Source organism: Amphibalanus amphitrite, unplaced genomic scaffold (genome assembly GCF_019059575.1).
Source record: "Amphibalanus amphitrite isolate SeventyFive unplaced genomic scaffold, NRLGWU_Aamphi_draft 000949F_arrow, whole genome shotgun sequence".
Lineage (NCBI taxonomy): Eukaryota > Metazoa > Arthropoda > Thecostraca > Balanomorpha > Balanidae > Amphibalanus > Amphibalanus amphitrite.
The window spans coordinates 155,693-282,243 of record NW_024882443.1 but is presented as its reverse complement, the minus strand read 5'-3'; the positions used below and the strand labels follow the sequence as shown (position 1 = coordinate 282,243).

The window sequence follows — 126,551 nt, the reverse complement described above, 5'->3', positions numbered from 1 at the left end:
AGTCTATAACACATCAGTATCAGTCACATCATGTGATGCCACACAAGGACGGAATATGGCATTGCAGGAGCATGATGGGGAACATGCAAATTACCGTATGGCGTCTGGTTTAAATGACTGTGGTGCATGGGTTTCTGCTTTCTCAACTGTTTCGCATTGGCCCTCTGTGCTCTATGATCTATCCGACGTCCGTTCACTCTCTTCTGTCAAATTCTTTAGCAATATGTATGTCCCGTGTGATAAGTCGTACCTTTGCGTCCCGTCTGTCTATATGTGCTCTCAGCTCGTCTTCCTTATTCCATTACCGTCTATCAGTACCTACTCTCTCCTCCGCTTCTCGTCAACACTGTTTATGCTGCTGCAAACGCACACGCCTGTCCTTGAAACCCGAGTCGTGCGGCGTAATTGAGTCGAGATAGGTTGCTTCTAATGAAGCTCTCCGCATACATCAGCCAGCGCATTTACTACTCTATTGATCTCGAAGCGTGCACCAATGCCATTCTGAAAGGCCACCCGACGTCGGTTCTGCCGCCGCCGGTACTGAATGTCCGTAATAATCAGAGCCCCGAGGTGTACTGTCGCCGGGCGCCGATGAGATATCGCGGGCCGGGAAGCACCAAAGGACTCGAGGTCGTTCGACCAGTCTGGAGCAGGTAGGGGCAGGGCGGAAGCAGTGGGAGGGAGGGGCAGTTGGACCCCCGCCGGCGCCGGGCGGAGGACACGGGGAGGGGAGGGAGGGGAGGGGTCAGTTCTCAGAGCTGCGGCTTGGAATGTCGCCAGCAGCCGCGCCCATGGAAAGGAACTGTAGATGACAGAAAGGTAAATGAGAAGTTGAAAAGGAAGAGAAAAGTCTAGAGGCGCGAAAGAGAAAGAGAGGGAGAAGAGGAGACGAAATGAGTGAAGATGCGATCTAAAGAGGAAATTATGAAAAGAGGAGAGAAGAAAAGCAAAAGATGCTGTTGAAATGACAGATGACAAAGCTCGTACTCGATACCAGAAGGCTTTCCGCAGACGGCGGGACAGATCGTCTGATCCTGACACAGCGCCAACAGGGCGAGAGAAGAGGGAGACGACACAGCAGGCGACAACTTGTCCACCAAGGACCACGCCCTGTCACCGAGGGTTGGAACCGGTCCTCCGTCTTGAAGGACTGAACGGTCGCGCAGTAGACCCCGCCCGAAGGTCGAAAATGCCTTATGTGCGGCTGAGATGAAACCAGAAAAGGATTACCAGGGAATGACGAATGTGCTCCAGATGCTTATAGTAGACTCGTTAAACTCGTTATTTTCTGCACTAGAAACCCCCGTGACGACTGCTGCAGCTGTTACGCTGGACTAGGCGTTATCAGCATCACATCGGCCGTTATCTGCTCACAGGGCCGTCTCGACCCTGAAGATGCAGTGTGGGGGATGCACCACAAGGTCGCGGGGCTGGCCTGGAACCCGGGTAGCACGTAATTGATCCGCAGCAGGTGGCACACAAAACAAACGGCAATCGATGGTAGCTAATATGTTGCGCAATAAATGACATCTTGTGTAAGTAAACACGGTCCATGATGTAGGATTGTGTCCAATTTGTTAAGAACGCATCTAAGCGCATTGGAAACGTATTTGTTTTCCCCTCTTACTTTCATCATACCGTTAAATTTTGCATTTTCCCCATTGCAAACGCCTGGCAAAAAGACGGTCGAGACTCGAGATGCTCAGGTAGGTACACTCGGGGGCAGATTGATGTTCCACAACTCTTTATCCACCGGGTTCCTATGGCTCAGCATTGGCAGCAGTCGCCTGGTACCGGTAGACTGTGCCGCTTCACTTACTTGTCAAGCGGCACAGCCTACCCACCTGTATGACACCGGTCTGGGTCGGTGGCTGGAAGGCGATGTGGGCCGCCTGTGACGTCAGCGCAGCGGTGAGGGCCGAGCCCGGAGGCATGGCTCGGGTCGGCGCGGCGCGGCGGCTGGCGAGGACTGGGGAGTGAGGTGGGGTGGGAGCACGGACATCGCGTGGCTGAGCGAGTGTAGTTAACTTTCGCATCTCAAGGCGCCAATTGTTCTATCTAACAATTGCGCTAAAGCAGTTGTTAAAATGTCCTATCCCCAAGACAGCGCCTATCATCATACTTGCAATGCACATTACGACACATTTAAGTGTGGCAATGGGACAGCCGATAGAACTTATGTCACACGTGCATCGAGGTGCGGAGCTATATTTCGTATAACATATTAGTATTAAGGCCTTGATTGAGCAGATTGGTGTCTATTGTTTCGCACGGCAATCGTCCAGAGACGTGGGAACTGGGAGCTATGAGTAGTGCCGCAGCCAACGCTCCAATTTAAAGCGATTATTACTGTTGCTCTAATATGTGGTCGCAGCCTCCAATAGCAAACCGTTCCAACTGGAGCCAAAAAGTCGGCCACTCAGGGGGGTTCGAACCGGGCTTCTCCCACCGGCCAATTCACGACACGAGCGTTCATCCACTGAGCTACCGAGAATGGTCTTCGTCCGCGCAAAACAAAATGACATTCACCCGCTGACCGCCAATGACAGTATTGTGACATTTGATCGCGTTTGACCGCGGCGGGTGGTCGCTGGTTTCGGCAGCTCAGTGGATACACGCTAGCGTCGTGGGGTGACCGGTTGGAGAAACCCGGTTCGAACCGTCCCGGGTGCGCGACTTATTTTTCCTAGATGGAACGGTTTGCTATTGGTGGCTGCGACCACACATTAGAGGAACATAAGAGTTGCTTTGGGACGCCGCGCTATCCAAAAACCCCAGTTCCCACGTCTCTGGACGATTGCTGTGCGAAATAATAGACACCAATGAGCTCAATCAAGGCCTTAATACATATCTGTTAAAACAATGTAGCTCCGCAACTCGATGCACGTGTGATATAAATTCTATCGGCTGTCCCAATGTTACGTTTAAAGGTAGTGTGCCAGCTTTCTTGGACCGTATGGAGTTAATGGCCCAGATAAGGAGAACCGGATTTTTAGAACTTATCCATACCTTCAAAACTCATGGAAACGTCTTAAATTCTTCAAATTTTGAGTACCCCAGTGCGAAATTCGCCCCGACGGGTTGTCGGTCGTACCCCAACCACATTTCACACCACTATGAACAATAAATGCACACACTGAAATCGCTATTACCGATATGCTCATCCAATCAAGTTTCGATAAACCCGTTCATCATCAGCTCCTGCGGTTTCGAACACGCCTGTTAGTTGGCTTCTGATGCTCGTCGAGGTCGGAATTTCCAAATACGCGTGGTGCGTCGGGCCGCGCGCTCTGACTTCGGCCAAGAAAAATGCGTCAGCTGATCATTGTCATTTCTGCCACTTACGTGTGGTGAAATGGGGTCATAACTTATAAGACGGCTTTTTCATATCAATTATTTTACATAAAATCATATTTCAAACCATAAATAATGTTCGACAGCCAAATAAAAGAAACAATACCAATACTACAGTTTAAGGCTCGACATTGTGTTGTCTACGATTAGACAGCTGATAACTCATTCCCGTACGTCGTATGGTCGTAACACTATAATGACCTTTGCTTATTGTCACAAGTGCGCCGCATTCGCGATTGTTGCCCGACGCCTGTTTGCAGGTGAGCCCACTACAGTTGTTATACATATCTAAAAACCGATAAACTTTTAGGCGAAAAAGGCACTATTCCAGGCCCATTTTTGATTTTTTTTTGCGATATTAGGTAAAAACAGAAGCTTCTTATCCTAGGAAAAATAAAATGGGAAATCTTTCAAAGGTGGCACACTACCTTTAAGTGTGTCGTAATGTGCATGGCAAGTATGATGATAGGCGCTGTCTTGGGGATAGGACATTTTAACAACTGCTTTAGCACAATTGTTGGGTAGAATAATTGGCGCCTTGAGACGCGAAAGTTAACTACACTCGCTCAGCCGCGCGATGGTCCGTGCTCCCACCCCACCTCACTCCCCAGCCCTCGCCAGCCGCCGCGCCGCGCCGACCCGAGCCATGCCTCCGGGCTCGGCCCTCACCGCTGCGCTGACGTCACAGGCGGCCCAGATCGCCTTCCAGCCACCGACCCAGACCGGTGGCATACGGTGTGGGTAGGCTGTGCCGCTTGACAAGTAAGTGAAGCGGCACAGTCTACCGGTACCAGGCGGCTGCTGCCAATGCTGAGCCATAGGAGCCCGGTGGATAAGGAGTTGTGGAACATCAATCTGCCCCCGAGTGTACTACTGCCATTGGATTTGGACCAAAAGAACAACAGAATACACATTAGACATGCATTTGACAAATTATATGGAACAGGCAAGTCCGTTTCAATGAATCATTTGAAGATGATAAGTTGTCTTCGTTATGCAGAAAATACTGCGACACTATCACAGATGCCTACCGGGCGGAGATCGGCCTTAGTTTACGGCGTCATTCATCAAACATTCGATCGATAAGAACGCTTTAATGGGATTTATGGCGTGCAATGAACTAGGACTCGTTGCCTGCTTCCAGCCGGTAGGTGATGAATGAATGTAAATAACATAAATCTGCCACATAAGGGGTGTTGCAAGGAGGTCCGCTGTAATTGCTCCAATAATTTTTCTCGGACATATGAACTGTTTTGACTATTAATCTTTGAATGGCGATAAAGCGAAATCTAGCCGCACGAACACGTCGTTATGTAGGATAATAAGACAGCATGCCGTTTTAATAGGCGCCACTAAGTGGCTGACATGCATTCCATGACAGCAATGAAAAAGCGTGCTGGAGCGAGAGACCTACAGCCGAATTCATCGGTGCAAACATTCGATGGTCGATGTTTTCAAGAGGCGGCCGCACCAAGTCCTACGTCATGAAGGCAGCCGCTGCTCGGCCGGTGCGGCTGGCCGCCAGCCGGCGTCATCCCGTCACGGTCCGTCCGTCTGCTCTGGTTCCTCCGTCACCGGCGACCGGTGGCGGCACGTGAGACCGGCCCGGCGGCCCGCGGACCCGTCCGAAGGCCGCCGCCGCCGCCGCCGGGCGCGCGGGCCCCGCTACATAAGACGGCGCGCGCCGGCCGTCGGCATCACTCGACACCCGTCCTCCTACAGCCGCCGTCAGGATGTACAGACTTCTGGTAGTGTGCAGCCTGGCTGTGGCGTGCGCCGCGGCGCCCCAGCAGCGCGGCCTCTTCTCGGGCGACCCGGCCACGGCCGCCATCCTGGCCGAGACCCGCCAGGTGCGGCTGGACGGCAGCTCAGACGTGGCCTACGCCCAGGAGGACGGCGTGCTCTTCAAGGAGACCACCAGCGACGACGGCGAGCGCCGCGGCTCGTACGAGTTCATCGGCGACGACGGTCAGCTGTACCGCGTCGAGTACACGGCCGGCGCTGGTGGCTTCAAGGTGATCAGCAGCACGCACGTGGACGCCACTCCGGACCTGCCCAGCGGCCCGGAGCAGTATTACGAGCCGTCCCCGGTGCCGGCGCCCACACAGGTGCGTCAGCCGGTCCGTCAGCCGGTGCGCCAGCCGGTGCGCCAGCAGGTGCGCCAGCCCGTCACCTCGGCGTTCGAGATCAACTACAACCCGGCACGACAGGCGATCCCCGCCACCACCACCACCACGGAGAGCACCGTGCGTAAGAACTTCCACACCGGCAATGTGGCGCTGTCCCAGGACGGCCAGGGCTACGTCTACAGCTACACCCACACCGGCTGAGCTGGCCGTCTGACGGGGTGCCAGCCGTCTGCTAGTCGAAGTTCGCCGAGCTGCTCCCGTCCAACAGCGGTCCCCTGTCTCATCTCATCACGTGCCTCCTTAGGGCCACTTCCGTCCGAAACTTCTGTTATCTGTCATCATGAAGTCATACGTTGGCTGTGGATATGTCCCACTTGACTGATATTGCTTACGCTTATCCAAGAGGTCTTGAGGAATCACTGGGCGGTTACCATCTTCGCAACTGTTCTGTCTCATGTCCATGCAAACGTGAAGTGTTTATCATGTGCAATAAACCAGAAAATCCCGATAACAGTAACAAAGTGTTTGATTTAAACGGAAAAGGAAGGGGAAAAAGAGGGATAAAGAGAAGGCAAAAATAGGTCCTCCTCCCTATCCAAGTTCTCTCCTCTGAGTAGTAAAGTAATCTTGCTCTCCTCTATCCCCGTTGGTGATAGCTGACGGACCTGATGCCGTGGTCGTGACTTGTCCCAACCAGACAACTCACTGATCAGTCACCCACGCACATTTCCAACCACATAATACAACTGACCTGAGATAATCCCTCGACCTATCCTCACAGTTACCAGCCCACTGACCTGAGGTCGTCCCCTGTCCGACTTTATCCGGCCGACTGACCTAAGGTCGTCTTCGACCTTCCCAGCCCACTTACTTGAGGTCGTCTCAGCCCACTAGCCTGAGGTTGCATCCGACCTTATCCACCCGACTAACCTGAGGTCGTCTACGACCTTATCCAACCGAATGGCCTGAGGTCATCTCTTATCCGACCTTACCCAGCCAACTGACCTGAGATCTTCCATCCGACCTTACCCAGCCGAGTGACCTGAGGTCTCCTACTCGACCTTACCCAGCAGACTGATCTCAGATCATCTGACTTCTGAGCCAACTGACCTGAGGTCATCTCCGCTCCGCCCGACTGACCTGTGCACCAGGTCGTCTCCGACCTTGTCGAGCTGCTCGTACCAGGCGTTCTCCAGGTCGAGGTACAGTCGCCGGTACGACTTGCAGTGCGCCGTCACCATGGTGCTCATAGAGTTCAGGATCTCGTACGCCTGGTCCTGTCGCACACACAGACCCAGGTGGTAATGGCGGCTGAAATGGCATGTAGTTATCTGATCCTTCCGACTCGGAGATGACCCGGCTCGTTGGTAGATTGACACCGGCCTGTCATTCGTCAGCATGCCTGCTACTGACCTTTGAAACGCTAACTTATATGCAACTGGCCTGCTATTGTCATTCGTCTACCGTCTCATTGGCAATTAGTTATCCGACCTACCACTCGCTGGTGATATGCTACCGACGTGCTATTCCTTCACGGACCTATCTATGATTCGTCGGTAACGTTTAATCGACATTTTATTCGTCCATCTACCGGCTTATACACCCCCGACTTATCTTTTGCCACTCGCCCATTTGTCATTCTCCTACGAACCTGCCACTCATCCACCGACTCGTCGGTGACGTGTTTGAGGAACAGGTCTGGCAGTCCGGTCACGTGCTCCCGGTAGTGTTGCCACACGGTGTCCATGCACGTCTCCAGCTCTGCCAGAGACGCCTCCACGTGACTCTCCACGGCGGCCGCCCGCAGGTACTCGGAGAGACGCTTCTCCGCCTGCCCGGAACGCAGGAGAGGTGAGGGGGAGCTAGGAGTTCGGGATAATAACATGGACATTGTAATTAAATGTTCGGTTTCGGAATGTGAAGGTTTGGTGAAGATTTCAAAGTTCTAGCAATGGCACAAATTGTAATGACCGTATAAATGAAAATCAATTGGCAGGAAGTACCTAAAGCATGGTCAATCGCCTTGCTCGTTATATGTGTGCGCCAGCCTCTCGGGGCTCTCACGCCCGCATTACGAGCACCCTGGGCAGCGGGCACACTGACTGAGAGCGCCCTGGAAGCTCCATAGACACCTTACCACTCACCTGCAGTATATTGAGCGTCCGCCAGGCGTCCCGGCGCACCTTCCACAGGTTCTTGAGCTTCTGCTTAGCCTCCACCTCAGCAGTGAGCCGGTTGAAGCGGAGCTCGGCGTACTGGCGCAGGTTACTGAGGATCATCTCGTTGAGCGCCACCGCCTCCAGCTCCAGCTGCTCCTCTACCTGAGGAGAGGAGAGGATCGTTCACGTCGCCGTGAGGTGAGACTGAATGGCAGGTAAGAGTGACTTCTGCGAGAAAAGCGGGCTGGCTCACGTTTTGATACATGGCACGCAAGCTGTTTTATTTTACCCGACTTTGTCCCAACTATTGTTCGGTGCGATTGGAACCCACTACGAGTAGATGCGTTTCTACATTTTCTCACTTTTTTTTGTTTTGTTGGGTTAGGCCCTTTCGGTCCAATGAGACCATTTCAGAGCCGGGAGGATAATAGGATATAGGGGGAGACATTGGTCTGGGCAGGCACCCTAGTGAGTCGCCGGGGCTGAGCCCGTATTTTCTCACCTCGGCAGGCATCTTGTGAAACGCCCTGGTCAGGAGCGGATGGTACTTTTTGAACACGTCCCGGAGGCGCGCCGTGCGCTCCGCCTCTAGCGACATCTGTCGGCTGAAGCAGTCAGCTATGATCTCCTGCCTTGCCCGGTAGATAGCGTGCAGGTCTTCCATCAGGGTGGTGAAGTCTGCCGCCGAGTACTGCCGAAAGAGATCGGACCGGTTCGTTAGAGATGGACAGATCATATCACAGATCGGTGTTCTTTGACTAGCCGCCGGCCCAGCAACGGCACAAATAGATACGGTAATCGGGAGCATCAAGAAACGACTTCTGGGAACTCATTTACAATTACATCAGCGATAATCAGGTCGAACAGTGAGTTAGATCAGGCACAAATTTATTGAAGAACCAGCAATGAAACGGTTCGTAATCAGGTCTAATTTGATATTTGATTCTCGATATGTGCTTCGACTTCGAGTATTTCGAAGTCAAAGTATATACCTACTGAGAATCAAATAAAGAATTAACAGATCACAAACATCAGAAATGAACGACCGCGGTCCGAAGTTCATGAGCAGAGGGGAAATAAGAGCTGCCCCTCGCGGCTCCTTGCACGGATAGATTCACTATTGGAAAACTTGCAAGTCATCGGCTGCACAGATCCTGCTCAGTCCGATATCAACCGGTGTTGTAAATACCAAATCGTACCCAGCTGTCGCTGTCCCTCGATATATCCCTGCATGCCCTCGATATATCTATCCCCTTGCTGTGTTGTACCGTGTCCGTATCGTACCGTGTTGAAGTGCTGCGGCTCGATCCGGCGTTTCCAGCGGACCAGATCGTCCTCGCCGTACCCCAGCAGTTTGGTCATCCGCCGCGCCTCCTCCACTGCCACCTGTTCGATGCGCGACTCGACCAGGCGCATCTCACGACGACGCTCCTGTTCTAGACGTACGAACCTGGTCGGGGGAGGAGGGGAGGGGAAGGTCACGGAGTGGAGGGGTCACAGGAGGGGGAATGGGGAGGTCGGGTTGGGTGGTTGGTTACACTGGCCAGGCCGGGGAAAGATCAGGTGGGTTGGGCATATATAAAACTTTGCCAACAAGCCCATCAAGCATGTCGATGATTTGTGGACGAGTTGGACTGGACTTCTGGCTCCGTAAAAAAATCTCACTTGATCGGATCCCCTTCTGGCTACAGCATAAACCTGACGCATCCAGTGAGGTCCTCGATAGGGCACGTCCTCGACAGATTTGAAAATACGACAAACGTCCTATAAACAGAGGCGGAGCTCTAGATAGCATTTTATACATGAAATAAAAAAGCACGCCTTTACGGCCCACAATAATCAGTACTCACTGAATCATCCGTTCCCGCTCGCTCCGACACCACTGACCTCTGTTTTCGGATGATGGCCACCCGTCCGACCACGCCGCCGCCGTCGTCGGCAGCGGCTCTGAGGTCCGACGAGGAGACGGCCCGCGGACCGGAGGCGGTGACCTGACCCGGGTCAGAGGGGTCACCGACCACCGGCAGGCCACGCACCTCCCAAACGTCCTCCAGCGGGCGCACAGACATGGTGTGCGGCGCCCGGGAGTGGAGGAGCGGTACTAGAGGAGAGGAGGCGACATCTCCTGTGGCGAGATAGAGAGAGGTAGTGATTCGGCTGGCGGCAAGGTGGAGATTACAGGTGAATATTGACGGTTACTGGATTTCTAACAAAATATAGTGTGGGAAACATACATTACAGTACATCATGCAGAAAATAGAGTACTTTTCTCGATATGAAAACAGAAAATACGTCACAGTGTTTTATGCGTCAAAAATAAAATGTCTCAGATGCGCTAGAAAAAAAGCAAAAAGTCAAAATATCGAATCTCGTGACAAAGCGCCGATTACGCCTTCGCTGAGGTTCGTTACATAGCATTCAGTGAGAATACAAAGGAACAAAATGGTGGTTTTGGTGGCGGTGAAGTGAAAACATGGGCCGTATTATAGGACACAGGAACTCTATGTTCAGCAATCGCATTCCTATCACCACCAATACAAATGTCACGACTCCTTTCGTTAAGATCCGTGTATTCCGTAGTCAACGAATATGCACGATCTCAACGATGGCTTCAAAGTCACAGACTCATCGCGAGTCCCAGGTATAACAACAAGACACACAACAATATACATCGCCAGCCAGCGGCCCTGGCAGTCTCAGACACCGCCTAACCCAAGACGAACTCCAATTCGCAACGGGTGACCTGACGACACTTCAAGCAGCACTGACGTATCACAAAGCCATTGCATTTCTACAAGAATATCTCAGCAAGCGATCACTACCCACGTCCTCCATTCACCTCAAAAGTCCGCTTCATAACCCTCTCACACTCTCTCCAGTCTCTCCCTCGCTCTCTCTCTACTCTGCCGACGGTCGAGCGACGCCTTCCGTCGCGGCTCTATCGCCCTAGCCGATGATCTCGATTCCCTTGAAGTACTCTGCGTCCACGTGGTTGGTGAGCCGCACCAGGTTGCTGTAGCCGTTGACTATGCTGGCCAGCCGGGTGTCCTGCAGCGGTGTAGTGATGATGGTGTACAGGTGGCCGTACACCAGGGCGTCCAGCGGGGTCGGCTGGCTGCCGAAAAAGTACGTCTCCCGACCGAGACGCTCCGAGAGCGCGCGGCAGCACGTGTCCACCTGATGGAGAGAAGAGAGGAATGTTAGCGGGGAATGAAGAGGCGATAAGAAGGGGTTAACGAGGGAGGTGGGGAATCGGTTAAGAAGGACAGGACAGGACTTCAAGGAGCGTTAGTGTCAGTAAGAGGAATGAATCAGTGGAGGGTGAGTGGGCGAAGGGCTGAAGAAGCCGAGGCCGTGAGGCGGGATGAGCTGGACTGATGCTGAGGGAGACGAGTTGATGAGCGCAGGCACATGGGTCAAAACCGATGCGTTCAAATGCTGCAGCTGCAAGTGTGTGGCAATGCAACTGATAAGCCGATCTAAACTGCTGATTAACTGTCGAAGTTCGCTATCTACGAGTATCACGCAGGATAAAAGACCAAAACACGCTTATCGAAAAGCACATTCATAAAAAATTGACAGTCCATAATGCCACTCCCCGCGACTCGTCAGAGAATCCACACATTGTCTCGAAAGCTCATGAACTTGGGTAATAGCTGATCCAATGGCCATTGACCAGCTTTACCGTCAACTCACCGCAATAACTAGCAGAAGCTCGCAATGGAGCAGCTCAGAATTCAAAGAGCTTACAAATCCCTATATCCCTCCCTCTGCTTTGCCTTGCACTTTTCTCTTCCCCCTCACCTCCGCGTATACGGCATCCAGCGATTTGTCAGCCCACTGGAGCGCCTGCAGCCGTGCTGCCATCTTGCGTCGGCGGAGCCAGGTGAGAACGCCGCCCAGCGGCCACGGCTGGAACGAGCCGTAGCGGGGCGCCGTGACCGTCTCGAACGTCTCACCGTCCAGCCAGGACAGGTAGAGCTCGGCGTTACCTGCAGACACGGGTGGGCACGGTTAATAGAGGTCGCACACCTACCGTAGCGATGATTTTTTGGGATATTTTTGGAGCTGAATTCATTGCATAATATATGGGTGGTACTCGCTAGAATACCTACTTGGCCACAAACCGGAAGCGTTTCACGAAAATGACATAATTTGTGGGAAGAATCACGAAGTGTTCCAACTTTTTTAACATCTTGCACTACGTAGCACAACATGGCATCGTATTTCACAGATATATTTACGATGCTACCGAGTAGACGTTTTATTGGAAATGAGATCATAGATTATCCACGAAACGCGCGGAAACATCGGCGACGTTTAGAAAAATAGAGGAAGAACTCAAACCCGCCGACAAGCACGTGGTTACCGCCTCCGTCCGCCGGTAGCACCCACCGAGGATGTTGTGCACGAGCGATATGAATGCCTGCATGTCCGCCTGCTGCTTGCTGTCCAAGCTATTCAGCACGACGCCCTTCTTGGTGACAAACGCCACGATCGGGTCGAACTCGGAGATGACGAATTTGCCGCACCTGTCAACATGCCAAACATGTCAATACCTAGGAAAAGAGATAGTCGATTTTAGAGAAAATAATCTAATGTTCATTCAGACGCACTTACAAAACAGGCCTGCGCCTGACGCATTGCAAGGGGCCGGAACAGGTCCCGTAGTCCAAAGCGGATTACACTATGTCTCTTGTCCAATCGAATACAGCTAGGCCCCTTGGCGCAGGACGTGCACTCGCTAGGTCTGGCCAAGGGAGCTATGTCGAGGATTCGCATTGGCTTAGGTAAAATCAGCTTCTGCCTCGCGAAATAACGGTGAAGAAATAAGCAGATCACCAAACTGGACACACGCCCTAAGGACAACAGCCTATCCCCCGAAACCCCGGAAAGTTCACCGAACGGAGCAACATTCACAGTCCCGCTTCACGCACCTGAGCAGCGGCACGCGGCCGGAGGGAGACATGTTCTCGGCGTTGGCCCGCTGCTCGACCGTGTACTCGAGGTTACACATGCGCAGGAACGCCTGGACGGCCACACACTGGGCGCTATCGGCCAAAAGGATCTGTCGGCACACCCGCGTGGGGTAATGGTCAGACGGGGGGGGGGGGGCAGCCGTGGGTTGTGGTCAGACCGAGGGGTAAGACAACGAGGCTAGAGTTCAGACCGAACGGGTAGTGGTCATATCGCATTTCGCAGTTGGGTAGAGATCAGAACGAGAAGTATGTGCTCAGATCAAGATATTATGTACAGGGCGCTGGGTGGAAGTATTTCTGTGTCGGTAAAGAGAGGTTTAGTAACATGTTCAACGTTTAATGAAAAAGTACAACTATATGTATTTGTGATGTGTAGCCCACAGGAGGAAGGAAAGAAAATATGTTAGCGTTTTACGTCACTTCCATAGCACTGAAATTGGACAGTTACATTAAACAATAACAGCAGATAACATTTATGCCATGTTTATTATGTTCATGTTTATTATGTGCCATGTTGAGAACAAACCCTTGTCATATTTATGAGTACAGCCTGCATTTGGTAGCCATTGGTCCGGCCAAAGCGTAGCACGTGGCTCACACATCAGTTCTGTGATGATGGTGTGGTAACTGATTCATTGCGCCCCACACACCTACCTGTTCTGTGATGTAGGGTGGTAACTGATTCCCTAAGCCCCACACACCTACCTGTTCTGTGATGTAGGGTGTATAGAGGACGGCGTCCGGGGCCCAGGGCTCCGACGCCGCCATCTCGATGGAAAGACACTCCGTCAGCGCTGTCGGCATCGTGGCTGAAAAAGGCAGACATTGTCACATTAGTTGGTTCTCAAAGCTTGAAGAAACGGCACATATGATAAAGAAAATATATATTAAAAGCAAGAAAAAATGTAGAAAGAAACAAAGGCGGCTTGGCCTCACGCTCTAGACATACATAGCTCCAGCCTTCTTTCCGATGCATCCTGTCCCTATGGTTGTGTGTTATAAAAAATTTACGCTATGATTGAAAAAAAAAAATGTTGGGTCTAACGTGGGGGTGAAAAATGTGATGTATAGCTGGCTAGTGGCTGATCTATTCGGCCACCTGAACTTACAGCACTGGTTGGCCATAAGCCGATCACCCGTTGGTTAATTCAAAACTGCACACAGCATCGATCAGGTGTCAGCACGTCATGCTTACAAGAACAATGTTCCGGTACCACGGAAACATCATCAGCTGCGGTATCGGTATAAAAAATGATATTTCTGTTTGTCAAAAATGGCATCGCTGATAATAGGGGAGAGTGGGGTAAGATGCCCAGGGTGGGAAAGACGCCCCACCCCCTCTAGCGGGGAAACAAAGAATCGAACCTAGAAATTAATGTTCTTAGCGTAAAGCGGAAGCCTGCCTTGTTAACTGCACAAAAATTTGCGAAACTCAGTTGGGCAACGGCTGGTTGGTAATCGCATGTTTTTTATTTGCTGCTTTCAAAAAATATTTTGGTGTCAAAACATTGTAAATATCAAAGAAGGTAGATATTTTTTGCGTCCCTTGCTATAGTCGTGATACATTAACATGCGTGTACTGTGTCCCAAACAGTTTGTTTCAGGGTGTAGTTTTATGGCTAACAAATTGTGCTGATTTAATGTTACTTCGGTACCTTGGGGTAAGATGCCCCCTGTCCTGATGGGGAAAGACGCCCCCCTAAATCCGTAGGCTGTCCTTCAAGCAGCCCGTCAAATAATTTATTACATACTTGTGATGAGAGACAAAAGCCGATCTGGGACTATTGAGAGTCCGGTACGGTCCGGTGCTCCCCATGCCGGTCTCTCGGCCCACTTGGCGACTTTTTGGGCGGCATCTGACTCTGAGAGCCCTCACGACGGCCTCTGTAGGCCCCATTATTGCCTCCAGGGCCCCTCACGACATCCTTTGAGGGCTCCCACGTTGCCTCCACGGGCCGCGCTGGCATCTGAGGTCCCCACGATGGGCTCGAGGGCCCTCAAGCATCATGAAGACCTATAAGGGCCCCACAGTGGTCTTCGAACGCCACCACGGAGGCTTGTTTGGCCACGCTGGACTATGATGGCCCTAACGATGACCTCTGAAACCCCTTACGACTACTTTTGAGGGCCCTTACGTTGACGTTTGGTGTCTACTGCAGGCTCGAAGGGACTACTGATTCGTTCAGGCGATTCACGTGCCTATTAATGTCACTTATAGTGCAGGGGGCATCTTACCCAACGCCAGGGGGCGTCTTTCCCACCCTGTGGGGTAAGATGCCCCCTTTCACTTCTTCAGGAAAATGCTTAATAGCAAAAAAAGTTATCATATTTCAGGCACAAAAGTGTGATATTTTTGGAGAAAAATGATGTCGGCTTCCGTTGAAACTCCAAGTTTTGGCTTTCCGATCGTCATTTTCGAATAATATATGACAAAGTAAAACCCTGGGCATCTTTCCCCACTCTCCTCTAGACACTTCACAGGGAGGAAGACGGTTTGTCACAAAAGACTTCCGAGAATTATCCACTGCTTACGGGTTATGTTACCAAGTTACTGATCTGATCCTAATTACTGCCCTCAGGGGGATGGAGGCTATGGAGCAGCTGAGCAAGCAGCGGCAGCAGATGAAACGGTGCCAGGAGCTACATGACCGGCATATTCTGGCACTGATGGCTTACAGGACTGCCCTGCAGTCGAGTCAACGGTCTGGCACCGACACAGCTCCTGATGGGGCGCACGCTGCACACTCGTCTACCGAGCTCTCCGAGTCTCCAAACTTTCTACGGGATATTTGGCGGGTAGCTAACAAAACTGACATTGAAGCCGAAAGGCAGATAGAGGGTTAACTGTCACGGTCAGAAGCCTGTAGCTGAGCTGGCTAGGGCTGACCCGCGGCACATGTTGGGGGCATCCCTGATTACAAGCGGGGAGGTGGTGTTCTCGGATGCATAGTTGATGTGAAACTGGGAGGGCGAAGCTAGGTGAATTGCAGTCGCCACTGTCCAGGGTCTGGAATCGATACCATCTGGCGAGTGCACCAGCATCACTAGCACATTTTTCCTGTCCCGTAGATGGTCACACAGCCAGTTGCCTGCAGTCGGAAGAAATGGGCAGACAAGAGTAATGGACTGGGTCACGTTTCCCATATTTTCCCATGCCAAAGGAGTGGGTCGGTGGAAGCCAAGTGAGTCACTTCAGGAAGTTACAAAGCAGACAACTGGGGTCGCAGAACAGCAAGGGTGCTGCAGGGCTGCAAATGGGCAGGTTTATTCCACCTCCTTATGCCCAGCCACCTTGTCTACAAAAAACAATGCTGAAATATATAGGTAGGTACCAATGGGCTGGGTGGACTAATTGGTGGGTCGAGACCGAGTTGCTACACCAAGCTGAACCGTCGTCTACATTGAAAATTTAGGAACTTGAACTTGTAAATACAATGCTGTATTTTCACACCTGTCTATTTTATACTGTTTCATAGCTCGCTATCTTTTATGAAGGGTGAGATGTGCCAGCTTGTGCCTGCACAGTATAAGTATATCATGTGTGCTGACCCACTGACTGGCTGTAGAGGTGTCAGTGGTTAGAGGCCAGCAAAGTGACAGTGGCAGGCACAGGACAAGGTTGAGTAGAGCCAATGCAGAATATGAACTACAGTGACAGTACACAAGTGTGACATGCAAGAGTGGGGCCTGCGGCAGGCAAAAGCTGCGCAAGTGGAGATCCGCAATGCTTCACTTTTGTTGTTATCAAGTAAAAGTCCTTGCCCCTGCCTCAAAGCAACCAGGAAATAAAGGCACCTGTTTCACAAATATCAAGAGGGTCATGATTTATTGTAAAATGTTATCTTGAATCTTCTAATGTTCAACACAGACATCGGTAAACGAAAATGAAAATGGTAAAAGCAGGTCGATATCTATATTTCCTTTGACAGAAAGCTTACAGCTCGCTCACCATGAGAAATGTAATCCCAGATAATTGTTTGAAATACGTACAGATTTCAACCTCAGGACAAAAAAGCTGGATAGCTCCTCTTGAAATGAGAGTAACAACTAAAAATATTTCCAATTATTTCTACAATTCGCTCCCAAATCCACACAAAGTTCGCCAAACATTTTCGCCAATTTCTGTAGCACGCGCGCCAGAATTGAGGTTTATGTATTTGTCTTCGAAATAAGAGCCCCTTTGGTTGGTTGCTTTAGAGCGGCAACTTTACTTTTGAAACAATGAGCTGCCATTTAGGGCCTTGGAGCTGCCGACAATATTATTATAATAAATACAACAAAAGCACCTAGCGATTCTGCCTATAGATGGCCTTGGATTCTGCATTCGGACGTAGGGGAGAGTGGGGCACATTCGTGCATGGGGCACATTCGTTTTCAGCAGTTTATGGGAACACGAGTGACTGCACGAGCTCAAGGTAAATTATGGAAATATGTCTATCATTGCCGTCCTTCGTTCACCGTAGAAGACAACACTGTACCTGCTGTCATGCTTGATAAAAACGCAAATTTGTAATATTCGTGAGCTTTCCAAACTTTTCTCATATCATCCATTTTCGTGATCCTGACTCGGAAATGTGGTTCAGCTTTTCAAAATTGGGGGTGAAGAAGCCCACTCTATTCACGGAACTGCTGCAAACTTGTTTGTTGAAAAAGTGTCATTTTTTCAAAAAGAAATTTTGAAATATATTACTAATAACGTTGTGGGGCAGGTTCGTGTACGCACTGCCTGGGGGCACATTCGTGCATATTTTTGCTAGTTTTTGCGATTTATTGACTTTATCTGTAGTAGGTTTCTCTAATGACGCTCGCCTGACTCAGTCTCGACTGCTTGCGACGTCGTGACGAGCAATTCACGCGAACTTGGCGAGGTCACGGAGGCCGGCAGTTGGCACATTCTTGTTGGCCAGCCCATTCTTTCTACATTTGTTGTGCAATGCATTCTTGTCGAAAGGAATCAAGTGAAATGACCCCCTGCCAATTTCCTTTGGTAAATTTCTGGTAATGCCCGGTAATTTCTCGAATTTTGCCGGGTGAACGGAAGTGCCCCATCTCTTGAACGAATGTGCCCCATAGGTGGGGCAGTTTCGTGCAAATGTTCAGAGTTAATAAAAGTCATTTTTTTCTAATGGAAGCAATAATTTTATAGGATAACTTTTAAAGAGGAAAACTATCTGCAATAGTTCGTTTCCATACTACAATCAACAATTTTGCCATTGCACTAACCAAAGAACAGATATATGGGTTCATCCATTTTTTGCACGAATGTGCCCCACTCTCCCCTACTGTAATCAAGCACAGGCTGAGATGTTACTGCAGGAGACCTTTCGCTTGCACCCTAGCCCTAACCTACACCCAAACACCTTCCTCAGCAAACGATAAACGCATAAATTATAGCTAGCTACGACTTGGCTACGACTAGAGTCACGCTCTAACCGTAACGTCCCTGTGGCCTGTGGATAGCAACGCTCCACACAAGCGTCCTAAAATACAGCTTACAAAACAAATATGCAACCTCCGAACACCGCCCCCAACTGAAATAGACGCCCTCGTTGTGACGGACATAATTTCGCTGTTATTTCCGTCATAGGTTATTCACTATCTATTCCCCAACATTCTCGAAATAATCGGTTGCTTGTTCAACTGCCAAGGCCACACTGCCGGCCCTGCTCCCCACGGTAACCAGCTGCAGTTCCGCTTTGTTTACCGACCACGAGATCCACGCTACACAAAAACCGGTCTAGCCAGCCCCGGCATCTGTCACGGGCAGTCCGGTACGCCGAGAGCGCCGGGACTAGAATCATCCTCAGCGACTCGCCCTCGTACCGAACTACCGAGGCTGGCCGGCGCCGGGAGTTGCCGTAGTGTTGCAATCGTTTCCCCTCCCCAGCGTCGGGTGCGCGTGGGGGTCGTTGCCTGCCCGGCGTGCCAAGGTCGGTGGGCCGCGTGGTCGCCGCCGCCGCCTCTGCCGTCGGCCCGGCGATCGATACCGGAGGCGCGGGTGGGCCGTCCGCGGCCGGGCACTCCGAGCGAGCGTCACACGGCCGGACCACGACCCCACCGCGCCGCAGCAACCGTCACAGCAGTCTGCGCCAGCCGCCAGACCACACTCACAAACACCGTAGGAATTTTACCGTCTTTATTGACACAAACCGCCTCGCAGGGGCGGGACCAGGCCCCGCCCCGCGGGCCCGCGACCCCTCGCCATGCGCAGAGACAATTGGTTCCCAAAGGCCGTCTGACGACCCGAAGAATTGGGCCCCCGCCCATGGCGCTCCCTTCGGCCGGAGACAAACAGTCAACGTGGCCGGCAGCGGGGAGAGGGCGGCACCAGGAGATGGGGGACGCTCGGAGCGCCGTATGGCTGTTCTCAGACTCTGACCCGTGTAGACATGGACAGATCTTAGTTCTCCGGAATGAATACACCGCAACATATCATGAACCGTCCAACTCAACTATTGCTATTTTATAAACTATTATGAGAGGCAGTGGATATCCAATGACAAACCCTGTGGGTAAAGCGATAGATGAACAACTTCGAAATGGTGTTCAGGAGCTTTCAAGTGAAATCCGAGTCTGCCCTTGTGAGCTTCAAAGTTTAGCAGTTCTGCAATCCCAAACACAAAAGACAATACCCAAAGACACAAGTTGGAAGTAGAGCCAACACCACAATAAAAAAATATCCAAAGAATAATCGCCGCACTCTTTATACCCACTAACCACTACTTATTATACCATTCCATATTCACCGGTCCTCACATTCGGAGAATAAAGCTCACAGGCAGCCCACACGTTGAGAACACCTCTGAAACCAAGAGAGCAAAGCCATGCTTCGGGCCGCGTTTCGGCGAAGGGTCGTGTCGCGCCCGGCGGCCGGTGACCGGCCGGCCGGAGCTCAAAGGGCAAGATCGGCCGCTCACTGCTTGGTGGGCTGGTGGATAAAGTGGCCCTGCTGTGACGGCCGCGGCTGGATGTGCGTCGGCTTGGGCTTCTCGTGGATGTGTTTGACGGCTTCAGTGGGGAACTCCCGGCTGTTGCCGTCCGGCACCGGCTGCCCGGAGGTCACCGTCAGCTTCGGCGGGCTACCAGAGCAGGACCAGGGAGTCAGTATCTCAGTGGTCAGGAGTGGAAGCCAATGGTGTAGGAAGTTTCAGATTAAACTATATATGAGCACACAAAACACACACTGTAGGACTACCATACAACTTTACCTCTGTGAAAACATCCCCACTGCCTGTGTCGAGTCCACAGCAGCAGGCTCCTTGCTCTCACCCTCACTGTCCCTGTGAGGCTTCTTCTGTACCACGCGGGCACCTCCAACTTTCACTGTAAAACAACAGTCACAGGTCCAATATGGGTTAAGATTTTATCTCCAGTTTCACAGAGATGACATGAAAAAAATCTTAAGTAGATAAAGCAGTGATGACATTTTATTTTGTTCAGTACCAACATGAGAATACCAAAAACAAACAGCAATAATGCATCCCATACCAATGAACTTGACAACACAACCTTCATCATTCATAGTAACTGATACACTTGCTTCAAAACATCTTTGATGCAAACTGCAAAGCAAATGCCAGAGGTGTAGTTCTCATGCATATGCTTCAATCCGATGACTGAATAAAAATCTTTATCCAGATCCCATTGGATCATACATGCTGCTGCACTTATTTGTCAAAAGTTCAAAAAAAAATCATCCAGATGTGATTTTTTCTTTGGAATCATCCATTTGGAATTTAGATCTCAACAAAATTTCTTCAGACACCTTATGAAAGTTCAATGATTTTATACAAACATGCCTTCAATCTAACTGAAGAACACCTTATGGTTGGTTAGTAAAATGACAATTTAGCTTACCAGCTGGGCTGTGACCAGCAGCCTTCGGTTCTTCATCAGCCATGATTAGTTGCTTCAAACAAATTCAATGATCTAAAAAGCAATGAAAAAGTCAACCGCAAGACAGTGGAGCTATTACTCAATGAACAAGCATGTTAGGTCGAAATGATCATTTGGATTCCCATAAAGACAAGGGCCCTTAAATAACACTGAATGAAGTTGAAGTGAGTGCCTTGCTAAGAACAATAACAGCATCAAACCAGGAAGACTCTGCCTGAACCTCAAAGATATATACAACTTATAGTGGATTAAAATGTCATATGCCATCACCGGAGCCAATTCTCGAACAAAAGACGTGCCTGAAAATTGAAATCAAAATGGCTATTTCCGCTGTTTCCTTACTACGTGTTGATGGTAAATGCCGCAGTGAGTCAATTTTGTGCAACACATTACACGTGCAAGTTGCATAGTCGTCCAATGGAAAAGCATTTGACCCGCCCAACGAGATTTGTCAGCTGATCGCTTCAATTTTCGGCATTTATTCGGGGATAATTCTTACAGTCATTTTATCAAAATTGAAAATATGCTCAGTCTTTTTACCTCACACTGAGTTTACGAAATTGCAGTACAAATTTAACTAAAAAAAAGTTTTAAAAGTATAATTGCGACGACTAAAGCTCAACAACACGACATTTTCGTCACATTTTCGTAAGGTTTCGGAAGCGAGTCAGCTGAGTAAGCTGTAAAGCTGACAAATAAGAATGAACATCCCAATGCAAGATATTTATTGCAATGTGCTGCAGAAAAGATGCTATGCGCCGCTGGCCAGCGTTGCAATATTTTTCATGTAAGATTCGTTTCAATTTTTCGAAAGAAAATGGTTTTGATGCCGTTGCTAACAAATTTGTACTAGAAAAATACAAAAGTAAATTTTCCAAGCATATGAAGATAATCTTTGTTCATTTTGTTCCGAATGAATGTTATTGCTTATTGCGTAATGCATACAAATTATGTAACACACGTTGAGCTGAAGATGCCTTCTAATTCATCATTGTATCCATGAAATTCTCGGTATATACCCAGTAAACATGCCTCGGCCGACGTCGGGGTGACGTCGGCAACTCGGCATCGGCATGCCGACGTCGGCCCGACGTCGGTCCAACCTCGGCACGACGTCGGCTGGATGTCGGATATGCCCGCATGTTCCGACGTCCAGCCGAGGTCCAGCCGACGTCGGGCCGACGTCGGACCGAGATCAATTGCTGAGGTCCAGCCGACGTCGGGCCGACGTTGGGGCGACGTCGTACCGACATCGGCCGCTGTTTTGACCGTTTAAATAATATAAAATACATGTTTCATGTTTCATAAAGAGCCTCTGTATCCAAAATATCCTCAGGAAACTCAAATCTTCCTCCACGCCGCAACCCCCTGATCCGGACTGGACGGGAAACTTTATCCATTTGGGATTGCCCGTAAGCCGAGCTCGCCCGTAGCCGGGTGCGGTGAGTGCTTGGGGACTGCTCGGCCTATCCTTTGGTCAGGCTCAGCCCCGGCAACTCATCAGGGCCGGGCCCAGTTCATATAGAAAGGCCAGTCGGCAAGTGTCACTTTGCCAAAGTGCCACTTATCAAAGGGACACTTTGGGAAACGTTGGTGCAGGTGTGTAAGAGTGGCTATATGAATCCATTGTGGGGTAGCCCTTTCCAATAAGTGCCACGTAACAGCAATGGGACCAGGGACTCTACATGAACTGGACCCAGGGTGTTCGCCAAGAAGACCAATGTCTCCATCCTATGCTCCTTCCGGCTCTGAAATGGTCTTGTCAGACCGAAAGGGCATAACCCAACAAAACAAACCAAATTCGTTAGTTGGCTGCGTGGTGTAGTGGTTAGCGCATTAACCTCACGTTCGAATGACACGGGTTCGAATCCCATCGCCGGCTGATGCTTTTGGCGTGTTGTCCCAGTAAACATACCGACGTCGGCGACTGGGGGGATCGAATCCCGCCGCCGGTTGATATTTTTGCCGCGTTGTCCCAATAAACATGCCGACGTCGGCCCCGTCGGTCCAACGACGAACGATCTCGTCAACCTCGGCAAACGATCTCGGCCCGACGTCGGCTCGACGTCGGCTGGACTTCGGCTGGACGTCGGAACATGCGGGCATATCCGACGTCCAACCGATGTCGGGCCGAGGTTGAACCGACGTTGGGCCGACGTCGTCATGTTTACTGGGTATTCATAACTATAGAATTGCTCTCTATGAAGCCAAGCGCTAATTTTCAACCGCTTTATTAATTATTCTGAACCACTTCTGGACTCAGATGATATGATATGATAAAAAAAACGCGTTTCCCAGTGGTAAAGCATGTTTGTGACTGTCACTTGAAAGCTTTTGATTTAATTCGAGGACCATCTGAATTTTATTATTAATTATAAAATCAGCTCACGCTGAATGATTCCTGAAACATAATTGAAAACACATAAAAATTGCCCATCATCATGTGAGTACCTAACATAAATTTTCGACGAATAACAACATTATTTGTTATTTGTGCAAATATACATGTTTGCAGTAAATTAACACTTATAAAGAAAGCGATCATGGCGGGTGTGAGACATATCCTTGCGCGTTGTAATCAAAGTTTACAACTGGGCGGCCTGCGAGCGCCGTCAGTCGTCGAGGAGTTGCCGGGTGGGTCGCGTGAGAGGCGGTGCCAGATTTTGGTGCCGGCAATTCATTGTACTGATTCTTCTCGTTTCCATTTGAAGGTGAGATGTTTCCCTCGTTTCGGCTCTAACTGTGGGTGCTTTATATCTTACCTGAAGCGGCGTATCGCCTCGCCCATCGCATCGCTTGCGCTGGTCATGGTTGATTGAGCCAAGAATCTTGGGTTGAGCGGCGATAATTAATCGTTTTTTTTTTCGCCAGGGCCGTGCTTGGGACAACAAGCTTAGCTTTGTTAGTATGGTCGCTCAGTATTCTGAGCCAATATCCAAATGTTAGAAAGCAGATGATTTATATGAATTGAAGCCACCGTACGGTGTTAACATCTAAATCATTTTTTCTCACTACCTAGCAGGCATAAGCAACAAGTAAAAGTTAAAGTTAAGTTAAAAAATAATGCTGTTTTTAAATATCATGGTGTTGCAATGGTACATGACATGTGAAATCTTATGTGACAAATTATGTTTCCAGATTAAGTATGTCTGCCAAAGGAATCCGTGAAGCTACTGGAAAGGACATTTTAAACCGTCATCTTGCTGGTGTTGCCGCAGTTCAGCCATGCAGGTTTGCTGCTGTTGGACCAGATACTGACTGGGAAGTTCTGCTGAAACAAAACCCATGGCTTGCTACAGAGGTATGTTTGGGATTGGGATGGCTTTTTATTTCCAACTTCTTGCTTTGGCTTTTCAATATGAAAATCAATTGTTTGATTTGCAAGTAGAAAAACACTACATTTCATCTCAACTTCTTCACCCTTGTACCTATTGTTTTGTATAATATAATAAAAGTGCTATTGTGTATTAATTACAACACATTGGTACTGAATTTCTCTACAGGAAAGTTGTTCATTTGCTGCTTTCTGGCCTCACAAATAACAGAAACACAAAAAACGACTGTTCCTGTTCTTTATTTCATTGTTGTCTGTTTTCAATTGCCAAGCTGTCAACAATGTGTGTTTGTGTCTTCAGAAACTGGTGGCCAAGCCGGACCAGATGATCAAGCGTCGAGGCAAGCTCGGCCTGATCAAGGTCGGCACCGACTTTGCCGGTGCCAAGGCCTGGATTCAGGAGAAGATGTCTGCCGACATAGAGGTAGGTCCCGGCGGCCCCGGGTTATGTTCTCCCCCCCCCCCCCCCTCTGCATACCGCCCTTTACCATGCTTACACCTCCCACCGTATTGGCTAGCCAATACCTACCACCGAATTTCACTTTTCACATTTAACTGCACATACATTTTACTTTTTGTAACTGAAGCATTTCACTAGCGGAATTTTGTATGAAGAAGCATTGCCGACCGAGGTTCGCTGTTACGTGTAAAACTTAGTGAAACATAAGAGTGATTCAGTTCACGGATTGACGAACGAGAAAGTAATTGACACGGACGCATTTAAAAAGAAGTCTTTCCTAATGAAATGTTTTAAATCCTGGCCGATGTACGTTCTCGTCGTGTTTTTTCCAGCGGGCCGCTGGGCTGGGTCGGGCTCGGGCGTGGGCGGCCGGTTCCATCGTCGGTCGGCGGGGGCGGGGGCGGTGCCAGTCCCGGCGACGGCGGTCGTATTGATCGCGGCAGAGTGCGGCGTGCGTCGATCGGCCGCCCCCGCCCCCGCCCCCGCCGCCGGTCCAGCTGGCAGCAGGTCAAGATGTGTCGCATTGACAGCGAATCAGGGTAGTCCGCCGTGTTTTCTCCTTAGAGCCATGTTTGGTGTTTCCCTAAAGCTCATCCTTTACCGTGATGTTTTTTTTTTTTGCTTTTTTTGACGATAATCTGCATCTGGCTTCCTGTCGTCACCGATCGGTACCCGGCAGGATGAATGTGACAAACGGGACGTTTCGCACATAATTTCTTGTAGTATCTGACTTCCCATTCAGGCAAGCGTTGCTTGAATTTCTATCGAACACAGGGCGAAATCAGCTCTCGATGCTTGTGGATTTATTTTAAACTATCGGTCTTTTTCTCGCCTCGCCATCTCCGTGATCACACCGGCCGTACTCAGTACTGTGACCCTGTCCACGGTTAGCAGCAGCGCACAGTGGTCCGTTGCGTCACATGAACGTAACATCACGTGGGCAGGAGGTGCGGTGACCTCTCCTCCCTTGGTGGAGCTGTATCTTGTGGTCTTGCCGCCTAGTCGCGAGCTGTCACACACGCCCTGGCCCTTCGCCAGCCTGACTGTTCGGGGCAGGCTGGCACTGTTCCTGTTTCGTGGCACAATTTCTTCATTTTATTTCATCATTTCATTTTATACTGACATTCGACTGATGACTTAATTCTCAATTACATATCCATTCGGATGAAGGGTTTGCTTTTTAGATTGCCTCAACTGCAAACACTCAAGTTGGAGTTAGAAGTGTCTATATCTGTGTGACCAATGTCCCGGGGCCTCGACATTCCGTCGTCCTCGTGTATTCCGCGCGGCGTACGTCAGTGTGCTATCAGTGCGACTGGGCGGGGGACCGCTATCGTTTGCCTTCCGGGCCGCTATCGGCCTAATTGATCCTCCGGCTCCGGGCCACCTCAGGCTGCACTTTCGAGTGCGATCGGACCACCGGGAACTGATCGATGATCCGGCCAGTAGCGCCGTGATGTGCACTATTGCGCCATGTTCTGATGCCGGTGCCACCTCGCGTTGTTGACTTGGCGATTGAGCGGATCAGAAACCTTTTACGACCGCCAGATAGTGGTTTGGGGAGGCGACGTTACGCGGCCCGTATCGCACGCTCTCGGGCAGCTGTGACGTCAGTGGCGCTCGATGTCTCGCTCACGGCCGGACCAGCTGATTTCAGCGGCTCTTCTGCTGATGGGGCATCACGGAGTCGGCTGCTAGCCACAACAGACGGGGTAAAAAGAGATCCATGGAACTCACCGCCTAGTGACAGACGTCTGAGCTGACTCGTGTGTTTTTTTTTTCCTTCTCTCTCGGAGCCGACCATGGGCGACCTGACCCGGTGACTGCGCCTGGCGGAGTTTTTATGCGGCTCTTCTCCCGGCGCCCGCGGGTTTTTGCATCACGCGCTGTCCTTGGCGACCGTGGGGTGGGCGGTGGCCAAAAACACCCCGATCCCGTCTGCGCTGACTTGGCTGCTGTCTGCGGCCAAAGCTTTCCGCTGTCGCTGTGTTACTGCTGTTACATCACAGTCCTGCGACTTGTTACGTCTGACCACCAGCGTAGATGACCTTCATTGCCTGCCAGTTTGACCGTTAGTGGCCGTCAGAGTGACGTAGCGTCTAGAGATACACGTCGGAACTCATGTCTTCCAGCTACTCGTCCGTCGTGATACTTCGTGACCACTCCGTGACTCGGTCGTGACTGTGCTGTGTCTGGGTCGTGATAGTCCCGTGATGCCAACCGGGTTGTGGCTCCCGTCCGCTAGTGTCACGTGCTCGCTGTCGCCGGGCGCGGCGAGAGGCGTGGGCGTGTCACGTGACCGCCTGCTGCCGTCGGAAGGGTTGTTCCTAATCGGTCCGGCCGCCGTCACGTGATGTGTCCATGCGCTTGCGTCGTGCTCGTTTCGTGGCCGGCCGTTGGTGGTTTTGGCGTTTGGCGATAGCTGTCAGCAACAGCAGTTGTTTGCAAACGGTGGCTGATCTCACCCCTTCCCCTTCCCCTGGCGTTAGCGTGGCCTGCAGCACGGTAACAACCCGTGTCACTGTCATCATTCCGGATGCACCGAACCCAGTCACCCACCAGTGCAGATACCGCCTACCGGCCGATATTGACCCAAAGCTTGCCATGCCAACATGCCCTCGCACCGTGCACTGCACGCTGAGAGCACAGTTTGGTGTCTATTGATGGTCGTGGCTTCTCGGTCCAGGATTGTTGGGTTTCGATTGGTGGCTTGGACTCAGGAGGCACTCAGTCAAGAATGCTATGTTGGCATTAACATCAAAATCGACACTGGGGATGTGATAATGTGAGCTCGGCGCTCGTCCTGTTGCTCTGTATTGTCATTGTCAGATCAGTCGTGAAACCGACGGTCCGGTTAGTCTACTGGGTGTCATGGTCCATCGCGTGCCGGTTACTCGTACTCGTGTGTACAAGATTCGGAGTACCGAGTAACGATTACAGCCGAGCTTCGCCTGAGGAGCATCTAGCCCACCCTGAGGTATTGAGACCACCTGCCGCACGGCTGACGGCTGGTCACTGACCTCTGACGGCTGACCAGTGACCGGTAATGAGCATTGACCGATGGCCGGCTGTCTCTCCCTCTCACCCCGTTCGACCGGCCGCCGGTGGTGTGCGGTCGGCGGGCCCCTCCCCTCCCCCCTCCCCTCCCCTGCGCCGACCATCGTCCGGCCGCCGTCAGCCACTCAGCAGCCGCGCCGCCGTGGGCTGACGGTGGTCCGAGCGGCACCGGCCGACTCCAGGCCTCCCCTGGCGCCGCCGGCGGCACTGGACGGGCGCAGGGGAGGCCGGACAGGACCAGCCTGAAATACGCCTGCAGGAGGTTACACGACTCCCCTACAATATCTACCCACTCGACTGGTATGCTTTGATGAATACTGCGGCCCGTGACTTCAGTGCCCTAGCTAGAGGTTGCAGCATCACAGTAGCCCAAAGCTCATGGCGACTCCTGAGATATTTCAGATAGCCGGGACTCCCCTGATGTTTCACAGCGGCGTACCACGGGTCCTCCGTCGGTCGATCGGACCATGCCGAGCGGCTGACGTAACCGACGGCCTGTGACGTCATCTCAGGCATCCCAACCCGGCCCCTGATCCACCCGGCCACTTTCACGAATATCTCCCGTCACCAACGACTTCGTTGCTGTCCAATAAGAAAGACCATGACTGAATTCTACCTTGCAATACCTACTAAATCTCGCGAAGTCGGTAGGGTGGAAGCGACAAAGGGGCGGTGGCAGGGAGGAGAATTGCAGGAGAATTTCTGATGCAATAGTTGCGGCGCTGAGCGGATCGGCCGGCGTCTCTCGCCCCCTGCCGTGCCGAACTGGGCGGGACCGGAGCAGAGCTAGGCTCATGAAACTATCGATCCAGTGTGTCGAGCGGGCCGGCTCCAGGGACTGGAGGGGAGCGATGACGCAGGGCGAGGCTTCTGGTGCCTTGCAGCCAATTTTAAACGATAACAAAAATACCTAATTTGATTTCCGATCATAATGGCGATAATTTACGGCGTAGTAAATTACAGGCGATTCGGTAAGCGTCGGCCTCGTCTGTAATACTATTTTGCAGAGTGCAGGAACTACCTCCATATCTTTGTATAGATTGCTTACCTGTTTGAAATACGTCAAATTGACTGTCACTTCGAAAAAACGACAGTCTGACTATTGTCATTCAGAAATGACGACTGCATGAACTGTCAGTTTTCAATTGAGGGTACTTGTTGTTGAAGCTGATGATCCAAATGAAAGTGCAGCTTTTGTCTTGTTCATAACAATGATGCGGCGAACATGGTTGATATTGTTCTTCGTCAAGTAGAACCTACGGACTGTCGACTTCAAATCTCCGATATTCAAAGGTATCTTCTCGTCATTCGGTGCGGTGTTCGCCTCATAACCAGCCGTCCTATGTTGAGACGACCAGATTAAGTGACACGGCGGGGCCAGCCCGGGCGACACCCAGTGTGTGTTTTTTCTTCAGACCTGAGCCGTCTGACTGTCACGAGATACATATTCCAGAGATGCGCTTACGTACTCTTGACTAAACATGATGAGAATTGACATAGTTGCTGTCATGGGGCGTGGCTTTAAAGTGATCCGGAGACTGTTAAGTCGCATTACTTAATGATTTTTATCATGAGCATTATGTAATGCAAGTAGATTACCCTGTCATTCCTGCAAATCCTGTCTAGCCGGCGTGTCTCGTCTAATACTTCCCAGTACTGTCCTGTTCTGTTTTATCTTGCTTTGTTTGATTCATTTTATGTTTCGTGATCCTACTTTGCATGATCTTATCCTATATTTTGCGTTCCGGTTCGCTCGACTTAACCCTTTTATCATTCTTAGTTGTCTGGGCGTGAAATCCTGTCGCCCATCACTCGGCTTGTCGAACAGTGACGCCCGGTATGTGAGTCAGTATACCGACATCAGTCATCCTTACTCCTCAGCCTGAACGGCCACTGTGCACTGCCCGTATATAGGCTCTCTGAGTGCCGCCCGTACCCGGCCCGTCCGACCTGCCTCGTTCGATCTTCTGCATCGGTTCGTCCCACTGGCTGCTGCTCGTTTAGCTGCTGCTCTGGCTCACTGCCCGCTGTTTGAGCTCGCCTCACTAGCTGCAGACCCGCTGCCCGGCTCTGTTATGTGGCGCGGTGCGTTGCTGGGTTCTCGGGCTGCTGCCCTGGCTCACCGGCTGGTTATTTAGCTCGTCTCACTAGCTGCAAACCCGCTGCTCGTCTCTGTGACCCGGTGCGCTGCTGCTCGTCTCTCCGGCCCGGTGCTCGGCGCCTCCGGCCGGTCGGCTCAGTGCCGGCCGAACCGTTACCTATGTTCACAGTGCCGCCGGCGGCAGCCGAGCGCTGGCCGTGACCGCAGGCAGACGGGAAATGGGCACTCGGTCACTGGGTCCGCACTCTGAGTGGGACTGAACTGAGCAGTCACTGGAGCGGGGCGGGACTGAACTGGGCACTCGGTCGTCGGGCTGGTGTGGGAATGAACTATGGGACTGGGGCTGGACTGAGCGAGACAGTTATCGGGCTGGGGTGGTACTGAACTGGGCACTCTGTCACTGGGGCCGAGGCGGGACTGAATTGAACTTAAATGAACAGTCATCTGTTGGTGGGGCTGATCTGGGCACACGGTCATTCGGGCCGGACTGAACTAAGCACTCGGTCATTATACTTGAATTGAACAGGTCAACGACTCTGCTGGGGCGTTATTTGTATTTTGGAGCACCGGGGCCTGCTATGATATTAGTAAAGTGAGACTTGGTAGGTAGGTGAGTTGAGTTTCATGAGAAACGAAAATGAGACGGTTCTAAGCAGGGTGAGAATGATCTCAGGCATTGGAAAGTATTCCACCCGTGGAGCTGCGTTCTCCGTATTATCAACGATATTGTTATTGGTTGACAGTCCATGGTGATTAGTTTGGTTCAGTCTCGCTACCGTCGATGTGAGTTATTAGTATTGGAGAGGTTGTGTTAGCGTGCACCCAAAGACCGAGCAGTTTGCTGGACAGTGGCGATGATCCGGACAGGTAGCTGACGCCAGCTACCTGATGTGCCAGCTGACCCCAGCTACCTGTACTGGTCCGGCGGACGGTCGCTGCGTCTCCAGCGATGATCCACCCGTCTCTCGTGGCCCGGGCCACGGCTGAGGCCGGCAGGGCCGGTCCATCCAGTGCCATCTCCGCCGCGGACCGGCCGGTTTCCGGAATCACTTTCTCGCCGTCTGGACACGCCGGCGAGGCGTCTCTGGGGCTCGTAGGACCGGCTGGATTTGGACAGATAGCTGCACCGACGGGCCGCCGCTGGAGGTCCCGGCTGGTGTCAGAAATTCAGGAACTGGGATCGCTGAATGTGTGTGCACTTACATCCGCTTGTCTTGATTTTAGCTCAATCACCTTTCTGACGACAAACTTCGTCAGAAAAAGTTGGTCAAAAAGCATTTAACTGAAACACTCCGTTCGCCGTCCGCTGATCGCCGATGATGATTTCGTTCCATGATCGGCGCAACACCGCTTCCCGGCCATCCATACTACTGTGTCAGTAGTAGCCAATGCCTCTCCCTGGGCGTGACATTGCCGCCGCAAACCACTCGGCTCTCTGTGACAGTCACTGCAGCCCCCGACCCGTTCGGTGTTTATCTGTTAGGAGCTGTGGGCGTTTCTGTTGCTGCTGTGGCGTCCCGAGATCCGTTAGACAACCAACGTTACTGTTTGCTTTGAGAGAGATTACTTGCAGTTGATGTCATTCATACAAACTAGTCGCGAATGCCCTCTGAGATTGCCATTGGTGTCAGCGAACTGAAAATGGATCCCAGATGCAGCTCACGCAAATGTCGCGTTAGTGTCGTCTGTTCTCCACTCGTTTAACTGCTTATTGGTTCGACGTGAAGGCTGCCTCGCTGCCCGTTGCGACTCTTTTGCTAGCGAGAGTCTGGCCAACTTTCCACTGGTCGCTCGACTGGCCGCCCGTGCCTAGCACCGGACGGTCGGGGCTCGGTCGGATCCATGGCCGGGGCAGACCGGGTCGGTCCGAACCCGCACCGCTTTCCTCTCATCCCCTCCGCGATGATCTGATTTATCTAATGACCGGATTTTTGCGCTTCACTGGAACTCACAGTGGGCGTTACTCTCGTGGGATTAGGTCGTTAGGTTATTTAGGGCTAGTCCGTGAGTTTGACTAGATCCATTGGGTTGCCGGATCGGGCCCGCTCCTGGCTACATCCATCGAACTAGCAGACCCCGATCGACCAACGCGGCCGGGCCGCTCGGCCGCGCTGGACCGACTTTCTCACCGGTCGGTCCGAGCCGGGTAGCGGCGCCGGCCGGAGCTAGACATGTTAGAAAGCCGGTCATGCGGCCCGGCGGGCAGACGGGCAGGCGGTGGCCGCCCCCGCCGCCTCGGTGCCGGACAGAGCGCCGCTACACGGCGGCACACTTGTCCGCCGACCGTCACCGTGTCGCACTGCGACGCCGAGGCGTTACTCTAGCTGTAACTCTGCTGTGACCTCGGTCACATGGGAATCATATGGGGATAATGACCCGATAATGACCCGACAGGCGGCGCGCGCAGCTGACCTGTGATTGGGGCCACGATCGGATGATCATCTGATGGCCTGCCGGATTACTAGGCACTTGACAGGCCGCCTCGCAAGTGTGACATATTAGACAGGTGTCCTCAAGCAGAGGATGGTCGAAGCCGGTCGTTTGTCTGCCGGTCAAATGCCGATGCTAATGTAATCTCACTGAATGTCATATAATGAGATCGATATGGAGCAATTATGTCACGACTCTTGTCTTTTCAAACAGTGTCGAAGGGCTGTGAATGGATGCCAAGTCGTCCCAAGTCATTCATTGTTTATTTCAATTCACACCGATCGATCGATTATATGAATGCGAGCGGCAATAGAGGACCATCCTACTCCACTCATCAGGGGTCCATTCTGAGCTCTATTCTGGGCGCCGGCTAATCCTGGATCAATGACAGTCACCGCCGCCGATGTGGCGTGTTTTCATCGTCGACACAATATCGCACACTCCGACTGAAAGGGCCTGTTTGCTGCCCGGCCTTATAGAAGATGGATGAGCACGTTCAATGAGGCGACACCTCGGCTGTTGTCCTGTTTGTTGGCTATGTATGGCTCTGTGCGATGTCATCTCTGGGGTCAAGGAGTCGGTAGACGACTTAGAGTAGTGAGTACCATAGAGTGCAGGGTCGAGGCCAGTTTTACCAACAGAAAAATAGCCGCCTGCCGGCATTTTTTGCCTTAGGACTGCTTCACATACGGAGCGTAAGCGGTAAAGCCCTATTCGCTTACGTGCCAAACGTGTTGACGCTCCGTATGTAAAGCGGTCTTTAGGTAAAAAAATTCTGGCAGGCAGCTATTTTTCTGTTGGTAAAACTGGCCTCTGTTGTGCGGTTGCAACACTGCAGTATTTAGGGCTTTGCCACAGTGTGGTAACTGATATTTGATGATGGATTGGTATTGGACGAGAATGGAAAGGTAGGCGTCTATTCTTCTAGTGTCCATGAACCACCGAAAAACCCTGTTGTTGAGACTCCCACACTATGGGACTTCACAGGACCCCAGCCGCCCACTGTGCTAGTGCCCCTGGTCCTAGCTGTGTGTTTTGCACCACCTAATCCGTTCAGATCGACCCTTCAGCGGCCGCCGCCGGTGTTTTGATGGGTGATAGGGCGGCCGGCGGGCCTGTGCAATCTGACGGACCCATCCCCGCCCCGTCGGACCGCGGTGGGGTGATAGTCCGGCACCGACCACTGCTGTAGGAGAGGTGGGGTGACCTCACAGGCATTGAGCTCCTGAGAGCTGATTCCGGTCCCGGGAGTGGTCATGAAAGGTTTCATTGATGGGGTTATTTAGTGAAGGATTACGATGAGGAACTAAATCTAGCTGGTATGCTTACTTGCTGCTCCTTATCGTTTTACCCGCCTGAGTGATTTTACCGATACTCAAGTACCACTGGGGTATGTTTATGTAGGTATTTACTTGATAATATTTCGACATCGTTGCTATCGTGGGAGCTTAATCGCGAATCGGAGAACGTTGCCCGTAGTATTCACTTATGTAGCCGGAACGGTCGCGGGAGCGGTCAGCATACTCAGTCCAGTGACCCAGTGTCGATTTGTCACAGGACGCGTGCTTAGCATTTCAATAGGCTGCCCATCGTTCGGTGGCACTTCCTGACTTCTGGAAGGAGTATTGACTATTGGATGCGATTTTAAGCCGACTTTATGTCGCACAACTGAACAGTAATACGGCGATTTTATCAGAGAGGGCAGAGGAGGGAGGAGGGAGAGACTCATCACCTCTCCCGAGCCACCGGATCTCAGGCCGGGCTGTCGACCAACGCCACATCGACCGCTTTCTAAACCAGCTCCCCTCCCGCCTCACTACCCTCCCACCGATCATACCCCATTGGCAGTGGAGCCTCGCCCTCCCCCACAGATTAGGTCCCCGGACTAGCTACCTAACTGTATGACTCCCTTTGACATTTCTACCTCCGCTGCAGGTCTCGGACCTTTGGCGTAAGTCCCTCAATCTCATTTCTTATTTGAGCCCCTCGTGTAGTGAGATCAGAAAGGCGATTGGCCAGCCTCTCTGCCGCAGGCATCCGGGCTGGCTCTGACCTCTAAAATCCCTCCTATCTACTGACTTCCCTCGTGCGGTGCAGCTCGGGAAGGCCGTCTGACACCCTGTGAATCGCCTCACTCTGTTGGCTAACCATCTGCTCTCGTGTTTTAAAGATCGGTAAGGCGGTGGGCCGTCTGACTTTCTGTCAATTTCTCCCTCCGTTGACTTACCCCATCTTTTCTTGTTTTATAGATCGGGAAGGCTGTGGGCCCGGGGCCGTCTGACTCTCCTTATGACTTCCCTCCCTCCATTGACTCACCCCCTGCTCTCGTGTGCTTCAGATCGGCAAGGCGGTGGGCCGACTGCGGACGTTCATCATCGAGCCGTTTGTGGAGCACACTCAGGATGAAGAGATGTACGTGTGCATCTACTCCCATCGGCACGCCGATTCCATCCTCTTCTACCATCAGGTGTGTGAAGGGAGAGCGAGAGAGGGAGTGGAAGAGGGGAGGGAAAGTGATGAGTATCGGGAGAGGGAGAGGGAACGGTGCCAGCAGCAGAGGGTTGGGAAAGTGAAGGCAGGTCTCTACGACAGACATCAGTCGGGTTAGAAAAGTGGAAATGAGTAAAGCGGCGATGATGGCCATTGCTTTGCTATAAATGCCGTGGTTTACGACGCATTTCATTATTTTCGCCACTTTTTTCTTTTAATTTCTCGGCCATCCCCACTCGTCCCTTCGTGAGTGTCCCGCCCGTGTTTCGCTCGCCCCTCCCCCGACGCGTGACGAGCCGCCTAAACCCCCCCCCCCCCTTTCCTTACTCAGGGCGGTGTTGAGATTGGCGATGTGGACGCGAAGGCGCTCAAGCTGGACGTGCCGATTGACACGTTCCCCTCGAAGGAGGATATCACTGCCAAACTGCTCACGCACGTGCCCGCCGACAAGAAAGAGTACGTTACCTGCACTACGGAGGGGATAAGGGACGGCGCGGCGCTGGGTGGGCGCCCCACAGAGCTCTCCAAGCGATGATCCCGCACGAATGACAGATTTTGGTGGGAGGGAGTTATGGATGTTGAGGCTCGGCTATTTGAATCATAGGAACGGGTAATTTCTCCTTTCTGTAGGTAATGCGGATACGGAGCTCCGCTCCGAAATTCATCGAAGCTCTTCCGTTTCTTACACCTGCCTTCTTAAAAAAAGTAATGATAAGACTCATCTGTAACGATGGAACTATCTCATGCTGACACATTAGTCGTCTCGTCGTCTCACATGCTATCACTATCGCACTCGATGATATATTTACGTGACTTTCCCCTCCCCTCACCCTCAGAATGCTGGCCACGTTCGTGGATACGCTGTACCACCAGTACGTGGACCTCTACTTCACCTACCTGGAGATCAATCCGCTGGTGGTAAAGAAGGACAGCATATTCGTGCTCGACCTGGCCGCCAAGCTGGACGCCACTGCCGAGTACATCTGCCGCTCCAAATGGGGTCAGTTGACATGTCGAGTGATTTTGAACGTTTTTAAGTGCTCAAAACAAAATAATGCGGTAACTCATAAGCCTTAGACTAGCCATGGACTAGCTGACGCATGTAATCCTTCTCAGACATAACGATCGACCCGACCCTGACCTAACTCTGACCTGACCTATAACCGTCAGGTGAGGTGGAGTATCCGACGCCGTTCGGTCGCGAGCAGTACCCGGCGGAGGCCTACATCGCCGACCTGGACAGCAAGTCGGGCTCATCACTCAAGGTGGGTCGGTGCCCCCGAGCCTGGTGCACGGTCCCAGGAACGACGCGAGACGGGGCGGGTCACTGGGGCGCTGTGCTGTCTGCCGATACCCCCGAGCGACCGCAGAATATGCAATGCGGTTGTTGAGACCGACGAACGTTTGGCTCTGTCCCTTGTTTTGAGTCTTGACCCCAGTTAATCTTTTCCGCGACAGCTCTGTGTCATGTAGACCTCTGGACCCCAGGAGCCTTTGCACGTGATTATCGTCGTTGTGTTTCTCTGACTAGATCTGACATTCCCTGACCGGTCTCTCTCACAGCTGACCATTCTGAACAAGTCGGGCCGCATCTGGACGATGGTGGCTGGTGGCGGCGCCTCTGTCATCTACGCTGACACCATCTGCGAACTGGGAGGAGCCAGCGAGCTGGCCAACTATGGTCAGTTAGCGGGAGGGGTGCTGGGGTGGGAGAGGTCGAGAAACTGATTAGCAAGGCACGATCATTGCTGGAGCTTGGGGCTAGCACTGCAGTAGTGCTAGCTATGACTACCTTTTGCCCATTATAGGTGTTTCCAAGCGCTCGATATTTTCGTGCGTCTCACAAAATGTGTTTTTTACCTTTGCTTGGAATTAATGATTTTTTATCTTTGGAGACGGTCGTGTTAAAACTGATGTTCACTTTTACGTGAATGATGCACCAACGCTAGAAAAGGTAACGCTAGAATATCGCATTTGTAGGGCATAAAGCATTTCGTTCAACGATTTGTTACCTGAATCTCAAGCTCACTCGGCTCACTGCTGCCTTTAGAGATGCATCTCGCCCGCATTCCTGCACGATCACAGCACAGCCTCTCGTGCCGATCTGCCCTACGATCTGCGTTAATCCCCCGTCTCTCTGACCATAACCGGCTCTGCCCGCCCTCTCCTCCGCAGGCGAGTACTCCGGTGCGCCGACCGAGGGACAGACGTACGACTATGCGCGCACCATCCTCTCGCTGATGACTGACGAGCCGCACCCGGACGGAAAGGTGCGGGCACGATCGAGAGGATGGGAGTCTGGATCTGGAAGTTGGGGGAAGCTGCAGCTGGTGCAGGGGTGGGCTACATGGCCGATTAATAGGACGTAGGGGAAATTTTTCATAATAGAATATTTGAGTCAATCCGAACTTCATCAATTACTAACATATGTGTGGTACACATATTTATCCTGATGTTTGTCCGGATTTTTATCCAGATAGCCGGATAGATATCCGTCGGTCCCGGATACGTAAATTTCTGCCCACTCCTTTCTGTACCCGTCTGACCCCACGTCCCGCCCGCTCCGGCAGATTCTGATCATCGGCGGCGGCATTGCCAACTTCACCAACGTGGCCGCCACCTTCAAGGGCATCGTCAAGGCCCTGATGGAGTTCCAGGCCAAGCTGGTCGAGCACAAGGCCCAGATCTTCGTCCGCCGTGCCGGGCCCAACTACCAGGAGGGGCTCAGGTAACGCACCAGGCACTCAGGGGCTGTGGTTGCGGGAAAATGTCGTATTTACATCCACAGTCACTCACAGATGAGTTAGACGCTAATGTGACTGTAGAGAGCTCTTATTCCAAGGCACGGAACGGCTGCAAGGTCTAGCCTGACACTTAATATCGTCTGGTTATGACTTCAGAATGTTGAATGCGGGGACTAGTCAGGAAACAGATGAAACATTCAATCATACTGTTTCTCTCCAATCATTTCGTGATACGTAACCGTCAAATCCGATCGTACCTGTGCGCCTTTGCGCACCTTACCCTGTCCCTAATGTGTGCTGTCCGCGGCCTCCCTCTGACCCCAGCTCCCTTCCCCTTCTTTCAGGATCATGCGTGAGACTGGCCGCTCGCTGGGCGTCCCTGTACACGTGTTTGGAAACGAGACTCACATGACGGCTATCGTGGCGATGGCGCTGGGCAAGCGGCCTATCCTGAGTGAGCCAGAGGCGGCGCAGCACACGGCTAACTTCCTGCTGCCGGGAGGGCAGCAGTCAGAGATCGTACGTAGTCGCTGTTGGGTGGAAATGCCTTTCATTTTGGCAGTTTACGTTGTGTGGTAAAGGTAGAAGTACATAATGTCGTAACTGTTAGATAAATCGTTAATTGTGTGATAAAAGACATGCAGTTTTGTCTTTAGAACGCGTTGGCTGCTTCGATCTAAGAAGCTACCAATGATGTATTCGTCGGTTTGTACTCACTCTTTGAATTGTGAGCTCACATTTTGGTGCATTCCTTCGATAATTGTTTTCTTTGAGACCCATAAGTCGCTGCCCGGCTGACATTTTACCTCCCTCGCGCAGCAAAGCCCGCCGCCGCCCCGTAAGGTGGTGCCGCCGCCGGCCGACTCTGCGGACGGCGGCAAACGGGACCTGCTGTTCCACCGCGACACAAAGGCCATCGTGTGGGGCATGCAGACCCGCGCCGTCCAGGTCAGTGACGCGGACTATGTGGTCCAGACATAATGTGGGCCGCCCTGAGACAGGTGCTAATTGTGAGTGTTTGGATGCTAACGAGCCCGGGTTGAGTTGACTGGCTTTTACCGCTTTGTCAGCTGCTTATGTTCATTAAGGCCACTTATTGACTCATTTAGTGGCCTTATAATGAAAATTTAAGCCACATTTTGTTTCATTTTATCTGACGACGTCATACTGCGGCGTTCATGACAGTTTCACTCTTAAAGTCTGTTCTAGCCCCGCCACCCCCGACCTCAGAGTGACGTGTCAATCTTTCCTCGGCTTCACAGGGCATGATGGACTTTGACTTTGTGTGCTCGCGTAAGACGCCGTCGGTGCAGTGTATGATCTACCCATTCACTGGCGACCACAAGCAGAAGTTCTACTGGGGACACAAGGAGATCCTGGTGCCAGGTATGGTAGGCAGCCGCGGTGATCCAGCTAAAACCGCTCTCTGATATGTAAACTGACGATTTATTCTTACTATAATAAGTAAGTAATTTTGACTACGTTATTCTAATTATTTCCAGCGAACCGTCCGGCCTTTAGCATCATTCTAGTCATTACACTCAAACATAAAACCGGGTGACTTTGTGCGCTTCGTTCACGGTATTTTAATCATCTCAGCTTTTCATTCATTGTTGATTTTCCTGATTGTTTATGATGAAACTTCTCAACGACAGCTCCGTCGTCTGGCATCGTTTCGATAGCTGACCATCCTGCTCTGGCTGAGCGCTGAGTCTCTGACCTGGCACTATGTCGACTGTCTATCTAACTTGCTGCCGTCCCGTACCGTCGCCAGTGTACAAGAGCATGGCGGACGCGATGAGAAAGCACCCTCAGGCGGACGTGATGGTCAACTTTGCGTCTCTACGCTCAGCCTACGAGTCGGTGGTCGAGACGATGCAGTACCCGCAGGTGAGTAGGCAGTCTTTCTTCTTGGAGAGGGAGGGTAATTGTGGGCAGAGGGGGGATGCCGGGACGTCCTTCGTCCTGTGCCCTGGAGAGGGAGCGGAATGGGCCTCGGGAGGTGGGGGGGGGAGGGATGATGCCTGACGCTATCTTCGGCTCTAGAGGAGGGGGGGGGGACGAGACTTTTCCAGTTTGAAGCTCAGCTAATTAGGAGAGGGAGGACAACAAATGGGTATGACAATGATATGGAAAGGACTGGTGATGTCAGATCGATTTAATCGCAGGTGGGTGTTTTATTCATCAGTTATGGCTTCTTTGTACATTTTGTCTCACGTTTCAAAGCGCGCTTAATTGATCTAAGCACCTTGTTGCGACGGAGGGAGCCGCAGATACCGTTGAGCTTGACTCTGATATTAGCCGTTAGTCTTACATTTGTGATGGTGTCTGTCTCCCAGATCCGTACGATCGCCATCATCGCCGAGGGCATCCCGGAGAACCTGACTCGTAAACTGATCAAGGCGGCCGACCAGAAGGGCGTCACCATCATCGGACCGGCCACCGTTGGTGAGTCAGGACTCGTCATAGCTGGGCAAAATAGTCCCTACCATTCCATACCGTACGTCCGACGACACAGCGCACTGTCTCCGCATTTCGGGCACATGACGCCCCTCACCACCTCTCGAGCACACAGCATTCCTCACCACCGTGGGCACATGGCGCCTCTTCACAAACGGTCTCGCACTCACCACCCCGTCATTTTCGTCGTCACTGTCCAGTCGTGTCGGCCGGCGGTGCTGCTCTCTGTTACATTATCCGCGGCTGTTACTGAACGCAGGCTGGGACTATATATGTAAACGCCTTTGCTGGGACTATATGAGTGTGACTGGAGATATTAAGCGCTAACGACTGTGTCCGTCTCAGGTGGTATCAAGCCGGGCTGCTTCAAGATCGGCAACACGGGCGGCATGATGGACAACCTGCTGCTCTCCAAACTGTACCGGCCCGGCAGGTGAGCCGTCACGGCCTATCGGCAGCCGCATGTCAGCTCATTGACGATGAATATAATTTGTTTATATAGTTATGTTGTCCTGTTACGCCCCAATTACGTAGGACGCAAGAAATATCCATTGAGAACATCTACGCTGAATATCATTGAAGGAATTATTTTTGTTTGTTTTGTTGTGCGTAGTAACCAATTCTCAGTGTACGTACTAGGATGGGACTTTGTGAAGCTCTGTTTCAATATTATTTTCAGCTTCGACTCGATCGGCTGAGGACAGGCCGAGGGACTGGGAGCGCAACACTCCGGCAATCCGGCCCTCCTCCACTCCATCTCCCCGCCCTGCTGACGTTAGTTCCCGACCCTCCGCAGCGTGGCGTACGTGTCGCGCTCCGGCGGCATGTCCAACGAGCTGAACAACATTATCTCCCGCTGGACGAACGGCGTGTACGAGGGCGTGGCCATTGGTGGCGATCGCTACCCGGGAACCACCTTCATGGACCACATCATGCGCTACCAGCGGGACCCCAACGTGAGTGATTGCTGACCTAAGCCAGGCGTGAGCTGTTGAGCTCTGTTGCCTATCACTCTAGGATGGCCTTTCATTTATTGAGCAGAAATGTGCTGAGAAATGTTGTCGATATGACTCGCTGACTTACGCTGAGGTCACTGTTCCGCTCGAGAGAGCCCAACCATAGCTGTGGCACCTGTCACATGGTTGCTGGATCAGCCAGTGGTTAGGACTGCTCGCGGGTCCTGTCCTCATCACAGTCGCTCACTCTGAGAAAGCCACGCAGCCACAGTCACTGACGCTGGCACAACCACTCTCATTGTCAAACACTGAGACCGCCAGACACAGCCACTGACGCCATCTCGCCGCTCCGTCCCGCAGGTGAAGATGATTGTCCTGCTGGGAGAGGTGGGCGGCGTTGAGGAATACGACGTCTGCCAGGCCATCAAGGAGGGCACCCTGACCAAGCCGCTGGTGGCCTGGTGCATCGGAACGTGCGCCAGTGAGTGTCCCCCCCCCCCTCCACACACACACACACACACGCACGTCACCCCTTTGCCAGCCTTGTGCGCTCTTTATGGAGATGAATTTTGTGTTTTTGGGTCCCTGTAATTAAGATTGCAGCAGGCTGAATACCTTTTGTTTTCTGCATTGTATGACGTGTTCACCTCTACCCAGATAGGTAAACAAAAATGGTCATTATTTCATCGATGCTAGAAGTTCATTCTTAGACGGTTATGGATGCTGTCCTCCCATCAAAAGCAACATGATAACCGATCCAAGGATTTACTCGAACACTATCTGCATCATGCATGTGTCACGCCACTCCGCTGTGTCTCACCTCACTCCGTTCCGTTTCAGCCATGTTCACCTCTGAGGTTCAGTTCGGACACGCGGGCGCCTGTGCTAACGGCGAGCTGGAGACGGCGGTGGCCAAGAACCGGGCGCTGGCCGAGACGGGCGCCAGCGTGCCGGCCACCTTTGACCAGCTCGGCGAGACCATCGGTGAGAGACGCGGCGGACGGGACGGACAGGGGTATGGTTCGCTGAGAGTGATTCTAAGAGGCATGGAGAGACTTGTGGAAGGATTTTGCTGGGATTTTAAACAGCAAAATGTTGTTACCTGAGCTCACTGACGAGAGACAGTCTTGGTATCATCTTGTATGGTGTCTTAGAAAGAGCGATGACGATCAGATGACTGCAAATATCTAAATGCACATTTTGTAATGTAACGATGTTTCTGGCGATCCGCGTTTCATATGTGGCAATGCTGCAAAGCCCCCGCGGACTGTTTATGCTGTGCGACCTACCGGGTTTCATCTGACTGCATTCACCTCTACCCCCCCCCCCCCGCCTCTCCCACCCGCTATCCACAGGCGCCGTGTACCAGGACCTGGTGTCCAAGGGTGTGATCGTGCCGGAGCCCGAGGTACCCCCTCCCACCGTGCCCATGGACTACAACTGGGCGCGCGAGCTCGGCCTCATCCGCAAGCCGGCCTCGTTTATGTCGTCCATCTGTGACGAGCGTGGTCAGGAGCTCATCTACGCGGGCATCCCGATCACGGACGTGCTCCGTCAGGACATGGGCCTGGGCGGCGTGGTGGGTCTGCTCTGGTTCCAGCGCCGCCTGCCGCCCTACGCCTGCAAGTACTTTGAGATGTGTCTGATGGTAACTGCTGATCACGGCCCGGCGGTGAGCGGTGCGCACAACACCATCGTCACTGCGCGCGCCGGCAAGGACCTGGTGTCGTCACTCGTCTCCGGACTGCTCACCATCGTGAGTGAACGCGGCTGGGATTGGGTGAGGGGGAGGTGGGGCTGGACTGATTTGTCAACGAGCTGTAAGTTTTGTTTACATGTGTTGTGTGCTGGTCGTGGCAAAGAGTTCGCCAACTTCTAGGTAATTCTTTCCATCCTACAGAGTTGCCTATTATGTTCATACATCCGTAATAGTTTACACAAGTGATTTCTGACGTTGAGCCTTATGTCATTCAACCCGCTCTTCGTTAACCTTCATGTCCGTCTCTGGCCCACTGTACCTGCCTTGGTGACCTTTGTGTGACCTGACCTCTATCCTGTCTCAGGGTGACCGGTTCGGTGGTGCGCTCGACGGAGCCGCCCGGGTGTTCAGCGAGGGACACGACTCCAACCTGCACCCCAACGACTTCGTCAACATGATGCGCAAGAAGGGCCAGCTCATCATGGGCATCGGTCACCGTGTCAAGTCGGTGAGTTAGAACTGAGAAGGCGGACTGAATGAATTCGCTTAACGGCGGTGAATGAGGATATGCTGCAAGATCCTCTTTTTATGAACATTTTAGAATTTATGATACGAGTCAGACCTCATACCTCAATAGCTTGGTATGGATGATGTGCTGACCAGCTTTCGTTACCTAATCCGCAATCAAGTTTTGTCTCTTTGGTCACATTTCTTTTCATACCACATTGCACGGCTAACTGATCTTTCTGCGCCCATCCCAGATCAACAACCCGGATAAGCGTGTGGAGATCATCAAGAACTTCGTTAAGGAGAACTTCCCGGCCACGCCGCTGCTCAACTACGCGCTCGAAGTGGAGAAGATCACCACGTCCAAGAAGCCCAACCTGATCCTGAACGTGGACGGCGTGATCGCCACCAGTTTCGTGGACCTGCTGCGCAACTCGGGCATCTTCACACCGTGAGTACCGTAATGGCCTCCGGCTGTCGATGCGCACTAAACCCTCAACACCTTGAGTATCGGCGTCACTGCTACTGCTGCACGTATGGGTGGTCACTGCGAGTGGCAAAACTGCGAACCACTGCAACGATTTGCACCAGGAGGGTATTGATAATATGGTGTCACACAGTACTGGGCGAATTATTTGAACACTGGGTGTCAGGCCCATAAGGTGGGCATGCAGTCTCTCGGTGATTTTGATGGGAATGCATTGTAAGAGAACAAAAAAGTAAAAAAGTGTTGGATCAATGCATTATATTGCTATGAGTTCGTATTGTTAGTAGTAAAAAAAAAAACAGTTCCACAACGCTTATAAAGTTAAACAAGGCAAGGCTAACAAGCCACAAAAAGGTATATCAAAAAAGAAAACTGAGCAGATTGACGAATACTTCATGCTGAAAAAAAAAATGAAGAAGGTCTCGGAGCATCCTAAAATAATATTCTCGCGGTGAAATGCTGCACTGATTGTCACATTTGATTTTCGTTTAACGGTGAAATTTACGCTAAATGCGAACCTGACCTATCATTGCAATACGTAAATGAGGACTTGTCCATGTCCTGCCCCAGCTAATATATTACCGTAGGCACCACGTTTTTGGCAGACGGCCTTTACAAATCCAACCATATAGTCGCATGCTGATCGAAGTGGCATGACTGACTATGCCATACTCTACCCTACCATAAACTTACATGGTAAGATTGGGCCCTGGTGACCAACATCAGACGTAGCATCTCACGCAGGAGCGGCGTCCTTCTGTTGCGCGTCCGGCGCTTCTCCGACGATCCCCCGCTCCAGGGTCTCTTTGAAGGCCACCTCCAGCCTCTGCCGGTGCTCTTCATCTACCGCCATGTGCTGCAGGTTCTCCAGAATCACCTGACGCTCTTTCGGAAACCGGTGGAACGCCTCTAGGTAGAACCCGACCAGCTCTTTGCGCACGGTCGGCCACGGGGTAGGCTCGAAGTCGAGCTCGCGCCGGGCGCGGGCGATGTTGATTGGGCCGCGGGTGACGGATGGTAGGGTGTAGATGATGCTGGGCAGGAACCCGTGCAGCTGGGGGTCGTCGGTGACCTCTGTCAGGGTGCCTGTGACGCCCAGCTCGGCGGCCATCTCTGACATCAGTTGAGGCAGCGTGAAGCTCCGGTCTAGAGAGATGTTAAAGGCGCCGCTCGGCGGCCGGCCGGCCCGGACTCGTCCCATCACCGTGCGCACCGCGCGCGCCACGTCCGCCACGTACACGTAGCTGGTGGCACACGTGCTGACGGTGCTGGTGACGGGCACGGGCCGGCCCACGTGCGGCAGGTACTGCAGCCACGCCTGGTACACCCACCAGCGGCCGGTGGTGTCACGCGGCCCGAGCACGTCCGGCAGACGGAGTGCCGTGTATGGCACTCCGGCCGCCTCCAGGGCCTCCTCTACAGCCAGCTTACCGTCCCCGTACGGATCGGCGGCCGCCAGCCGGGCGCGCTCGGCCGGGTCCTCGGGCCTACGGGCGTCCTCCTCGACACTGGGACCTCCCCCGGCGGACGGTGCGCTCACCTCATACACAGAGTCGGAGCTAATGTAGATGTAGTGGCCCACCTTCCCTCCCAGCGCCTCCAGTACGCTGGTCACATCAGGGGCCTGCAGGGCGCTGAAGTCCACCACAAAGTCCCAGCGGTTGAGCTGTGCGGTGAGCTGCCGCAGCTCCGTCAGCGGACCGTGGCGGTCACACGTGAGTAGGCGAACATGCGGAAACACGCGCGTGTCCACGTCAAAGTAGCGCGTACCGCGGCTGAGCAGAGTCAGGTCGGAGCCTCCCTCGGCGATCAGTTGGGCAGCGGTCTCTGAGCCGATCAGACCGTTCCCTCCGAGCAGCAGCACATTCTCCCGGGAGGTCATGGCGAAGGAGTTGTGATGCTGAAGCTGCTGGAGCGGTAATTGAGCGTGTGGTTTGTGGTACGCTGCCGAAAGAACGCCTCCTTGATGCACCGATTTCAATCGCCTGTCAATAGAAGTAAAGGCTGTTTAAAGGCTTCCTTAGTTGCTAATCTTTGTTTCAAGTTTCTAACTGTACTGTGAAGTGTTTATAATGCGTTGTTGCTACGTACCGCACCGGAACTCAGGCCACAGACCTGAACTTGTTCACGCACGCTTACCGCCTTCGCCCAGCACCAGCCGCTAGTCTCCCCAAGCCTCCCGACACTGTCCTCACTGCTCTCGGAATAACAACTGGCCAACCGTCCTCATCCGACGCTAGTTTGGGATGTGCGACCTTGGCTGTTCTCGGCGCGGCCAATGGGAGTGTGCCACGCTTGGCACGGCGCCGGGCCGTAGCGTGCCGCCGACACCGCGCACTGCCAGCTCGAGGATAACCAGGGCCTCTAGTGGATCCGACTGAGCGCTAGGGTACGGCCCACTTTTGGCGTTCCACAGCAGTAGTGAACGGAGTCTACGACGGAATCATAGAAGTTAAAGATTGAAACTGCCGATGGTATTTGACGATAAGTTAGTATGACGCGTGTAACGCCATCCACCATAATTGTGTTGTCACCACCATAACTTATTACAAATAAACTATATTCTCCTAGCCTTTTGCCACCTACTCGCTGTGAAGAATAACGAATTTGATGCATATTCCTCTATTTTATTTATACGTCGTGCCATGGGCCTTTTGTGGGTCCGTCTTAACTCTTAGCAACATAGCGACAACGCACCGTATTTATTTCTTCTCGTGTGACCGATAAATAGAGAGTGAACGGAGCCATCTGGAATCTATTTGGCCGTCTTCTCTCGTCCCACTGTCTCCCGTTGTGCAGTGTCGTATTCACCCGATGCTAATCCACCTGTTCTGCTGTTGCAGTGAGGAGGCCCAGGAGTACGTCGAGATCGGCGTGTTGAACGGCCTGTTCGTACTGGGACGCAGCATCGGATTCATCGGTGAGTTCGACATACCCGCAGGTTGTTTGCAATGGACAAACACTATTCGTTAGAATTGTGTTTTTATGGATACCCACAGTACGGCAGGAAAGACCCGATCGACACCGCTCGAGCTGCTGTATGACGCCGCCGGGGATAGGAAGATACATTGTTGAAGTGGCAGCGGCTTACGCACGAACAGCATCGCTTATTATTTTTGTATTTTTCTTTTTTTCTGTCTGTGCTCTCCGTCTCTGTCTGTCTCTTATAATTGTGTCCTCGTGTGTCTTCAAACCGCTAGATGTCCCTCATTACATTTCGCTATGTCCCCGCAGGCCACTACCTGGACCAGAAGCGCCTGAAGCAGGGCCTGTACCGACACCCGTGGGACGACATCAGCTACGTCATGCCCGAGAAGTACGAGGCCTACAACTTCGACGGCGCCCAGCAGTAGACGATGCCGACTCCGCCGGGGCATGTGGCAGAGCACGGTGTCGGGTCCGCACCGCCGCCGACCGGCCGCTCGCGCGCCGCCCCTCTCCCTTCGCTCGCCTGCTCTCTCCCTGTGCGTGTGTGTGTGTGTGCGTCTGTCCGTCCGTTGTGACCCTGTATGTGGCTGTGGGTAACTGCGCACCGTACTCGCGACTCACGGCCTCCGAGCTGCCGCCACCGGCGTCCCGCGAGGTGAGGTTCTTCCACGGCCTGTCTGTGGCGCTGAGCCGGCTCGCTACAGCTCTCCACAGCGCTGCCGCAGCTCAGCCAAGGCTCGTCTGAAGCTCTGCAGCCGCTCCGCCAGCGCCTTGGCGTCTGATTCTGACACCGATCGCCAGCCACTCTTCGCCATTCCTCGACTGCCGGCGCTGCATGGGGACTGACTGCATGACTCGAGAACGGGAGAGCGGGGCATGCGGCGTATGCTAGAGGTCTGGATGGAGATTAGGGGAGAGGATGAGCGGGGAAGCAGAGCGGTCTATGGGCCCACTCGCGCACAGGGCAGTACTCGGGGGAGGGGGAGGCGGGGAAGAGGGGAGAGGTCAGGTGGCGCTTCAGGCCACGGGAGGAGGGCCGGGTCAGTTGTGCACATTTCCAGGGTTCCCAGCAGCCGGCTCCGGGCAGTGCTGGAGGGGAGTGGGAGGTCGGTATGGGTCGATGCCGCCTGCCGGGCGGACCTTCAGTGACCGGCCGGCGTCCGTTGCAGCTCGTATAGCGGGGATGCTGAGGTGGCACCTGCCGCTGCCGGGGGTACCGCCGCCGCCCCCGCTGACGGCGAGCAGCCCAAGTGCTCGGTCAGCTGAGAGAGAGACCGACACGTCCCCGACTGCCCACCGGAGACCGGCTATTTTTGTAGACACACCGCTTTGGCCGTACGTCGGCCCGTCCGCGGCTAGTGTTGGACAATTCCATCGTTGGGTCGCCTCCGGATTCGACTTCTTTTACTGCTGAAGCGACTTGGATAGTTATTTTAACGCTCGCAGATGCGTGCATCACGCCGCTCGTGATAGTGCTATTTATTTGAATGTCCGCGGTGAAGGGGCGCAGAGGCGTCCGAATTTATCCCAGAACAAGAGGGTGGGGAGGGTCACAGAGCGGGGGAGGGGAAGGAGCGGAGCGGAGCGCACACCGCCGCCCAGGTGATGTACTGAACGAAACATATCAGCGGGTGTCTTCTGCGCGCCGCGACCGTAGGGCCCGCCGACGGAGGCCGTCTGCTCGTTCGTCTGTCTGTCTGTCTGTGTAGGGGCGCTAGTGCAGGGAGTTTTATTAGAAGACGGCCGGCCCTGCCGCCTCTCCGCGACCCGAGCTGGGTGAGGCGGGGTCGGGTCGACCGGGTCACGTCCGCCGCTCGTCCAGGAAGGGGCGGGGCGGCCCGGCCCGTAGGCGCCCGTTTATTGTTTTAGCGTCGGTTGCAGCCCAGCGAGGCCGTTGTTGATGTTCATATTACGTGGTGATTGGTAGAAACACGGCAATAAACATGCAAAATGGACTGTGTTTCGGTGCGCGGTGCCTGTTGCAGGGGTATTGTGCAGTGAAACACTAGAAACGCAGCATTGGACACCGCAGGGGCGTCCGGACACTTCTTTCACTTGACCAGTGAATTTTGGACCTAAAAATGGTATCAAATTCCAAACCTGTGAATATCGCTACCCTGTGCAACGCGAAACAACCTTTCTAGTTCTTTCAGACTGTAGAAGTTTTATGCTTAGTTTCGTTCCTATGCGAAGACAGCTACAAATTGTCGTACAGTTTGAATGTCGCGGAGGTCTGGATCCGTCAGCACCTCGCTGACGCTATCTCGCACGTCAGTAGGAAGACCACTGGCTGACTGACAATCTTTTATTGACTTATTAACCCTCGCCCGCACATGCCATTTTCCCATCCTAGAACGCACATGGGGGGGGGGGGGAGGGGGCCACCCCCGCGCCATTTCGTTCCTGCTGGAGATGGAGCTTCGCGGCAAACACCGACAGATTCTTTGGGAAGAGACGAATCCAATGGTACGGGGACCCGCAGTTGCTACTGTACACGAACCCCAACTCTAGCCGTCGGTCCTGTCCAATAACAACCAATAACACTGATATCGACTGCCGGTCCCTGTACAAGAGCAGCTGAGGCTTTCTGTGCGTTCCCTCTGAGAGCTTATCGTTGTTCCCTTTGAGGGTGCTGGGGCAATTTACTCAGGGTCGCTGTACAGTAGCAACTGCGGGTCCCCGTACCCAATTTTACCTAATTAGGTCAATCATTGACCTCCCAAGTCAGGTCAAACTAAAAATGTTGCTGTTTGGGGCCACCGTTGGAATATCACGTGCGGTGCCCATCATATACCGATGGCGCTGCCGTTTGTGGTGCCAAGCCAGCTAGAACACCTCTTTGCCACACTATCCGACTATGTTTTTACTGGCTGTGGTCATTTCAGGTTAAGCTAGGTCAAGGTCAATGATGTTTGTATGTCTGTGTGTGTCTGTGTGTATACCGATGTGAGCACCGATTGGTTTGTGTGTCCCTATTACATGAGATCATGGTCTGAGAAGCTTTTACCAAAAATGCAGTCAAAAGACTTAACGAAAAGTAAATTCAGCAAACCTAAAATACAATGTTTTTAGATGACCTAGCTTGACCTTGGCCCTGACCCCAAGATCGACACATCGTAGAATAACATGTTCCATGATAGGTGGAAGGTAAGACTAGCAAAAACGTACCGAAATCAAGGTGTCAAAAGCTCACTAGAGCGATAGCCAACGCAAGATGTTGAGTATTGGTCATGTGGGTCATGACATGACCTGAAAAACAAGGTCTCCGAAACCAGAAACCACAGAAACTTGAAAATTTCAGTGAACGCTGAGAAGGGATAGAGGAGCAGCTTTACGAAAAATCAGGCTTCTAGCTTTAAAAAATGTTGAGTGCAGAGCAGAAAAACTACCTGGGGGATGATGCAAATCCACTCGTCAACACGCGGCGCACAGCTCCATTGTCAGAACGGTGAAACTAGCAACACTCGCTGAAATACGACATATTCATTAGAAGAGTCAGACATTTCGTTTTTCTCACAGACAATGACAATACATAAACAATGTAACAAGACCAGACGTTTCGACAACAAAGTGCCTTCGTCAGTGGAAAACAAGATATAGGCTTTACATCGATAAAAGATATAGAAGACAACCAGCCTGCACGAAATGCAGTTTTACTTTTTTGAAATATAGGTTACATCTAATCTCGCACTAAAATATAGCCTATATTTCAAAAAAGTAAAACTGCATTTCGTGCAGGCTGGTTGTCTTCTATATTTTTTATCGATGTAAAGCCTATATCTTGTTTTCCACTGACGAAGGCACTTTGTTGTCGAAACGTCTGGTCTTATTACATTGTTTTTGTATTGTCATTGTCTGTGAGAAAAACGACATATTCATCTCACACCGCTATCTCGCCGCAGGTCACGATCCGACAGTTCGCGCGCACTTGACGCGTCGGTCTCCCCACAATTCACAAGTGGTTATCTACCTAACTCCTTATCAACATCACATTCACAACCGTCTCCATTACCGCCAGTTCCTTCGCCTGATTCTCTGTCCACATCTCTGTCACTGTCCCTGTCTCCTCCTATGTTTCCACCACTGTGACTGCCACCCTCACATTCCCCGTGCCCGTCTCCCTCACGGTCCTCTTCCCCGTCCCGTTCGGGCGGCAGGCCGAGCAGTTCACGGTACGGCTCTCTCAGCGCCGGCCACCCGAACCGCTCCAGGTCCGGTCGGAGTCTGCGCCGCTCGGCGCGAGCCGCCCCCGGCCGCCGGCACAGCCGTCTCAGCCGCTTCAGCAGCTGGGCCGGGGTGCGGAACAGCAGCGGCCGCTCGAACCACTCCGGGTAGACGAGCCGGTCCGCGCAGAGTGGCAGACAGCCGCACCACACCGCCTCCAGGCTGCCGGGGAGACCGGGCAGACGGCGGGTCAGGCAGCTGGTACACCAAGGTAGGGGTCAAATTTGGAGTGGCAGCCTCCCCCTTCATTAGTCACCAGTTCGGCCGGAAGGGGTCCACATCAGGCAAAATAAGGTCCACATCAGGCAAAATAAGGTACGAATGAGCATAAAAAAACAAAATAGATGTTTATCTTCAACACCAACCAAACATCACAACATACGAACTCCCCGCCCCGCACGTTCCACCCTCCGCCATTCCACTGTCCATATTACTACAGCCGCACAGAGAATCTTCAAGTCACTTACACGGCGACGCCGAAGAACTCGTGATCGGCCGTGGAGACGACCACGTCAGCCGCTCCCAGCACGCGCCAGTAGTCCTCCCTGGACGGCAGGTAACCCCAGTGCTCGATATGGTCCTGTCAGGATACAGCACATAGTTTAGTAGTCCTGGGGATACCTGGAGGGCAGGTACCCCCAGTGCTCGATATGGTCCTGTCAGGATACAGCACATAGTTTATTAGTCCTGGGGATACCTGGAGGGCAGGTAGCCCCAGCGCTCGATATGGTCCTGTTGGGATACGGCACACAGTTCAGTCAGTGGGGCTCCCTTGAAGGCAGGTAGCCCCAGTGCTCGATATGGTCCTGTCAGGATACAGCACATAGTTCAATCATTAGTTCCTCCCTGGAAGGTAGGTACTCCCAGTGCTCGATATGGTCCTATCGGAACGCGGAACGCATAGTAGCTCGTGTATGTATGTATTGTATGTATTGACATCAAAAATTCATCAATCGTCCCACGTCTAAGAGATGTTTCGACATGACTGGATGGGATTGCAACGTGACATACTTACTAAACCGATACTTAAGCGTTTATGATTGACTCGCTCAGCTACCCATCACTCTTGGCTAAGGCTCGCCCAACCGCTTGCCATGCCGCATCACAAGCAGCAATGTCTCGCCGTTTAAGCCCGGAAAGCCCTATCGCCCCGGTCCTCACCTCCAGCTGGGTCCGTGCTCGCTCGAACACGTCCGGTACCTCCCGACACCGCTCTCCCAGCACCGACAAGCGAAACGGCACCCCCTCATCGTGTAGCCGCGTCAGCGTGTCGAAAAACAGCGACGGGTTCTTGTCATGCTCCCTGAAAACAACACAGACACGAAGTCACATTCGTGGTTGACAACTAAAACTATCACTTCATGTAAAGGACAATGGTGCTTTACCCAGTATCCCTCGCGTCCACCGTGGTCAAACCGTCAGTACTGCTCACCATCTGTGCGGCCACAGAATGTGGAGCGGGCGCTCCGACTCTGAGCTGTGGTTCTGGTCTTCAGCACTCTCCTGGTCCCCGTCCCGGTCCTCGGTGCTCTCCTGGTCCTGGTCCCGGTCCCGGTCTCCGCCGCTCTCCCGGTCCTGGTCTGTCTCGGACCGTTCTTCCCGCAGCGCCAGGACAGTCTCCGGAACACACAGCGGGAAGTACAGCACCCGGCACTTCACCCGTATCTGTCGAAATTGCAAGCACAAACGGTTAGTCTTACTCCAGCGAAAAGCGAACGACACGAATGAGTTGGGAAACAGAACGGTAGTCGAATCTAAGAAACGTTGGAGACGGCATGAATTGCAATGTATTACCTAGATGCGGAACACGAAATGATTAGGGATACATTTCACATTATTTGTTTCGTAGCGATCGAGAAAACCCAAGTTTGCATTGACACCTAAAACAGAGCCCACAACAAAGCATTATGATGTTCATCTCTCAACTAAGAGTACTCTGCTGCCCTGATGTTTTATCACAGAATAATGCCAAATTTAAAATCACGGAGCCCCCGGCGCCGCACCTGTTCAGCCAGTCCCCTGGGACGGTAGTCCGGCTGGGTCTTCATGAAGTGGTCTATGTTGTTGAGGAACGACTCCATGTTGTACCGAGAGTTGAACACCACCTCGTCGGCGACCAGGCTGCAACGCACGACAGGATGTCAGATGATGTACAGAGCTGTCAGGTGAGCTGTAATCGAGCGCTTCCTACCAGATCATGAACGGAATTGTCAGGTGAGCATCACGGCCAAGGCCTGACCAGGCACGACCGGCTTTACGTGTAATTAAGACGTCAGTTGCCGCACCATGCAGATACAAAGCATCAAAGCCCATTTAGGCAAGGTCTAGCAAGTATGGCAAATATGTCTAGCACGACGTAAACCAACTTTTAGCCCCCTCTAAGAACTAGCTATCATACGTCATCACAAGCACTTGCAAAACAAGCCCAACTAAGGCGGCACGTCACTCACCAGACGGTCATCAGGCTACTCGCCAGCGGTGACGAAGCCACTCACCAGCCAGTGATCTGGTTGTAGCCGTACTGGAAGTCGGTGTCGGCTGCCTTCCTCACCGGATACACTAGCTGGTTCTCGTGGAAGTAGAGCACCTTTCGCACGGCGGCCAGGTCCGGTCGGAGGCCGCAGAGCTCGGCCAGAGGAGTCACCGACGAGGTGAACAGTACGCTGCCGGTCCCAGGGAGAGGGGGAGTCAGGTGCTGGCGACATCTGTAGCTGTATGTAAGAGGAGCGAACGTGAAGGGTGAAAGATCACAACGTTGTGATTGATGCATATGACGGGACAAACATTGTCCAACGCTGGAACTCGCCCAGCCCCTTCCCATGACACGTCACATTATGTGCTAACGATCTTGAAGCGAACTAACTATTTCCCAGCTGTTATGTCCCATCTGTTCGTCTCGCTGTACCACGTTCTACCTGTACGTCTCGCGGGGGATATGCTGGGCCAGGTGCAGCGCCGAGGTCCGCGCGCGCCAGTGCCACTTCCGACCCGACATGGTCACCAGCCGACAGTTGGTCTCATCGAGCCGTAGACCTGGCGGCCAACAGGCAACAGGCGACTTACAGAACTTTCTGAGATGTACAGGCGAATAGATCAGACGACATGCTAAAATAACTGGACAGACGGACCGAAAACAGCGCTAAAATTGCGGCGCACACGTGCACATAGAAGCGTGGTTAATGATACCATTAACCCCTTCCGCCCATACCCGCACAACACTAGGTTTGTGTACAAACACCACAACCCATCCGATGTGTGGTGACTTCCCTATCGTGTGGTGAAGAACTGCGCTATCAGCTTCCCCTCCCCCGTCCCAACACACAAAATCACCACACTCTCTCCCACGTCCCTCACCGTCCGCCAGTGATGAGATTTGCCGTCAGCAGCTTCCCCTTCCCTCGACCCCCCCCCCCCCCAAGCACACAGATAAGTCTCGTTCCTCACCGTCCATCAGTGTGGTGATCAGCTGCCGGTGAGAGCCCGCGAAGAACGCCTCCACTAGCAGCAGCATGGCTCCCCGGGTAGTGCTCAGCAGTTCAGGTGTCGTCTGTCGGTCCCAACTCCTAGGCTGTTTTCGGTGTCCCTCGGCTACGCTCTCCTCAGTCCTCGGTGGTTCCGCGGAGTCTTCAGCAGTCCCAAGCGCCGCCTGCCGCAGTCGCGGCCGCAGTACCGGCAAAGAACACACGTGTCAGTCAAGAACCGGTCAGACTTCATGTCGAGGCGGTTACGACCGGGTTATGCCGGAATTAGGAGCAGCGCGAGTCCTCGGAAGAGCAATGTCGCTTCCAGCGGGGATGGGCCCGGCAGCAGTCGCAGCCACAGTTCTCACAGACACGACGTCACCCCGTCACCGTCGCGAATTCTCTGGCGAATCACGGCGCGGAAGGGAGAAAGAAGTGGCGAATACGGCGCGGAAGGGAGAAAGAACTAGGCGAAATACTTTTCCCGACTCGGCTACCCCAGTATCCCATACTTCGATCTGCGGCTCCGGGACACCAGGGACAAGTCCCGCCGCGTCTCTGGGAGGCGCTCCGAGGGGACCGGTCGCCTGTTACAACTGTCCTGGACCCCATTACGTGCGAGATGGTGCCGGGTCATCAGCCACTTCAGCAGCAGCCTTTAAACTGATAAGGCCAGTCGGGAAAGCGCCCGACCGATTGGCTGATGGAGTAGACAGGGCGGGGGAGGATGACGTTCTCTTGTTTGTTGATTGGGGCTTTAGGGCGCGCCGACTGCTAAGGTCATTTTGCGCCCATAACGTCGTACTAATAAAACAAGTGTGCCACAAGAAAGAACCTTCTAGATACTAAGACTAGAAAGTAAGACTCGATATAAAATAGCAAGGTAAGATAAAACAGCGCAAAGGTGTCGTCCTAGACAACTGACTAGATGAAAGGACTAGAGAGGGCTAGTTGGATTGGGGTCAGGTCGAGTATATCACTTGGAAGTTGATCGAACGGATAAAAGAAAAGATGTTGCCGGATAAAACCCAGGGTGACTCGTCACCCAGTAAGCGGCGGATAGTGGTACCCGGAGCGATGCGCCCGAGGTAGCGTGTCCGGTTCGGTTCAGCGAGAGGACAAGATAAAAGCACGTGAGAGACAGTGAGAGGCACGGTACACCTGCGACAGGTGGGCTGCTCTTCTCCGCGGAGGAGATGACCATGCGTGGCATACGTATGGCCGGTGCGCAGCCTACATAAGACGACTTCGTTATGTCTGATGACGTTCTCTCGGTAAATAGTCTCATTGAGAGAAGTCGGAGCTGCCAAAGTTGAAAGTGAGGGTGGGAGATCAGAGCTTCTCAGCTTTGCTGGACTCTGGGTCCTCAGTGACGCTGTTATCCGCGGCGGCGTGGCAGAGGCTGCCCGTGCGACCTAGCCAGAGCGCAGGAGACGGCATTTCACTCCGCTAAGTTACCGGCGGAGAGCTGACCAATATCGGCGAGGCGGTGCTGACGGTTGAGAAAGGGGCTGTCAAACTCGACCAGAAAATGTGCGTCATACAGGGCTTGCCCTATGACGTGCTACTCGGAATTGATTTCATAAAAGCGTCACGAATGGTGTTGAATGCGACGAAGGGGTGTGAACAGATAAGGAGCAGCCGCGTCCCATTCGCTTCCTCTTGCGAGCTGTACAACGCCCACGAGAGGTGTGCCTTCCTGCGGATGTGACGGTGCCCTCGAGGCACGTGTGCGTGTGTGTGATTGCTGTAAAGCCGGACACGGCCGGCCGTAGTAGAAGAAGTAGATGAAGTATAAATGCTGCTGCATTTAGAGGAAGAGCATGCCCAAGCAGTAGGAACATTGCTGGATACTGAAGATGATGAACTGCCAGCAGAAGTACTTCGCCACATCAAGGAAATGAGGTTAGCATATGAACTTTATGGCCATTTCAATTTCTTTCATATCATTGAATAACTAATATGTCAAAAGCCGGCCGGAAATCGTCCGAGAAATTGGTCCAGACGCGCTTCCGCGCACATGTTTCAATCGGGGTGTGAGCGGCTGGGAGGCGCGCCTGGGCGTCATTTTCGGACCAGCGCTCCGCCCGTCAACACTGAAGATGTGCAACTACTGCAGAACTCTCAGACTCGTGGTGGTGACCCTCCTGAGCCTGGGGGGCCCCTGGGACTGTCTCTGTCAGTCCTATTCAAGTTATCTGATCTGGAGCCACAGGTAAGCAGCAAGCCTCCTTGGTCATGGGCTACCTACCGATTAGTTTGTTCTCACACGCGTATGAATATGTATAACGTCCCCGCTCGAGCACGAGCACATTTTATCAACATCTGTGACATCTCAGTAAATGATTGTTGAAATTTGTTGGAAACTGACAGGCATTGAGTAGCTTGAGCTATATGCTCATTGTTTAGACTACAAGCATCTACTGACTTAATTAAAATCATCTTATGGCATCTAGCCAGCACGGCTTCTGACCCCGGCACTCTACCGAGACCGCCCGTTACTGACCGCATCCAAACTGCCACGGATAGCGGAGAAATATTGTTCCCGTGCCTCATCGATCTTAGAACGATGCTTCGACGTTATCGATCACAAACTCCTACTTGACAAACTCACATTGCACGGCGTCGAGACTCCGTGGTTTAAGGTATATATTCAAGGTCACACACAAAGTGTTTCTATGACTGATGGACTCCGACGTTGGGTACTTTCACGGCATCGCTCACTTTGTGTTCAATCTCAAGATGGCGCGCTGCAAAAGGGGTCAACAATGTGGTTCCGGGAGCATGAAATAATGCGAGTGGAGGCGGACAACACGCCGACGGCGAGCGCGGCCAAGAACATGGCCGAGCCAAAAACCAGTTAACGTGGAGGTGGAGAAGGAAGTGCAAGTCTTCCTACGTGACGCCCCCAAAGAGTCGGGGAACAAAACACAAGTGATGGCTGGAACATGCGCAGGCACGCACTCGCACGCAAACCGTCTAGGTATCTGGGCTTTGACAAAGTGTTTTTTCAGACGAAACTCTGAGGTTTTTGTACTAACCACACCTCATCAGACATCAGGTCCTTATTACTGGCCGCTTCGTCATGACAAGACAAGAGGTTTCTATGATATGTTTACACACGCTCTCCTCACAAGCTGATAGTATGGCCACTGGCCAAACAGAAGGTAGCTGACCAGTGCCTCAAGCGCTCTAGCAATGGAGCGACATCTGGAGGGTACAGCCGTACCAGCCAGTGTTCTTCGTCTGTTTGACAATGTTGGAGATATCCTCAATGCCGAAAACCCCTGCGACCACAAACGACTGCGTCGTGGCAACAATGTCTCTACAGAGCAAGAGGCCATTCTGGACGAAGCAATGCGCAAGCTGGTCACAATGCGCATCGGCAAGGCGAAGCACACATGTGCGCCTTCCAGAGGGATGGTTGGTGACTATCCAGTCAGTTCGAGGCCTGCTAGCCGACATGAAGGAGAACTTTGGAGCGCAAACATATCTTCTGACTCGTAGGCTGACCCAGGACCAGCTGGAATGCATGTTCGGGGCCGTGCGAGGTAGGGGTGGCTCAAGTGGAACCCGACAGCCTTGGGGGCGAAGGGACGACTTCGTCTGATCATGCTGCAGTGTGTGAGGCAGGCGGGACAGAACCCGAAGAGGCAGTTCCGAGTGACGACGCCCCGGAAGCCGACGGTGACGTAGGTGGAGGCGAGGTGGAATCGCTTCAACATGATGTCTCCAGAGCAGATCTGGAGAGCCTCAAAGACGGCATGTGACGGTTCAAATGAAGCTGGCAAAGGCAAGCACATGGCTTCTAGCACATACTAAAGCAAAGCCATCAAGAAATGACTTTATCGATAACAAATTTCATCATAACCAGCATGTACCTAATGTCATAACGATACGTCCTTCTCCTTCCATCTCTGTGTCATGGCAGAAGGTCGTACCCACCACAGCCGTGGTTGATGAAGCCATACGCGCTGAGTCTGGCGTCGGCACGCGGCAGAGGTCTGACGGTCGATCAACAGCAGCTGGAGGCCGAGCGGGAGTCGTTCAATGTATATCATAGCGCAGGTCGTATGGCTATCGAATGCGCATTCGGGCGATTGAAGGGCAGGTGGCGCAAATTGCAGAAGAGGATAGAGGTAGATGTCGACAAGGTCCCTCTGATTGTCACAACGTGCTGCATACTGCACAATATTTGTGAGACTCAGTGCGAGGTGTTCCACGATGCTTGGCTCCCCAGTGCCGATGTAGCGCGCCAGTACCAACAGCCAGATGGACGCGCGCACCCAGCGTTAAATGAGCGGACTGCGCGTGACGCCAGAGACGCCGTGCGGGTGCACTTAGCTAGACACTTCCCACTCACAGTCCAGTCTGCGCCGCTTCTGAGGTGTGGTGTGCACTGCGCAGCGATCATTCAGAGAGTTTCCCGCCGGCTATGAGTGCAGTTGTAAGCAGGAAAGTGTTAACGTGCTGTAGCACGCTACATCTTGAACATTTAACGTAGTATCTTTTCGGCACGGCTCGGTCCGGCAGTCCCTCTCCCTCGCAGTCCGGCCACACGCCTAGCTCGCTTTCCCACACCCAATTCCCCCCCCCCCCCCCCCCCCCAGTTCCCCTAATCTATCACTGTCCGCACAGAATGGGCAGCCGTTAAACTCCCATTAAGACGCGCGCTTTTGGAGACAGCTACCGCAGGATGAACGATTCGAACCCCAACAAGTAACAGCTGGATCAGTAACATTGTCAACAGCTCATGGACCCACGCCGAGGACAGATAACGGCTGGGAGCGCTGGATCAGTAAGATATGTCAACAGATCATGGAGCAGTGTCAAGGATGGATGCCGGCTGGAGCACACAGCCTCCTTTGTCGGGTACATCAGCCCAGGGTGAGTGACCCTGGCAAAACAACCGGGTGACCGACCTCACAATGGCCTCATGAGGTAGTTCCAGAGATCTCCGCAGAGGAAGAAGGCGCTGACTTACGGCCACACCCGGGCCAGTGGGCGGAGCAAGAGTGACGTCACAAGGGGCGTTGCCGGCAGACGAAACGGAAGGAAACAAAAGTTTGAATAAAATGAAATTGAAGAATCAAAATTAAAACTCGAAAATCACAAACCTTTCGGGGATTGTTTTATGCCAGCGATTACTAAAATGATAAAGCACTCAACACGAAGACGATTCGACGGCCAAAAATTGCAGGCACAGAGGAGCAAGGTGACTAAACAGGACAGAGGGCGCCATCTTACGGCCCCACCCACCAGAAGAAGGCAGAGGAAGATGACGTCGCAAGGGCGTGGCAGTCACCCCTCCCCCCCCAACTATAAAAGGGTGCGCCACCCAACCAGAGGCAGAATCACAGTCGAGCAGCCGAGAGTCACAGTCCACAGCTGGAGCCGGAGACGCCATCTGGGAGCCGCCGTCAGTCCGGGTCACCCGCGAGAAGCCTCTTCAGTTCGAGTGACCAGAGCCGGAGGACAACCGCCGACGCTTGAGACCACACTGAGAAGCGGAAGCGCAGAGAACTCCAGAATGTGAGTGTTGTTGAAAAGTCTGCTCAATCCCAATCCTTGCCCCCCCCCCCCTCTGCCCAGCGTGCCGTGCCCGTGACGACTGCCAAACATTTTCGGTTACCATAAAATGCACTCTCAATTGGAATTGGAAAACTTAAATTACTTTGAACTTATTGGTCCAGACACCCTAGTAGCATGTTAGGATCTGAATTTCGAGGTCATGTCAGAGTCGCCAGCAAACCGTTATTGTCAGTGGGAGTTCACGATTAGGCCAAGAGCGTGATCCGAAAATTTACATAAGTAGCTCAGTGTCACGAACGCTGAAATTGATGACAGGATGCGTGACAACGTTGAAATGTCTTTGTCTTCGGTCAAGATGGTTCGTTCGATTTATTATGGGCGATGGCCAGGTGCGTTTTGAGGTTGGAACGTTTGTGAAATAAAGGGTTTAGATTCGTGCTGTACTCACTAAAAGTTGCATTGCGAAATCATTGGTAATATTGCTGTAATCTAAAATGGAAGCTAAAATGGAAGTCGAAATCAATTATAGAACAGGTAAATACGTTTGAAAGGAATGTAATGTTTTAAGGTGGCGACTGATTCATGCGATCGATCTATGAATATGGCTATGAATTATGATTTGCGACAGATACGAATGCTTGAGCGTACGGCGGAATTTTTCCTGTTACTTAGGTGCATAGTTGCGAGCAGTGGTTTGAGGTTGACGGTTTGACACTTTGCGACTTTAGATGGTCACTTTGCGTCATTGAAATTGCGAAATGTCGAGTAACAGGTAGATGTAGAAATGTTTGTGGTTAGAACTAATATGCGACTAATATAGGTACCGATCGTTGTGCTTTGTAGAATAAATACTAGAAAGGACCAGCTTTGTTGGGAAACGATCAAATGGGACAGGAGTAAAAAAAAAAAAAAAAAAAAACTTACGTGGAATGGAGCTGATGAGATGTCGAACAGGGAGATATCGAAGCGATATTTTACCAGATTCACACTCACTGACACAGCCGTTGAATCTCCCGGCCCGAAGAGACCGCACACACCAGTACTGCACCGCGAGTGATGACGCGCCCATCGCGGCGCGGCCTTGACAACTGTCGACTGTCGACGCGGCGCCGGCCGGCGGCCGTCGTAATCGTCGTTCCCGACACGGGCGTTGAGCCGCCAGAGGGCGCGAGAAGCAGCCACAACAGGGGCAGTGGGTTAGCCGTAATTGGGGCGCGGGCGGTAGGTGAAGGTCACGTATAGGAGTCTGGTTAGTTGCGGAAAGTTGCAACGGGATAAGAACGTAGACAGTTAAATATGATATGCTATATGATATCTAGGACTGCACTTCGTTTGATGCGCATTGTTTACTGCTAATAGGATGATTTAAATTAGATTCCCTATGAAAGGCTAGGGACCCTATGACAATATTCTGGCACTCTATAAAGATAATTTGTTTAGGTAACTAGTAGTCCATCAGAAGCTATCGAACGAGTTTCAAGGAGGCATTTCCGTTTGAGCATTCAGTAATTCACTATGGTACGGTGGATCACAACCAGACGGCAGATCGATGCGTGTTAATTGGTTCTAGATCATATGTCTGATTAAATCAAGAGCGGTTCAAGGTCTGCTAGGATTGTATACGAGAACTGATGATAAGGTTCACGCGTGTAGCAGCAATTAGGACTTGAGATTACGATTAGATTTGGTTAAATTATGCGTTTCTGCTATTCGCGTTCTTGCGAGTTAGCGCCAATAATTACTCCAACAATATTGGCACAGGGCATTGTGAGGCACAGACGGCTTGTTTGCCCGCCTCCTATGGCGTAACGTTTACCAGCATGACTGTATGAGACACAGATGCACTTCTCGAAACCCACGTCCAGACCGGAATAATAAGAGGGACACACCGTCACGTACGCAGGGCATATGCACGTTTTCCGCCAGTGGTACCGGCCACTGTTAATTTTCCCGCTTAGGTAACACTGGGTGAGAAGGCAGTGAGAGGTTTCTACGGCAGGGGGGAAGGGGAAGATTGGCACAGTATGCAGTGGAGAGTAAGTTATGCCAAAGGCAAGAAGCCGAAGGTCAGGGGTGAGTCACCCAAAGGGCGGATAAGGCGAGCCGTAGTGTCCCGGATAAGTCCTCATACTTATTTCGTAAAGGTACTCTAATCGGTACTGGACAGCCTCAGGGGAGGGAAGAATGTACTCCAGGACACGTAAGGCCTTGAATAGTAAATCCCATGGTTAAGGATAGTTCCAGGATATGAACTAGGGTCCCTGGGTCGTGAACGGGAATGTTACACGCGGACCGGAAGAGGGCATAGGTAATCTCTCCCGGTAGAGAGATAAGTCGGATATAAATCGTGTATGTGTGTACCATAAGTCTATCGGTCGTGTAGTGAATCCCATAAATTAGTAGGGTGGATATTTATGCAATTATTCTGGACGGCCCTGCGGTAAGTATCTTTGTCGCCGGTTAGCGGAGCATGCATATGGATTTCGGAAAGAGACATTTATCTCGCCGGGGAGATCGCTATTAGTCAGGCACCTAACGCCATCGGAGGGAATTCGAGGGGCGCTAAATAAATTTGGGGTGAATATATGACGAACGAACGTAGAGAGAGGATGAGAGTGAGAATGGTAAAGGATGAATCTTAGGATAAGGCCGATGGGAGTTTAGCGAAGCTCAGTTAGGACAGTCAAACTAATTAATCTCGAGGGCAACTTAAAACTAGCAACGCTAATACGAATTAAGTGGGCAATTTTCTTAATGGGAAGGCCAGTGATATAGGAATGGGTGACTGGACGAATGATCACATTCAATTTATCAATGTAATTACCACCCATATGTTTGGCAGTGGTCATCGGGACTTCGAATGCCCTGTCCTTCACCTGCCCAACTGTGCCGCAAACCCAGCTGATCGGATACCTCTATCCCTAATCCGAGCAGTGAAGAAGCATCTCGTGCATCATGGTCTATACAATGAACAGAATCATCAAGCCTCTAAATTAAAAAGCATCTTCCATCAGATGTATTTGTATGCAAGGTGGATCTCTAGACATCTCCCTCAGGTGGATCTCAACACCATCTCAAGATCTCTATCAGGTGGATCTATATCTACATCTATCTCAGGATCTCATCACTATCTGGATCTCTCTCTAGATCTATCTCGGGATCTTTTCCAAGACTCTCAAGCTCCCCTGTTCTACCAGTTCAACTATCGAGTTCATTCCAGCAGCAAATAGCTCTGTTCCTCTACAACCAGCTGAACGACAGTGGACCGCGGTGCTGGATCAACCGCAAAGAAGGCGTTTGATTACCCGCAAGGAAGCAGTTCTTATCCTCTCTTTCTTCTTCTTTTCTAAATCCCCTCGCTACAAATGGCGCCCAAAACGTGGGGATTTGATAATTCTCAAATTGTGAAGCTGGTAGACTGGCACAAGCCGCCGAACCCGAAGTTGATGAATTGAAAGTCAACCGTATGGAGAAGAGGAAGAAGTTGAAGAATAGAGCAGGTGTTCGAAATACCGGCAGCAGTGGAAATGAGCGTGCTGCAGGGGTCGATATGAAGAAAGAGGATGAGCTAAAGAAAGCTGTGTGAAGATGATGAAGCTTATGATGGTGGCTGATGACAGGGAAGTTGAAGAATTGAGCAGGTGTTCGAAATACTGACAGCAGTGGAAATAAACGTGCTGCAGGGGTCGACGTGAAGGAAGAGGATGAGCTAAAGAAAGATGTGTGAAGATGATGAAGCTTATGATGGTGGCTGATGAGAGGAAGCGGTCTTACGAATACTGAAAAGGACATAGAAGAAGTTGTTGAAGATAAGATAAGGAAATGAAGCTGTCTCATGAACAAAGGATCAGACTAATACAGAAGACAGGCCGAAAATGAAACTTGACAATTGTTTGCATCAGCATATCAATTGTTCTACGTTCTGCTGTACAACAAGTCCAAGTCTCGGTCAGCTGCTGTATTGCAAAGGAGAGCTCGAACTTTCTAGAGTATTGAGGATAAAAGGACAGCAATATCAAAAGCAGAAGAGGAAGAAGAACAGGCGAAATCCTCGTGTTGTACTGAATCAAAATCAAACACGGTCGTCTTCACAACACAGCCAAGGCGATTATCATGTTGGTGAACGAGGAGAGGGTGCCAGGATGCTGCAAGACCAACTGCCAAACGATCCATTCAGATGGGCTGCTGCAGAGATCACCCACCTGGGCTGCTGCGACGGCGGTCACCTGGTCCGCCGAAAGGTCGCTACCTGAGCTGCCACGGAGGTCACCAGTGCTGCCACGGGGATGCATTGCCCTCGCGTGCTGCCTCGGAGGTCACTCACCTGAGCGGCCGCGGAAGTCGCCTACCTGAGCTGCCACGGAGGTTGTCACCGGGTCTGCCACGAAGGTCACCTACCCGGGCTGCCATGGAGGTCACCCACTTGAGCTGCCGCGGAAGTCGCATACCTGAGCTGCCACGGATGTCATCTGTGCTGCCACGGAGGATGCATTGCCCTCGCGTGCTGCCCCGGGGGTCACTCAACTGAGCTGCCGCGGAAGTCGCCTACCTGAGCTGCCACGGGGGATGCATTGCCATCGCGTGCTGCCTCGGGGGTCACTCACATGAGCTGCCGCGGAAGTCGCCTACCTGAGCTACCACGGAGGCTGTCACCGGGTCTGCCACGAGGGTCACCTACCTGGGCTGCCACGGAAGTCGCCTACCTGAGCTACAACGGAGGCTGTCACGGGTCTCCCACGATGGTCACCCAACCGGGCTGCCACGGGGATGCGTTGCCCTCGCGTGCTGCCTCGGGGGTCACCCACCTGAGCTGCCATGGAGGTCGCTCACCTGAGCTGCCACGGAGCCTGCCACCCGGGCGGCCACAGAGGTCGCGGCAGGGCCGGCCATGGAGGTCGCCTACCCGGACTGCCACAGAGGTGTCATCCACCTGGGCTGCCACGTAGGCTGCCCACACGGGCCGCCGTGCAAGCTGCCCACCCGGGCTGCCACGGAACCCGCCGTCCGGGCTGCTGTGGAATCTTCCCACCCTGGCTGCCGTGGAGGCCGCCCCACCCAGGCTGCCACCCGGGCTGCCGTGAAGGCTGCCCACCCGGGCTGCCATGGAGGCCGCCACCCGAACTGCTGTTGAGGCCGCCCACCTGGGCTGCCATGGCAGCCTTCACCCTCCTGAGAAGCCACTTACCGAACGGCCACCGACGACATCGGGCTAACCAAAGTGGTTGGTGCCCGTGACCCGGATCTGGTGAACGACAAACTGAGGTGGGGACGAGGAACAACAGGTGCGTGTGTGTACTGTACTAGGTATACGATGTCATGTTGTAGGCGTTGCTGAAGATCAGATGATTGTGTAGATTTAGATGAGTAAGGGGTATGACTTTTCTTCGTATGAGTTGCGAGGACGCAACTAGGGTTGTTTGGACTGAAGATGTAGCACGCTACATCTTGAACATTTAACGTAGTATCTTTTCGGCACGGCTCGGTCCGGCAGTCCCTCTCCCTCGCAGTCCGGCCACACGCCTAGCTCGCTTTCCCACACCCAATTCCCCCCCCCCCCAGTTCCCCTAATCTATCACTGTCCGCACAGAATGGGCAGCCGTTAAACTCCCATTAAGACGCGCGCTTTTGGAGACAGCTACCGCAGGATGAACGATTCGAACCCCAACAAGTAACAGCTGGATCAGTAACATTGTCAACAGCTCATGGACCCACGCCGAGGACAGATAACGGCTGGGAGCGCTGGATCAGTAAGATATGTCAACAGATCATGGAGCAGTGTCAAGGATGGATGCCGGCTGGAGCACACAGCCTCCTTTGTCGGGTACATCAGCCCAGGGTGAGTGACCCTGGCAAAACAACCGGGTGACCGACCTCACAATGGCCTCATGAGGTAGTTCCAGAGATCTCCGCAGAGGAAGAAGGCGCTGACTTACGGCCACACCCGGGCCAGTGGGCGGAGCAAGAGTGACGTCACAAGGGGCGTTGCCGGCAGACGAAACGGAAGGAAACAAAAGTTTGAATAAAATGAAATTGAAGAATCAAAATTAAAACTCGAAAATCACAAACCTTTCGGGGATTGTTTTATGCCAGCGATTACTAAAATGATAAAGCACTCAACACGAAGACGATTCGACGGCCAAAAATTGCAGGCACAGAGGAGCAAGGTGACTAAACAGGACAGAGGGCGCCATCTTACGGCCCCACCCACCAGAAGAAGGCAGAGGAAGATGACGTCGCAAGGGCGTGGCAGTCACCCCTCCCCCCCCAACTATAAAAGGGTGCGCCACCCAACCAGAGGCAGAATCACAGTCGAGCAGCCGAGAGTCACAGTCCACAGCTGGAGCCGGAGACGCCATCTGGGAGCCGCCGTCAGTCCGGGTCACCCGCGAGAAGCCTCTTCAGTTCGAGTGACCAGAGCCGGAGGACAACCGCCGACGCTTGAGACCACACTGAGAAGCGGAAGCGCAGAGAACTCCAGAATGTGAGTGTTGTTGAAAAGTCTGCTCAATCCCAATCCTTGCCCCCCCCCCCCTCTGCCCAGCGTGCCGTGCCCGTGACGACTGCCAAACATTTTCGGTTACCATAAAATGCACTCTCAATTGGAATTGGAAAACTTAAATTACTTTGAACTTATTGGTCCAGACACCCTAGTAGCATGTTAGGATCTGAATTTCGAGGTCATGTCAGAGTCGCCAGCAAACCGTTATTGTCAGTGGGAGTTCACGATTAGGCCAAGAGCGTGATCCGAAAATTTACATAAGTAGCTCAGTGTCACGAACGCTGAAATTGATGACAGGATGCGTGACAACGTTGAAATGTCTTTGTCTTCGGTCAAGATGGTTCGTTCGATTTATTATGGGCGATGGCCAGGTGCGTTTTGAGGTTGGAACGTTTGTGAAATAAAGGGTTTAGATTCGTGCTGTACTCACTAAAAGTTGCATTGCGAAATCATTGGTAATATTGCTGTAATCTAAAATGGAAGCTAAAATGGAAGTCGAAATCAATTATAGAACAGGTAAATACGTTTGAAAGGAATGTAATGTTTTAAGGTGGCGACTGATTCATGCGATCGATCTATGAATATGGCTATGAATTATGATTTGCGACAGATACGAATGCTTGAGCGTACGGCGGAATTTTTCCTGTTACTTAGGTGCATAGTTGCGAGCAGTGGTTTGAGGTTGACGGTTTGACACTTTGCGACTTTAGATGGTCACTTTGCGTCATTGAAATTGCGAAATGTCGAGTAACAGGTAGATGTAGAAATGTTTGTGGTTAGAACTAATATGCGACTAATATAGGTACCGATCGTTGTGCTTTGTAGAATAAATACTAGAAAGGACCAGCTTTGTTGGGAAACGATCAAATGGGACAGGAGTAAAAAAAAAAAAAAAAAAAACTTACGTGGAATGGAGCTGATGAGATGTCGAACAGGGAGATATCGAAGCGATATTTTACCAGATTCACACTCACTGACACAGCCGTTGAATCTCCCGGCCCGAAGAGACCGCACACACCAGTACTGCACCGCGAGTGATGACGCGCCCATCGCGGCGCGGCCTTGACAACTGTCGACTGTCGACGCGGCGCCGGCCGGCGGCCGTCGTAATCGTCGTTCCCGACACGGGCGTTGAGCCGCCAGAGGGCGCGAGAAGCAGCCACAACAGGGGCAGTGGGTTAGCCGTAATTGGGGCGCGGGCGGTAGGTGAAGGTCACGTATAGGAGTCTGGTTAGTTGCGGAAAGTTGCAACGGGATAAGAACGTAGACAGTTAAATATGATATGCTATATGATATCTAGGACTGCACTTCGTTTGATGCGCATTGTTTACTGCTAATAGGATGATTTAAATTAGATTCCCTATGAAAGGCTAGGGACCCTATGACAATATTCTGGCACTCTATAAAGATAATTTGTTTAGGTAACTAGTAGTCCATCAGAAGCTATCGAACGAGTTTCAAGGAGGCATTTCCGTTTGAGCATTCAGTAATTCACTATGGTACGGTGGATCACAACCAGACGGCAGATCGATGCGTGTTAATTGGTTCTAGATCATATGTCTGATTAAATCAAGAGCGGTTCAAGGTCTGCTAGGATTGTATACGAGAACTGATGATAAGGTTCACGCGTGTAGCAGCAATTAGGACTTGAGATTACGATTAGATTTGGTTAAATTATGCGTTTCTGCTATTCGCGTTCTTGCGAGTTAGCGCCAATAATTACTCCAACAATATTGGCACAGGGCATTGTGAGGCACAGACGGCTTGTTTGCCCGCCTCCTATGGCGTAACGTTTACCAGCATGACTGTATGAGACACAGATGCACTTCTCGAAACCCACGTCCAGACCGGAATAATAAGAGGGACACACCGTCACGTACGCAGGGCATATGCACGTTTTCCGCCAGTGGTACCGGCCACTGTTAATTTTCCCGCTTAGGTAACACTGGGTGAGAAGGCAGTGAGAGGTTTCTACGGCAGGGGGGAAGGGGAAGATTGGCACAGTATGCAGTGGAGAGTAAGTTATGCCAAAGGCAAGAAGCCGAAGGTCAGGGGTGAGTCACCCAAAGGGCGGATAAGGCGAGCCGTAGTGTCCCGGATAAGTCCTCATACTTATTTCGTAAAGGTACTCTAATCGGTACTGGACAGCCTCAGGGGAGGGAAGAATGTACTCCAGGACACGTAAGGCCTTGAATAGTAAATCCCATGGTTAAGGATAGTTCCAGGATATGAACTAGGGTCCCTGGGTCGTGAACGGGAATGTTACACGCGGACCGGAAGAGGGCATAGGTAATCTCTCCCGGTAGAGAGATAAGTCGGATATAAATCGTGTATGTGTGTACCATAAGTCTATCGGTCGTGTAGTGAATCCCATAAATTAGTAGGGTGGATATTTATGCAATTATTCTGGACGGCCCTGCGGTAAGTATCTTTGTCGCCGGTTAGCGGAGCATGCATATGGATTTCGGAAAGAGACATTTATCTCGCCGGGGAGATCGCTATTAGTCAGGCACCTAACGCCATCGGAGGGAATTCGAGGGGCGCTAAATAAATTTGGGGTGAATATATGACGAACGAACGTAGAGAGAGGATGAGAGTGAGAATGGTAAAGGATGAATCTTAGGATAAGGCCGATGGGAGTTTAGCGAAGCTCAGTTAGGACAGTCAAACTAATTAATCTCGAGGGCAACTTAAAACTAGCAACGCTAATACGAATTAAGTGGGCAATTTTCTTAATGGGAAGGCCAGTGATATAGGAATGGGTGACTGGACGAATGATCACATTCAATTTATCAATGTAATTACCACCCATATGTTTGGCAGTGGTCATCGGGACTTCGAATGCCCTGTCCTTCACCTGCCCAACTGTGCCGCAAACCCAGCTGATCGGATACCTCTATCCCTAATCCGAGCAGTGAAGAAGCATCTCGTGCATCATGGTCTATACAATGAACAGAATCATCAAGCCTCTAAATTAAAAAGCATCTTCCATCAGATGTATTTGTATGCAAGGTGGATCTCTAGACATCTCCCTCAGGTGGATCTCAACACCATCTCAAGATCTCTATCAGGTGGATCTATATCTACATCTATCTCAGGATCTCATCACTATCTGGATCTCTCTCTAGATCTATCTCGGGATCTTTTCCAAGACTCTCAAGCTCCCCTGTTCTACCAGTTCAACTATCGAGTTCATTCCAGCAGCAAATAGCTCTGTTCCTCTACAACCAGCTGAACGACAGTGGACCGCGGTGCTGGATCAACCGCAAAGAAGGCGTTTGATTACCCGCAAGGAAGCAGTTCTTATCCTCTCTTTCTTCTTCTTTTCTAAATCCCCTCGCTACAGTGCCATGCAAGCGGTGCACTATTCGGGAAGTCGCTGTTTTGTATACCGTTATTATATTATTCACTGAATAAAATGTTTAGCTATGATCACTAATAGAGGTGGCAAAACTGGAAAATTTTGGGACCCGGACCCGGACCCGGTCTGACTGGCACATTTCTGGAACCGGTCAGACCCGGTCTAAGTCAGCGTTGGAACCAGATGGACCCGTTCCCGAAATTCATTATGAAAATTGTGTACAGTTGTAGGTATAGCAAAAGAAAATAGTTTCTTTCCAATTGGGCATACTTGTGTTGCAAAGTAAAAAACTCATGCCATGGTCATTTCACTTTGCTTCACAGTTTGTATTTTGGAACCAGATTCAGGTCATATTTAAGAATATAAGAAGTAAGTAGACCAATGAATTTCATGCTAACCTAAGCCACTTTTACTACAGCTGCTAAAAATGATGTGAACTGGGGATCCATGGACCAGTGCCTTCACCAGAGTCAGAACAAGAACCTAACATCAACATGGAACAAGATAACCATACTGATACATACCTTTTCTAATATTCTTGGTAAAAGATATTCGTTTTTAGAATTAAATTCATTAGTCCTTACAAATATTATCAACTATCAAAGGCCCCAAACGATAAAACATTCAAAATCTTTTTTTTTTAGTGGCCCTAACTTACGTTACCGGCCTCGCGAGGAGGGCGGCGACCTAACTACGCCGCGCAAAAGAAAACCGGCCGTCCTAACTAAGACCGGTGGCCACTTTTACTGCAACACAACATGGGAAAACCCATATCCATGTACTATGCCATGAATATGGGGAAAAACCCATGAATTTACGTTAAGACACATAAATGACAGTGAGACTTACCGTTAAATTGATGTTTGTGAGGGGAGGGAAGGAGGAAGTTTGTGAATGGTAGGGTTACGATGTTACGATAAAGTTGGATGATAGGAATGGTTTGAGGTTTGAAGAGTGGGGGATATGTCGCTGCCGCTGTTGAAGGCCGATTGCTGTACCCGGGCCTGTGGTCGCCCAAACCCGGCCGCTGCCGCTGTTCAGCGGCCGGGTCCGTGACTGATGAGTCCTTGGCCGCTGCTCGTCGTTGTGCAGTGGGTGAAGGGACAGTCCCAGAGTATGTGGACAGTCCCTTGCGATGATAGCGAGAAGGAGGTCAAGTAATGGTGCATACTTTACAGTTTGTCGGAATAAGGTGAGTTTAAGACAAAATCAAGTACTAGATCAGTTAGTGCTGGGTCATCTCCGAGAAGAGTCGGAAGATCGTTTCTGAGGCGATATTTTGTAAGGTGGTTGTTGATATGTTTTCGTTCGTTGCGGAGGGCTGTGCATCCGATTAGAATGTGTTCAACCGTAATGCGTGTGTTGCATGTTTGGCATATTGGTGGGTCCGTCCTTTCGAAAAGATGACAGTGGGTGAAACGAGTATGTCCGCATCGTAGCCTTGCCAGTGTAACCTCGCGAATCCTATTTGGCTGGTTACAAGTTGTCCAGGATGTAAGATTTTGCTTGATCGCATATAAATGAGGAGAGTGAGTTTGATTCCATTTGTTTTGTAGGTAAGTATTAAATTTTGTTCGGAACTTGTGGCAGACGTCCCCGATCGAGAGAGGCACCCCACTAGGGTCTGCTCTCATTGCTCCTTCCTTAGCAAGGGTGTCTGCTAGCTCATTCCCTGCGATGCCACAATGACTTGGCACCCAAAGAAAAGTTATATGCTGACTTTCGTCTAGTTCTAGTAGCATTTTGTGGATATTTTGGATGCAGTAGTGGGTGACGTTATCAGTTCTTTCTAGAGCCTGAAGGGCAGATTTGGAATCGGTGCAGATTATTGCCTGTTCAATGTGAAGTGTTTGTATATGACGGACTACCGTTTGAATAGCGTGAACTTCTGCTGAAAAAATAGTGGCATGGTCTTGCAGGCGTATTTTGTATCTAATGTTCGGGCCCACGGCTGCCGCGCCCGTTTGATTTGAAAGACATGAGCCGTCAGTGTAGAAGAATGTGGAGTCTAGGTTTCTCTGTACATATTCATGGAACAGCAGTTGGGCATCCATTGGCGAAATGTTAGATTTTGAATCGTTAAAAAGATATTCAATAGAAATATCTCGCAGGAGCCAGAAGGGAAGCATAGGCGGTTTAGAGGCAACGTTTATTTGGCCAATGTTGAGTATCTCATGAGCCTGATTTATAATTTCGGGAAGGAAACAAGACCTGCAAAATAGAAACATGAAAACTGTGTGAGGTTCGCCAGAAATGTCGACACGATAGAAATGCAATGACAAAACAGGCGTTAAATCACTGCAAAATTTTGTTGGGGTTAAAGTACTGCAAGATCGTAATGGCAGTACTGCAAGCTGAGGTTGCGATCATGACTTAAGTGCCAATTTATTAACGTAGAAAACAAACTACATTTTGTTGTTAGTACCTAGACATAGAATAAATAGTAATACCAAGGGTTCTGAGACTTTCTTCCCGAACGTGTTCCAAAATTGTAACCTTTATGCAGTAGATTAGCGTGCGTAAGGTATAGCATATATGACGCTCAAATGCGCCATTTTCACATCAACACGGAATCACTGGCCTTGGAGAAGGGCATTGGTATTGACTCAGTTTTTTGTCAGCTGCTGCCGTATGATGGCGCTAGTAGAGCGCTATATGTATAATACGCTCTGCTAGCGCCACCATGCGGCGCCAGTTGGCTAAAATCTGATCAATACTACGGTTTCTGGAGAATGCCTTGGATTCATTTTTAGCTTTATGGATTTATGCAAGGGCATGTTGGTTTTATGAGTTGTCTTCTGGCCGTGATAGAAATAATTTCAAAGCTGTTTGAGTTATGAAATGCATTTGAATATCAAACATGAACTCTGATTTCCGGTGGGCATAGTGACTTTGGTATGTCAATGTCTTTGAAAAGGCAGGTGAGAATGCCACTGGTCAGCCTTGCTTCAATTGGATTTGTGTCCATTTATAAATGGATTTCAGTCATACCTACTTACCTACATATGTTATTGGTATTTGATTTCTACAGCTCAAAATATTGCTAGGTGCTGTACAGCAAACTGAATGGAAGTGATCCGTACAAACATTTGGATTTTGGTGAAAAGTGTTTTCTGGATTGCTAGCACTTAGAACTTGTTTATTCTGTTGTAGGTGACAAGATAAGAAATTGAAGCAAGACTGACCAGTATCAGTATGCTATAGAATAGGTAGCCCAATCTGCTGGAATATTAAAATTCAAAAGTGGAATTGGGACTTATGAACTGGAAACTGCATCAACTGTGACTATGTTTGCCAAAGCATAAAAGATATTAATGTTTACCATAAAGCACAGGGAAATGATAGGACCCGGTTGGACCCGGCCAAATATTTTGGGGGACCCGGTCTGGACCCATCCGGGTCCAGACCGGTTCCATAGACCGGGTCCCCGGGTCCACATTTTGCCACCTCTAAATTCACTAAGCACGTTTATTGTTAATTTTTTAAGTAGCCAAGTTGGACCGAAGCCAATGACACCGGCACCGCCGAAATAAACTCGTCACTCCGCATTAATTGCCCTCGAAATCAAAGCTTGATGACTTCAGGTTACTTAAACTAAATGTCAGCATGCGTATCGTTCGGTGCGTCTTAAGGAGCTGAACGCAGAAAGACCATTTAAAGCCCGGTTCCCACCGGGCCCGTCACCCGTCAAAACGGGCCCGTCGCCGTCCCCCGCCGTTTTCGAGGCCGTTTTCACACCTTCATGGGAAGTTGAATATGGCAGCCATGAAACGGGTCATATGGTAGCAGCTGCCGAGACAGAAACGGTGCGCATAGTTCACTCTATGCGCAGTTAATATTTACATCTGCCAGTGTTGATACTTCATAGGAAGAGCTATGTTGATGTAGATTGGATCGTTTCATTGTGAGGTTGCGTTTTTTTTTTTCAAAGATAGAAGGACGAGGAATTGATATGAATATCGAACAAGACGAAGAGGAAGAGTTGTTGCTGGCATTATTATTGCAAGAAGAACAGGAGCCAGAACGTCGCCGCAGAATGTGGGTGCGTCAACCTGTGTTGCGCAGGCAGGAGATGGGCGAGTTTCGAGCTTTGATGGCCCAGGAGCGTGAAAATGGAAGTGCTTTTCATAACGCATATCGCATGTCACCGGAGGCCTTCGATGAGTTGACTGTACAGCTGGAGCCTGCCCTGCGACGTCAGGACACCAACTTTCGATTGGCCATCACCCCAGCGGAGAAGCTAGCCCTTACCATAAGGTGATCATAATTGTAATTTTGTAAGATTTAGAAAAGGGTTACGAGAAACAAAGAATATAGTGCAGACTCCATATAAAAATAGATGCAAATAAATTGCAGATCCCTACTTCTGGATGGTCAGTTTTCAGGTTGATTCAGTTTCCAACACATTCAAATGCCTAAATTGTCAAGCAAGCCGAAATGCACTTACATAGCTACAATCATGTTTGTCTGCTAATGTGATGATTAATATGCTGCTAATGCTGACAGATTAAAATATAGATAAAGCTGGTATAAACTGCCTTGGAAATTTGACTGCCATTTTCACTTTGCAAAGGGCCGTTTATTACTATTCCCAACTGTTTAGGTACTCCAGCATATCCTCACGTAAACTGATTGTAACTTGTTTGAAAAGTAATTGAATGATGAGGCTAACTTTGATAATCTTGCACAGGTACCTAGCTTCTGGCATGTCCCAGAAAGATGTAGCTCGCTTCTTCAGGCTGGGTCGAGCTACAGTGTCCAAGGCTATACCAGAAGTCTGCCAGGCCATCTGGAACATCATTGGGCCCATCGAGCTGCCTCCTCTGACTGAAGAAAGCTGGCTGGAAGATGCTGCCGAGTTCGAACGGAGGTGGAACTTCCCTCATTGTCTAGGTTAGTGTCATGTCTAGGTTAGTGTGATGTGTTATTGCAAATAATTGAATTTAGCAAAATTAAAAAAAAACAGCCAGTTGACATATGGCTTATGCAATAATTTTTATTTCGCCACACTATAATGTGAGCCAGGCTACACCAAAAGCAGACATGTGCACTGATCCTAGACAACCAATCACGGAAATCGAGATGGCCATTAGATTGACGGTCTTCAAGCATGAAATTATGGTGGAAAACATGGCTCATAGAAGCCTCTCAATGAACCAACTATTTTGCATTCTTTCAGCTCCTATTTCCTAACCAATCGTTTGTCTTAATTAATCTGCCACCTATTGTCAAAATGCACATTTCCTTATCAGTTGTAGTACCATTGGAATAAATATTTTACCAGTTTCCATTTAATTTCTGCAGGAGCCATTGACGGCAAGCACATCGCCATTCAGAAGCCGGGCCTGTCGGGCTCAGCCTTCTACAACTATAAGGGAGGTTGCAGCGTGCTGCTGATGGCGGTGGCCGACGCCGACTACCGCTTCAAGTATGTCCACGTCGGCGCCTTCGGCAGGGAGCACGATAGCACCGTGTTCAACCGTTGCGGCTTCGGCCAAAGGCTGGCTAGGAGTGAGCTGAACCTGCCGGTTGCGCCAGAAGGGGATTTGCCTAACTGTTTTGTAGGTGATGAGGCCTTCCCGCTGCGGGAGACCATCATGCGGCCGTACCCCGGGAGGGCCCTTGATGAGGGGGATGATGCACAGCAGACGCGTCGCAAAGTGTATAATTACAGACTAAGCAGAGCTCGACGTGTAGTGGAAAATGCTTTTGGCATTTTAGTAACAAAGTGGAGGATTTTTAGGCAGCCAATCATCGCCAAAACCTCCACCGTTGACGACATCGTGCGCGCCAGTTGTGTCCTTCACAATTTCCTTCGGCGCAGGGACGGCGTGTCGAACGACCGCCGATATATCGAGGTCAACGACGTGGACCACGATGACCGCGATGGGAACGTGGTGCCTGGACCTTGGCGAGCGCACGGTGAGGCCATGGGCCTGAGAGACGCGGGCCGTCTGGCCGCCAACACCTACACGCGCGCTGCTGCCAGTGCCCGCGACAAGCTCGCCGAGTACTTTGTGAGCGAGCAGGGGCGACTGCCGTGGCAGGAGGCCGTGGTGCGCCGTGGTGCTCGAGAGTGAACAGCGTCTACTTATGGGCCAGCATTCGTCCATCTGTGCTGGCGAACCTAGTCGCCGGAATGCCAAACCGAATGCGTCTCTGCATTGCTGCTAAAGGTGGTTATGTTGGCAAATAAAAACAAAAAACAAGCATAGGCGGCGGAACGGGGGGGGGCACCGGGGCACCGTGCCCCCCCTTGGATTCTGCAAGGGGGGCACCAATAGCAAGGTGCCCCCCCTTAAATTTGATGTATTAGTACCAGGGGCGGATTCGGGAAAACTCGGGAAATTCGGGAAAGGGGAGGTTCATGAATCGAAGTGGTGCCCCTACCTAGTACCTATGCCCAAAATTAAAACCTCAACGGATTTCGCCCACTTAATTTTGGTGGTGCCCTATTTTCAGTTTTTTTTTTTTTTGCTTTATTTTTGGTTAGTCATGTGATGACTGGTGCCCCTGCTAAGCCGCTGGTGCCCCTGGAAAGACTGTGGTACCTACCTACCCTGCCCCCTGACAAGCCTACGGTGGGCCCTGACATGACTTAGGTGCCCATGGGCCCTGACAGGCCCGTGGTGCCCCTGACAGGCCTGTGGTGTCCTTGCTAGGCATGTGGTGTCCCTGGGCCTTGGCAGGTTTGTGGTGCCCCTGTTAGAACGTAGGTGCCCTTGACAGGTTTGTGGTGCCTCTGACAATCCTAAATTGCCAACGACAGGCTTGTGGTGCCCTTGACAGGCCCATGGTGCCCTTGAGAAGCCGGTGGTTCCCCTGCGAAGCCGATAGTGTCCCTGACAGGCCTCTGGTGCCCCTGGCAGGTCTGTGGTGCCCCTGGAAGACCTGTAGTGCTTTTGCTAGGCCGATGGTGCTCCTGACAGGCCTGTGGTGCCACTGACAGGCCCGTGGTGCCCCTGCTAGGCCTTTGGCACCCCTGGCGGGCCTGTGGTGCCCCTGTCGGCTGTCAGGCCTGTGGTGCTCCTGGCAGGCATGTGGTGACCCCAGGCCCTAAGTCATGACACATGTGACCTCCACCCTGGGATTCGCCACTGATTAGTACTGCGATGGCTTCTTGGGAATTATACATGTAGGATAAATGGAATTTATCAAACGACAATAAGGAAGAGACAAACACATAGGTACTTGAGGATCAGCTTAAAGTTAACCACACATACGGGCAGGGGTGTAATTTTCCTAAAATGATTGTGGGTGCCCAGCTGTAGGGGCGCCCGGCGCCAGGCCGTTTTGGGGCGCGATAGATATTCTTTATGTGGGAGCCTAAATTAACACCGAATTTGATAACATTGCTAGCCGAATGGCGCTTCAAGTGACGTGTCTGACTAAGCAAATACACGCTTAAAAGTGGAAACTGACCGGAAGGACGTAAAAAATATGTAGAGAGGCGCCATCCAGTAGGAGGGGCACCAAATGTGGAGGCGCCAGACGGTTACGACTTACGAGGGCGCCGTGAGACGATGAAAAGGGCGCCATTCTCTTAGGAGGGCGCCGAGTGATTGAAAACGCTATGTGGTCTAGGGGCGCTAAGAGGCCAGAAGGGCGCCGCACAGTCAGTAGTGCTACGTTGGTGGGGACGTGGGGGCGCCAGATGGTTACGAGGGCGCCTTGAGATCATGAAAAGGGCGCCATTCTCGTAAAAGGGTGCCGAGTGATTGAAAACGCTATATGTGGTTCAGGGGCGCTGAGAGGCCAGAAGGGCGCCGAATAGTCGAGGGATGCACGGTGAACAGAGACCTAAGGACGCGAGACGGTCAGGAGGGCGCCGTTAGACCATGAGAATGGCGCGGTGCTGTCAAAAGTGCGCCATTCTCCCAGAAGGGCGCCGAGTGATGATTAAAAACGCTATCCATGCTCGGGGTTACATGAGCAGAGTTAATACGCATTACAAACGGACTACAATGGTGAGCGAATAGGAAAATCCGTTCCTGATACGCATTTACTTGCTCATGTAACCCCGGTACATGAACGCGAGACGGTTAGGAGGACGCCGTTAGAGCATGCGAAGGGCACCGTGCTCTCGAAAGGACGCTTGCAGCCTTGTAAAAGACTTGTGGGTGCTTTTTCATCATTGTGGGGGCATAATTCAGGATTGTGGGTGCATATGCCCCCACAAAGAGATATAAAATTAGGTACACCCCTGCATACGGGGGTGAACTGCAATTTTCGTTTAGTAAAAAAAAAAAAAAAAATCATCGTGTCAGGGCTGTGACGAAAAATAAGTGGCCTAAATCCGATGAGAAAACAGGATTTGGGGGTACCCTAGGTTTGGCTCCTTGAGCCATGGTGCCCCCCCTTGTCTCAAATCGTTCCGCCGCCTATGAAAACAAGTGTTGTTTTTCTTGGAGTTAGACGGCTAAGAAAAGAGTCTGGGTAATTCTGGGACACCCTGTAAATCCAACAGAAACCTTTCCCAAGGAGCCCACATACAAACTAATTTCGTGCGGCACATTCAGTCGCAGAGGAGTGATTCTCAATTCATAAAGTGCCTCGGTGTGACCGTCTGGGGCGCGGAAGGGTTGACCGACTGATCGAGTACTGCAAGGTCTAGACAAACATGCTGATTGTCCGCGTGGGTGAAAAACTCTTAAAATTAACCGTCCGCTTCATATAAAATATGTTTGCCCAATGCCCACTGATATTTTGCCTTGATACTGCATGCTATTTATACTATTTTATGAAACCAGAGCGTCCCTAAGTGATGTGTGTTCAAGTACGGCATGACAACATTCCACCGATCCCAATTCAGTTCTAATCGGTGACGTCCGTCTGCCGTTCGTCCGATCTCTGAGAACCCTACAAGCCAGACTCCACTGCATTCTGGAAGATGTTGTTGTTGAATGACAGTTTATGTACAGCGGCTCATAAACGCATTTATCGGTCGTCATAAGCGACCGCAAAAACGGGCCCGAACGGAGAGCGCCAACTTAAGCGCTCGCCAACTTGGCGAATCCCGCGCGGTCACGGAGCAGGGGATGAGCAGATGTCTCAGTCTTTGTCAGCGTGTATGCGGGTGTGCACCGCACGAAGACCTCATATTTTTTGCCGCCGATTCTTGCCGCGCCGATTTACGTGATCGGCGAGAAGTGTAACTTAAAGGGCCGGCGGGTGTAGTGTTCGCTATGGCAGTAGTTTAGTGCTTTTTACATGACCTCACGTGACTCCGCCATTTTTGGTAAAATACAGTCTACGTTCCACCTGGCCATTGTATACAACAGATATCAGTTCGGATTCCATAACACTACATTTTGAAGCCAGACTCCACTTCATTCTGGAAGATGTTGTTGTTGAATACATTTCCGAATACATTTCCGACTCTGGGTCCTCAGTGACGCTGTTATCCGCGGCGGCGTGGCAGAGGCTGCCCGTGCGGCCGTGCCTGAGCGCCGGAGGCGGCATTTGACTCCGCTAAGTTACTGGCTACGTTAAGTTACTGGAGAGCTGACCAATATCGGCGAGACGGTGCTGACGGTTGAGAAAGGGGCTGTCAAACTCGACCAGAAAATGTGCGTCATACAGGGCTTCCCTATGACGTGCTACTCGGAATTGACTTCATAAAAGCGTCACGAATGGTGTTGAATGCGGCAAAGGAGTGTTAACAGATAGGGAGCAGCCGCGTCCCATTCGCTTCCTCTTGCGAGCTGTACAACGGCCCACGAGCGGTGTGCCTTCCCGCGGATGTGACGGTGCCCTCAAGGCACGTGTGCTTGCGTGTGATTGCTGTAAAGCCGGACACGGTCGGCCGTAGTAGAAGTAGTAGATGAAGTATAAATGCTGCTGCATTTGGAGGAAGAACATGCCCAAGCAGTGGGAGCATTGCTGGATACTGGAGATGAACTGCCAGCAAAGTACTTCGCCACATCAAGGAAATGAGGTTGACATATGAACTTTATTTCCATTTCAATTTCTGTTTCAATTTCTGTCCCATCATTAAATTACTAATTTCTGTCAAAAGTTATCGCCCGGCCGGAACTCGTCCAAAAAATTGGTCGAGGCGCGCTTCCGCGCACATGTTTCAATCGGGGTGTGAGCGGCTGGGAGGCGCACCTGAGCGTCATTTTCGGACCAGCGCTCCGCCCGTCAACACTCAAGATGTGCAACTACTGCAGAATTCTCGGTCTCGTGATGGTGACCCTCCTGAGCCTGGGGCTCCTGGGACTGGCTCTGTCAGTCCTATTCAAGTTATCTGATCTGGAGCCACAGGTACGCAACAAGCCTGCTTGTTCATGGGCTACCTACCGATTAGTTTGTTCTCACACGCGTATGAATATAACGTCCCCGCTCGAGCACGAGTACATTATATCAATATCTGTGACATCTCAGTAAATGATTGTTGAAATTTGTTGGAAACCGACAGGCATTGCGTAGCTTGAGCTATATACTCATTGTTTAGACTACAAGCATCTACTGGCTTAATGAAAATCATCCTATGGCATCTAGCCAGCACGGCTTCTGACCCCGGCACTCCACCGAGACCGCATTCTGCCCGTTACTGACCACAACCAAACTGCCACGGACAGCGGAGAAATATAGTTCCTGTGCCTCATCGATCTTAGCAAATGCTTCAACGTTATCGATCACAAACTCCTACTTGACAAACTCACATTGCACGGCGTCGAGACTCCGTGGTTTAAGGCCTTTATTGAAGGTCACACACAAAGTGTCTCTATGACTCCGTGGTTTAAGGCATATTTTGAAGGTCACACACAAAGTGTCTCTATGACTGATGGACTCCGACGTTGGGTACTTTCACGGCGTCGCTCACTATGTGTTCAATCTCAAGATGGCGCGCTGCAAAAGGGGTCAACAATGTGGTTCCGGGAGCACGAGATCATGCGGGTGGAGGCGGACAGCACGCCGACGGCGAGCGCGGCCAAGAACATGGCAGAGCCAAAAACCACTTGACGTTGAGGTGGAGAAGGAAGTGCAAGTCTTCCTACGTGACGCCCCGAAGAGAGTCGGGGAACAGAGCACAAGGTGATGTCTGGAACAAGCGCAGGCACGCACTCGCACGCGCACTAAGTGTGCGTTGCATTAACAGTTATGTTACATAAACTGAACTGAAACCGTCTATTTGGGCTTTGACATAGTTTTTTCCAGGCGAAACTCTAAGTTTTTTTTTTTTGCACTAACCACATCTCATCAGTCATCAGGTCCTTATTACTGGCCGCTTCGTCTTGACAAGACAAGAGGTTTCTATGATATGTTTACACACGCTCTCCTCACAGGCTGTTAGTATGGTCACTGGCCAAACAGAAGGTAGCTGACCAGTGCCTCAAGCGCTCTAGCAATGGAGCGACATCTGGAGGGTACAGCCGAACCAGCCAGTGTTCTTCGTCTGTTTGACAATGTTGGAGATATCCTCAACGCCGAAAACCCCTGCAACCACAAACGACTGCGTCGTGGCAACAATGTCTCTTCAGAGCAAGAGGCCATTCTGGACGAAGCGATGCGCAAGCTGGTCGCAATGCGCATCGCCAAGGCGAAGCACACATGTGCGCCTTCCAGAGGGATGGTTGGTGACTATTAGGGTTGTTCAAAAAAACCGAATTTTGGAAAAGTATATGGGCTCATGGCTCATGTGGTGCGGTATTCTTTTCTGAGACCAATGATGCCCTTTTTACTGAAAAGTATTAACTGTTAGGGGCTCCTCAAACGGCTTAAAGAGGACCATGTTACGCCCGCCGACCGGCCGGTGTCAATAAGGGCGAGAGTTCGACGCCGCACGGCGGCGGCAGCACCTTATCGGCACCGCGCGCCACGACATCTGCCGGGCGGCCGGCTGGGCGGTGGGAAGTTATAAGTGCGTGGTCTTATTGCACACGATCGGGGTGAGCTATCCCATGCTTTCGGGGTGGAACGTTTCAGTGCAGCATCGGTGCGTCTGCCACGGTGGTCTGTGTCGATGGTATAGAAAATAACTCAAGCAGAGCTAGGAAAAGAACGAATGATTCCGGGTAGTTGCCTCGAAACAATCCGTTTCAAGAATACAGCTGCCTTCTTAACGTACCGTATCACTTGTTAATTCTTCAAAAAGCAAACTCTGAGCAATAACACACCTCTTTGCATTGCTACGTTACGTTAGTTTTTGACGGTGGCTCGCACCCCCAATATGCTGCCGCGCAACTTTATTCCAACGGCGAAACGGCAACTTTGCGAGAATCGAAAATTCACGATATACGTACAGCAGGGGCTGGCAATGCAGTATGCACAAGGACAGAATATGGAGGAGACCCGACAGTCATCGGCCCAAGTTTGGGGGTGGCTTTGACGAGCATATGCGTCACCAATGTCATTATTCAGATACGTTGATGTCAGATGCTGGGGCAACAGAATCGACGCCAGGTGTAACTTAGATTAGCGGGTCGAAAGAGAACATAACATGTCTGGGAATGACAGAGTGGCCACCCTGACAGTGTGACGAAGTGAGACATGAGTAGAGACATTAGCCGGAGTACCTACTCATATAAATCAAGCGCCGTTTATCCAATCCTTCGAGCATAAGCGACGCCGGCAGTCCGGCCAGGGCGGCCGTGCCCACCGATGCCGATCAAGACCCGAATCCAGACCCGGCATAGAACACAGCTCTGCCCTGACGTGACACATTACCCCGGTGTGTCACTCATGACGGATAGACCAATGCAGGAGCCTTGCCAGCTCCTGTTGTACCTACTTCGTTAAATTTTCGATTCTCGCTAAGTTGCCGTTTCGTCGTTGGAATAGAGTTACGCGGCAGCATATTGGGGCTGCGAGCCACCGTCCAAAAGCAACTTAAATTGTCAACAGCAATGCAAAGAAGTCTGTTATTGCTCAGAGCTTGCTTTTTGAAGAATTAACAAGTGATACAGTACGTTAAGAAGGCAGCTGTATTCTTGGAACGGATTATTTCGAGGCAACTACCCGGAATCATTCATTCTTTTCTGAGCTCTGCTTGAGTTATTTTCTATACCATCGACACAGACCACCGTGGCAGACGCACCGATGCTGCACTGAAACTTTCCGCCCCGAAAACATGGGATAGCTCACCCCGATCGTGTGCAATAAGACCACGCACTTATAACTTCCCACCGCCCAGCCGGCCGCCCGGCAGATGTCGTGGCGCGCGGTGCCGATAAGGCGCTGCCGCCGCCGTGCGGCGTCGAATTCTCGCCCTTATTGACACCGGCCGGTCGGCGGGCGTAACATGGTCCTCTTTAAGCCGTTTGAGCAGCGCCTAGCAGTAATACTTTTCGGAAAAAAGGATATCATTGGACTCAGAAAAGAATACCGCACCACATGAGCCATGAGCCCATATACTTTTCCAAAATTCGTTTTTTTTTAACAACCCTAGTGACTATCCAGTCAGTTCGAGGCCTGCTAGCCGACATGAAGGAGAAGTTTGGAGCGCAAACACATCTTCTGACTCGTAGGCTGACCCAGGACCAGCTGGAATGCATGTTCGGGGCCGTGCGAGGTAGGGGTGGCTCCAAGTGGAACCCGACAGCCTTGGAGGCGAAGGGACGACTTCGTCTGATCATGCTGCAGTGTGTGAGGCAGGCGGGACAGAACCCGAAGAGGCAGTTCCGAGTGACGACGCCCCGGAAGCCGACGGTGACGTAGGTGGAGGCGAGGTGGAATCGCTTCGACATGATGTCTCCAGAGCAGATCTGGAGAGCCTCAAAGATGGCAGGTGACAGTTCAAATGAAGCTGGCAAAGGCAAGCACATGGCTTCTAGCACATACTAAAGCAAAGCCATCAAGAAATGACTTTATCGATAACAAATTTCATCATAACCAGCATGTACCTAATGTCATAACGATACGTCCTTCTCCTTCCATCTCTGTGTCATGGCAGAAGGTCGTACCCACCACAGCCGTGGTTGATGAAGCCATACGCGCCGAGTCTGGCGTCGGCACGCGGCAGAGGTCTGACGGTCGATCAACAGCAGCTGGAGGCCGAGCGGGAGTCGTTCAATATTGTATATCATAGCGCAGGTCGTATGGCTATCGAATGCGCATTCGGGCGATTGAAGGGCAGGTGGCGCAAATTGCAGAAGAGGATAGAGGTAGATGTCGACAAGGTCCCTCTGATTGTCACAACGTGCTGCATACTGCACAATATTTGTGAGACTCAGTGCGAGGTGTTCCACGATGCTTGGCTCCCCAGTGCCGATGTAGCGCGCCAGTGCTTAGGAGCTGTGCGGCGCTCCCACCCAAGCCCTCAGGGCTTCTACGTGGGTTTCAACCAGGTGCCCCTGTAGGGGCACCATAGTCCCGCTAGGCGACATAGGTCCGTCCCGCCAGTGCGATATTTTACTGCGCGGACTGCGCGCGACGCCAGACGCCGTGCGGGTGCACTTAGCTAGACACTTCCTACTCACAGTCCAGTCTGCGCCGCTTCTGAAGTGTGGTGTGCACTGCGCAGCGATCATTCAGAGAGTTTCCCGCCGGCTATGAGTGCAGTTGTAAGCAGGAAAGTGTTAACGTGCCATGCAAGCGGTGCACTATTCGGGAAGTCGCTGGTTTGTATACCGTTATTATATTATTCACTGAATAAAATGTTCAGCTATGATCACTAAGCGCGTTTATTGTTAATTTTTTTTTTTAAGTAGCCATTAGCCAAGTTGGACCGAAGCCAATGATGCGAAGGCCGAAATCGCCCTCCTTCAAGCGCGCATCATAGCGCTGGAGGCCCAGGTAGATGCGAAGGAGGCGGCCGTGTGCCGGCGGATCACTGAGTTGGAGGCCGCCCTTGACTCCGCCGAGGCCAGGACTAAGAGGGCTCGGGCCCAGGTCTCAGGACTGGAGGCCCGGGTCACCCAGCTGACCGCTGAGTTAGCGGCGTGCCGGGGCATAATACCGGAGCCAGCCCGCTGGTGTTTGACGGCAGTGGCTGATGGGCGCCCGCTGACGCACAATGTTGGCTGTCAGACCTAGGCCTCCGATCGGTGCTGACAACTGGCGACGGATTTGCGAATCTAGATGTACCGCCGCAGCTGAGACAGATGGCGCTGTGTGTTCGGTTGGCCATGGGCAGTTCGTTCGAGGCGAGTCTATGCGGCCCTGTGGCCTGTGATTGGTCGCCGGTTAGGAGTGGGAGAATCGGAAACAGCTGTGACGGAATGGTGGATGGAAATATGGCGACGATCGGAACGGCCATGCTTATATCTGTATGTTCGGATACAATAAACAAGTTTTGAGTGAGAAACACGTCTTGAATGAACCCACGAGAACGGGCAATAGTGGTGGCAGCGGTGCTCAAGATGGGAGAGTGATTCTCGTGGTACGGACGGACTTTTACTGGAAACCGTGATTGCCGCAAGTCAACACGTGGCACAGATTGATATACGCAAGATGGCAGAGAAGGACATTTCACTCGATAAGTTTACTGGCGTGACAGCCAAGGATTGGATAGAGTGGCTCGAGGATTACGTATGTTACGCGGAAGGGAGAAAATGGAACCGGGAGAAGCAGGCGTCAAATCTCCGATTTTTTGTGACAGGCGACGTACGGGACTGCGTAAGAGACACTGGCGCGCATCATAGCGCTGGAGGCCCAGGTAGATGCGAAGGAGGCGGCCGTGTGCCGGCGGATCACTGAGTTGGAGGCCGCCCTTGACTCCGCCGAGGCCAGGACTAAGAGGGCTCGGGCCCAGGTCTCAGGACTGGAGGCCCGGGTCACTCAGCTGACCGCTGAGTTAGCGGCGTGCCGGAGTGTGATACCGGAGCCAGTCCGCTGGTGTTTGACGGCAGTGGCTGATGGGCGCCCGCTGACGCACAATATGCGCCGTACGGAACGAAGGATGCTGAATAAATTAGCTGACTAAGCGATCCTTCTGTGTTTGTATGTGTCTGCTCTTTTTTTCGTCAGGCACGCTATTCATTTCGTCCAGTCCTGATTATTCGTTTTAAATGCATCGTGAATTGCTGCAATTTATTTACGACACACTGGCCTCACACTCTTACAGAGCCAGCTTGTAATGGTGCACTTTACTTGAGACAATGCCGACCGAGCTCACTAGTTGATCTATGCGATCGGCCCTAGGCCCACACATGCCTTGGACTCACTGGAGACGCAATTGCGTCGCGGTCAAGAATCTATCCCCTGCCCCGACAAAAAAAAAAAGAACAGCAGATGATACTCAATCTGATGAGATGGAAACATCTGGTAGAGATTGTACAGTACCAGACAAAATCCACCAAGTTGTGCATGATATAAACAAGTGTGTTTAGAAAAAAAAATGATGTGCTTGGGCTTTCACCGCTACGTGTCCCTCCGGTGCTACCGAATCCTAAGGATTAGCTTCACTTCCCTCTGCCTGGGCCTTAAAACTGGACAGTGGACACCCTCCCGAACATCAAACGGTTCGTGGTGCTGTCGTTCGACGAGACGACGGGTGTCTGCTACGACTCACGAAGACAAGGTCTACGGCCCGTGCAAACAAGTACAAGTGCTGATGGTGCGCAGCCCGTGCAGTCACTGGAAACATCCAGTGTACTTTGACTTTGACCAGCCGATGACCCGCAACATCGCGTTTCTGCCATCGCCGCCTTGGAGGACGCAGGATTCCAGGTCGTGGCAGTGGTGTGCAACCTATCGCCAACCAGCCGTGGGTTCCTGTACTCTGACCTGGGGCTGAACATAAACCCCGGCCGGAGGAAGGGTGGTTCACACATCCGTGCGATCCCTCCCAGATGGTTTACCCGTTCGCCGACATGTCCCACATACTGAAACTCTTGCGAAACCACATCATGGACCACGATGTCCGCCTTCGGTTAGGAGCTGCGAGGAGCATGTTCGTCAAGCTGCTCAGCGTGGACAACGCAGAGTTCGGGCTTTGCCACAAGCTGACGATTCGGCATGTGGCAGCGGGAAACCAGGAGCGTCCGCGGGTCTTCCTGGCGGAAAAGTCATGAACAGCGAGACTGTGGGTCGCGCCTTCCTGCAATACTTCGGTGAGCTTAGCGAGCAGGCCGCGGAGGCACGTGCCACGCCGCGGAGTCGTACGCAAAGCCGCGGAGGCACGTGCAACGCCGCGGAGGCGCTTACGAAACCACGAAGGGTTCCATTGTATATGCAAACGTACTTTGTCCAAAGCTTGACCTGGATGTCTCAGGAGTCAGGTATCGTATGTTTGTGCGGGGGGGGGCGCATGTTTGTGCTCAAGGCAGCTCCCACAGTCGCAGAACACGGCAGGCAAACTCATTAAAGACACCGGCCATTCGCTCGAAGTTCGGGCACCGTCGCTTTTTTCATTCATCTGTGTCTGCGTAGTGAATAAAATGCCTTGTTTCAAAAGCTTTGTGAGCTGACACATTCGGTGTGGCAACTACCGAACTGCATCGGGGCGCTCGATGGCAAGCATGTTGCCTTGCAAAAACCAGCTGGTACCGGTACACTCTACTTCAACTGCAAGGGTTTTTGCAGCGTTGTGCTCCTGGCTGTAGCTTACGCTAGATACAGGTGAGCCCGACAGAAGGCCAACATATCGAAGTGGATTATTTTACCCAAGGACTACAAAGGCAGACTAGATACCTCCACGCAAGCGCCACTCTCCTGCCACTCCGTGAAAATAAAAGATCGCACAGTCGGGCAAAGGCCACACGCCGGCAATGGCAAACGACGAGTGCAGGGTGCTGCGGCTGCACGCCTCGCGGCCGCGTCTGCCAGCTCGTTGCCGTGCACGTCGACGTGGCTGGGAATCTAGCAGAACTGAACAGATCTACCCGATTGTTCCACCGACTGAAGCTAAGCTAATAAAATGTCTTGAACAATCGGGACGGCGACAAAGAGTAAGACCCTCTGGAGGGGCCGTCGTCTGGCCCCACTGTCCCCTGAAGGGCTATCACCGCTCTGCAAAGTGCCTTCGGGAGCACGTCGGGAACGTAAATCACGGTCACCATTGCTATGTCCTACAATAAGTCTAAGAAATCACCATCGATTGTCTAATGATGACCCTAAGACTAAGCATGCAATGATCAAGCAACCCATTGCCAGTCAATTCAGATATGGTAGTTTTCAGTGCATCTTTGAGTATAATTTTCCATTTTGTAAGCTGGCGAACTATTTTAACTATAACTTAAGTAAATTAGATAGAAAATCAATGCGAGCAAGGAGTCTGTGTATGAATTGGTTATGAATCGTGTCCTCCACTCCACAGAAACCTCCATTAGAAGCCTCAGATTCTTAACTAAAAACTAACACACTTTATGGTCAGCTGATCTTACCCTTTTCACAGTTCCACCGTCGCCGATGATTCATTCGAAGCTCGGCGCCTGTGGGAGCGCCGAAACCAAACCAAAGGCAGGAAGCGGCGATACTGGTCCGCCGAAGATCTGGCGGTCACCGATGCGATGGTCGAGCTGGGCGTGCAGGCGTGCCCGTGTTGGGCGTAGCCCCCCAAGTGGCCCCGCCTCCCGAGGTTTTCGAGCCAGCTAATGCAGACGCTCGCCTTCTCTCACGCAGTATGGCCGCCCTCGGACCCCAGGTGTCGGACTGGACAGTGAGCGAAGCTCTGAAATACAAGCCACAGTACGCCGCCCAAATCGCCGGATTCCTCTCCAAAATTAACATACAGGCTCCCGACTGTCGCTACATCTTAACCAAGAAGGACCACCTTCACGTGGTTCGGGCCAGCTTAAACAACGTCTACAAGGTTGCGGTGCCGAAGACCCAAGTGCTGGTGGCGGCATTTGTGTGTCTGATCCGCCACCTGGACGGCAGATTGTCTGATATGCAAGACGGACAAAGGGCAAGTACACGGTTCTTTTTGCTAAGCACGATATCAGTACAGCCCTTATGAATGTTTTGCTGAAACGCTGCCGCTCCTTGACGTAGCCGGATGAGCAGAGGAAGCGCCGCCCAGAGGTGCAAAAACCTGCCAACCTAGCCAACCAGACTATGTGCTAGAGATGGCACTTCAAGCCTAGGAAACGTGACATATTGCGGTCAACTTCACACCAAGTAGAGTGTCACGTTCTATTTTCCATATTAAGATATAACCTTGGAGGACGCCGATTTTTTATCGAAATTGTCGTCTTGACGCTCTTGGGTGCTCGTGTGGTTCAATGAACTAACTCTGGTAGTACCCAACACTTTGTAGTCATGGATATTTATTTGTGGATTGGTGTCTGGCGTCCGTCCCCACGTTGTCGCAAATTTCTCTGGGGTCATAAGTATTGGCATCAAGGGAACTGAAATAGTGCGCCGGATTTGCCGCCTTCTGGAATGTAGTTCTAGAATGCACCAGCATCACCTGTCGCGGCCGCCGTCGGCCAGTTAACATACTAGGAACTCACGGACGAATGGACGCCGGTGGACCCTCGCTACCTCTGGTGCCCAGCAGTGGGAAGGCTGGTGATGCGCCGGAAGATCAGCGGCCATCTCAGCAGCGGCCCGGGCGGTTGCGTGCAGGGTGAAGCGCGCTTCCTGAGAAGCAAACATCTTCAGTCCTTCAAGCACCTGACTGCACAGCAGAGCGCCGTGTGCGAGTGCGGCACCAAGATAAAAGCAAGAAAGCAGGGGCTAAGAAAGCAGGTCATTGAACAAGTCCGACAAGCAAAGGCACACGCTAGCCTGACCAAAGATGGCCGTGGTGCACTCGTGGCCCAGATGATGAGCAAAGGGTACCGCAGCCAGCTAATGCAGACGCTCGCCTTCTCTCACGCAGTGTGGCCGCCCTCGGACCCCAGGTGTCGGACTGGACAGTGAGCGAAGCTCTCAAATACAAGCCACAGTACGCCGCCCAAATCGCCGGGTTCCCCTCCAGAATTAACATACAGGCTCCCGACTGTCGCTACATCTTAACCAAGAAGGACCAACTTCACGACGTTCGGGCCAGCTTAAACAACGTCTACAAGGAGGCGGTGCCGAAGGTCCAAGTGCTGGTGGCCGCATTTGTGTGTCTGATCCGCCACCTGGACGGCAGATTGTCTGATATGCAAGACGGACAAAGGGCCAAGTAGACGGTTCTTTTTGCTAAGCACGATATCAGTACAGCCCTCATGAATGTTTTGCTCAGACGCTGCCGCTCCTTGACGTAGCCGGATGAGCAGAGGAAGCGCCGCCCAGAGGCGCAAAAACCTGCCAACTGGCCAACCAGACTATGTGCCAGAGATAGCACTTTAAGCCTAGGAAACGTGACAGATTGCGGTCAACTTCACACCAAGTAGAGTGTCACGTTCTATTTTCCATATTAAGATATAACCTTGGAGGACGCCGATTTTTTTAATCAAAATTGTCGTCTTGACGCTCTTGGGTGCTCGTGTGGTTTAATGAACTAACTCTGGTAGTACCCAATACTTTGTAGTCATGGATATGTATTTGTGGATTGGTGTATGGCGTCTGTCCCCACGTTGTCGCAAATTTCTCTGGGGTCATAAGTATTGGCATCAAGGGAACTGAAATAGTGCGCCGGATTTGCCGCCTTCTGGAATGTAGTTCTAGAATGCACCAGCATCACCTGTCGCGGCCCCCGTCGGCCAGTTAACATACTAGGAACCCACGGACGAATGGACGCCGGTGGACCCTCGCTACCTCTGGTGCCCAGCAGTGGGAAGGCTGGTGATGCGCCGGAAGATCAGCGGCCATCTCAGCAGCGGCCCGGGCGGTTGCGTGCAGGGTGAAGCGCGCTTCCTGAGAAGCAAACATCTTAAGTCCTTCAATTGCACCTGACTGCACAGCAGAGCGCCGTGTGCGAGTGCGGCACCAAGATAAAAGCAAGAAAGCAGGGGCTAAGAAAGCCGGTCATTGAACACGTCCGACAAGCAAAGGCACACGCCAGCCTGACCAAAGATGGCCGGGGTGCACTCGTGGCCCAGATGATGAGCCAAGGGTACCGCACGGTTTCAACAAGATCGGACGACGCCCAGCGGGCAGGCGTGCCCGTGTTGGGCGTAGCCCCCCAAGTGGCCCCGCCTCCCGAGGTTTTCGAGCCAGCTTATGCAGACGCTCGCCTTCTCTCACGCAGTGTGGCCGCCCTCGGACCCCAGGTGTCGGACTGGACAGTGAGCGAAGCACTGAAATATAAGCCACAGTACGCCGCCCAAATCGCCGGGTTCCCCTCCAGAATTAACATACAGGCTCCCGACTGTCGCTACATCTTAACCAAGGACCAACTTCACGTGGTTCGGGCCAGCTTAAACAACGTCTACAAGGAGGCGGTGCCGGAAACCCAAGTGCTGGCAGCCGCATTTGTGTGTCTGATCCGCCACCTGGACGGCAGATTGTCTGATATGCAAGACGGACAAAGGGCAAGTAGACGGTTGTTTTTGCTAAGCGCGATATCAGTATAGCCCTTATGAATGTTTTGCTGAAACCCTTATATATACATATACATGTACATATATATATATATATATATATATATATATATATATATATATATATATATATATATATATATATATATATATATATATATATATATATATATATATAAATATATATATATATATATATATATATATATATATATATATATATATATATATATATATATATATATATATATATATACATGTTACAGGCAAAGTGAAAACTCAGGCATTTTGCAAAATGCCTAGGCAATTTGCAAAATGCCTGACACGCCAGGCATTTTGCAAAATGCCCAGGCAGTTTGCAAACTGCCTGACCCACCAGGCATTTTGCAAACTGCCTAGGCATTTTACAAAATGCCTGACCCGCCAGGCATTTTGCAAAATGCCTGGGTTTCCATTATTCCACCGTTTTTGTTGACTACAGGCGTTGATCATAAACGTTCCACTGTGACTGACCCCACAACACATTTCACATGTGTTGTGGGCACATGTGACACATTCCACGGTCACGAATACAGGGTGTCACGAAATTGTTGCGGGATGTTGTACTTGTGTCCCGAAATGTATTGCATCGTAGTTGCGTCAGTGTTCTCCAGCACCTCGCTGACAAGTTATCAGCGGCCACATGGTCTGTCCCCGCGGCACCAGGTGAAGCTCAAATAGGCCTCTGTAGCCCATCATGCCCCAAACGAGAATCCCCATGGTGCCCAGTGGGTGCTTCACCGTCTCGACGGTGCAGCGCCTCTGAGCTGCTGTTGGCCAAGAACTGCTTGTCGGGACGGTTGGTGACTAAGCAGAGCTCTAATAGCCGTTTTCACGACGGGCTATCCGGCGAGTGCACCTAATTTGACCAGATCTGCACATAATCTCTTTTACAGCAAATATCTTTATTTTATGAATTTATTTCAGTGTTTTAACCGATGATGCACTCTCTGATAATATGACAAAGGAGACATATAAGCAATTAGTATGTACAACTCTAGCTGATGGCTACTAAGAGACACACTGAACCAGCTTGACCAAATATGCACCTAATCTGCACCAAATGTGAACCAACTGTGTACCAGATGGCCGTCGTGAAAACGGCTAATATCGCCTCACGGCCTCATCATTGAAAAGTCTGAATCTTTAGTCCTGAATGGTTCAGATTTGGTGGGTTTTGTCGAAATCCAGCTGCATCACTTATGGATGACGGTAAGTCAGGGTTGCAGCCTGAGGTTGAGCGGCTTCAGCTTCAGGGTAAAATCTTCAGATACCGGGGGATGGCCGATTCAGATGCCGAGTGCCCTGGTCCAGATGCCCTGGTGCCGGACCCGTTCAAATTACATCCATTCAGCACTCAGGAGGGGCATGGAGGGACAAGACCGCGCCAACCGCGTATCAAGTTCGTGACACTCTGTATACCTACGTCTTGCGTCAATTCTGTCGAGATGGAGCCAACGCTGAATGGACTTGAACCACCGCCTCCGTACCTTTCGTATATACGGAGTTGTAGCCGTGTGTATAAAAGCTTCGATGTCCAGTATTCTGCCCCGGTGGGCAACTGTTCAGGCAGAGACGATTGATAATGTACCTAAGCGTGTAACAATCAAATTTTCGTAAATTGGAAGAGTATTCTTTTCTGATCAATATCCACCCATAGTATTAAAAAAAAAAAAACCACCAAGAGCTTCTAGAAACAGTACAATCATTGTACCGAGCGCATGTTTACCCACGAAACCACGCCCGGTGCTCAGCACCCGACGGACGCTGGGGCTCAGTGACCTGAACTCGGCGGCGCTACCCGGAGAACGCAGTGTCCCCTCACTTGGTGCGCATTGACAGCGATTAACTTTTGTAAGCGGCAGTTACAAATGAAAGCTTACTTATACATCGTCGATAGTGCGAGTTTGATGTCAGGCATTTTGCAAAATGCCTGGAAAAATATTTCAGGCAGTTTGCAAAATGCCTGGTGGGTCAGGCAGTTTGCAAACTGCCTGGGCATTTTGCAAAATGCCTGGCCGGTCAGGCATTTTGCAAATTGCCTAGGCATTTTGCAAAATGCCCGAGTTTTCACTTTGCCTGTAACATATATATATATATATATATATATATATATATATATATATATATATATATATATATATATATATATATATATATATATATATATATATATATATATATATATATATATATATATATATATATATATATATATATATATATATATATATATATATATATATATATATATATATATATATATATACATAGTCGCCGCCGACCAGCTGCAGCGGACAGCTGCTGTTTCAGCTGATCGGTGTGCCACGTCGTTGTTTTTACTGGGGACGCCATTGTTTGTCGTTTTGTTTAAGCGAAAGGTGCTCGAGTGCGCCATTTGTCAGTTTTTGCCTCTCAATCGGCCTGAGTTGTGAAATACAGTGAGAAAACTTCTACAGGACGTTGTTGAAGTTCTGCCATGGCACCAACGACATGGCACAGCAGATGGCTGACAACTTGCTTCTGCTTCGGATAGTCTCTGCCACATATTGACGTATACATTGACGTACTACTAACATTGTACTACATACATTGACGTACTAACAGTAGTACTACTGTTATCTGTGTCTCTGCACTAAAAGAAGACCGAAGGTTAGCTGGGGATGGAGATGCGGGGGTGGATCGCCTAGTGGCGAGGTGGCTGCACGGATACTCGTTGACTGATCGGTCTGAGAAATCTGTCGATGTACTGGTGCTTGGGGCACCATTGCACCACGACCTCATGGAAATAGAGGCAGATCTTCTAGCCGTGGCGGGGTTTGCGTCATTGGATCACAGCATTCCTGTCCGTGCATACCGTCGAGCGGTCGTAAAAGATTGTGTCACTCGCACCACACTGCAGTGGTGTCAAACGGTAACCAAAATTTCGGTATACCGACACCGAACCAATACCGATTTGGTATTGGCTATTATATACCAAAAGCATTTGGTATTTTGTCCTTATTATATTAGGCGTATGTTCATGCAGCCGCTGCACAGCTGGAAGAGGTTGCTAAGTCGCTTCAGCGGCTGATAGAGACTCGCTTTATTGAATATCTGGTCACATCTGTAAAAAAGGTGCTACATAACCGTGCAGCCATGATAAATGTCCTTCATGACATGATCGGGCGAGGCAACCCTCCGAACGGTGCCCATCAGGCACTTCGCACGTTAGAAAGTGCGCGCATCCTTTTTATCTTTCTTTTTTTGGTGTGTGTACCGCTCCGCTCCGATACGGGTGCCCTGGTTAGTTGCACGCTTTTATTTTACTTTTCAGCGCGGGCGGCGTGACGAACAATGTGAAATATCGACACCTTTTTTAAATCCCACATGTCAATTTCTCTCGAATTTGATATTTTGGGTCTATCATAAATGCTTAAAAATGGGGCACGGCTCGGTGCTATCACATTTACAAAAAGTGCATAATTGCCCCCTCTTGGATTAAAAAAAAAAATAATCAAACCCCATATCACATAATTTTTCAAGTTCGTTTTCTCTAAACCCAACAACTCATTTCTTCTAAAACCCACATCTAGTGCTATTTTCGTGAGTTTGCGAAATTGCGTGACTGTGAGATCTGATGCTTCTCCGTGACTGTTTTCATCATCGTTTTAATACAAAAGTTGATTTTGCCCCCCCCCCAACCGAAAATCTCTGGCGACGCCTATGATAAAGAAACATGAGTGTTACACCGATCAGCGTTGAGAAAATGCTGAAATGCCTTGCCAATTTTTAGTTACATCGTTTAAAAAAAAAAACGGCCAAATTACCCCATTCTTTCCTACGCCTTGTATGTATGTATGTATGTATGTATTACATCAACAGACACTCCACACATGGTTGTGGCTATTCTGTGCCTTAAGTTAGATAGATAAAACAAAGTGTCAATGAGGTGGGAGGGATGTCACGCAACATGTACACAGCATACATACACGCACACCGCTCATGCACACACGGTCGTAAAAGCTACTGCAGTACCAGCGACTTGGCAGCGCGCTTAAAAGCAGACGGGCCCAGAGCTCGGGTCTCGATTGGTAGGCGGTTGAGAAGCGTCACAGCTCGGTAACTAAAAGATCGCTGTCCGGTCACGGTTCGGAAAGCCGGCGGCCGAAGACGCCCGTCCTGTCTAGTTGGCCGGTCACAATTGCGCGCGTCGGAAAAGCACTGGAAGAGTGAGGCCAGTTCGGACGGCTCTCCACTGACAAGTATCTTGTGAGCTGCAGTCAAGGTATACAAATCATGCATTTGCCGCGGCACCATAAAACACAACTGATTTCGCGCTCGAGAGATGTGATCAAATTTCCTAAGACCGGTCACTACACGCGCTGCAAAATTGACAACCTTGAGCATCCGAGCATCGTTCGCCGCGGATCCGTTCCCGTAAACTGAGATGCAGTAAGATACTCGCGAAAGCACCAAACTCTGAACTATTGAGAGCAGAGCCCTCTGCGGGAGGAAATGTCTCAGGTGACGGAGACCGATCAGGATGCCGATGCACTTGTGAACGATATCGGTCACGTGTGCTTCCCAAGTCAGATGTTTGTCAAAAATAACGCCGAGATTTTTAGCAGTGCGGCTCTCCTGAACGGTCTCCCCACCGATCCGTACGCTGACAGGAGGGAGGTGCCGGGTGTTCTGTCTGGTACCAAGGAGAAGGAGTTCAGTTTTGGAAGCGTTGAGTTTCAGACCATGAGCATGGAACCATGAAGACAGGGATGCAAGGATGGTCTCCATGCGTTGGATGAGGGATGGGAGATTGGATTTGACGTCGGATATTAGGATTTGGGTATCGTCAGCGTACTGGATCACATGGGCGTCCGGCGCGTGCAGACTGAGGTCATTAGCGAAGATGGTGAACAGGAGAGGACCGAGGACGGATCCCTGGAACACTTTCGTACCCTCCCCCTATATCTGGCCATTTTGGCTCTGAAAGCTCCACATCTTTTGTTAAAAAAAATGGACATTAACTCTCTCTATCCTCTTCACTTTGACAGAAGTACCGAGAGAACCACCAAAAACCTTATTGGCGGAACCACCGGCGCCACGACGACCGTGCCCATCCTCACAAGGAGAGTGGCCCTTCAAACCATCGATTCACTGGTAAGGAAGGCAGTGTAGAACACAAAGATTTCACGATCCACGCACTTGGCGACTCCCATGCCCGTCGCCTTGGATTCCCCCGAACAAAGACTCGCCACCAAATAGGATGGCTGTCCCTAGGATATCTACTTGACACCACTTGCTGTGTGGGTGGCTTTGGCAGGGACTTGGAAAAAGACACGCTCTCGCTACGCAAAAAAGTCATAACACTAACACAAAACGATCACCCACCGTTCATTTTACTCTCATTCGGATCTAACACTCTCACCCTGGACAAATTTGACGACGGTCTAAAAACTGACACCGATGTCAGGTCCCTGTGTGCGCCTCTGCGCCGCTCCGCTGAAAAATCTCCGGCTCCGGTAAAAAAATCTTTCACTGGTTGCGCGGACTCGGTGCCGCGTATCCGCGCAGCTCGAAGGGTTTTTGCCTAATCATCGACGCTAACACCATGGTGGCGGCCAATGTCATCACGAGATTTGGTAGCAGAGGAACGTCCGCTGAATGGTCGGTTTTCTTCAATGCTGAACGGACGGTTAAGCAGGACGGAAAGGACATTTTGACTAAATTGTACATTGCAAAAGCCGGTGATCGACTTCTGTTCGATGAGACTAAGTGGACAGATGACGCTGCAAGCTTCATCCATCTTTGCCTCGTTCAGTGGGGTTTTTCCGAGAAGGCGAGAATCTCGGTGGAGGGGCTTGTACTCGTTTTGGACTGGATTGCAGCGCTTGGGGATTCGCTGGCAGCTCAGGTAGATGTGGGCAGGATATTGATACTAGTCATGCTATCGCCTCATGAGCAGGGTGTACGCTATAAACGCGACGAGGTTAAGCTTGTTTACGCGAAGGCGACTACCGAGGCTGTGGATGTAACGGAGTGCCAGTTGGGTTGTGTAACCGTCCGGATCCGAGATGTGGTCTGGGCCGTATCGGATGACCATAGGTTACGTAGACGACTGAGGGAGCGGAGAGTTGAGGAACGAAAGCGTGCTGGTGCGGAACTCAGGCCTAGCGACGTGACTTTCGATTTGATCAACGGGTTATATATTGGGAAAGTGCTATTCGACTTTGAACGTCGGGAGTTGGGGCTCGGGGCGCCCTTTAACGTGAGATGAGCTGTGTATTCTGCCACGGTGGACAGCTTGGAGCGTGTTTGTGCCCTTTACCACGAGGTGGTGAGGTTGCGTGAGCGCAAGAAGACTCTCACAGTTGGGGTTCAATCAAACTGGGTCGTCTCTTCGCCCTTTCCGTGTGGCGACCGGGAAGTTGAGGCAGTTGTCAAGGTGGTGATTGAAGATGTGCGTCAGACAATGGTTACCAACCACCGAGCGATACGACGTAACCAGCCGTCTCACAGGGAGAAGTCTGGTGCTAACATGCGTAGACAAATTCACGGGATTTCTTACACACTATCCTCTTCAGACTGGCGCTGCTGACGACGTAGTCGAAGCGTTGTCGACGCAGTTCTTGACATATGGACCCCCTCTGCATATCGAGACGGATGCGGGGGCTAATTTCAAAAGCCAGAAGGTATCAGCGCTGTGTCAATTTTGGGGTATTACCATTAGACATTCCGTCGGCCATCACCACGAAGGCATAGGGAAGGTAGAGAGGAAGCATCGTGATATTAAGCGAAGGCTGCGGGCGTTAAAGGGACACTCCCACCTTAACATTAGTTTTGAGTTGAGATAGCCAAATTGGTGGCAATGGCCTGCAAATACCGGTTTGGGCACTCACAACATCGACAAATGCTTTAATTCGGAGATATGGAATTTCAAACTTGCAGTTTTCGGATTCTAAGGGGCTAGTGCATTGGTATGCCCCCTTAGAATTTGTGACGTCAGCGGAGATCTAACGATTTTTAAATCTTTTACTAAAACGTTTGGTAGCACGCGGTGGCATATGCTGCTTTGCGCGCAACAAATGCCGCACTTTCAAATAAAGTCGCTAGGAACAGCGGAGATCCCAAAAAGTAAACAAAAGTAAAAGTCTAATATCTTGAAAACCGGTGAATATTTTTCGATGAAATTTGGTAGATATTCGTTTTCGCTCTTTCTGAACCGAGCGACATCACTTTCGTGCCAATTCATCAACTTTTTTGAAGGTGGGAGGGTCCCTTTAACCGATTGTTACGGTGTCGATTGGGAGAGCCACTTGCTACCCGTCATCTTTTCACTCAACAGCGAAGTTTCCGATTCACATGGATATTCACCTCATTTTCTTTTCTTTATGAGGCATGTCAATGCGTCTGTCTCTCGTCTCATCGCGCAGCCGGTATCGAGATATTCAGACGATTTTGTGCAGGAGAAGATGCGACTGGTCGCGGACACCTTGAAAAATGCACATGACACATTGCGAATGACACAGGGGGATCAGAAGCGGCGATATGATTTGAGGCATCGGGCGCGGGAGCCGCTATCAAGCCCGGCGATCAGGTTAGGATACGAAACGTCGGTGGTCCACCTGGCGCGGCGCGGAAGCTAATTCCCCCGTGGTCTTCAATTCATTTGCTGGTTAGAAGGCTGAGTAGGAGGCATGTCGAGTGTGTGGACCCACAGACTGGTCAGACCCGCCGCACCCATGTGAAATATCTCAAACCGGTAGTTGATCGGCTCGTGGACTAGTGTACTAATGTACAGGGTGGAAAGTAATTACGCGAACATACTTTTTCGTCTTATAGCAATGGAAAAAGCGGCGGTGACATGAAAATTTCATCTTTTCATATATTCCTATTTATGTGCGATACACTGACAAAGGCGTTCAGGCATAATTGACATGAGCATGTCAAGCACTGTTGGCCAAAGCTTAGTCCACGCCTCCTGGAGCTGTCTGGTGAGGCAATCGATGTTGGTGGCTACTAGCAGCTCTTAGACGCTCTCCTGAAGAGTCGCCTGGATATTTTTGATCAAATTGAGGTCTGGGCTGTTCCCAGATTGACCATTATATGCCCCGAAGAAGAACGGGTTCTCAAAGCACCAGTCTTGGGTCTTTTTGGCCGTGAGAGGAAGGACTTTATCAATCATGAAGAAGAGTTTCTTTGCGTCGGGCACAAAAGTGCGATCAATCATTTTGCCCCTTTTGGTGCATTGATGGATTAGATAAAGAGACTCGTCTGGAAGGATGTTCCACTAGTTGTATACTTTATTTTTGGTGGCCTTGTTGGTCACTACATGCAATTCTGACACCATCCGGGCGCTCATAAAACGCTGATGTGTGTTCCTTTGCCGGATGTTTGAAGGTTGGGACGGGCGGGACGTCGGACGCATCAGCAGCCCCCAACGCGTTGTTCTGCAGGTTTGACGGATGAAATAGCTTCGAAGATGTCTCACCCAACCACAAAGCCAGCTGCCTGTCCTCCTCTGTTCAGGTTTGGCGGTCTTTAGAAAACTTAAATTGACAATCCTGCTGTTAATTCATGAATTTTGGCCATCTCGATTGTTTGTACGGCTTGATTTTCGAATTTTCACCGATTTATGTATGAATCGTGATATCTTAGATCGGGTACCCGGCCAAAGTAAACCATTTCGCCTGTTTTCGGGTCGACTGTTGTCGTTTGGTCGCGGAAATGGTGACCACCCATTCGGCGCCTGAATTCGCCGAGGTTTTACTGCCGCCAACGGCTTTGCTTTTTAAGTCCTCTTAAGTTTTATTATGCTTCAACCAAAGGTGTAATTGAGTAATGCTGGTGCCGAGACCGTTCCGAGTCCCTTCCGCACCAATCCAGCCAAAATAATCACAAACGCTTTCCCTGGCAACTTCAAATTGTGCTCTTTGCCCATTTTGGTCTTGAGCAGCGTATGGCGTCAGCACCACCCGAAGCCGAGAGGTGTTGTAGACCTTCCAAGTCATTTTTCAAAGTAAGGTCACTTTTGTTAGATGAGGCGACAACAAACACGACCAGTCATGTTTCATAACAGCCCGCGCTCATACAAAATCTCCACTGACGGGCGAAATTGTAAGAAAATACATGTTCGCGTAATTACTTTCCACCCTGTATGTGTGTATTTGTGAATGTGGGCGGTATGCGATCACTGTGTGTATGGTATGGATCACTGGTTAGCTGTTTTGCTGTTATATTGTTTGTTTTGTTGTCCTTGTTATCTATTATCTTTTTTTTTTTTTGCAAGAGGAGAGAATGTCAGGTCCCTGTGTGCGCCTCTGCGCCGCTCCGCTGTCCGGTCCCTGTGTGCGCCTCTGCGCCACTGTGCCGGCCGGCGCAGCGGGTCAGGTCACGGAAATACAGTTCGGTACTGGCGACCGCGGTGTTTGGATCGCCGTGCCGTGGCGGAGTGGTGTCGGGCCAAAAAACCACGAGTAGTCTGGTCAGGTCACGGAAATACAGTTCGGTACTGGCGACCGCGGTGTTTGGATCGCCGTGCCGTGGCGGAGTGGTGTCGGGCCAAATCGAGTCACACCGTGACAACCGACGTTATAGTGCAAAATGTGTAGAAACTCTGAAGGACGTGGCAAAACCGGTGGAACTACAGCCAGTGACCCGCATCATCGTCCTGGGTCCCATCCACCCCAAGGGGGTGGACGTTGCAGACGTCAAAGCGTTCAAAGGAACTCGGCAACGGTTATGCAAACACTGCCAAAACCTTGGGTCACTACTTTGTCGATGTCATCTCTCTTCTGAGTGACCAAGATGGTCGCATACAAAAATCATGGTATGCTGATGCCTGGCACTTAAATGATGAAGCGATGAAAGTTATCTGGCGTGCGATTATCCGCGTCCTGTGGACCCCAGTGACAACTGACGTGTAGCGTGAAACTCATCAAGAATACCAGCTTTCTGTGTGTAATCATTCTGGAAAATTCCGCGCATCGGTGCGGCGGTTTCATTTAGCCGTGTTCTCATTAATCTTCCACATTTACCGTAAACACTACACTTGCACTTCTTTCTCTTTCGGTGTATAGCGGGGAGTGGTGTGGCTACTTTTTGCTAACCTTTGTTCGACTTTGCAAGCTACACGGGTAAGGGAAGGGCACTCCTGCCTATCCATTAATGGGTAGGGGCTAAATTTATCACAATTCACATTCCTTTACATTAATTGGTATAACACTTTGTCCGTTATCGCCATATAACAAACAGCCAGATTAGACGCTTTGAATGACTGCAAACGTACATAAACATGTGTTCCCTACACAAAAATATACCGTTTTTTGTAGCTATACTGCATCGCTTATGGGTCATGTCCCTTGCGCCTTTGTCTCAGCAACAGTATTTTACTTTTCAGCGCGGGCGGCGTGACGAACAATGTGAAATATCGACACCTTTTTTAAATCCCACATGTCAATTTCTCTCGAATTCGATATTTTGGGTCTATCATAAATGCTTAAAAATGGGGCACGGCTCGGTGCTATCACATTTACAAAAAGTGCATAATTGTACCCTTGGATTTAAAAAAAATATAATCAAACCCCATATCACATAATTTTTCAAGTTCGTTTTCTCTAAACCCAATAACTCATTTCTTCTAAACCCCACATCTAGTGCTATTTTCGTGAGTTTGCGAAATTGCGTGACTGTGAGATCTGATGCTTCTCCGTGACTGTTTTCATCATCATTTCATTATCTTTCCAGCATTATCGGCCCGACCGCCACAGCCGGTCGCCGCGTTGTTGGCGGTGACCTATCAGCGGCCGGCACGGATAAGTGCATGATGCAAGAATCATTCGGCCGAACCCATGCTCAGCTGGTAATCGTCGATCTCGATGCGGATGTGCCGACATCACGGAGCAGGTCCGTAGGGCGGCGTTCGGGCAGTTTTATTCTGCCACCAGCACCGCTGAGCAACGCATCATGCTCTCAAAGTCGATATCGATCGTCAAAAAACGGAGCAGCAGACGCGTGGTTGTCGCTTACACAATACAGAGGAAAATGGTGAGCGACTGCCTGTCTGCCGTAAATTTCTGGCCACGTTGGACATAACAGCGGAGCAAGTGAGCACAGTCATTAAGAACACGACATCCGACCATCCGCAGACGACGCGCCGAGGTGGCGCGCGTCACTCGGTCGACCCGCAGAAGCTGGACGCGCTGCGCGCCTGGATCGGCGCGCTGCCCGCCGTGCCGAGCCACTATTGCCGCGCTAAGTCAGCGCGTCGCTACCTGCCGTCTCGGTCTGACGTCAGGAGCGTGCAGAATTTATACAAGAAGTATCGCACTGCCGTTTCGGGACCACTCAGATTCAAGGTTTTCAGGAAGATCTCCAAGACCGAGTTCAACATCGGCATCCACCAGCCCCGCAAAGACAAGTGCAGCATGTGCACGCAGCACGAGCGCGGAGACGGAGGAAGAAAGGAAGCGTCCAACAAAGACCTCATGGACCTGATGCCGGACATCCGCCACGTGACAGATTCGGAGCGGATCAGGTAGGTCGGCCAAAGGCCCCGATCATGTGATACAGGTCTTGGCGGCTATAGCACGCCACGAGTCATGGCGCATCATTCTGCCATCCGCGCGCGGACCACGAGCACTCCTCCATCTCACTTTCAACACGACAGAACTCCCGTCTCGCATCTTCGCCGGCTACCTGGCCTACCAGGTACGCCGGCTGATCCCCAGACCGCGGCGGTGCACGCACTGCCAGCGGTACGGACACCTCGCGGCAGCCTGCCGTTCAGGGGTGGTCTGTGGGACGTGTGCTGGTGACCACGCAACTAACACTTGCACAAGCACGCACAGAGAGTGCGCCGCCTGTGGGGGCGGCCACTCCATCACGGCCAAGGCCTGCTCCAAGTGGCAGATGAAGTCGGAAATCTGCCGGCTCATCGCCGTGGAACACATGGCCCCGCGGCAGGCAAGGAGCCTGATGAAGAGGGAGTATGGGTTTCAGTCGCCCAACCCTCGCCGTCGCATCGACAACGTCCCACGGCCGCCGCCAGTGGACTCCACAAACTACCCACCACTCATACCACCCACCACACCCACCACACCCACGACAAACACGAGCAAAAGCAGCACACCAACCACAAACCAAGCATCAACCACACACAGCACAACCACCACGTGTGACTCGAAAGAAGACCTTTTCTCGAGTCAGGGCGCCCGACCAAAGGGCTCACCCGTGAACACTGCCCCCTCCAAGGAGTCGGGGCCCCACCCAGACGGTGCCCCCCCCCCCTACACGGGACGAGGCCACCTATCAGTGGGTGACAGCCACCACCAAGAAAAAACGACGAAGCAAAAGCCTCTCATCCAGTCACACATCACCCGAGCACCGCCAGTCCAGCCGCAGAGCCCGGGGACTCCAAAACACACAATAAGTCATGGGACACCTCGAACGAAACATAAACATACTCCAATGGAACACAAATAGGAGGTCGGTGCTGCGACGCCGGCTCTGTGAGTGATCCAGATACTCGCAGGCTGGGTGGTGGCGCCGGCTCAGGCGTGTGATCAGACCACGCGTCTCGGACAAGCAGGGCAAGACGAGGCTGACTGGGCGAGTGACCGGGGTCACTCACCGGGGCCAGGTTAGTTGATTGCATTACTGCGCTACGATCAATCGTGAATATAAGCTGCTTTTGGCCCTTCAAACCATCGATTCACTGGTAAGGAAGGCAGTGTAGAACACAAAGATTTCACGATCCACGCACTTGGCGACTCCCATGCCCGTCGCCTTGGATTCCCCCGAACAAAGACTCGCCTAAACATTCTCTCATTCTCATAAACATTCTCTAAACATTCTCTCTCCCTCACCTGGGGAACAGTCGTAGCAGTATTGTGGAACAAGCAGGATGCCATCCCCAATCTTCGGCCATTCGTCGGACTCGTGATTTGGCTCTGGCTCATCAATCCACCTGAGAGCGTGGTCGAAAGCATGGGAAGCGTGATTCAGGAGGTTTTCGGTGCCCATAGGCAGCTGGACCATTCGAACACTGTCAAAGAGCTCCTGGTCCGGTGGAACGGCCCGGAGCCGTGCAGGCCTGATCCCCTGGTGTCGGCAGTACAGCGGAAGTGCGGCCTCAACTTCCTTAAGAGGTATGGTGGAATCATCGGCACACTGGAGGGATCTGTTATCAGTCCACAACGCGGGGTGAAGTGTCCGCGCTCTTCCGTGTATGGAGTCCCCACTCAGCAGTGAACGTAGTAATAAAAAGTTTAACCGGCCCAGCTGTATGTATGACGTATGTACTATGTACGTATGCATGTATGTATTTACTATTTACCAACATGAGTGATCCACACATGGCGTGGCGGTTAACTACTGTTCCTCGGAATGTTGCAGTAACCCTGGCAATGTCGCAAGCCAAGTGTAGTAACGAATGGGCAATCATTAGCTAGAAATCACGAGCATATGCGGATCCAGAAGGCGGTCTCGGCTTATAAATATTTATCAACATTTTACAGCTTTGTTGTGGTCTGTACCGTACAATGTACATGGTGACGGTGGACGGACTGATCTGGACGCGCCACGCCGGTCAACTGCTTCCAGTGCTTCCTCTTCCATAAGAACAGACAACCAACAGGGAGACCGGTGATGCTAGGGAAAACGTATGTACCAGTGCTGCTGGCGATACCGACGATCAGCATAGGACCAACTGAGGAGACTCGGAGAGAGCGCACCGGCGCTGCCGACGACACACACGATCAGCACATGAACGACTAACGTCGAGACGCCCAACACGCCGAGGGAATCCACGCAGTGGCGCCCCAATAGGAAGTTCAAACGGCCGACACATGCGGAAGGGGTAACGCGACTGACTTCAACTGTAAAGAAGCACAAGGTGACACGTGAGGACCCTTTACCGTGACCACTTTACCTTTACCGTGACGTCACCACGGCGGTAGAATCTCCCTTCACCCATGGGCATGCATGCAAATTTCATCATCTTTCGAGCGAGCTGGAGAAAAAAAAAACAATGATTATGTGTCATCAAAAGTTGTACCAATGTAACAATGAGTTCGCCTCATTACGATAAATGGGGCTGAAACAAAAAACCTAGGACTAGATCGAGCCAAATCAACAATTTAAATGATCCCTTCATTTGAATGTGAAGGGTTTCCTCTGATGACGTCACCACGGCGCCTTTATTTCCCTAGTGAACCAGCCTGAGTAGTAAAGGAATCTTGGTAGAAATGGCCGTAATTGAACGGTTACCTATTCTTCGGTGTCCTGCCGTACGTGTTGCAGCCGTTTGTGACGGTGTACCACGTAAGCAGTTTCTCAGTAAGATTTTATCAACGGGCCGAGTGCGTCTGCCTGTTACGCGTTAATACCGCGTTACGTCAATGGGTCGTTTGAGTGTCCACTGTCCGTGCTCTGCCGGTGAAAGGGGTACACCTCTGCGTTGTAGCGGAGTGATTTTACGGAAAACGTGCGGTGATGTGATAATGGTCAAATACAAAGTTATTTTTTGTTAACTTTCACCCAATAACTATGTTCATCTATGTTGAATGCGATACTGCGCTGAGTATAGAGCTCGTAGAGGTCGCGGCGGCATGGTAGCTGTTCTGTTGCCTAGGTCGCTTGTCTGTATTATGGCCGTCGGAGCAGTTTGCTAACTCAATTGGCCTACGAATCGCGCTATCCCCCCCCCCCCCCCCCATTCCACCTTCCATCGCGCCTATCCCAGCCCGGCTAGCCCCTGGTGAAAGACACCAGCGCCCCTGGTGACGGCAGTCCTCTTCAATCGACGTTGAACGTCTTCGAACCGCCTACATATAGTGGTCATTCGCTCAGCACGAAATGAAAAGCTGAGTGCATCAGAACACGAATCATGCGAAGCCTGTGGCCTTGCGCCATTCTGCGTACATGTTGATGGCAACCACAAGCTATATCGTTACAAGACCGGCAACAACACCATCCGTCTATATCACGATGGAACGGTCATTAAATTCCCAGAAGAGGTGGCCTTTCACTTGGAAAAACTGGAGGCCATCAAAAGTGTATGTGCGCATTTGGATGCCAGTTATGCGTCTTATGCGTCTAAGATTATTTGTTGGCAATGCCTTTTTAACAAACAAGTTCAGATCACCATTTCGTTTTCTTCCCAAAACAGAATCCATTGTGGCTGGTCGAGATGGTCGGCGGCCAAGAACAGGTCGTCGGCTCTTCCGTCAAAGCGAAACCAAGACGAGACGAGACTCGTGTGTTTAGTGTACATACAGTGTTACGTGGTGTTTAGTGGTGCCCTGGCTGAGTGTAGCATTGTGACTAGTGATGTCATTTTCCAAAAAATGTCTGACCGATACCGACCGAAACCAAAATTTGGGGAAAATTTCCGACCGAATACCGACCGAGAAATCCCAAGCCAAAATTTGACCGAAATTTGACCGAAATTTGACCGAAATTATATTTGCTATTACTCTACCCCAAAATTAAAATATTTGGCAAATTCTGATGGAAAATAATGGGAAATGGCATTTCAGTCCAAGTTCAGTCAATCCTTAGCCACTGCAAAATACATTTTGTGGTAGAAGTTACATTACTGAGGGTAGCAACACATGGACCTCAGCATTTTACAGATTTGGTTAATTAGAATTGTCAAGAATCTACTGTGGTCTATGTAAGGAAGAATGCTCATTCATGTTGCAAAAGCACGATCAATTAGTAAGTCAAATGGTTGGTAATAGGTACCTATGTTCATGACAACATTCCCTAGGAGAAAAGGCGGAATTAACACACCACAAAACACATCAAAACTGCTTGGAAACTTGCCTTGAGCCTTGAGATGTGGTCTGAGATACCCTACAAAGAATTTGACACTGAAAATCCAGCTGAAAAGGCAGGTACTAGGTAGCTCTTAGCTTGAATTTTGTCCCAAAAATGAAATGAAAATTCATTAAACAGGCACTTTGTCTTATCTCTTGTTTTTCTTATCTTTACAAGAAAACAAAATATGCAGAGACAAAACTAATACAAAGTGGCGCCAAAGTGGCGCAAAAGCACTGAACTCTATGATGCGCAAAAGTAATAGAAGAACCAAGGATTGACTTTTTAAGATCCTCTCTTCCCTAACGAAAGGATGTATGATGATGACGTAATAATGGCCTTTTGGTAGAATTATTGGAGGGAAATAAATTTTCTTGTAGTGAATTACACTCACAATATTGATTTCATTAGAATTAAATATCGTGTTGGATCATTTACATAAAAAAAAATAATAATTCACGAGTCAGCATGTAACAATCCAAAACTTTTTTTTGCAGCAACTTAATCAGCTGGTTTAAAGGAAATAGTTCACTTTTTAACATGGGTTTTGAACTGGAATAGCAGTTCCGTAGCTTGGGCTGAGACGAGCATAAATCAGGAGCTTTTACAGCCCAACGATCACCCTAGGCAAAGATATTCTATTTCTCGTCCCGAAAAAGGTGTCTTGCGTTGAGGATGTGTGCCTTGCATATATTTCCATCCAGTATGAAAAGAGCATGGGTCCCGAAAATTCTTCAGAAACTAGAGAAATTATCTACGAGAACTCTAGAGAAATTCTCGTACTGATCAATTAGGACATTCAGGGGAACATTATCAGATCGAGCAGATCGCCCAAATGCCGGTGGCTGCGATAATTTCTCTGTTTCTGAAGAATTTTCGGGACCCATGCTCTTTTCATACTGGATTGCGTGTGCCTTACAGAAACTGAAAAGTTCTTCCTATATCAAAATATAGAAAATAATATTTTGTTATAAAAAGGTTTTATTTTCTTTGCTGATTATTTTGAACATAAAAAATCATAAATCCGTTGCAAAAAAAATAATTTCGTAAAAGTGAACTATTTCCTTTAAAGTCTCTGTTATGGCGCATCTGTTTCGAAATCCTTCCTTGTGTTTGGAATGTGGAAGATTCCAGAAATTGGACATGGGCTGAATCTGCAGTTTTTGTCAAGATTCCTATGTTTTTATGTTGGGGTCATCTAGATTTCAAACATTTGGTTGGTACCTGCAATATTTAAGGAGAATGTGGAATAGTAGAATACCTGTGAAATGTAAATGTGATCACTGCTAAGTGCTAAGTGCTAACTGTCCAGTCTTCAGAAACACATTTCAGTAATTCAAGTTATTTTTGTCCTTGCATTTTTGATGACTGTATAATGATTTTTGCAGGCAATACTTCTTTGATTACAGGTGAAATTTAACAGTTAGACTGGAATAGAGTTTCAAAATTGTGTGTACTTGTAGGGCCAACTGATTCAAAATCAGCCTGCTTGTAGTTGTGGTTGGACAATGGGTGGCTGCTGCCTGCTGGGTGGGATGGCTAATGAAGTTGCCAAAATGTGGCATTTGACATTTAGGGGGAAATTTTGCAACTCTATCATTAACATCCCAATAAATTTCATTTTAACTAGGCAAAAATGGAATACTTTCTCTTTTTGAAAATGGTTTCACTGGCAGGGTGACCGAAAGTGTCCGATTTTTGGGGGGCCTGACCGACCGATTACCAAATCGGTCAGCATATATTTTCGGTAACCGAAATTTTCGGTAACCGATTGACACCACTAATTGTGACTAACGGCATCGTCTCGTTTTGCATGCTGGTCTTGTCGAGTTCTGCTCCGCCCTGACCAAACCCCTTGGGACGAGGGGGCAAGGAAGAGACGCTCGAGATGGTGTCAGGGAGACCTCAAACCAGGCCTTCATGATGGCTACGCTGTACATTCAGGGGGCGGCCGACCTGGAGAAGCTTCGTAGCTCGGAGTCAACTCACACCAAGGTGGTGAGCATCGTTGACGCCTTGCGTCGCCTACACCAATAGCCAGCTGGTACCTAGTACCTACCCATGGATAAAAAAAAACGCAAGAGGCATGTTTTCATCCATGTCTGAGCCATCTCCACTCGCGCCCGAGAGCACGGACCGCGCAGCGGCTCTCGTACCCTCATATTAAAGCTCGTACCCCCGGAGACGGCCTGTAGTAAGATATGCCAGACACCACAGGCGTAAGCCTCGGCGTAATGCCGCGCGGAGTAATTCCACAAAACTCCTGTCTCCTACCCTTCAACTTTTCTATCTGCTTCTCGATCGTCTGCTTCATCTGTCGTCCCGGGTCGTAAGACGCGAGACCCTTCCTGCTGTCCTATCTTCGATGACAAAGAAGGCTTCCTTCCGGTCGTCGTATCTCAGGCGTCAGCCTTGGCGGCCGCAGCGTCAGCCACTCCTCTCGGCCCGATCGAATCTCCTCTTCCCAAACCTGACGGACTCAACCGGCGGACCATCACGGTGGTCCAACTGACCCCCGAGTGGAAGGCAATTCTGGCCGAATTTGATCACCTTATGGACAATGACACCATGAGCACCCCAGGTGCAAAGCGAATGAAGAAACGGAGCATGGAGTGCGTGTGTCTGGCATGCGGGACGGATGAAAGTCAGTGTGAGTGCGGGGAGTGGGAAGTCTTAGAACAACCCACTTTCTAGTGTGAGCGTCTAAAGCCGCTGGACCCCATGGGGGGGGGGGGGCTCACACAGGAGCCGATAAGGCCCCTCCGCAGGGCGAACAAGGTGCACAAAACACCTAAGCGCATCTTTGAGAGCTCCCGTGGGAACGCAGCCGTTGACTGGAGGCGTGTGTGTGCGGAGACGTGTGATGTCGACTGGTGGGGTGTTTTTGGATGGGGGAAGAGTGTCGACGTTGATGAGGACGATCGTACCGAACCTGTCTATTGCCGACCCAAACCGATTACACTTGGCGATTTCTTCCCTTCGAAATTCTTCAACATTAAAAAAGGCTCTCGCGCCCTCCCCATCCCGAGGCAGACACGGAATCGGCCGTCAAGCAAAGCTGAACCTGCAAGTCCCGTCTGTATTGGAGTTGTTGCCAGTACCACCTACCCTCGTCTGTCCGTTCACTTTCTACAGAAGAGGTATATGGTAGGCCGAAGTAAGGCCGTATAGGTAAGGGCAGAAGAGGTACCAACCTGCTGGAAGAGTACCACTGGAGTCATCGCTATGGTTTTTGTTTCAGTAGGGTTTGATCATGCCACGGCTAACGTGTTAGCGTACATTGCCGGCTACCTCGCGCGAAGAGGCTGCCAGGGACACGCCTGTGCTACTTGTACCGAGGCCCTAGTCGCCTCGGAAAAGATACCCAACTGTGACCGAACCACATTTACAGCTCTCTAAAGCTTCACGGGTGATGACGAGGACGTGGGCAGCCTGTACGTTGTGAGTGACATGTTCTATAACTATGTCCGCGAGTATTCCTCCCTCACGGTGGTTCTGTGCTCCGATAACAACCTGCAAAAGATGAGGGAGATTTTCTTTCGAATGCAGCTTTATAAGCTGAGCGCAGAAACCTGCAGAAAAGGTCTCTGAGCTAGCAAGGCAAACCGAAAGCTCCTGCAAGCTGACGGCGCGTCGGGATAACCACTGTGGTGTAGGGGAGCGGGTAGCGTCCCGCTGGGGGGGGGGGGCAGCCGTCCCCTCGGGACGACCAACCCCGCCAGGTGCTGACGGAGCACAGCCTCGGTCGCAACGAGGCGCCCCACCGCGCCATGGAAGCGCCGTTGGTCTTGTTAAAAATTGTACGCGTGGGGTATTTAGGCAGGGGTTTCACGCCCGATTCGAACTCCGCCCGCTCACTGCTGCCCACTGTGTCTCGTTGTTTCTGTCACACTTCCCGACACAACACTGAAGAGCGTATTTCTGCATTACGGCGTCCAAGAACGGTGCGACGGCTACGAGAGGACAGGGGCACGTCCGCACGGCGCCAGTGTCAGCAAAATGGCCCGTTTTTAAGTTTTCTTGAACTCAGACGATTTGTTCTGCGAAAAGTCTAAAGTAAAGCAATTTTTGTTCTGTGAGCAAACGTTCCCTAAACAGATAGCCAATGACAAGTGTAACAAAGTAAGTGTAACAAAGTACCTCTACCCATCTATGTCAGGTCTATCAGGCATGATGGACCATTTCACAATGGGTCACTCACAGACTTCTCTATATACTATAGGGTCACTTAATAAAAACTCAACTGCCTGCCCATTTTGACTGATTTTTTTTTCTTCAGCAGATTAAGTCATCTCTCTCCAGTCTCCATGGCCACTGAATGAAGACCTGGACTCCTGAATAGAATGCAGTGCAAACTTAAACTACTGACCTACTATAGAACCATGGCACCGCCTGATTCTCTTGGTTCACCAGCTAATAGCTGTTAGCAAAACTTTCACTGGTAACCTCGTCCCTCGCAATGACTGGTATAAGATTGGCAGCCTGAAGCCCATCAACTGTTTTGTGTTGTGAACATGTTATCTGTGATCATACAGTGTGTGCATTAACAATAAATCATGTATTTTCTATACAAATGATGAAAATTGTGTCACTGTTTCAACATCTGGTTAAACACATGATACGAACGAAGGAAGTACACAGCATGCAGGAGCTGGAAATGGGCAATGCCCCAATTGATATGCAAACTAAACATTATCAGGTGAGATAAACCTGAAAAGCTTGACTGATCCATATCCATATTAGCATGCAGAGCCTACAAAGTGGTGAATGCTAAAAAAAATTAACTGACAGGCGACAGCACCTAATAACGTACCTAGTCAGGTGAGATAAACCTGAAAAGGTTGATTAGGTAATTTACATGTACCTACACTGGTCTGAGACACAACACTGTTTTAATGTTTTATGGAGTTTTATGTAGTTTTATGGAGACAAAAGGCATCAGCGTGAGCATATTTTACCGGCTAGTTACGTGCTCGTAGTGGATCAGATTCAAGATACCATCTTCAAAAGTCTTCGTTTTCCTCTTCGTGAAAAACCAAGTAAAACCTTTCGGATCAAAACATATCGCAGATCGACATTTATTCAAAGACAAAACATTAGACGAGCTGATGCAGCATGTCACGCTAAAGCGTCCGGAATGGAAGAGGAGGGTGGTGAGTGAACTTGGAGACTCATACGTCATTGTTGGCTCTAAAGTCCGCGTTCAGAGGATCAGGAGTGAGTGGTTCTTTGAATCAACGGACAGGGGCCTTGTCGAAAAGGTGTACCGCTTCGGCTATGAGGTAGTGGTCCGGATCGTGCGCGAACGTGTGCGAGGTTTTATCTGGGAGCAGATCTCAAGTTCCTGTGGATGGTGCTCGGCATGGCTGGAGGGCTCAGTGACTTCCCCTGCCCGTACTGCACCAGTGTCCCAAAATTGCGTTTTGTCTTGGGTGTCAGAGGGGAAAATTACCCACCAAAAAGAGGGGAGAGAGTGGAAAACTGCTGATTCGATTAGATCAAAAAGGAGTGAGAAATGACAAAAAGCATGCATTTTATTCTAGGGTGTAGAATGTTTGATGCTAACTGGGCATCCACACAACTGTCTTTCTATAGGTAAAAAATCTATGTTTTCTTGGTTGGGACTTGGGAGTGGAAAATTGTTCTTAAAAATGGTGGTGAGAGTGGAAAATGAATTTCATTTGGATGTCGTTTCCCACCCAAATAGACAAATTTTGGGACATTGTACTGCACAGTACACAAATCACGGAAGCACGTGGAGCGCGGCTGCCCTCGCTGCATCGACAACATGGTGGCGCTGGGCAACAAGGCCAAGAAGGGCAAAATGAAGGCAGCTGATCGCCAAAGCTGAAAAGTCGGCCGCTTCTGACACAGATCCCAATCGGCCGCGTCATCGCCGATGAAATGCACCTCATTTTGCGTGTTTTTGATCGCATTTTTCTGAAAATGAAAGTGCACATCGCCAAACAGGGGAAGTTGGCGCGTCTGGAGGCGGAACTGGAGCGAATCCTCGGGCAAAAATCAGCATAAGTGACGACCTCCTCGTGTCAACGAGGCTGAAGTTGCGGGACCGGGAACTGTTGCTAGACAACTTCAGTCTTGGCCTACCAGTGGAGGAATGTGGTCGTAGGTTTATGAGTCTGATCCGCGCCATCCGTGACATGTGTCGGAGCGGCGACCACGACAGAACGGCACTGGCCAGTATGTGCGACGAGTGGTGTGAACATTTTTTATCTATACCTACCATAATTTAACCCCCCCCCCAAAAAAAAAAACATAACTTGTGAATATTTTAACAGATAATGACTAAAATATACACACCAAAACATACAGTAGTTAAGCCTGAATTCTGAATTCAGATTTGCATCGCCTTATTGTGGCTGCCGACAAAAGTGTTACCAAGAAAGTGGGGAACCACACACAAAACCATCCTCCTAACCCTCAACCAACTGACCTCCCCAACAAAGATTGAACTTGACTAAGTCGAGCACGGTGACTGATGTAGAGTATCAGGTCAGACTACACATCCCAAACACTCTTGTAAGATGCTTTGTGAGCCCTAAACTATGGTAATGTTTGGCATATTCGGGTGAGGTGTCATACTGAAACATTGTGCCTCAAGTGTAGTGACAAAACGCATGAGGGTGATTGCTCTCTCAAGACCAAGATGCATCCATTGTGAGGGACAAAAGAACAACGCATGACTCGACTGTCTCTCACGAGTCACAACAGCGCCACTTCTTGAAAAAGGAAAGCCATATGCAAGATCAAAGTGACGAAGGATGTTTCGCATGCCCACGCTCTTTGGCTATATTTAACAGAAAGCCAAACAGAACCTTCTTCCCTGTGTTGTCCACTGGCAACATGGGCAAATATATGGCACATGACGCACTTACCTTTTAATATTGTCCTGGCCCTTCTTCACCCAGTGAATGCCTCCTGGTTGTTATGCTGCGGTGGCAAATCAAAGACATACAATTGCTGATGACACCCAAGGCGAACATCTGCTTTTGTTCTTCATCTTCAGCCCTCTTGACGCGCACTCCTGAAAAAAGCAAAAACTGAAATACTGATATAGCTATAGTGAGATGTGCTTGTCTAGTGTTACGCTGGCACTCTTAACCTTCGCCCCAGTGGGGGGGGGGGGGCACATGTTACCACCCTGTAGCGTTTTTTTGCGTGTGCATAAAAAACCGCGGCGCGTAGCGCCGCGCCGCTTGGAGTAGCCTTTTGTACATCAATTTTGGACAATGTGTGAAATTTTTGACCCCAGGTCATGTCAGGTGAAGTCACCAGGTGAAGTTAACTGACCAAGCCTAAGAAAAGTTTGCAATCATGTCCAGCCTGCAGTGTTTGTCAGAAAGGTTTTAAACTTGGTGGATTGCATGATGTTATGGGCGCCTACAATTTGTATATCTCGGATTTTTTATACCCGTGACCTAAGGTCAGGTCAGTGGCGTGACCTTACCATTATAAGTCATCGGAGAAAAATGAAAATGCCTCTAGATCCGTGTGTACGCATAGGAACAGTCCAAATATTTCAGAATCACAATGACTTGAACCACCCGTGACGACCAAGATGCCTTTTTTGCTGATAGCCTCTAGAAAGGTCATTCGAGGTCATTTGAGGCTACAAACAGATTTTTGCCAATAACTCTTGATTGGAAAGAGATAGGACGCTGGGGATGGTCTCATTGTGTTTGTCTTGTTGAGACGCCTCGACTGATATGCAACATGACCTTTTCCGGTCAGGTCATGACCTTGACCTGAGGTCAATTTTCAAGTTGACCTTTCAAGGTCAAATTATAGTTCATTCGACGCGTCTCGGCAAGAGGAACACGATTCTGGCAATAGAAATGCCATGGCTTTTTTTAGTCAAAAGTTATTGTCGAAAAACACATTTCGTAAAAACAGCTATTTTGGAGTTTTTGCCCTCTGGAGGCTAAACCGTTGACCTAAGGTCAATTTTGATGATGATCTTATCAAAAGAAGAGTACAAAAGCTATCGATTGCTTTTCCATGCGTTTTTCTAGCTATCATAGTTCCTGAGATAAATGCATGTTTTCTGAGAAATATAATGACATTTGGCAAATTTTGACCTTTAATGACCTCCAGTGACCCCAATATTGCTCTAAGATGAAAAATGACCGAAATACTTTGAAACGTACGCATTGAGAGCTATCGACTGCTTTTTGCCGCGTCTTTCTAGCCCTCTTAGTTTTTTTAGTTAGAGATGGGTGGTAACATATGCCCCCCCCCCCCCCCCCACTAGGGCGAAGTTGGCCGAGACCGTCACTGGGGCGCGGGTTAATGAAAAGCACATGTGAAACCTCCATAGGCATCTTCAACACGCGCCCCACTGGGGGTCCTGGATTTCCACGCCCTGCTGGGGGGTTGAAAATGAACACCCAGTGTGTCCAAAATTGTAATGTTGCGGGAAAATCCACCCATAATGAAAAGTTTAATGACCTCCTAAAAATATAAACAAAAACATCCTCACTGCAGTCACAACTTATAATATAACCTCGAACCCCAACGTATAGGAGCAGGAGAGACGCGAACCTTGCAAACTCTCACAAGACACCAAGACAACCATTCGAAAAACCGAAATGTTCAAATGTATGAGCTGACTTAAAAACCTCATTTAACATCCCAAATATAAGAGTGCCTTCAAAAATTTATCAGTATTTGATATTTCTACATCATTTACATCTCTACATCGTGACATATATGAAAATGGTGCTTAAAAAGGGTCGAAGTCAAGTTTTATGAAAATAACGACATCCTTTCCGGCCTTTTTTCTACATCCTCCCCCTAACGTAAAATGAATTTAGCCACACTGTGAACACCCCCCCCCCCCTTCTAACTCGACTCCTGGGCTACATAGCGATACGCAGAAGGCAGCGTTCGAAAGAGCACCAAAAATAATCAATCATGGCGAAATTCCTTCGGTCGCTTTTTTGGTCAGGTCAAAGGTCAGGTCACCAGAGGTCATTGAAGGTAAAATTTCGCCGATTTTCAGGTCGAATGTCGACAATTTCCAAGAAGCCAACGCATAACTCGCACATTGCCCCAAAAGACGGTAGGTAAATAACTTTTGAAAATATCCATCCCCAATTTTAATGTTTTCTAAACCCAAATTTTGAGAGATCCGATGGTTTAGCCCTCGAAATCTAAAAAGTGTCCATTTTGGAGATAGCATCTATTTTAAAAAATTTATATTTGTCATGCATAATAGTGAAATAAACTGAAAATATAATTATTTAACAACAGGTAAAAACAATAGGATGTGTCGAACATGACTTAGTGATATATTTTCGCTGAAATCATACCATATTCGTGCATACATGTACATGAACTAGTACATTAATCCTCGCCGACCGAGAAGGGGGGCGGGTGCCGCCCCATAGGTTTTCTCACGATATCTCAAAACACGAAGGGGGTAGATAGCGGAAACTTGGCATACCTGACCTTTGATTCAAGCTGGATCTTGCGACACCAACTGCATTTTCCGGTTAGGTCAGGTCACTAACCTATGACGTCATAAGTAAACCTTTGCACAGTCCTCAGATGTCGCAACGTCATAACGCTCTCAGTGCCAGAGGAAGTTTCAGAGGAAGATGAAACTTACAGGACATAGTATTCTCCAAATGTCTCACAACTTGCATATCTCGGATTTTTCCCAAAAGTCACATGAGGTCAAGTTGGTCACGTGACCTCACCATTGCAAGTCAATGGGAGAAAATATGAAAAATGTTATGTTGGCGCCGGAAATGATCTAAAACTGTCCCAAGCACATGGAATCATGGTTCCATGCACTCCTTGCAAGGTCCGATCATGAAACCACGATTCCATGTGCTTGGGATAGTTTTAGATAATTTCCGGCATCAACATAAGTTTTCATATTTCCCCCATTGACTTGACTGGTGAGGTCATGTGACCGACCTGACCTAATCTGACATTTGGGTAAAATCCGAGATATACAAGATGTGAGAGCTCTGGAGGATACTATGTCCTGTAAGTTTCAACTTCATGTGAAAGTTCCTCTGGCACTGAGGGTGTTGCAAAGTTGCAACATCTGAGGACTATGCATAGGTTCATTTATGACGTCATAGGTCAACGATGACTGATGAAAATGCAGTTGGTGTCAAAAGATTCAGCTTGAATAATAGATTTGGTTATGTCAGGTACTTGCAAGTTCAGACACCGCTAGTGTGCGTTCATTTCATACAAACTGCAAAAATTATACATGGCAATGATCCCTAAAGCCTGCTGCTTCTAATACTCGATCTAAGGTCACATGCCGTCACGAAAAACAAACAAGTTACACGCATGCCAGAGCCAGAGACTACAGCTTCAGCCTGGGTTGTAGGTTAGTCTGTAAGTAGCTAAGGTTGTCAGGTTAAGATAGGTAGTTTTCTTAAATTTGTACCACATGCTTCATATTTAGATTCACGATAACAGCATTGTCATCCAAGAATACCTAGGTATGCAAAATATATGCTTGCAAAGTGAATTTGACTTTTTGTAAACATGTACCAGAACGCATGCCACAGTCGCACAACATTAAAGGGACCCTCCCACCTTAACATTAGATTTGAGTTGAGATAGCCAAAATGGGGTCCCTGGCTCACAATTACCGGTTTCGGCACTTACAACATCGAGAAATGCCTTAAGTCGGAAATATTGAATTTCAAACTTGCAGCATTTTGATTCAGAGGGGCTAATGCATAGGTATACCCCTCTGAATGTGTGACGTCAGCGCAGGCCGCAGATATCTAACAATTTTTAAATGTTTGACTAAAACGTTTTGTAGCACGCTGTGGTATATGCTGCTTAGCGCGCAGCAAATGCCGCACTTTCAAATAAAGTCGCTAGGAACAGCGGAGATCCCAAAAAGTAAACAAAAGTAAAAGTCTAATATCTTGAAAACCGGTGAATATTTTTCGATGAAATTTGGTAGATATTCGTTTTTGCTCTTTCTGAACCGAGCGACATCACTTTCATGCCAATTCATTAACTTTTTTGAAGGTGGGAGCCGGGAGGGTCCCTTTAAGCCGATGGATGTCTTTGCCCACATAACAATGACCTGAAATGGTCACGAGCTCATTTCATGCATGAAGAATTGACAATGAGAAAATATTGGAAGTTATATGTACTTGATCCACACCCCATACCAAAATACACTTCCACCATGGCCTTTTACCGGTTTACCCTCGCCAGTCTTCCACAAAATCCTTTTTATTGTGATGAAAAATGACCTTATGCACATGATATATGATTAAGTTGAAGTGAAATAACACCAAAAAAATCATTCATAATGGTCTCATTGTGAAAATCCATCATTCACATTCACATGGTCATTTTTCATCACAATAATATTACTAACGATGCTCAAACATACCATTGCTTACATCCAACGAAAGAATCCTTTTTATTGAAAAAAATCTTCTCCTTCTCGCGCCGTGCATCCCCACCTCTCGCCTTGCACCTCTCAAACCTCTCAGTATTTGCGCCGCGCGCCAAATGTCTGCCATTGGTCTGCCACGTGGAAAGTGGAAACGTGTTGAAGCAAGGTAAGCAAATAGAGGGCTATCGGGGGTGTCTAAAAAGCAGACAATAATAGTATACGAGCTCACGTGCCGAAACAAATGAGCTGATGAAATACACTTTCATCATCAAATGAACTTTTTAATTATTCGACAACAAAAAAAAAGACTAAAAGGTATGATTCTTCGTTTATTGATATTGATGATTGATTCCAGGGTATTGATTCATTCTTAGCGGACCGATAGGTTAGGTTAGGTTAGGTTAGGTATATACGGAAAAGAAAGGTCCTGCTGAGGGACCTGGGTGATTTCCGATCAGTGGCATTTCAATGTCTTCTTAGTTCCGTCTTGTTCTCGGTGACTTCGTTTCCTACTCGTCAAGCGTCTTCTTCACTGCCTTGGTCTCAGTTCGATGTCCGTGAAGTTGGCGACGTCGCCAGCGACTTTTCCAGCGACGAGCACCGATTTTAGCCAAAACCTCGTCCAAGGTCAATTGCACCATGAGGATCACGAAAATCGAACCCATTCACCCATAAACCTTGACCTTCACGGTCAAATTCAAGGTCAAAGGACGGGGAACTGAAAAAGTGCCACTAAATATTGTCCGATTTTCAAAATTTTGGCACCAAAATGTAGCGCGTGCAAAGTTCTAGCAGCACATCGAAAACCATTTTCATCAAGGTCAAACTTCAAGGTCAAATTCAAGGTCAAAGGACGTGGAACTGAAAAAGTGCCACTAGATATTGTCCGATCTTCAAAATTTTGGCACCAAAATGTAGCACGTGCAAAGTTCTAGCCGCACATCGAAAACCATTTTCATCAAGGTCAAACTTCAGGGTCAAATTCAAGGTCAAAGGACGGGGAACTGAAAAAGTGCCACTAAATATTGTCCGATCTTCAAAATTTTGGCATCAAAATGTAGCGCGTGCAAAGTTCTAGCCGCACATCGAAAACCATTTTCATCAAGGTCAAACTTCAAGGTCAAATTCAAGGTCAAAGGACGGGGAACTGAAAAAGTGCCACTAGATATTGTCCGATCTTCAAAATTTTGGCACCAAAATGTAGCGCGTGCAAAGTTCTAGCGGCACATCGAGAACCATTTTCATCAAGGTCAAACTTCAAGGTCAAATTCAAGGTCAAAGGACGGGGAACTGAAAAAGTGCCACTAAATATTGTCCGATCTTCAAAATTTTGGCACCAAAATGTTGGGCGTGCAAAGTTCTAGCCGCACATCGAAAACCATTTTCATCAAGGTCAAACTTCAAGGTCAAATTCAAGGTCAAAGGACGGGGAACTGAAAAAGTGCCACTAAATATTGTCCGATCTTCAAAATTTTGTCACCAAAATGTAGCGCGTGCAAAGTTCTAGCCGCACATCGAAAACCATTTTCATCAAGGTCAAACTTCAAGGTCAAGTTGAAGGTCAAAGGACGGGGAACTGAAAAAGTGCCACTAGATATTGTCCGATCTTCAAAATTTTGGCACCAAAATGTAGCGCGTGCAAAGTTCTAGCCGCACATCGAAAACCATTTTCATCAAGGTCAAACTTCAAGGTCAAATTCAAGGTCAAAGGACGGGGAACTGAAAAAGTGCCACTAAATATTGTCCGATCTTCAAAATTTTGGCACCAAAATGTAGCGCGTGCAAAGTTCTAGCCGCACATCGAAAACCATTTTCATCAAGGTCAAACTTCAAGGTCAAATTCAAGGTCAAAGAACGGGGAACTTTAAAAATGCTACGTCACCAGCGACTTTTCCAGCGACGAGCACCGATTTTAGCCAAAACCTCGTCCAAGGTCAATTGGACCATGAGGATCACGAAAATCGAACCCATTCACCCATAAACCTTGACCTTCAAGGTCAAATTCAAGGTCAAAGGACGGGGAACTGAAAAAGTGCCACTAAATATTGTCCGATTTTCACAATTTTGGCAGCAAAATGTAGCGCGTGCAAAGTTCTAGCCGCACATCGAAAACCATTTTCATCAAGGTCAAACTTCAAGGTCAAATTCAAGGTCAAAGGACGGGGAACTGAAAAAGTGCCACTAGATATTGTCCGATCTTCAAAATTTTGGCACCAAAATGTAGCGCGTGCAAAGTTCTAGCCGCACAAGGAAAACCATTTATATCAAGGTCAAACTTCAAGGTCAAATTCAAGGTCAAAGAACGGGGAACTGAAAAAGTGCCACTAAATATTGTCCGATCTTCAAAATTTTGGCACCAAAATGCAGCGCGTGCAAAGTTCTAGCCGCACATCGAAAACCATTTTCATCAAGGTCAATCTTCAAGGTCAAATTCAAGGTCAAAGGACGGGGAACTGAAAAAGTGCCACTAAATATTGTCCGATCTTCAAAATTTTGGCACCAAAATGTAGCGCGTGCAAAGTTCTAGCCGCACATCGAAAACCATTTTCATCAAGGTCAAACTTCAAGGTCAAATTCAAGGTCAAAGGACGGGGAACTGAAAAAGTGCCACTAAATATTGTCCGATCTTCAAAATTTTGGCAGGAAAATGTAGCGCGTGCAAAGTTCTAGCCGCACATCGAAAACCATTTTCATCAAGGTCAAACTTGAAGGTCAAATTCAAGGTCAAAGGACGGGGAATTGAAAAAGTGCCACTAAATATTGTCCGATCTTCAAAATTTTGGCACCAAATTGTAGCGCGTGCAAAGTTCTAGCCGCACATCGAAAACCACTTTCATCAAGGTCAAACTTCAAGGTCAAATTCAAGGTCAAAGGACGGGGATTTAAAAAAGTGCAACTAAATATTGTCCGATCTTCAAAATTTTGGCACCAAAATGTAGCGCGTGCAAAGTTCTAGCCGCACATCGAAAACCATTTTCATCAAGGTCAAACTTCAAGGTCAAATTCAAGGTCAAAGGACGGGGAACTTTAAAAATGCTACGTCACCAGCGACTTTTCCAGCGACGAGCACCGATTTTAGCCAAAACCTCGTCCAAGGTCAATTGAACCATGAGGATCACGAAAATCGAACCCATTCACCCCTTAACCTTGATCTTCAAGGTAAAATTCATGGTCAAAGGACGGGGAACTTTAAAAATGCTACGTCACCAGCGACTTTTCCAGCGACGAGCACCGATTTTAGCCAAAACCTCGTCCAAGGTCAATTGGACCATGACGATCACGAAAATCGAACCCATTCACCCCTAAACCTTGACCTTCAAGGTCAAATTCAAGGTCAAATGACGGGGAACTGAAAAAGTGCCACTAAATATTGTCCGATTTTCAAAATTTTGGCACCGAAATGTAGCGCGTGCAAAGTTCTAGCCGCACATCGAAAGCCATTTTCATCAAGGTCAAACTTCAAGGTCAAATTCAAGGTCAAAGGACGGGGAACTGAAAAAGTGCCACTAAATATTGTCCGATCTTCAAAATTTTGGCATGGTCCAGTTGACCTTGGACGAGGTTTTGGCTAAAATCGGTGCTCGTCGCTGGAAAAGTCGCTGGTGACGTAGCATTTTTAAAGTTCCCCGTTCTTTGACCTTGAATTTGACCTTGAAGTTTGACCTTGATGAAAAAGGTTTTCGATGTGCGGCTAGAACTTTGCACGCGCTACATTTTGGTGCCAAAATTTTGAAGATCGGACAATATTTAGTGGCACTTTTTCAGTTCCCCGTCCTTTGACCTTGAATTTGACCTTGAAGTTTGACCTTGATGAAAATGGTTTTCGATGTGCGGCTAGAACTTTGCACGCGCTACATTTTGTTGCCAAAATTTTGAAGATCGGACAATATTTAGTGGCACTTTTTCAGTTACCCGTCCTTTGACCTTGAATTTGGCCTTGAATTTTGACCTTGATGAAAATGGTTTTCGATGTGCGGCTAGAACTTTGCACGCGCTACATTTTGGTGCAAAAATTTTGAAAATCGGACAATACTTAGTGGCACTTTTTCAGTTCCCCGTCCTTTGACCTTGAATTTGACCTTGAAGTTTGACCTTGATGAAAATGGTTTTCGATGTGCGGCTAGAACTTTGCACGCGCTACATTTTGATGCCAAAATTTTGAAGATCGGACAATATTTAGTGGCACTTTTTCAGTTCCCCGTCCTTTGACCTTGAATTTGACCTTGAAGTTTGACCTTGATGAAAATGGTTTTCGATGTACGGCTAGAACTTTGCACGCACTACATTTTGGTGCCAAAATTTTGAAGATCGGACAATATTTAGTGGCACTTTTTCAGTTCCCCGTCCTTTGACCTTGAATTTGACCTTGAAATTTGACCTTGATGAAAATCGTTTTCGATGTGCGGCTAGAACTTTGCACGCGCTACATTTTGGTGCCAAAATTTTGAAGATCGGACAATATTTAGTGGCACTTTTTCAGTTCCCCGTCCTTTGACCTTGAATTTGACCTTGAAGTTTGACCTTGATGAAAATGGTTTTCGTTGTGCGGCTAGAACTTTGCACGCGCTACATTTTGGTGCCAAAATTTTGAAGATCGGACAATATTTAGTGGCACTTTTTCAGTTCCCCGTCCTTTGACCTTGAATTTGACCTTGAAGTTTGACCTTGATGAAAATGGTTTTCGATGTGCGGCTAGAACTTTGCACGCGCTACATTTTGCATTTTGGTGCCAAAATTTTGAAGATCGGACAATATCTAGTGGCACTTTTTCAGTTCCCCGTCTTTTGACCTTGAATTTGACCTTGAAGTTTGACCTTGATGAAAATGGTTTTTGATGTGCGGCTAGAACTTTGCACGCGCTACATTTTGGTGCCAAAATTTTGAAAATCGGACAATATTTAGTGGCACGTTTTCAGTTCCCCGTCATTTGACCTTGAATTTGACCTTGAAGTTCGACCTTGATGAAAATAGTTTTCGATGTGCGGCTAGAACTTTGCACGCGCTACATTTTGGTGCAAAAATTTTGAAAATCGGACAATACTTAGTGGCACTTTTTCAGTTCCCCGTCCTTTGACCTTGAATTTGACCTTGAAGTTTGACCTTGATGAAAATGGTTTTCGATGTGCGGCTAGAACTTTGCACGCGCTACATTTTGATGCCAAAATTTTGAAGATCGGACAATATTTAGTGGCACTTTTTCAGTTCCCCGTCCTTTGACCTTGAATTTGACCTTGAAGTTTGACCTTGATGAAAATGGTTTTCGATGTACGGCTAGAACTTTGCACGCACTACATTTTGGTGCCAAAATTTTGAAGATCGGACAATATTTAGTGGCACTTTTTCAGTTCCCCGTCCTTTGACCTTGAATTTGACCTTGAAGTTTGACCTTGATGAAAATCGTTTTCGATGTGCGGCTAGAACTTTGCACGCGCTACATTTTGGTGCCAAAATTTTGAAGATCGGACAATATTTAGTGGCACTTTTTCAGTTCCCCGTCCTTTGACCTTGAATTTGACCTTGAAGTTTGACCTTGATGAAAATGGTTTTCGTTGTGCGGCTAGAACTTTGCACGCGCTACATTTTGGTGCCAAAATTTTGAAGATCGGACAATATTTAGTGGCACTTTTTCAGTTCCCCGTCCTTTGACCTTGAATTTGACCTTGAAGTTTGACCTTGATGAAAATGGTTTTCGATGTGCGGCTAGAACTTTGCACGCGCTACATTTTGCATTTTGGTGCCAAAATTTTGAAGATCGGACAATATCTAGTGGCACTTTTTCAGTTCCCCGTCTTTTGACCTTGAATTTGACCTTGAAGTTTGACCTTGATGAAAATGGTTTTTGATGTGCGGCTAGAACTTTGCACGCGCTACATTTTGGTGCCAAAATTTTGAAAATCGGACAATATTTAGTGGCACGTTTTCAGTTCCCCGTCATTTGACCTTGAATTTGACCTTGAAGTTCGACCTTGATGAAAATAGTTTTCGATGTGCGGCTAGAACTTTGCACGTGCTACATTTTGGTGCAAAAATTTTGAAAATCGGACAATATTTAGTGGCACTTTTTCAGTTCCCCGTCCTTTGACCTTGAATTTGACCTTGAAGGTCAAGGTTTAGGGGTGAATGGGTTCGATTTTCGTGATCTTCATGGTCCAATTGACCTTGGACGGGGTTTTGGCTAAAATCGGTGCTCGTCGCTGGAAAAGTCGCTGGTGACGTAGCATTTTTAAAGTTCCCCGTTCTTTGACCTTGAATTTGACCTTGAAGTTTGACCTTGATGAAAATGGTTTTCGATGTGCGGCTAGAACTTTGCACGCGCTACATTTTGGTGCCAAAATTTTGAAGATCGGACAATATTTAGTGGCACTTTTTCGGTTCCCCGTCCTTTGACCTTGAATTTGACCTTGAAGTTTGACCTTGATGAAAATGGTTTTCGATGTGCGGCTAGAACTTTGCACGCGCTACATTTTGGTGCCAAAATTTTGAAGATCGGACAATATTTAGTGGCACTTTTTCAGTTCCCCGTCCTTTGACCTTGAATTTGACCTTGAAGTTTGACCTTGATGAAAATGGTTTTCAATGTGCGGCTAGAACTTTGCACGCGCTACATTTTGGTGCCAAAATTTTGAAGATCGGACAATATCTAGTGGCACCTTTTCAGTTCCCAGTCCTTTGACCTTGAATTTGACCTTGAAGTTTGACCTTGATGAAAATGGTTTTCGATGTGCGGCTAGAACTTTGCACGCGCTACATTTTGTTGCCAAAATTTTGAAAATCGGACAATATTTATTGGCACTTTTTCAGTTCCCCGTCCTTTGACCTTGAATTTGACCTTGATGAAAATGGTTTTCGATGTGCGGCTAGAACTTTGCACGCGCTACATTCTGGTGCCAAAATTTTGAAGATCGGACAATATTTAGTGGCACTTTTTCAGTTCCCCGTCCTTTGACCTTGAATTTGACCTTGAAGTTTGACCTTGATGAAAATGCTTTTCGATGTGCGGCTAGAACTTTGCACGCGCTACATTTTGGTGCCAAAATTTTGAAGATCGGACAATATTTAGTGGCAGTTTTTCAGTTCCCCGTCCTTTGACCTTGAATTTGACCTTGAAGTTTGACCTTGATGAAAATGGTTTTCGATGTGCGGCTAGAACTTTGCACGCGCAACATTTTGGTGCCAAAATTTTGAAGATCGGACAATATTTCGTGGCACTTTTTCAGTTCCTCGTCCTTTGACCTTGAATTTGACCTTGAAGTTTGACCTTGATGAAAATGGTTTTCGATGTGCGGCTAGAACTTTGCACGCGCTACATTTTGGTGCCAAAATTTTGAAGATCGGACAGTATTTAGTGGCACTTTTTCAGTTCCCCGTCCTTTGACCTTGAATTTGACCTTGAAATTTGACCTTGATGAAAATGGTTTTCGATGTGCGGCTAGAACTTTGCACGCGCTACATTTTGGTGCCAAAATTTTGAAGATCGGACAATATTTAGTGGCACTTTTTCAGTTCCCCGTCCTTTGACCTTGAATTTGACCTTGAAGTTTGACCTTGATGAAAATGGTTTTCGATGTGCGGCTAGAACTTTGCACGCGCTACATTTTGGTGCCAAAATTTTGAAGATCGGACAATATTTAGTGGCACTTTTTCAGTTCCCCGTCCTTTGACCTTGAATTTGACCTTGAAGTTTGACCTTGATGAAAATGGTTTTCGATGTGCGGCTAGAACTTTGCACGCGCTACATTTTGGTGCCAAAATTTTGAAGATCGGACAATATTTAGTGGCACTTTTTCAGTTCCCCGTCCTTTGACCTTGAATTTGACCTTGAAGTTTGACCTTGATGAAAATGGTTTTCGATGTGCGGCTAGAACTTTGCACGCGCTACATTTTGGTGCCAAAATTTTGAAGATCGGACATTATCTAGTGGCACTTTTTCAGTTCCCCGTCCTTTGACCTTGAAGTTTGACCTTGATGAAAATGGTTTTCGATGTGCGGCTAGAACTTTGCACGCGCTACATTTTGGTGCCAAAATTTTGAAGATCAGACAATATCTAGTGGCACTTTTCCAGTTCCCCGTCCTTTGACCTTGAATTTGACCTTGAAGTTTGACCTTGATGAAAATGGTTTTCGTTGTGCGGCTAGAACTTTGCACGCGCTACATTTTGGTGCCAAAATTTTGAAAATCGGACAATATTTAGTGGCATTTTTTTAGTTCCCCGTCCTTTGACCTTGAATTTGACCTTGAAGGTCAATGTTTAGGGGTGAATGGGTTCGATTTTCGTGATCCTCATGGTCCAATTGACCTTGGACGAGGTTTTGGCTAAAATCGGTGCTCGTCGCTGGAAAAGTCGCTGGTGACGTAGCATTTTTAAAGTTCCACGTTCTTTGACCTTGAATTTGACCTTGAAGTTTGACCTTGATGAAAATGGTTTTCGATGTGCGGCTAGAACTTTGCACGCGCTACATTTTGGTGCCAAAATTTTGAAAATCGGACAATATTTAGTGGCATTTTTTCAGTTCCCCGTCCTTTGACCTTGAATTTGACCTTGAAGGTCAATGTTTAGGGGTGAATGGGTTCGATTTTCGTGATCCTCATGGTCCAATTGACCTTGGACGAGGTTTTGGCTAAAATCGGTGCTCGTCGCTGGAAAAGTCGCTGGTGACGTAGCATTTTTAAAGTTCCCCGTTCTTTGACCTTGAATTTGACCTTGAAGTTTGACCTTGATGAAAATGGTTTTCGATGTGCGGCTAGAACTTT

General features: G+C 50.0%; 7 protein-coding genes across 16 annotated transcripts; 3 read left to right on the top strand and 4 right to left on the bottom strand.

Moving 5' to 3' along the window:
- Positions 1 to 5,087: 5,087 nt before the first annotated feature.
- LOC122368464 lies at positions 5,088 to 5,684 on the top strand. Its single transcript, XM_043342404.1, has one exon. It carries the CDS (start codon positions 5,088 to 5,090, stop codon positions 5,682 to 5,684), a length of 597 nt encoding a protein of 198 aa, XP_043198339.1.
- A 127-nt stretch (positions 5,685 to 5,811) lies between these two features.
- Positions 5,812 to 9,976, bottom strand: LOC122368463. The gene is made up of 7 exons (XM_043342403.1): positions 9,530 to 9,976; positions 8,927 to 9,092; positions 8,145 to 8,333; positions 7,628 to 7,804; positions 7,135 to 7,314; positions 6,624 to 6,760; positions 5,812 to 5,815 (listed from the first exon to the last, which is right to left on the bottom strand). Exons 1-7 carry the CDS (start codon positions 9,709 to 9,711, stop codon positions 5,812 to 5,814), a joined length of 1,035 nt encoding a protein of 344 aa, XP_043198338.1. The 5' UTR covers positions 9,712 to 9,976.
- Positions 9,977 to 10,192: 216 nt separating this feature from the next.
- On the bottom strand, positions 10,193 to 16,800 carry LOC122368465 (metaxin-2-like). Of its 2 annotated transcripts, none has more exons than XM_043342406.1 (6): positions 16,612 to 16,800; positions 13,327 to 13,430; positions 12,580 to 12,710; positions 12,038 to 12,174; positions 11,447 to 11,634; positions 10,193 to 10,819 (listed from the first exon to the last, which is right to left on the bottom strand). In XM_043342406.1, the coding sequence occupies exons 2-6, from the start codon at positions 13,423 to 13,425 to the stop codon at positions 10,589 to 10,591; spliced, it is 786 nt and encodes a 261-aa protein (XP_043198341.1). In that variant the 5' UTR covers positions 13,426 to 13,430; positions 16,612 to 16,800; the 3' UTR covers positions 10,193 to 10,588. The 2 variants fall into 2 exon arrangements, with proteins under 2 accessions (XP_043198341.1, XP_043198342.1); XM_043342407.1 differs by having other exon boundaries at positions 16,571 to 16,776.
- A 1,942-nt stretch (positions 16,801 to 18,742) lies between these two features.
- LOC122368472 (death-associated protein 1-like) lies at positions 18,743 to 21,167 on the bottom strand. 5 transcript variants are annotated; one of them, XM_043342421.1, is made up of 4 exons: positions 20,860 to 21,167; positions 20,479 to 20,550; positions 19,830 to 19,944; positions 18,743 to 19,700 (listed from the first exon to the last, which is right to left on the bottom strand). In XM_043342421.1, exons 2-4 carry the CDS (start codon positions 20,519 to 20,521, stop codon positions 19,535 to 19,537), a joined length of 324 nt encoding a protein of 107 aa, XP_043198356.1. In that variant the 5' UTR covers positions 20,522 to 20,550; positions 20,860 to 21,167; the 3' UTR covers positions 18,743 to 19,534. The 5 variants fall into 5 exon arrangements, with proteins under 5 accessions (XP_043198356.1, XP_043198355.1, XP_043198350.1 ...); XM_043342420.1 differs by having other exon boundaries at positions 21,058 to 21,140; XM_043342415.1 differs by having other exon boundaries at positions 20,788 to 20,945.
- A 1,947-nt stretch (positions 21,168 to 23,114) lies between these two features.
- LOC122368457 (ATP-citrate synthase-like) lies at positions 23,115 to 48,125 on the top strand. The gene is made up of 25 exons (XM_043342395.1): positions 23,115 to 23,228; positions 23,656 to 23,818; positions 24,153 to 24,275; positions 34,238 to 34,366; positions 34,721 to 34,845; positions 35,226 to 35,389; positions 35,560 to 35,654; positions 35,953 to 36,070; positions 36,565 to 36,659; positions 36,960 to 37,117; positions 37,478 to 37,652; positions 37,953 to 38,081; positions 38,396 to 38,519; positions 38,908 to 39,023; positions 39,473 to 39,581; positions 39,939 to 40,026; positions 40,390 to 40,549; positions 40,910 to 41,030; positions 41,390 to 41,533; positions 41,905 to 42,305; positions 42,613 to 42,756; positions 43,010 to 43,206; positions 46,086 to 46,162; positions 46,477 to 46,558; positions 47,340 to 48,125. The coding sequence occupies exons 2-25, from the start codon at positions 23,663 to 23,665 to the stop codon at positions 47,434 to 47,436; spliced, it is 3,327 nt and encodes a 1,108-aa protein (XP_043198330.1). The 5' UTR covers positions 23,115 to 23,228; positions 23,656 to 23,662; the 3' UTR covers positions 47,437 to 48,125.
- Positions 48,126 to 49,137: 1,012 nt separating this feature from the next.
- LOC122368458 (glycosyltransferase-like domain-containing protein 1) lies at positions 49,138 to 117,867 on the bottom strand. 4 transcript variants are annotated; one of them, XR_006254243.1, is made up of 11 exons: positions 117,794 to 117,867; positions 113,286 to 113,434; positions 53,839 to 54,040; positions 53,310 to 53,427; positions 52,890 to 53,057; positions 52,398 to 52,515; positions 51,827 to 52,059; positions 51,556 to 51,697; positions 50,862 to 50,974; positions 50,057 to 50,556; positions 49,138 to 49,637 (listed from the first exon to the last, which is right to left on the bottom strand). XR_006254243.1 is itself a non-coding variant. In XM_043342396.1 (10 exons), the coding sequence occupies exons 3-10, from the start codon at positions 53,903 to 53,905 to the stop codon at positions 50,133 to 50,135; spliced, it is 1,383 nt and encodes a 460-aa protein (XP_043198331.1). In that variant the 5' UTR covers positions 53,906 to 54,040; positions 113,286 to 113,434; positions 117,794 to 117,867; the 3' UTR covers positions 49,951 to 50,132. The 4 variants fall into 4 exon arrangements, 3 of the variants coding, with proteins under 3 accessions (XP_043198331.1, XP_043198333.1, XP_043198332.1); XM_043342396.1 differs by lacking the exon at positions 49,138 to 49,637 and having other exon boundaries at positions 49,951 to 50,556; XM_043342398.1 differs by lacking the exon at positions 49,138 to 49,637 and having other exon boundaries at positions 49,951 to 50,556; positions 117,804 to 117,865.
- On the top strand, positions 72,906 to 75,388 carry LOC122368459 (protein ALP1-like). Of its 2 annotated transcripts, XM_043342400.1 has the most exons (4): positions 72,906 to 73,504; positions 73,938 to 74,140; positions 74,552 to 74,675; positions 75,072 to 75,387. In XM_043342400.1, the coding sequence occupies exons 1-4, from the start codon at positions 73,200 to 73,202 to the stop codon at positions 75,325 to 75,327; spliced, it is 888 nt and encodes a 295-aa protein (XP_043198335.1). In that variant the 5' UTR covers positions 72,906 to 73,199; the 3' UTR covers positions 75,328 to 75,387. The 2 variants fall into 2 exon arrangements, with proteins under 2 accessions (XP_043198335.1, XP_043198334.1); XM_043342399.1 differs by having other exon boundaries at positions 74,552 to 75,388.
- Positions 117,868 to 126,551: the final 8,684 nt, after the last annotated feature.

What these genes read in the sequence shown, in the direction of transcription:
- LOC122368459 (XM_043342399.1), top strand. Translation starts at nt 73,200, where the DNA reads ATGAATATCGAACAAGACGAAGAGGAAGAGTTGTTGCTGGCATTATTA. An exon ending in AAGCTAGCCCTTACCATAAG is followed by an intron (nt 73,505 to 73,937) that starts GTGATCATAATT and finishes AATCTTGCACAG; the next exon opens with GTACCTAGCTTCTGGCATGT. An exon ending in GAACTTCCCTCATTGTCTAG is followed by an intron (nt 74,141 to 74,551) that starts GTTAGTGTCATG and finishes TAATTTCTGCAG; the next exon opens with GAGCCATTGACGGCAAGCAC.
- LOC122368464 (XM_043342404.1), top strand. Translation starts at nt 5,088, where the DNA reads ATGTACAGACTTCTGGTAGTGTGCAGCCTGGCTGTGGCGTGCGCCGCG.
- LOC122368472 (XM_043342421.1), bottom strand. Translation starts at nt 20,521, where the DNA reads ATGGCTGATGAAGAACCGAAGGCTGCTGGTCACAGCCCAGCTG. An exon ending in TGCTGGTCACAGCCCAGCTG is followed by an intron (nt 19,945 to 20,478) that starts GTAAGCTAAATT and finishes GTTGTTTTACAG; the next exon opens with TGAAAGTTGGAGGTGCCCGC. An exon ending in GTGGGGATGTTTTCACAGAG is followed by an intron (nt 19,701 to 19,829) that starts GTAAAGTTGTAT and finishes CTGCTCTGGTAG; the next exon opens with CCCGCCGAAGCTGACGGTGA.
- LOC122368458 (XM_043342396.1), bottom strand. Translation starts at nt 53,905, where the DNA reads ATGCTGCTGCTAGTGGAGGCGTTCTTCGCGGGCTCTCACCGGCAGCTG. An exon ending in ATCCCCCGCGAGACGTACAG is followed by an intron (nt 53,058 to 53,309) that starts GTAGAACGTGGT and finishes TGGGACCGGCAG; the next exon opens with CGTACTGTTCACCTCGTCGG. An exon ending in ATTCTGTGGCCGCACAGATG is followed by an intron (nt 51,698 to 51,826) that starts GTGAGCAGTACT and finishes TGTTGTTTTCAG; the next exon opens with GGAGCATGACAAGAACCCGT.
- LOC122368457 (XM_043342395.1), top strand. Translation starts at nt 23,663, where the DNA reads ATGTCTGCCAAAGGAATCCGTGAAGCTACTGGAAAGGACATTTTAAAC. An exon ending in AGATGTCTGCCGACATAGAG is followed by an intron (nt 24,276 to 34,237) that starts GTAGGTCCCGGC and finishes CGTGTGCTTCAG; the next exon opens with ATCGGCAAGGCGGTGGGCCG. An exon ending in AGTCGGGCTCATCACTCAAG is followed by an intron (nt 35,655 to 35,952) that starts GTGGGTCGGTGC and finishes TCTCTCTCACAG; the next exon opens with CTGACCATTCTGAACAAGTC.
- LOC122368463 (XM_043342403.1), bottom strand. Translation starts at nt 9,711, where the DNA reads ATGTCTGTGCGCCCGCTGGAGGACGTTTGGGAGGTGCGTGGCCTGCCG. An exon ending in GCCATCATCCGAAAACAGAG is followed by an intron (nt 9,093 to 9,529) that starts GTCAGTGGTGTC and finishes TCCCCCGACCAG; the next exon opens with GTTCGTACGTCTAGAACAGG. An exon ending in AGTCGGTGGATGAGTGGCAG is followed by an intron (nt 6,761 to 7,134) that starts GTTCGTAGGAGA and finishes TGTGTGCGACAG; the next exon opens with GACCAGGCGTACGAGATCCT.
- LOC122368465 (XM_043342406.1), bottom strand. Translation starts at nt 13,425, where the DNA reads ATGCCGACAGCGCTGACGGAGTGTCTTTCCATCGAGATGGCGGCGTCG. An exon ending in CACCCTACATCACAGAACAG is followed by an intron (nt 12,711 to 13,326) that starts GTAGGTGTGTGG and finishes GTGTGCCGACAG; the next exon opens with ATCCTTTTGGCCGATAGCGC. An exon ending in GCTCGTGCACAACATCCTCG is followed by an intron (nt 11,635 to 12,037) that starts GTGGGTGCTACC and finishes CCGTGTCTGCAG; the next exon opens with GTAACGCCGAGCTCTACCTG.